The sequence below is a fragment of the Salminus brasiliensis genome, chromosome 15 (assembly GCF_030463535.1).
Source record: "Salminus brasiliensis chromosome 15, fSalBra1.hap2, whole genome shotgun sequence".
In the NCBI taxonomy this organism is placed as follows: Eukaryota; Metazoa; Chordata; class Actinopteri; order Characiformes; family Bryconidae; genus Salminus; species Salminus brasiliensis.
In genome coordinates, this window is record NC_132892.1 from 6,845,063 (window position 1) to 6,961,652 (window position 116,590).

General features: G+C 36.6%; 8 protein-coding genes and 1 pseudogene across 9 annotated transcripts; 5 read left to right on the forward strand and 4 right to left on the reverse strand.

Annotated features, from left to right (window-relative positions):
• Positions 1 to 3,014: 3,014 nt before the first annotated feature.
• Positions 3,015 to 5,074, forward strand: LOC140536163 (lipopolysaccharide-induced tumor necrosis factor-alpha factor homolog). Its single transcript, XM_072657837.1, has 4 exons — positions 3,015 to 3,153; positions 3,598 to 3,684; positions 3,776 to 3,968; positions 4,969 to 5,074. Exons 1-4 carry the CDS (start codon positions 3,015 to 3,017, stop codon positions 5,072 to 5,074), a joined length of 525 nt encoding a protein of 174 aa, XP_072513938.1.
• A 2,928-nt stretch (positions 5,075 to 8,002) lies between these two features.
• Positions 8,003 to 13,791, reverse strand: ifi44b (interferon induced protein 44b). Its single transcript, XM_072657293.1, has 8 exons — positions 13,706 to 13,791; positions 12,808 to 12,864; positions 12,657 to 12,690; positions 12,350 to 12,560; positions 11,087 to 11,239; positions 10,302 to 10,473; positions 9,260 to 9,360; positions 8,003 to 8,760 (listed from the first exon to the last, which is right to left on the reverse strand). The coding sequence occupies exons 4-8, from the start codon at positions 12,539 to 12,541 to the stop codon at positions 8,587 to 8,589; spliced, it is 792 nt and encodes a 263-aa protein (XP_072513394.1). The 5' UTR covers positions 12,542 to 12,560; positions 12,657 to 12,690; positions 12,808 to 12,864; positions 13,706 to 13,791; the 3' UTR covers positions 8,003 to 8,586.
• Positions 13,792 to 15,026: 1,235 nt separating this feature from the next.
• rnf175 (ring finger protein 175) lies at positions 15,027 to 24,412 on the forward strand. Of its 2 annotated transcripts, none has more exons than XM_072657910.1 (9): positions 15,027 to 15,089; positions 16,599 to 16,636; positions 17,294 to 17,435; positions 19,073 to 19,227; positions 19,348 to 19,455; positions 19,739 to 19,859; positions 20,023 to 20,156; positions 20,436 to 20,537; positions 22,337 to 24,412. In XM_072657910.1, the coding sequence occupies exons 1-9, from the start codon at positions 15,069 to 15,071 to the stop codon at positions 22,455 to 22,457; spliced, it is 942 nt and encodes a 313-aa protein (XP_072514011.1). In that variant the 5' UTR covers positions 15,027 to 15,068; the 3' UTR covers positions 22,458 to 24,412. The 2 variants fall into 2 exon arrangements, with proteins under 2 accessions (XP_072514011.1, XP_072514012.1); XM_072657911.1 differs by lacking the exon at positions 15,027 to 15,089 and adding an exon at positions 15,112 to 15,334.
• Positions 24,413 to 25,102: 690 nt separating this feature from the next.
• Positions 25,103 to 42,920, reverse strand: trim2b (tripartite motif containing 2b). The gene is made up of 12 exons (XM_072657909.1): positions 42,722 to 42,920; positions 37,607 to 37,688; positions 36,842 to 37,008; positions 33,598 to 33,749; positions 31,128 to 31,308; positions 29,937 to 30,699; positions 28,902 to 29,002; positions 28,252 to 28,419; positions 27,796 to 27,964; positions 27,606 to 27,676; positions 27,304 to 27,444; positions 25,103 to 26,890 (listed from the first exon to the last, which is right to left on the reverse strand). Exons 3-12 carry the CDS (start codon positions 36,947 to 36,949, stop codon positions 26,738 to 26,740), a joined length of 2,007 nt encoding a protein of 668 aa, XP_072514010.1. The 5' UTR covers positions 36,950 to 37,008; positions 37,607 to 37,688; positions 42,722 to 42,920; the 3' UTR covers positions 25,103 to 26,737.
• Positions 42,921 to 49,829: 6,909 nt separating this feature from the next.
• Positions 49,830 to 53,544, forward strand: fgb (fibrinogen beta chain). The gene is made up of 8 exons (XM_072657505.1): positions 49,830 to 49,910; positions 50,038 to 50,055; positions 50,829 to 51,029; positions 51,248 to 51,431; positions 51,683 to 52,024; positions 52,174 to 52,296; positions 52,498 to 52,783; positions 53,150 to 53,544. Exons 1-8 carry the CDS (start codon positions 49,830 to 49,832, stop codon positions 53,379 to 53,381), a joined length of 1,467 nt encoding a protein of 488 aa, XP_072513606.1. The 3' UTR covers positions 53,382 to 53,544.
• A 5,930-nt stretch (positions 53,545 to 59,474) lies between these two features.
• Positions 59,475 to 62,440, reverse strand: LOC140535871 (fibrinogen alpha chain-like). The gene is made up of 6 exons (XM_072657405.1): positions 62,387 to 62,440; positions 62,154 to 62,267; positions 61,835 to 62,018; positions 61,515 to 61,660; positions 60,477 to 61,371; positions 59,475 to 60,172 (listed from the first exon to the last, which is right to left on the reverse strand). Exons 1-6 carry the CDS (start codon positions 62,438 to 62,440, stop codon positions 59,475 to 59,477), a joined length of 2,091 nt encoding a protein of 696 aa, XP_072513506.1.
• Positions 62,441 to 68,365: 5,925 nt separating this feature from the next.
• LOC140536267 (NACHT, LRR and PYD domains-containing protein 3-like) lies at positions 68,366 to 114,700 on the forward strand. The gene is made up of 12 exons (XM_072657985.1): positions 68,366 to 68,480; positions 70,550 to 70,624; positions 70,883 to 72,659; positions 74,134 to 74,304; positions 108,219 to 108,389; positions 108,562 to 108,735; positions 108,847 to 109,020; positions 109,453 to 109,626; positions 111,323 to 111,496; positions 112,356 to 112,520; positions 112,936 to 112,982; positions 114,168 to 114,700. The coding sequence occupies exons 1-12, from the start codon at positions 68,366 to 68,368 to the stop codon at positions 114,698 to 114,700; spliced, it is 3,750 nt and encodes a 1,249-aa protein (XP_072514086.1).
• On the reverse strand, positions 78,722 to 95,023 carry LOC140536233 (uncharacterized). Its single transcript, XM_072657957.1, is given in 6 exon segments — positions 78,722 to 80,927; positions 85,522 to 85,706; positions 85,820 to 86,542; positions 86,544 to 86,974; positions 91,805 to 93,302; positions 94,972 to 95,023. Coding segments are annotated over 5 exon segments (3,693 nt in total). The 5' UTR covers positions 93,266 to 93,302; positions 94,972 to 95,023; the 3' UTR covers positions 78,722 to 80,034.
• LOC140536234 (protein NLRC3-like) lies at positions 95,043 to 97,947 on the forward strand (annotated as a pseudogene).
• Positions 114,701 to 116,590: the final 1,890 nt, after the last annotated feature.

Genomic DNA, 116,590 nt, shown 5'->3' on the forward strand with positions numbered 1-116,590 from the left:
CAGTCTTGCAAAGTGATATTGAGTTTGACAGATAGTGGCCTTGTTGACAGGCCTGGCTAAACCAGATGTGGCATCTCTGTATGGTTGTGGTGAGTGTCCAGAAAGCGGGCTGCTTTAAATACTGTTTGCAATTCTGTTACTGTGTGCTGTGAGTGCTATGGTGCCATGATGTCAGATTACATGGCTGCTTAAGATACTATTCTCCAGTCCTGTTTGTTGTGTACTGTGGTTGCTATGATGATGCAAGTATCCTGTTAGCAGACTTCTTGTCATTATACTAGCCAATATTTGTGCAGGGGATGGCAAAGTTAGGCTGACTACAGCAACAGTATTGGATTAATATTTTTGATTTTAACTGCTTTTAATCACAGTCACCTAAAATGGATCCAGGTTCCAACCTAGATATAGCCCTGTGTGCCTAACTCTTAGATCCAGTTTACATGAATAAAGAATTTTCACGGTCCATAAAAAGTGGTTGTTTACTTTCTATTCACCTCAAATCATAATGGCATTATTACCATCTAGCTTAGTCAGTGGATTCAATATTTATTGATTTATGCCCTTACTGTTGGATATTTAGTCAGTGAAGTCATTTTTACAATTCTCATGATAATTTGCCATTTTGATAAGTTAAATAGTATGACTAAAATGAAAGGCAATTATTGATACTTTGTTGACTGATCTGCTAACTTATTATGAGTTGGAGTTAAAAAAAAAGAATATGTCTAAACAAACAATGTAAGTTTTTTTGATCCTCTTTCTTAAGGTCCTGTGTTCACTTGACCATCCTGATTTTGGGGTAGATTTTTTTGGTAGGAGTTTTGTGCTTTCTTTAGCTTTTACACCTTGTCTCCTGGCCTCATTTCATTTTCTATTGCTGAACGGTTCAAAGCATAAAATGTGCTAAGGTTTCTTAACATAGTCTTTTTTTTTTCTTTTTTTTTTACTGCTTCATAATTTCAACTCTTACGTTGAACATGCTAGCAGTGAATATGAATATGGGCAACATGACTGCATTTTTAACACAACAGGTAAGGCTGACCGCAGATTCCATGTCCAACAAGCAGGGGGTCAGAACACAGTTAGATACCACTAATGCAGTAAAAAACACCAAAAAACAAAGAACAATTGAAAGTTTCTTCATATGGGGAAACCTTGTGATTCGTATACTGTTTGCAATATGCGGAGTAAACATTAGACAAAAAACAGTAAACATTATATTCATAACAGATACATTATCCAAAACCCACAAAAACTACAGAAGTTCATTTTTATTTAAGTAGACAGCATTAAAGAGTAAAAATATTCTTACACACCTGGCATCTTTTTCTAGGATTTTCTGATACTTGGATGAATAAGGATGAATACTATTTTATGATTCATGGTGCATCATAGCTTTTTGCACGCTGGTGAGGCCCCATGTTGTGCAGTAGGTGCGCATTATAATTTTTCAGTTGGAAGTAAATAATTGTGCTTTGTCAGAATTAGCTTAGCACTCCTCAGGCTGAGCATTCCTAGGTGACATGCACACACAAACACACACAGACAAAAACTAGGCTCACAGGTTCACACCCATTCATTGCAATGGAATGCACAGGCAGAAGTAAACTGGTAAGGTTGGTAAAAAAAAAAAAAAAAAGAAAAGAAGAAAAGTGATGTCATTAAAAGGAGGAAGTTTTTCTACACAGGTTCACAACTCCCATGTAATCAAAGTTTATTCTTGTTTTGTTCTGGATACACCTGCTTAATTAGGAATACCATATACTGAAAGACAAGGGTGGAAATGAGCAGGTAAAGCAAGAACAAGCAAGAAATGGAGAGGGAATGACTGCCGGGAATTGAGGAAAGTACAGAGACGAAAGAGAGACAAACGTGGTAAGGTGTACAGTAGCACTTTATTGAAACATACTTATCACTGTTTAGGGATCTAAAACACATTATATCAATCAAATGTTGTAAAATTAAGTAATAGAATCATTTATGCCTTTTGTAATAAACAATACCATGTAGGTGTGGGAAATGCAATGTGTCACTAAATAGTGAAATATATATATTATTATTTTTTTTAAATTATACATTTTTTCATATTGATATTAGTCACATTTGTCCTAAACCTGAATGACACATGTTCAAATCCTAAACCCTGTGGGCTAGTACATCAGAGATGATTATAACCATGTTCTGACTCATTGTTTAGAAATCGACACTGTTGGATTGTATTGGAGTGAAACTTTACTTTGGTGACCACTGCTTTATGGGGCATTGGTCTTTAAAACATCTTTGTGTCCTTTTTAAATATTACACGGATATCAATCAGTTGCAAAAAAATCAACTGATTAGCATTTTCATTATAACTCGTGCCTTTTGCCAATCATCATTTGAAATCAATTGTGAAAGCCTCGATTTTCAACATGCAACATTTTCACTGACAACCTGTAAACCACACAAATGGGATTTTTACAGATATAAGTACTGTAAATAAATACAATGTTAGGATACAACGCCCCAATTATAGCCATCGTATTTATTATCCAAAAACAAACTGAATAATTGTTATTGCTGAGATTGGTAAAATTATAATATAATTATAACTAATTATATATAATGTATCATATTGGCTGGGACACTGTTAGGTCTGTTAGGTGTGTGTGAATGTGATTTTGTTTTTGTATAAAGAAAATGAAAAGGAGTTAAATATGTTTAAATCAAAGTTACGTTACAAGTGTTATTTGTCACGCAATAATTTTCTGTATATGTCTCATAGATGTATTTACAGATATGATGCATCATAGAGATATTAAACACAATGAAATGGAATTCCCTTTTAACCACTTAAATGTTGGGGCTACAAGTTGTGGACACAGATTGGTCAGACACTTTAGTGTTGTGGTTTCTCTGTTCGCAATTACCAAATAATAGATGTTACTCATTGCCGTGTTGCCCATGGTACATCAAACAGTCAGTTAGTTCTTGTACAATGAATTAATTTCCTTTTTTGTTTTGTTACTTAGTAAATGGATATTCCTGAATGTACTGTGTCCACAGTCCATTCCACAACTCCTCCCCCCTCATACATCGAAGCCAGTCAGTGTCCAGCTTACGTGGCAGGAACGGCGCCTCCTTCAACACCACCACCCAGTTATGTGGAAGCAGGTGGGTACACAATTTTTTCCCCCCATGAGTGAGGTTTGGATGAGGTTTGTGCAAAGAAGGTAAATAAATGTGTCCCCTCTAAGTATGCTCCTTTAGACTTCCAAAAAGCTAATTGTTAAACAATAATAATACTATTGCATATATGACAATTAATCCCTGCTGTGCATTGAGACTGTGTTAATAGAGACAACACATTGATTGTGTTTTAAATTACACAACATGTATTGTTCTTTACTAGACACCTGGATGTAAAAACCTATGTGTTGTTTATAACCCATCTACTCTGACAGTGTTGGAGACTAAGCTATCTCTGTTATTCTAATGTGCACTGTATGAATGACTGCCAAGGACTGATTTCACTGGATGCAGTGGTGAAGAGAAATTAATTAATTAATTCATATTTCATGACTGTATTTCACAAGCAAGTACTTTTGTCCTGTGCAGTGGGTGAACCAAATGGCATTGCTCCTTCTCCCTATCCTGTTCTCAACATTCCAACTCAGATCATGGCAGTCCACCAAATACAGCAAGGTTGGTTTTATAAATTAAGTTGATTTTAAATTATCCAGAACAGTTTAAGTATATATACTACTTACTCTCTCTCTTTTTTTCTCTCTCCCAGTGCTTGTGGAACAGACAGTCCACTCTGCCCCCCCTCAGGTGCGAGTAGTTTCACAGCAAGAGTTTCAACGTCGCTTGGGTGACACACCCACTGTAACTACTTGCCCATACTGTCGTCACAATATCACCACTGTTGTTGACTACAAACCTGGTGCTGCAGCATGGGGAGTGTGCTGCCTGCTGACTCTCCTTGGGTAAGGCAGAAAATCCAAATGCTAAAGTAAAAAAAAAAGTGAAATAGTAAAAATAGCAACTCTGAAAAAGGCTAGCAGGTAGAGGAACTGAAGGTGACACATTCTAAAGGGTAAAACTCAAATATATGATGATTTGAGGATTTGGTGTCTATGTTCACCAAATAAAATATAGTGCAAAATTGTTGCTGATTGACTAATTATCTAATTAGGGAAAGGCTATCCATAGATTTTGCCTTTAAGGACAGCATGCATATGAAATGTCAGTTTGATTGTGAATTTACACGGAACCATTTTTGAACTCTTTATGCTTTAAACATTTTTAAATACACATATAGTGTATAGACTAAGGCCAAAAACATTATTTTATACCTTTATTTATTGAGTTTATTGCTGTATGACTTTTCCCCTTTGTTTAGCTACTAAACGGCTGTGCAGGATAAACAAACTTGCTTAGGTAGCTAACTTACTAATAAACAAAGCTAGCGAACTTTACAATATGAATAACTAATACATTATGGTCTATTAAAAGATTAAGTTAGTCCACAACAGTTATAACTGAAATTTATCGGTAGTCCTTTGACTGAATTGCCTTAACCTCTTAACAAACCGACTTTGTTATCTCACTGCTGTAAGGAAAAAATAACAAAAAATGTACAACAATGTAAATTGATTGGCATTTAACTGCTTAAAAATAATCATGATCTAAATATATAGACAGTATATATAAACATTGACACCATGCTTTATAAACTCTAATTCAGACTGATAAGAATTCTAATTCAGACTTAAACCTATATTTCCAATGTTGCTCCTTACTTTCCTCATTTGACATTTGTACATTTACATATGAACTACATTCATGTTCAAAACTACAATCATATTCCAAACATTTCACAGATTACAGATATCTACAAATTACATGATTTATTTGTGAAAAAAACACAAACTTATGCTAAATAATAAATGTAATAAAAATAATGTCATTTTCTGTCTGTTTCAGGCTCATCTGTGGATGTTGCCTTATCCCATTCTGCATTACAGCATTGCATGATGTTCATCATACATGTCCATTCTGCAATAGACACATAGGGATTTGTGTACGCTAAGACACAGACATCAGCCTAGCAGTGACACTAACTTTTACACCGATTAGCCATAACATTAAAACCTGCCCAAGTCTAAAAGCCAGTATTTTGTAGGTCCCCCTCATGCCCCTAAAACAGATCTGACCCATCAGTGCAGTGACTGCACAAGATATAGCCAACTTTTTCTGTGCTGTAAGAGCGACTCTTTGGTATCAGCCCAGGTGGGCTAGCCTTACTCAGTGTGTGTCCGTGAGCCTTGGGTGCTTATGACTCAGTCCCTGGTTGTCCTTACTTGGACTATTTTTGGTTGACACTGACCACTGCATATCAAGATACCAACACCTCCTGTTTCAGAGATGTTTTAATGTTATAGTTGATCAGTGTATAAGAAAGCTAAATGGTAGTGTTGTTTTCTAATTGCTAATGATAAAATCAAGTTTAAGTCCCTTGGCTTTTTGCTCTGAGGCACATGCCACACTTTTACACTTTTTATATGCACGCACACACACACACAAAACTGAGAACCACTTTTTCACTGAATCAGGCTAATGGACTTTTGTAAGGCAGGCAATACATTAAACAAGACACAAGGTACAGTAATACATGCTTAATCTTATATTAAAAATGAAAATCTATTGTAAACATATCTTCTCTCCTCTTACTGTAACCTTGATTTATTTTCCTGGCTTAAAAGACTGTGAAAACACTCTTCTGATTATGTATCTTGAAGGTGGGGGGAGGCATTAAGAAAAGATTCCCAAAGGTTGTATTACATATTACATAGTAGTCAACACTAAAGGACAAACACACAAAAGAATACAACACCGTGAATTCTGCCAAATCAATACTTCACCCCATAATATTACATAACATGACAAAAATGCAACTCAGTTCAGTAACTATGGTTTTATTATTATTATTTAACCTTGTGTTTATGATTATTAAAATCTGGAATATGATTCTGTATATATTGCAGTGTTCTTATGTAAATAACTAATTTTGATGTGTGCTGTAAAACATTTGAATAAAAAAATCATTCTCATAATTGTTTTTTTAAATATATTTTTTCAAGGAATAGCAATTGGCTGTCATGACTCTGGCTTCTGGCATTCTCTGGGGATACAATCAATTTCTTTAGACCTGTGCATGTTGTCTGCTGGCTTAAAACTAATACATCAACAAAGCATGTGTCGTATTCAGCTCGGGGTACTTGATTACGTGACACTTACTTTCCACAAGTTGGAAATGGAACTTTGTGTTGGCTTCCAGGCTGAGTTGAGGTATAGTTTCCTTTGAAATTAAGAATCTCTGTTCAGAAAGTTATGTACAGTCGTGGCAAAAGGTTTTGAGACTGACACAAATCTTTAAATCATTAACTATACATTGTAAAGAGTGATCAGATTAATTGCAATTCATTTTAAAATCAACCCTTGCCATGAAAATGAACTTGATCACAAAAATGACTGCATTCCACCAACTACATTTCAGCCCTGCCACAAAATGGCCTGCTGACATCATTTCAGTGATCTTCTCGTTATCTCACGAGGAAGTTTTTACGAGGACAAGGCAACAGATAATGCTGATTAGAAGAGCAAATTGGTTGCTTTAAAAGGGTGGGGGTGCTTGAAGTTTTCTTCTGTAAGCCATGGTTACCTCCTTGCAGTCATCATTGCATTGCATAAAAAGGGTTTCACAGGCAAGGAAATTGCTGCTTGTAAAACAACTATTTATTTAATCATCAAGAACCTAAAAGAGAGAGGTGCAATAGCAATATTTTAGGACCGTCTCCTAAAGAGGATGAAGCTACAGGATTGGGTCACCACCAGTGCAGAGCTTGCATAGAAATGGCAGTAGGCAGATGTGAGTACATCTGCACGTGCAGTGAGGCAAAGGCTTTTGGAGGATTGGATGGTGTGGGGCAACCAGCCGGCAGCTCACTACGCGCTAGAGTTCCGTACCTTAACCGCGGGCAGTGGGTGTATTCAGGCCACTCTGGTAGCCCTGTTCCTCAACAGATTAAGGCCCTGTCTGTAGCAAGAGTTGCCGTGTTATCGGACCCTCCCCCAGGCGATCCCGGGGCGCCGCCCATAGGCCCATATAAGGACTTCCGCCTCATTTGTCTTCATTTTGTGATCATGTGTTGCACCTGGGACTGGGAGCATTTAAGGAGCCTCGCTCCAGCCTGTAGTTGCCATGAATTAAACCTTGCGTGATCCTTTAAGCTGTCATCTTGTCTTGGTCAAGCTGTCTTCAAGTCTGGTTCTCTAAGCAGTTCTGTTAAATCACATCCAGTTCATGCTCCCCAGTGGCTCATGAAGCAGATTCACAACACACTCGCAAAAGCTCAGCTTGTGGCTGCTTTCTGTTCTCCCCTGTTGCTCCCTGTTACTCCCAGTCCCAGGTTTGTTGTGTTCACCATTTGGTTTGTCACATTTTGTTTGATTTCCAGTTTTGTCTGTTAGATTGCTGCACCTTGTTTTCTTTGCACCTTATTTTGTATTCCTTTTGTGTTTTAATAAATCTTACTTAGATCCATCTCTGCAAGTGTTCCCCTGTCTGTCTCGCTATACACAGTGTATAAGTGCAGAAGGACAAACGCTAGGAGGTGTTTGGAGTGGCATTCCAATTTCACCTCTTCCATATTTTTGCCAGACATTGACTGGATAAAAAGCTCAGATAAAGTCCATATCATGCATGTAGTGTATTTTATGTCTGTTGAAATCATCTCAACATTTCAAGCATGATTCTATTTATGTTTTTTGCTTCTACAACATAGAAATAAATTGCACATTTATACATTGGCATCACACCAATGGCACGACATGTTACAAGATGAATCTACAGAAAGAGCCTTTGTGTGCAAAGTTTCACGGAACATTCATCTTGTAAAATGTCATTATTTTTGATAAATATACACAACTGTTCACTGAGGGGGACAACACACATTAACAGTGTTCATTTGTAATTTATTTTTCACTATTCAATTTTAATTGCATTAGTCATTCATTAAAAAACACAAAACTTTACTTTTAAAACAGAGAACAGATGCTCAGTACAAAAGTAGTATTATTTTAGATGAACATTTTAGAGAACAGTCATGTGAGATAACAACATCTATGATCTATTCTTTGTATTTTTTAATACCTGTCCACTGTATTGGACAGCATGCGTGAAATGTTATAAACCTTCAATTAAAACAATTTAAAAATAACTATATTAAGTGAATTTTATTTAATGACTTTTTTTAAAACTTCATTATTTTACAACATTGTAAATCCCATAGCTATTTAAACAAAGCTTGACACTTGGAATTTAAAAGATAAAACATTAAACTCAAAAGAGGCCAGGTGATGTCACATTACAAAATACAAAATAATTTATAATAATAATATATAATAATAAATAACGGAATAGGAACAGCTAACATTTATCTACCTTAATATCTGCCTGGTGCTTTTAGCCCTTGCTTACAAAGCTGTCACTGCTGCCCATTTTGTCTTGTCCTTGACAAAAAATGTTAAACCTATGGCAGGCTATTCTGTGTAAACCTGTTCTACTACATAATCATTTGCAAATGTAATGATATCTGTCATTGCCATCAGAATCAACACATCCTGATAAAGGTCATTGGTAACCTGCTCATGGTAGTTCATCACAGGGAAGATACAGTTCATTGGCACTCCCACTTTGTCACTGCACTCCTTCATCTATAGGTCAAACACAGAATTTTGTTCCGTACACACTTTTTAAAAATGTCACATTTGTATTTTTAACTGCTGTATCTGTATTTTAGTAAGAACTATGTCTTGCAAAATGGATACAAAAGTGTTGGAAAATAAGTATTTGGTCAATAATAACTCAAGTTCAACTCAATACGATGAGTGGAGGACAGAAAAGCTTCTTAAAGAAGTTACAGGTCTGTAAGAGCCATAAATCTTGCTTGTTTGTGGATGACCAAATACTTATTTTCCACTATAATTTACAAATAAATTCTTTAAAAATCCTACAGTGTGATTTCCTGGATTTCTGTTCATTTTGTCTTTCATAGTTGAAGTGTACCTATGATGAAAATTACAGACCTCTCTCATCTTTCTAAGTAGAAGAACTTGCTCAATCAGTGGCTGACTAAATACTTTTTGGCCCCATGTGACATAAGGAATAAATCTACAGTGGTGTAAACAGGTATGAAAAAAAAGGTGTACTTACCTTGTCTTTTATTTTCTTGCTGGTGTAAATCTTTGTCAGGTCCTTGCTGACTAGTGGACATGCTTTGTCCACCATGGACATTACAATGGCTTGGGGAATTTCTGTTGATATTGATATTAGTCGTATTTTTTTACATGAGAAGATGCCGCAACCAAAACACTTGCTTACATGGTGGACAGTATGATAGAACTGATCAGCTAGTTGATTAGTATAGATAGTAGCAATTAAAGGTTATCAGCAGAAGCGGTTAAAAGTGACAATTTTAAAGTGGAATAAGACATTTGGACTAAAAGAATGGACAGAAACTTAAATGGTTTAGAAAATTAGAAATGCTGTTTCTTTCCTTCGCTCTTCTTTGAACTGATTAATTCATACATTTGAAAGATACATCAATTGCAGTTAAGATTAACTTGACATCACACATTATTAATACAGATTTTTTTGTATAACAGCTTTGTATGTGGCTCAGGCAATCAGGTATATATACAGATATGGACTGAGGATAGATTTGTTAGGATAGATGCTTTAGCATTTCAAAGAAGTCATCAGAAATTTTTACTTTTTTAAAAAAGTGGATGGAAGTTGTTACATTAGATCTTGTGTTGATATGCTTTATTCACAAAATGTTATATTTGATGCTGTATTTTATTACAAGTTTTATGTTTCTTTTAGTATAATCCGTGGCTCTGATTCTGAGATTTTTTTTCTCATTTTGGAACCAAAACAGGTGTTTAGTGTTCATTGTTAATATGCATAACATTTATGGCATGAACTCGTTAACATCTTACTGAGGCCACATGTAAGCATTTCAATGGCGATAAGGAAAATGCGGCACACAGAGCATTTTGTCGGAGTTTGCCTAGCCAATCTAGCCAATTGTTTTGCATTTTTCTTGTTACCTTGGTGTTATAGTTTTTTATAGTTGTATATTTTTACCATAATTAAAAATACAAAAAAATGGTTATTTTGATGGAAGAAAAAATGTCCTGAGTTTTGGTTTCGTTTTCGGTACATCACTAATAGATATAAATAGTATGCGTACCCAACTTGCGAGCTTTTTCGCGAACATACTTCATCTTCTGATTCACTTCTTCAGAGATGAGGGAAATGTTGTCTGCTGGCAGAACACTCACCAGACAATGAACTTTGTCTTTCAGACTGGGCTCGCTGTTGTAGTTTAGATTTTCTTCATTAAGTGGACTAACAGGATTGAACTAAAAGAGAAACAAAAGTCATTAGCAATTTAAAATCAAATGTATAAATCAAAACTAAGCTTACTGTAGAACTATTGCACGCAATACCATTATAAATCGTAATAGACTTTTCTGTGTTTTTGAAGATGTTATTTACATTTCTCTTAAATACAGCTGTGAGCCTCTCTTTTCCATTAATTAACTTGACTGAACTTTTGGCTATATATATATATATATATATATATATATATAAAGGTAGTGAAAATGAGTGTATACTTTAGCTGTTTGAATATTTTTTTTTATGTCTTACAGTCTTAGCAAAAAGTAGGATGACTCCCCAAATGTTAAGAAATCACCCTGGTAATGGCAAGGTTGTTTCTTACTTTTGACTTTTTTTGTAAAGCAATTCTCAACTGCTGACATCAACCTGATTGGTGTGAGCTAATTACCGGAAACACCAAGGCTGCCATGAAGGTGGTGCATTTGAGCAGACAGATATGTGAATGACTGAGAATATCTAAAGGTTAAATATAAAAAGCTTACAATAGGCTTTTGTGAGAGTGTAGTTTGTGAGATTTTTTTGTATTTATAGTAATTTATTTATTGTGTCTGTGCTGGCAATTTAGCAACTTACTGTGTAGCCACTTTTCATGTGACCATTTAATATGTTGATTATATCCTCTGTGTGAACCCCCCTTGAAGTTCCTGGTTCCAGACCCATGATATCAGCAAAGGAAAACGGATAGAAAGATCCCAGAACATCTTTCTTCAGCCTGTGATATTTGAACTGGACAGAAAACACAGAAAATATTCTGAAAGGACATGTTCAGTCTTTGTGGAAACAGTTTAACAGTTGTACATCTCTGTGAGGCAAATTAGAACTTCATCTTGCAACAATACAGTGACCCAAAATAAAACAAAAGAACAAAATGGAAGTAGACTGGCCAGGTCAGTCACTAGACTGTAACACAATTGAGCATGCATTTCACTCGTTTGCTGATGTCTGTGGTTTGTTGGCTTGATGCTGTTATTGCAGGTGTAACCACCAGGGCTTCTGCTCTGTAGGTTGAGTAGGAATTCACCGCTACTGTTGCTGCCAGATGGTACTCACAACTGTAGATAATTTCATGAAGTACAAAAGATGGAGTGAAATGGTTGTTTTAATCTTGCATCCTGGAAGTCTTCAGTTGTCATTCAACAGTGTGTCACTCCACATCAAAGGCAGAATTGAAACACTCACCACAAGGCCTTCAAACACAATCTGACGTTCATCAGATCCCAAACAGTACCTGGATTTGTCACTGAGAATGACAATTCCAGTTCATAGCAGTTTGTGGCCGTGTGCTCATATAGCTACTGCTCCCAACACCTTGTAACATCATGATTAAAAAGGCCTGTATGGCAATTCATCAAATCGACCTTCCTGGTCCAGTGCAGTAATGCATCCCCTCTCAAAGTCCTCTTTTAGTCAACTGGGCAAAATGTCTTTGAGTGCATCATAGAGGCATATCCAGCAATCTCTCACCAAGAGAGACACTACCCGAAAGTAGCCTCTGAGAGCCCTTTTATATCGCAGTGGGGGAAGCAATCTGACGTTTCTATATGGGTGTGTTATAAACCTATGCAACTAAATTTTTGGATGTTCTAAGTGAAATTAGGTTAACAAATCCTCTACAGGAAATACACCTAAATGTAAAAAAGGAGGATAATTTCATTTCCAACATTCAATTGAACAAAAACACAGTAATTATGCTTTATAATGTGCAGGAGATGTGAACTTGACAAAATCAATCAACACATGTAATTTGACCAGGGGTGCCAAAACCTGGTCACCCCTGAAACATGACAGTCTTGGTGCCAGTCTAAAGCTCCTATCGAACTGTTGCTTTATTATTACCTTCACAGTGAAGCTGAAACTTTTACCAACTGCTGAATCTGCCAGTGCACCAGTTGTGTTGTGGCCTTGGAGAACGGTGTTGACCGAGTTGATAAAACTGGACTTTCCTCCTCCGATTGGGCCATGCAGCAGAATATTGAGCTGATTGACTTCTGGTGTACTAAGCTGGAATTCCTTCAGTTTTCTCAACATTTCTTTTCTGTTAGCTTCACTATTTAGTAAACATAAAAGGAAATTAGCTTGACAAATGTGGCTGATTTATGGGAAATATGGACTGCAAAGGTTTGTTTATAGTCACTGCTCATACCTCCAAGTCACCAGCCTCCATGGTTCATCAAATTCTGTGAAAATGACAATGAATTTAATTTAATACTTATATAACCAAATATAAAAGTTTAGTGTGATCAGAGTTATATATAGAAAATCTTAATCCATATAAATTTTCTTCAGAAACTTACCTGGGGATAAAGGGGGAGAGGTGTACCTAGAAGCCTACTGAACATTTTGCACTTCACCTGCAGTGAACATGATGCAGTGAAACAATTCAGTTCTCCTGCTATTCTTGACTTACTCCAGCACACAAGTACAAATAAACTTTTCAGCGAACTATTCGTTCACCTACTCACAAGGTTCCTTTCACATCACAGGGAGTTTTTTCTTGGCATTGTCTCTCTCTTCTTGCTCATAAATGACTATTTATTTACAACACTATGAGCTAATAAATCAAATTAAATTTATTTACTCAACCACCATCTCACTTCTTTGTAAGATCAATCTATCTGTCCTCTTTATTACTAGGTGTTCCACTCTTGGCCCTTGGCCATACTGATACAAACTCATTTCAAGTTCTCTATCAAGCTCTCGCTTCTATCTTTCACAGCCTAACTTGTGATGTGCTGTTTTTTTACGGCAATATAAAAGCTCTAATTGGAATTATTGCAATTAATAAGGCTATTTCATCTGCATTTCAGCTCAAAATACGGTTGATATGAATTGCACACACCTTACAGTCTCTCCACCCTCCAAGATATGTTTGTCCATAACTACAAAACAATGCTAACTTCCTGTTTTCCACAGTGGATATGAACTGCCTTCGCAAAATCACATCTAAAACGGTTATAAAGTACCATATACAACAATAATCTGAGTTGTATGTGTCACATACGGAACCACTAAGTGCAAATTGACCATTAATAAATAGCTGACTTTGTAAATTTCTCATTACTAATAACCATCATACTGGGATTCTGAACTTTACTTTGTGACACCAGCAAATATTTAAAAACTGAAAGATTGACAACAATATGGATTGCTTTTTAGTTTGTTCAATACAACAGGAATGATTGTTTCACTTACCTGAATAAAGAGAATAAAGAAAAAATAATTATTAGAAATTATGAGAATTGTCCTCTGTTGGTCCAGCTCTGCACTGTGTATGCCCCTGAGGAAATACTGGCTCTTACTGCACTTTTACTTTCATTTTAGCTCATGAGACATCCCACTGCCCCGTATCATGTCCCTTCATGGTTTGTGACTGAGAGCCAAACATCACTGCACACAGTCTTTTTTTAGATTGAGTTTAGTTACGTTTCATTAAGATCTTTAGAACCATAAGCTACTGACTAGTCTTTCCACATGGCAAACTTAAGTATAAACACTTCCTTCACATTGTAGACACAATGTCTGTTCAATTTCTGAAATAAAACATACTTTGCACATGCCTTGCCACATTTAATGTGTGTTTTTTAAATTATTATTACAGTATAAACAGTAATTATTTACTTTGTAATGTGCAGAGGGGTGTCTTTGAAGATTTGTGGACTTAGTTGCATTTAGAACATTAACTATATATTTGACTACAGGTAAAACTATTATTTATACTTTATGTATACACAGCATATATCATCACTGTCACGCAAAACCTTGTTTTTTTCCATTTTTAAGTTTAAGTTTTTCACTTTTTGACATCATGTGAATCTGACGGATGTTGTTTTTGTTTCATTGTGTCAAAATCTCAATTGAAATGATCCAAAATTACATGGGATAACATTTTGTAGATTAACTTTCACTGTAAGTAAAGAAGGTTTTTCATTCTCCTGTAAAGTTAGCAATTTGGAGATGCATGTTTTTGTGTGTGTGTGTGTGTGTGACAGCGATGAAATATATATATATATATATATGCACTCTTGGTAAAGCCCATAAAAAAACTAAAAAAAACTAGCTAGTTTCTCCAAATACAGCCTATGTGTGCCCATAAATACCCAAATAAACTTGCCTGGAACTGATACTCTACAGTTTTAGTAGTTGCTATTCACACCCCATAAACCCAGGTAAATGGCATGTGGGGCCACTACACCATTACTAGACTACCACACAGCATTACCAGACCAGAACCCTGGTACACTGGTCAACCAGCACCAGAACATCAAAAATCAAAAAAAGTTTTAAACGCTTGTATATGGCTCAACCAACGCCATACCAGCATTAATAAAAATATATCATTCGTGCTGGTCTAAGATGTTATGTTCAGCAGGTATGTAGCTGCTGTATTTTTTTTTTTTTTTGATGATGATGATAATGATTAATTATAATGAATCATTAAAATAAATAATTTTAAAAATCACACTCAATGCTCCACACTCCTGTCCAGTTGGCAGCGGTAGTGCTGGTTTTCCAGCCGGCTTTAAAAACATAGCTAATTAGAAGAAGAACAGGGACTATGGCTGGGCTGCAACCTCAGGTAGCTTAGCTGTTGTGCCAATAGATAAAACTACGAACCTGAGTAGCTATCTTGTGGTTATTATTTGATTTTCCATTTATGGTAAACGTTATAGAGCTACATTTCTGTTTTTGGAGCTGGCGGCAAGCTCTGTTTCAGTGCTTATTTAACTAGCTAGCTTAGACGAGCTAGATAACAGCTAGTGCTAGCTATGTGGCTAGCTGAACTGTAGGCTTGTGTTCCTCTGTGTACGTGGCAGTGACCGTGTAAGTCAGCTTTTACGTGTAGTTTATTAGAAAAGCTCGTCATCTGAAATGAATTATATAGGAGCTGTGGCTAATATTTCGTGACACACCGGAGGGGCTGTTGTTTACGTAGCTAGCTAGCTAGCTAGCTAATTAGGCTAACGTAGGTGCATTAGGTGGCGTGTCAAGTGGACTAGTCTGTACTGTATTTTACATAGAGCGCTAATGTAATGCATGCAATGCTTAAAGCTAATGTAGCTAACACATTAGTACAATTTACAAATCAGATATGTCCGCCTGTTAACCTCAATGTAAGGTTTGTAGCGCTAGCTAGGCTGATTCGGGCTGGTCTACAGCTTTGTAATATACAGCTATAATATATAGCAGGGTTTTTGCGGATTGCACCCCACAGGAATGAATGGAGTGCAAACCTGCCAAGGTGATATAGCTAAGACTAGACTAGTAACACCTAGCTAACCAACCACATGGGGTACCAAAGCAACCACTGGGCAGTGCCTGAGCTACCGCCTGAGACACTATTGCTACCACCTGGGATGCCAAAGTAACTGCCTAGCAATTACTAAGCAGTATCATGGCAAGCACCAGAAATGTCATAGCAATCACATTGCAAAGCTATAACACTCCTCTATCAAGCACTTAGTAAGACTGTAGCAACCATCTTGAATATCAAGTCATGGGACTGCCATGCAAGCGCCTAACAATACCCTAGCAACAACTAAACAAAACTATATCAATCATCTTGCAATATTGTAGCATCCATCTAGCATCACATTGAATACCACAGAAACCACATAGCAACAGCCTATCAACTGTCACGCTAGCTGCACAATCATTCTGCATTTTCTGTAGGAAATTTTGTAGTTTAGTCTGATTACTTCTCTATAATGTCTTAAGAGAGTCTTGTCTTCTTAGTTGAGAATTATTCACAGCCAATGCAACACACAACCTACCAGTTAAGATGATCTTAACACTAAGATGCTTTGGGAAAATATTAGCAGTTCTCTCTCTGCAATGTCACCAATCCGATCCTGCATATAGGAAATGTTGTCAGGAAGAATTAATAAGCCAATGCTGTACTGTCAGATTAGTCTGACAGTAGCACAGAATTGCATGTAGCAACACAAAACGGAAAGCAAAATGAAATAAGTCATGTTAAAACATCAGTAGAAGGGCTATTAATTTGGAGTAAAGTCTTATGGAGCTTTATCCAGAGTGACGGACTGTCAGTTTTATTAATGTTTTTTTTTTTTTCCCCCCCACACAGGGAGATCCGTTGAAAATGTCTTACAGAGAAAACTGGAAGTGAGTATATTTTAAATGCACTAATTTTTTTGCACTATATCTTTGGAGCGTCAGGAACGTTTTAAGCAGAGTATTATTTGGTGTAAAGGTCCAAGGAAAGCTTAGATTTTGCAAATTGTTGTTATATGATATGCATCACTGGATTTGCCAGTCATGGGATGGAACCAGTTCTTATTCACTGTGCTCAAGGTCTAATATCCATAACCTTAGAGCACATTTAGGTCGATGTTTGGACAGAGGACTGTGTAAGATTGATGATTGTATTCATGTTTTTTAAAGTATGTTTTAAATTTAACAATATAATTTTCTTCTGGAAATTGTTTGTTCCAACTGATAAAACTTCATAAACATCTCAACTCAATATTGTAATGCATATTGTATATCGCTAACCCCTACTACTGTGCCTGCCATCATTAGCATTCACACAGTTTGTACACAGTTTGTGTACACATAATATACAAATACCATTTTACAAAATCCAACAGTTCTAAATATCTATTCAGTGCAGTAAACAATTTTCTACCCATTTTTAACAAAGAAATCTGTGAAACCCCAAATGATTCATATGTCGATATTGGTGTCAAATGGTCTCTTTTCTTTTACTTGTTTGGGAGGCTGTGTTCACCTGGCTTTTTGCGTGTGTTTGTCTTTCTTTAGGGTGCAGCACGAAAAGCTGCATGTCAAACACAGAGGTCATGAGGCAATGCACGCTGAGATGGTTCTGATCCTTATTGCCACCCTAGTGGTTGCTCAAATTGTGCTTGTCCAGTGGAAGCAGAGACACTGCAGATCATACAATGTGAGTGCCACAGTAATCTGGGAGTTAGAACCAGTGATTGTAGAAGACATGGACAGTGCAACGTCTCTCAAAAGTGAAGCAGCCACAGGTCTAGCACCTATAACTCTCACCAAATTTTTCAAATGACAGAACCGCTCATTTTTTTCCTCTAAACATTCCATCTCCAGTGTGTAATTTTAACAGTTTGTTTTCTATGTGCTAATATTAATCATTAACATTATTAAATTTTCCCCAGAAATCAGTTTTTAAAATGTTATTTTGCTTTCTTTTTAGAAGAAGGTGGGCTTACACTTCCTACAATGACTGACTTATGATGTCCATGTTTTCTACAGTCATTGGTTAAAACAGAAATGGCAAGCAACCACTGAAGGTGGTGTCAGATGTGAAGTTCGGTCCCCTAAATCCTTTCTGTGTTGCAGAACATGAATACTGGTTAAAAAAACTGGTCTGACCACTGTCTTGTAGAAAAAAGAAAAAGACATGCAGACTAACTTAGATTTTCTTGATATGTATGTTAAGAACTATATCAAAGGGGCTTTCCAGTCTAAAACTAGCATTTGATGTTATACACTGCTTTCTCACTACAATACCCAACGTGCATTATACAAATATGTAATGCTACCATTGAGAAATTTCTTCCTGATGATAATAAAATCCTGATCGCTAGCTTAACCACTGATGTAGAGGATGATAAATAAATGCAGTAATGATGTTTGGTATCTTATCGTATCATTACTATTAGCTCCGTTCTGCGTTTGTCAAAAAAAAAAAAAAAAAAAAACTCTGAAGGAGCTCTAAGCTAAGATTGGAAAGACTCTGCATATGTTCTTTGCCAGTCAAAGCTTTATGGGATAATGACATAATGGCAGATAATCTTGACTACCCACCCAATGGCATGTGGGAAACTCCAAGGTCAACAGGAAAAATTTCTTTGATCTGATGAGACCAATGTGAAGCTTTTTTGCCATCAGACTAGACGCTTTTTTTGGCAGACATCAAACACTGCATATCACCACAAACACACCATTGCCATCATGAAGCAGGGTTGTGGCAGCATCAATTTAACTCATTCAGAGCGGTGGCCTTCCTCACTAGTCTCCTTGCACGGTCACTCAGTTTGTGAGGATGGCCTGTTCTAGACTGATTTACACATATTCTTTTCATTTCTTAATTATGGATTTAACTGAACATCAGGAGATGACTTGAAACCCACTAAATCCTTTTTGTATCCATCCCCTAACTTTCAATAATCTTTTACTGTTTTAATTTACTTAAATTAAGTCTGTCACTTTAAAGGGGGTAAATATAAATATCTTTTTTTTAATTGACATTACTTTGTAGAAATCAGTCTTCATTCATGACATTTAAAGCATTGTTTTTTTTTCTTCTAAGTTTTGTGAAAAAAAGAAAGAAAAAAGTGCAAAACTTCCAATGTTGTAAATAATTTTATAGGCACTGTATGTTGCAAATATACAGAGCATAACTGATTCAGTATTTGGCAGTTAATTCAGTATTTCTATATTAGCTAAGCCAAGCAACATTTGATTGGGTTTGTCCTTAAACTGGCCCTACATGTTTGAGTGAAGATTACTTCATCATACTCTTCGTCTCTTCTTCTTCCTTTTTTTGTCTTGCAGTTGGTAACGCTTCTGCAGATGTGGGTGGTGCCTCTGTACTTCACCATAAAGCTTTACTGGTGGCGATTTCTGTCAACATGGGGCATGTTCTCTGTGATCACTAGCTATGTCATTTTCAGAGCTACTCGAAAACCTCTTTCTGTTAGAACACCCAGGTATTAAATGTTTAAATGTAATAAGTGTCGGTGCATAGTGCAAATATGTTTCTAAACTCTGAGTATCTCATATTTTTGACTATTGACAGTTTAGTAAGAGAATATGTATCTTTTTTACAGAATGGTGTATAAGTGGTTTCTTCTCATTTATAAACTGAGCTACGCTGTGGGTGTGTTCGGTTATCTTGCCATTATGTTTACTATGTTTGGATTCAATGTTTTCTTCAGGTAGGTGAACTTTTATTCAGCATACTCTTGGATATTGGATAGTGCTCTGAAGACTAACATATATGTGGGATTATTTATTGAATTTAAATCATTGTATTTATAGTTTGTATATGGTATTTTCTAAATGTGACGCTACTTTTCTGCAGCATACTAAACCACTTAAAGGTATATTTAAAAAACGTATTGTGACACATTGTGTAAATGTCTAAGTACAGTATTATGAAAATATACAGAATCAGTATTTTTCTAGGATATTTTACACATGTTTGTTCATTTTTGGAAGGATCAAAGCAGAGGACTCCATGGATGTGGGAGTGATCATGCTGTTCTATGGGCTGTATTATGGAGTGATGGGCCGTGACTTTGCTGAAATCTGCTCAGACTACATGGCATCCACTATAGGGGTACACAGGCTTTTTATGATTGTAGTTTTTTTGGCTACTGTCAATCAGTTAATTATCATATGTCTCATATGTTTCATTTTGTATCACACTCTATACTATATATAAATGGAAACAGTAGCAATAATATGCAAATTGTCTTTTTTGACTTATATATTTGTTACAGTATTATAACGTGGGTGGAATGCCATCTCGGAACCTGAGTCATGACATATGCGCTGTGTGTGGACAAAAGACGTTTGTCGACGTGGATGAGGAGGGCATTATTGAGGATACCTACCAGCTCTCCTGCAATCATATGTATGTTTTTTACCCAGGGATTTTACAGTTTTAAGAGTTATTTGCTCTAGCATACTTTATTAAGACACCTAAAAGCTTGAGCTCTAAAGGGATTTTGAGTAATCAGAGTTTCTCAAGAAGGCCAACAAATAAATAAGCCTACTAAACAATAACAAACAATGCTGATCTCTCACTGATTAACGGTCCCGCTTTTCTGGCAGTTGATAACTTTACATGTTCACTAGTTATTGACCTATGACTGATAAAGCATCTTAACTGTCTCTCTGTGTTGGTCAACAGATTTCATGAATTCTGTATTCGTGGATGGTGTATTGTGGGTAAGAAGCAGACTTGTCCATACTGCAACGAAAAAGTCGACCTCAAGAGAATGATGAACAATCCGTATCCTTGAATTTATATTATTTTCCAGTTTTTGGTTTTCTTTTAGGTATACACACATGGACAAAATTATTGGTACCCCTCAGTTAATGAAAGAAAACCCACAATGGTCACAGAAATAACTTGAATCTGACAAAAGTAATAATAAATAGAAATTCAATGAAAATGAACAAATGAAAACATTGATTTTGAACCATGCCTCAGAATTAAAAAAAAAAAACCCTCATAAAATAGGCCTGGACAAAAATGATAATACCCCTAACTTAATATTTTGTTGCACAACCTTTTGAGGCAATCACTGCAATCAAACGATTCCTGTAACTGTCAATGAGACTTCTGCACCTCTCAGCAGGTATTTTGGCCCATTCCTAATGAGCAAACTGCTCCAGTTGTCTCAGGTTTGAAGGATGCCTTTTCCAAACGGCATGTTTCAGCTTCCTCCAAAGATGCTCAATAGGATTAAGGTCAGGGCTCATAGAAGGCCACTTCAAAATAGTCCAATGTTTTCCTCTTAGCCAATCTTGGGTGTTTTTAGCTGTGTTTTGGGTCATTATCCTGTTGCAAGACCCATGACCTGCGACTGAGACCAAGCTTTCTGACACTGGGCAGCACATTTCTCCCTAGAATCCCTTGATAGTCTTGAGATTCAAGACACCCTGTGCCAGATGCAGCAGTGTTCTTGATATGCTTCATTTTTCCGTCTGTTAATATAGAGCTGATGTGCCTTGGCAAAAAGTTCCATCTGTCCATAGGGCATTCTCCCAGAAGCTTTGGGGCTTGTCAACATGTAGTTTAGCAAATTCCAGTCTGGCTTTTTTTATGATTTGTTTTCAACAATGGTGTCCTCCTTGGTTGTCTCCCATGAAGCCCACTTTGGCTCAAACAACAATGGGTGGCGCGATCTGACACTGATGTTCCTTGAGCTTGAAGTTCACCTTTAATCTCAGAAGTTTTCTGGGCTCTTTTGTTACCATTCGTGTTATCTGTCTCTTTGATTTGTCATCAATTTTCCTTCTGTGGCCAAGTCCAGGGAGGTTGGCTACAGTCCCATGGATCTTAAATTTATGAATAATATGTGCAACTGTAGTCACAGGAACATCAAGCTCGATGCTTGGAGATGGTCTTATAAACGTTACCTTTAACATGCTTGTCTGTAATTTATTTTCTGATCTCCTGAGACTCCTAACTCTTTCCTTCACTTCCTCTGGTCCATGTTGAGTGTGGTACACACCATGTCACCAAACAGCACAGTGACTACCTGTAGCCCTATATAAAGGCTCACTGACTGATTACAAGACTGTAGACACCAGTGATGATAATTAGTGGACACACCTTGATTTAGCATGTCCCCTTGGTCACGTTACTTTCAGGGGTACCATCATTTTTGTCCAGCCTGCATGAGTTTTTTTTTTTTTTTTTATATATATATAATTCTGTTGAAGCATCGTTTAATATCAATGTCTATCTGTTCTGGAATGGCCAAGTCAAAGTCCAGAATTTAATACCATTGAGACTCTGTAGGTGATTTAAATTTGGTTGTACATGGAAAAACCTTATTCGCAGTTTATCTCAGAGACTGGTCGACGGTTATTGGAAGCATCTATTTTTAACCAAAGGAGAAATACCAGCTATTAGGGCATGGGGTGTTGCCCACTACATAATATCGCCCAGAGGTCCTTATTGAGCATGTTGTCAGCAAAATGATTTTTGGGCCCTACTGAAAATTATGGTTTCAATGTGTCATTATATCTTACATGATGATTGTGTCTTAGGCTTTCTGCTTCCTTAAGTCTGAACACCAGCTGGGAGAGAACACACGTTTTGTACGGACAGCTTTTGGATTGGCTACGGTACCTTGTTGCCTGGCAGCCAATCATAATCGGTGTTGTGCATGGGATAAATTTCTCACTTGGCCTTGAGTAAAGTTGCCATGAGTATTTACTTTTTCTGTATTTGTAAATTAGAGACTTTATAAAATATGAAGGGTCATGGCTTTTTTTTTTTTTTTTTACAATTTAATTTAGTTTATACACGAAGCAGAAGCCACAGTATTAACCTCAGCCATTGCCAACACTCAAAAATGAGTGACAGACATATTTTGCACATTAAAACTGTTTATTGTAGGTTTTTAAATGTTTATCACTCCTATCAAAATGGTGCCTCATAAAGTCAGTTTATGTGACCATAACCCTCAGTGCCATTACACATTGTAGGTCACATTCTTAAAGATTTTTTTTATTATAACCACTGTTAAAGATCTGCCATTAAGTATGTTTGTTATTTTGGTTAAGCTTGAGTATTTATAGATCTTAATAGTCGTATTGGTTGTTTTATTCAGGTTGTAACAGTTCAGCGCTGTGAATAGATTTCATGTGCATGATAATGCATTTGTTAATCTATCCTTGTAAATTACAAAGAATATTAGTTTACTTCATGTTAACAGGCTAATCTCTTTTTAGTTTCCAGTAGCGATACAGTAATCTTGAAAATGGGCAATACCGGACAAAGTTTTCTGTAATTTGTATTTTAATCACTTCACTTAAGATGGTCATCCATAATTAGGCTATCCCGCTCCGACTATGCATACACACAACTAGGCTAGATTTGTTACAGGATTAGACTGGATTGTTTTTTTTGTTTTTTTCTGACATCTGATCCAGCACGTTCTTCTGATAGGAGCCTAATACTGATATCAGATGATTCTGATTGAGTCATCTCTACTTTCTTGACATACCTCTGCCGTGCATTTATAACTGGCCATATCTACCAATTTAGTTATGGCCATTTTTAAATCAGTAACTAAATTCTGATATTAACTTATGTTGTAAAGAATGTCATGTCATCTCAGATCTAGGATGATCCAGGCATTTTTCAATAGATTGGGTAACAGCTGTTGAAAAGCTAAACATCATATTACATACTGAAAGAAGCAGGCTAATGTGCATGCATTAGAGAAATATTAAATCTTTGTGCATTAGAACATAGTTATTTGATACAACTAGTCTACAAGTGACTTCTTTACGAATTCTTTACTGTAGCATTTGAAGGTTGCTCAACCTAGTTTTCAGGGACCTCCACATGCTCCACATTTAGCTCCAAATATTGACTTCTGAGGAAGGTCGGTCGGTGTATTACAAGATATTAATACATGAAGTGCATCTTGCCTAAATTATACGGCTGTATTAGAAATGAAAACAAACACTGAATCAGCTCCAAAACAATTCCAGTGCAGTGCATCATCATGGTTCTCTTTCTTATAATTATAGATTGAAACATTGTTTGTTTGAACAAGCTCAAGCTTTAACCTTGTTACATACTGTATATGGTTTGCAAAGAGAACTACTGAAGTTCCTAGAAATATGTGGGATTGAGACAGAAAAATTCTAAAAATACACTGTGTGAGCCTGGAACTGCAGTATAATTCACAATGTGTAAAAAGAGGCTATTACATTTGCACATCAACTGACAGTTTGGTTTAGCTGCTGCTGTGGGCTCATGTAAAATTATTTGGTGAAGAGAAAGGTGAATAATATAATTTTTAAGTAAAAAAGAACAGTTATTAATTTGTTTACAGTTCTTGGAATTTGCACTCTAGGTTGTATAAGGGAAACGTAAATGATTATTATGCTTAATTGATGTTAAAACAGTGTCAATTATTTATTTCTCTATTTAATTTCTGCATTAGTGTTTTTAAATACTTGCAAATTGTTGTCACTGTTACTTTTCATTAATGTATTCATGCAATTGTTTTTGGCTTATATGTCCTTGTTTTGGGGGCTTCACTGTGTGTGTCTGGTACTGTAATTTAATTTAATAAGTAAAAGTATTTTAAAAAATGCGTAGTGTAAATAATAAATATTACAGTACGATGAAATAAATATTGTAAACTCAATCAATGATAATATACAATAACATGAATAAGAGAACATGAAGTTCATGAAGAACATGATCTAGTATGAATCTGCAGTGTAATATATAGTTTATACAAGTCTCCTTAGTAAACAGTATGCAGTAAATCATCTTCTGCAATGTCTGACTGCTGAAACGAATGAATTAGCACAGTCCCTATTAATTTAAGATTAAGACGGAATTACTGTTATTTACAACACACATTAAGGGTCATCCAAGCTATGATGTTTCAGTCCAGGCTATCTGGGCAACATACACTGAATAGTTTAGCAAGAACAAACCTGATATTAATGAAAGGAACGTGCTCGTTTAAAGAAGTGGGAAATGAAACTAAATGAAAAAGGAACACTTTTTGCATAGTACTCAGTATAAATACATATATACTTGCAATCTTAATGTGGAGCACTGAAATCAGTATAATATATTAAAGTACATTTAGAAAAGCAGGGCTATTTCTGCCTTGTTGGGTGACATTTGGCAAACTGAATGAACTCACTTAATGCTATTTTAAGCCCTTGAGGTTTGGTGTCCAGGTTGTGACGTTTTGATACTGGCATCATTTAGAGAGATTATAGTTTATTGTATATAAACTATCCAGTCAAATGACAAAACAAATAAAGTAATCCAGCTCGAAAAAAAGATCAAGACTACAAACCACATTTTCCGCAGTCAATATTTTTAATGTTATTCAACATTATGGCATTATATATTGAAATGGTGATACCAACATTAGAAATCCAAGCAGGCATTTGGTTGACTTTAAACTGTAAACAAGCATACCTTAACAATATGATAAAAAGGAGATGAATCATTTGGTTTATGGCATTTTCACTGATTGGGGGGGTTAAGGCGTTTTTTTTTTTGTACAGAACATGAACATTCAACAATAAATAGAACATTCATCAGATTTCTTTACTTAATCAGACAAATTAAACTATCTTTACAAGAACATGAACCAAAGTAACAAAAAAAAAAAAAAAATGAAATGGTACTTTTATGTTAAAGTTATGGAAACACCATTGCCAATGAAATGCACTAGTGAGAAAACCTGTCTGTTATTCTAGCATTACATGTAAAACATGCCTCTAAGAAAGTCTACCATATACACCAGAATGAGTCGTTAAACATCGAATGGCCTAGCAATAATAAACCTGTTCTTGAATGAAATAGCTTAAGTACATTAACTACTGGCCAAGGCTGAGTTCCCCAAAAGCATCTTAGTACTTATGACTATTAGGTGGTTGAACGAGCAACACTCGAGCAACAAGCCAAACTAAACATTCTCTGGACCAGTTAAGATGATCTTAACACTAATATGCTTTTGGGAAAACTGTGTCCAGAAACTGCAGGAAATATTGCAGGACATATTGCAGAAAATCAAACCAATGAAAAAACTGACCACTTTTTCCATTTACTTTGAAACATTATTTAAGATAAATACATAAATATAGAGATTTTTGTTCCCTTTTTAAATATGCTTTAAATAAAAATAGAGGCCTAATATTTGTTGATTAAAGAGCTAGCATAGTCCTACGTTGGCAAGACAAGAATGTGTTGCTTGGGTTCAGGCTTGTACACATCCATAGTCTGTTCAATTTAATGTCCCAGAACTACATTTGTTAAAAGCTTTACATGTGATCACCTCAATGTTTGCATTTACTGTGTTATGAAGAATTTGTAATCAGGGATAAGAACAGTCAATAGATGGAATGTGGACAGAACACATTTGCCAGAACAAACTTGCATTCCTAGTCTGGAGCACTAAAGATGCATCTGGTCATTATTATGCTTAATTGTCAGCGTGAAGAAATAGAAACTGAAGCATTCGGATATTGTCAAACCAAGTGGTCTTGACCTAAATGTTATTTGAGAACAGTGATGGTGCAAAGTGTAGAAGAGACTGCTGTGTATGTCACTAAACGGTTTGTTTACTTTCATCAAAAGTAAAGAGAAAATTCCAGACTGGTAGAACATGCGCAAATCAAAACATACCATATGCTTTTCAGTCCTTGTAGGCTTCCAGTATTGGTTGCGCAAAAAACTACCACAATATAGCGGTTATTTGCCAAAAGCATCCAGAGGCTGCTAATGAACTTTGCAAATGCATATTCCTCCTAAATATTCAGATATTTATCAGACAGCAGTCACAATAATGGTACTGTATCCAAGCCACGGAAGCCCATTCCAGCAAGGGAGAAGCAGTTAACATTGAGGAAGGATGATAAATCTGCAACGGCTCACGCGCCATGTCTGTGGTGTCCATGAAGCATTGCCCTCTTACATTCATTCCTGGATCATTGAAGGTAACGGTACACTTTAAAACAATGATTCCCAGAGTCAGCCACCACTACATGGCCGTCAGACGTCAGGGCGAGACCTTGTGGCCCATAAAGCGGATCTGCAGCTGTGTTGATGTAGGAGAGGAATGAGCCACTGCCATCAAATACCTGATGAAGGAGAAGGAGGGGTGTACAAGCTTTAAAACCTTTAAACTGTGCAGGTTACTTCAGGCACAAGACAAGTCAATTGGCTTTTATTTTTTTCGTTATCCAGATTCCTATCACCACCTCCTGAAACTCTGGGAAATCCAACTCTGTACACTGCACACTGCACACATGCAACAACTGTAGAATTCCCCTTTAATCACTGAAAAAGATGTTTCTGAAAAGAGGATCTGAGGTTGACAACAGGGCCTATTTAAATGTTTCTTTGGCTGTTTGGATAGCGGATTAATAAAAAGCCAAGCCTAAGCAAAGGCACATTGGAGACAATTGAGATTAGAATCTCAATTACTTCAGGAGGTGGTTTAGGATGCACTGGAGATGCAGCTAAGCCAGGTGTAAATCGTATTTGTCAGTACCTGTATGCGGCTATTTCCCCAGTCCGCTACAATGATATTTCCGTTAACGTCCACCGCAACACCAGTAGGCGCGTTGAACTGTCCGTTTCCCTCACCATTCGAGCCAAACTTGAGCAGGAACTCACCTTCTGCACTGAACACCTATAGGAAAGAATAAAGAAGAACAGTAAATAAATCAGAAGTCAAATCAAGAGAGCATATGAAGTTAATAAGATAAAGATAAATCTTGAATATGAAACACTACATTCTAGATTTCAAGAGATCCTGCCAAGAACACTGAAACATTCAACAGTACAGATTACCTTTACTGAGTGATTATGAAAGTCTGTGACAATTATTTCATTGTTATTGTTGACTGCTGCAAAGTGGGGACCTGAAATGACAAAAATGGACTTATGTCTGTGGTTATGAACCATACAGTTTTTTGCCACACATGATCAAGCTGAGATATTTAATTTGCTGACCCCGATTTCAAAATATTTGTTACTTTACCTGCAAACTGCTTGTCACCATTGCCTCTGCTGCCAAACTTTGTTACTAGTTTTCCACTGGGCTGAAAGATGAAGACCATGCAGGCCTTGTTGTCCACAACAATAACATGACCGTTCTGATCCACAGACACACCCTTTGGACCCATGAGTCTGCCAGAACCCAGCTTTGCCTATGGAACAGCATTAAACCCTAAGATTACACTGGAGGGGAATCATGACAAAATTATTTTAACAGCAGTCTCAAAACAAAATTCTATCTACCCTGTATGCACATATATACACCTTCAGAAAGATTTGAAGTAAAGAAATCAAGGTGTCATTATAATGCACTTTTACTCTTAAATTGAAAGGAGTTTAACAAAAAGTATTGCATTAACTGTTTGGGAATCACAGCCATTTATTACATAAACCCTCGATTTCCACATGCTTTATAGTAATTGGACAAACACACACTTACCTTATATTTGCCATCGCTGGTGAATATGCTAACCCACTTGTTATCATAGTCGGCGATGATGATGTCACCATTTGGATGCACAGCTACACCAGTGGGTCGCTGCAGTTGCCCAGGTGACCGGCCACGTACACCAAATCGGCTCTGAAACTCTCCCTGGTTGGAGAAGATCTACACATCCGGAAGCATTTCTTTAATAATCAATCTTTCTTGTGCAATATGAAAGGAACAGCTTACAAAACTATTGACTTTGAGTTTATACCAAAGTAACAAGGAGGGTAAGACATGTGCGATGCTTTCAAATTCCAGGCATTAAGCCAAAATAGGTGAGTGTTTGGAGGGGTAGGATAGACTTTCTATACATACAGTACGTCAATGAATAGTGACTTACTCTGCAACTTATGGAAGGAGTGTTCAACAATTCATACCTTTGAAAATAAAAAGGTAAAATGGATGATGAAATGGTTTAAAATGACTCCATCTGCTTGGTTGGGGTAGGATGTCCTCTTAAAGGTTAGATGTTTATGTTTTTTTTTTTTAAATGTTTGATCATGTGATAGTAATAGGAACTTTCACAAAAGTACTGCAGTCCTTTTTAACACATGACGCATTTTAAGAAAAGAAAAGAAAAAGAAAAAAAGTTCAGTTCTCACCTGCACACACTGATTATTGCTGTCTGCAATCAGGATGCTTTCCGTCGAGGCTGCTACACCCTGTAGATTGGTGAACTCCCCTTTATTTCGTCCTTTAGTTCCTGTGGCCAACAACAAAACAAAAAAAACAACACCTATATCAATAATTATCTTTCCCATCATACAGCACAAGCTTATGCTGTAAATCAGGCACGGAGAACTGGGGCTCGGAGTCCAGCACAGTTTGCCAACTTCTCTGCTTAGACACAACCGCTAGTAATTTAACTGCTGACATGCAACAATTGTACTTAGTCAAAGAAAATCACCACACTGAGCAGTTCTCCACTCCTATATATAGAGATGACATTTCAGCATCAATAAGTTTCCAGATCAATGAGTTTCCAAGGGCAAAATCAGCAGACAATACTAGAAGGACAAAAAGAGTGAATCTAATTCAGCCCTGTAACAAATCTGTTCTAAAACTGCATTCACATGTGATGTAATGATGGTAGCTGTGTGTTTTGTCCTGTGTGGTAATGAAGTGTTTGAGTAGTCTGAGCATGACAGAAGATTCTAATGTCAGAATCAGTCTCAGATGGTGCCATTTCTAATTGTAAATTCTGTATTAGTAGTTAAGTAGCAATAATTAATTCATAATTAAAAATATAAAATATAATATTTGTAGATGTTTACAAGTAAATATGCAGTATGTTTGTATGCGTTTTTCTGAGAACTGTAAACAGCAGCTAAACAGCAGTAAAACATGACATAAAAAATCATACATGGATCAACATCTTGACATTGCTTGCTAGATGGACTTCTGGTTGGCAGCAACAACAACCAGGCATTTTTTGTTAATGAGAAGTCAGTGGCAACCAGAGCTTTTCCACTATGTTGCGCACTTCGGAGCCGGGATTCGAATCGAAGGTATTTAACTGACACTATTGAGCTAGAAGCCATAATGATCAAAACAAAACGGCTTGAATTTTTTAATATATTTATTTACTAGTCAGTATGCTTATAGTAAGCTTATGACATTAAAAACTTTTTCCTTACCAATTCTAAAGATGAGGTCATCCTCAATAGGATTAACCTTCTTCTTTGGGGTGCTGAACAAGCTTCCCCCTCTCCGAACTCCTTTCTGTCGACTTCTGCTCCCTGGGGACTTGGCACTGCGTCTTCTTGCTCCTCCATCACTCGAACCTGTGGAGGCAGCGTTGGCTCCTGAGGTGGTTGGGGGAGAATCATCAGGAGAATTGGTCACCTTTAAACTGAAGGGGCTTCCTTTGATATGCTGGTCATACAGTCTAAGAGCCAAGCTAAAATCTCCCTCCTTGTGCAAAGTGTACAGGAACTCGTAGGTTCCATTCTTGTGGTCCAGAAGTTCCCCGTCAGTGACGCTACCATCTGGTGTAAAGACTTCCGCCGAGATGATGGCATTGCCAGTCTTGCACAGCCCCCCGGACTTGTCCCTTGTAGTTATGATGACGGAGGTAGGCTGTCCCACGACACACTGCTCCAAACCATCGCCAGTAGCCTCAGTCTGGCTGGCCACAGCATTAGTGGTAATGATGGCCCCCAGGTTGTGGATGGACTTACGGAGTCCTTCGACCTCCATCACAAGCTCAAGTTGTTCGTTCTCCTCAGGCTGCAGGGGTAGGCCTTGGCTGGCCATTTCACTCAGTCTCTCACCAAGGTTTTTGTGGGTCTGCAGAACAACAGTCTCACTTGCTCCATCCAGGGCCTCTCCTGTTATGCTGCAGTTACTGCCAATGGCAGCCTCCTCTTTAACCAGAGTATCCAACTGAGCGTGCAGGACCTAAAAAAGATATACAGACAAATTAAGACATCAGATGTACACACAGAAAAATAGGAGAGTGAATCTTTAAGATGACAGCAAATCAATTAATGATTCATTTTTTATTTTAATTCAAAAGCTTTTTTTTTTATAAATCAAGAACAATTCTCTTTTATACTTTGAACAGTGATTTGATTAGCCATGGTATTTTAAATAATATTAAAATGCATTAAACATTACTTTTGGATTTTTTTTTACAGGCAAAAACTGAATTAGTCAGATTACTTAATTTTCACAAATGTCATTTTTAAAGTTAATCTGTTCATATTAGTATGAACTCTTTAGCATACTGTACATATGTTGTGGACTACACACAAATCTTTTATTTATTAAATGACAAACAACAAGAAGCAATAATGAATACACAAATACAATAAACACATTTATACCTTCTGCTTCAATCCATAGGTGACCTCCAGCTCCATGAGCAAGACACTCTTACGCGTGTCCAGAGTCTTGTGTAGTTCACTAAAGGAGTAGTGAATATCCTCCTCTATTGTGTTCTTCTGAGCACTCAGCTGCTGCAGGATGTCCCTCAGTGCCTGTGCAGCATCTCTTATCTGTGGTAGCCTGTTCGTTAATTTGCAGTGAATCATTTATTTAATCAATAAATGAACAAACCAACCAACTTTCCTTAAATTCACATACAGTGTACACAGTGTCCAAGTCCAAGATTAACAGTCCAAGATTAACTGAGTAGACAGTGGCAGTTGTTTTGGCTCAGTAATCAAACACATTTGAAATTAAACACTGACTTCGCGGTCATTGTCCTGCTTATTGAAGCACCATCTTGCTTAGTGGGGCATTTGTAGTTAATTGTTTTCTGTACACTTCAGAGATTATCCTGCTGCTCTCACATCCTCAAGATCTACTGCCCATGTCTTGCAAAATGGGATCATGAGTAGCTTTGGATCATGAGCAATTATTCCACAATTTCCTCATTCCACCAAATCGCTGATCGGAATCCTGATTGTTAAAACGTATATGTTGAAACATTTAAAATGAACAAAACAGAAATATAATATATAAAAACATAGGTCACCCCTTTTGCACTGTGATATCCTACAGTTATAATGGGCTTCGTTCTACAGAAAACAAGACAAGCAGTAGTGTTTCTCGTGTGATTTCATGCTGTAACATTTCAAAACAAGGTTTTTAGTCCACTCTTACTCAACATACTGTTAACTCTAGACAACCAACAGCCAACCATGAAACATGTATAAAACTGCAATTTGTTTTGTAGAATAGAAAAAAAAATCAAGTAAAAACACTTCAATCCATTTCAGCAACATTTAGACCTTTATTAGTTCTGAGCTAGGGCTAGGTTTTTCAAAAGCATCTTATAAGAAATCAAAGATCACCTGTACATGGTAGAGCAAGCCTCACATACAAACATTCTCTCTCTACCATTTAAGATTGGTTTGATACTACAAAGCTTTTGGGAAACTATACTTCAGTCATCCATAGTATTCACCATCATTTCAATTTAGGTAAACTTTATTTATATAGCACTTTTCACAAAACAAATATTGCCACAAAGCAGTTTTTCAGAGCTTTGGGTCCAGATCTTTTAAGCAAGCTAGTGGCAACAATGGCAAGGTTTTTCCCTTGGGTTGACCCATTCAATTCATCGGTGTGTTACTAGGAATTAACCAGTCATTAGAGACAAATGGCGTTATTTTTTACATCACTTCTTACACTTCATGCATGTGTGACCATACTTGCACCACATGCCAAAGTCATAAACCATATTGCTAACACAAGCGCTTTGGAAGTGTGATTATACCAAAAAAAAATTATATTATAATAAATACAATTTTTTTTTTTAAACAGGAGTTGGTTTGGAACTCTGCAGTTATTGGAGTCAGCAGACTATGACTATGCTCCTCAGCACTGGGAGACCCAATTCTGTAACGTTATGTGGTCTGACACTTTGTTTTTGGGTTGCTGTGGTTCCTAAAATTTGGAATTTTGGAATTTCACCAACTGATTTGTTGCAACACTGGAATCCTATTAAAGAACCACACTGGAATTCAGTGAATTTTTTGGACCACCCATTTTTTCACTAATATGTGTAAAGGCAGACTGCATGGCTAGGTGCTAGGTGGACTGAATGAAACACTGAAATTTAATGATTAAGAGGTGTGTTCGAATACTTTTGTCCATATAGTGTATCTGTACACTCAGACTTCCCATCAAAGGTTAATCTTTATCTAATCTGTCCACAAGACTTTGTCCTGAAACTCTAAGGGCTTTCTTTGTACTTTTTAGTGAACTGTAACTTGATCTTCATGTTGAAGCAGTTTTTACCTTTCACCTGTAACATTTCAATGTAATGTAATGCTGGTGTACTCATCCTCTGACAAATCTATGCTTACATGCTTGTTTTGTTTATGTCTCTGATTGACATAATTCTTTTCGGTCTCTAGATGAATTACTTTACCAGCACCGTTGCTTTTTTCATCTATAAGTTGAGAGACAACTGCAACAAGCTTCACGTACAGGAACCCAATGACTTCCTATGTCGAAGCATAAGGGATAAGCTAACAGTCTCCTACACAGAGGTGGAACACCAGGTATGTTGATGGCAACTGTAAAAATATTTTATTCCATTGTAAAAAACAAAAAAACAAAAAACATGCTATCCTTATAAATAAAAAGTATCAGTATCATTGAGGCAAAGCACCACTCATTTTCTTGTTGCCTTTCTATAACAAACTTTAGTTGGCCCAATGGTGCCCCCCCTACTAGTGTGAAATATCATGGACCACACCTCTGACTTTTTATCAGATGAGAAAATTATTAGAGGTATTTGAGTATTAGAGGTACAAATGCTTTATAGAAGTCAAGAAATCTGACCTGTTTTTAGCTGCGTCCAGTCTTTCCTGCAAAGCGGTGCGCTGTTGATCCACAATTGTCGCCAGGGAATCGGTGGGGTGGTCCATATGCTGCCCAACAATACAGTCCTCACACACAGCACTTTCACATGGCAAACAGTATAGTGCCAGGACCTATAAATAGCACAGTAAACACAATACTGCTTACTATACACAAATCAGCATGAACAAATGTATAAAGGATGCTCTTGTAGTCAAACAACGTGGGCTGTATTTGTTTGAAACAAATATACTTTAACTACTTAATTATTAGGGATGCACCTATTTGGAAATACTGGGCCGATGCAGATATCTGATGCTTGTGAAGTGTATAACAGCTGACACCAGTGCCCATACATAAAAAATTGGATTGATTACCTGCACTGATGCTATATATAACAGAAATACAGCATTTATTTACAGCAATGTACTTAAATGTAGTATATTAATAAAATGCAAATGTTCATATCAGTTGCTGCTCTTTTGGGGTTCAGTACATACATTACCCCACACTTCGAATTATCTGTCAAATTTCAAAAAAATGCCAAAAAATGAGGCAGATGGGATGGTAAGTTAGGCTAGCAATAACAATATTTTATAAAAGATCTAAAGTTTAGAGGCATTTTTGATGGACGATCCTGACAAACTTAAACGTAAGCTCTGTCTGCAAGAATGTGCTTATCATTCAAAATGCAGCAAACCACCGCCAATAGATTACCTATTGAGTTGTGGAGCAGCGGAACTGTATTCTCTGGAATGACTGTGCTCTATCCAATACTTTTTGGGATGGGTTGGGGAGATTGGGGTTAGTTGGGGAGATTGGGATGAGGTGGGGTGGTGATCATTCAACATCCTGACTTAACTACAGATCTTGATGCTGAATGTAATCAAATCCGCACAGCAATCTTCCAAAATCTAATAGAAAGCCATCCCTGGGCAATAGAGTTAGTTGGTTCCTTGGTTTTAGAAGTAAAAAAAAAAAGAAAGAAAAATGAGCAGGTGTCCAAATACTTTTATATAGCGTATGACTCCAAAATCATGGTGCAACTCTACTAATTTTGATATGAATGACACCTTCACACATTACATTTATAAAATTCATTATATTATATTATATTATATAATTTATAAAAATCAGATGAGGCTACAAGACCACAAGGCCTATATAAGACTTTTATGACAACAGAAATTTAAACCAACAGATATTTATAAAAGCCTATTTAAATCAGCATCAGTTATAATTTCTCCTCAACAACTGTTATGATAATATGCCTTTTGCCTACTGAACTTGTTGAAGTGAGCTTTTATGAATGTTTGAATAGGTTTGTGTTTGTTGTCATGAAAAATGTCATGCAGCCTTAAAAATGCTCAGAGATGGTCACAAAATGTTCTGGCACATCTGGGAACACATGTTCTCTACCTCAGCAGAGACCCAGCTGAGTTCTGGGTATGCTTTGTCTAATTTGTTTTTCTAGGACAGAGAGATTTTACACATGGGAGTTTAAAAGACATCTGACCTATCTGTGTTGTGTTCTGATTGTGTTAGTGTGTGTGTTTGCTTTTTATGGGGACCTAAAGCCTTAGGTCTTAGTATTGCCATGGTGAGGATATTTATTGTGCTTGTTCACAAAACAACAGCTTTTGTTAGTAAAAAAAAAACTTAGGGAAGACAATTTACGAATTACATCTCAGAGGTGACACTGTGTTAAAACTAACCCTGCCATGTGGAAGCTGTACTTCAGCCTGGCTAGCTCTCACTGAGTACATGCTTCTGAATAGTGCTATATTAAAGCCAACAAAAAAGAGGTTGAAATTACATTGGTTCCAATTCTATGACTTTATGACCGATTTGAAGAAATCTACATAATAAATGTTCAATAAATATTCATAACATGTATGTCGACTATAGGCTATGCTGGACAATGACTAAGCTGCCAGAAACGTTGCACTTCTGAGGAGTCCTTTGGCGTATTTTCTGGATTTGACTGGTTTGCCACAGATTTGCACGACCCAAGGTATTTGTACATTGAAACAAAATGCCCCCACGAGCGGCTCTATACTTAATAATAATAATAATAATATTATATATATATTATATATATATATATATATATATACACACACAAAAAAAAAAAAAAAACAGTTCCACTATTCCACAGCTCAATGCTGGTGGGCTTTATACTCTTGTAGCCTACGTCTATCATTAGGCATGGAGCAAATAGGTGAAATGTTTATCTAGGCCTGTCATGATAATTACAATTTTAACCAAACTAGTATGGAATACAGTATTACTGCTGCTGTTGTCTTTCACAGCTTTTTTGTTTTAGACTCAAACTCAGAAAAGGCTACTATAAATTGTGTACAACTAACAAGCATCTTGGGGAAGCAAAGCAAACACCACTAACAGTCAGTGGAGAGCAAAATTTGTCTTTGTTTGCTGATTCGATCCATGACTTTTTGTGATCTGAGGTGCGCCCATTAAGGGTGTAACTGTATCATTATGCTATTATATTATCATTATCAGAACTATTTATAAAACAAAATAACTACTTATGGTGATAGGCCTATGTTTATCTGCTCCAGAGAATTCAATTGTATTGGCAATACTTCTCTACAGGGACTACACAAGCTGCACAATATGTGTAGCGAAGGGTGCAGCTTAAAGTAGCTAAATGCATTCTTTAGTAGCGGTGTAGGCAGGTTGGTGAGCAATATTTAATTGTTATAACAACACAAAATAGAATTATATCTCCAGGTATCCATAATCAATTTTGTCTTTGTATAATAAATAAAAATATTGTGGTAAAATGTGTCTTATTGTGATGTAAGGGGCAGTGGTGGCTCAGCGGTTAGAGCGCCGGGATATCGATAACAGGGTTGTGGGTTCGATTCCCGGGCTTGGCAAGCTGCCACTGTTGGGCCCTTCAGCACTTGCCACTGTTGGGCCCTTTACCCTCTCTGCTCCCCGGGCGCTGGAGTTGGCTGCCCACCGCTCTGGGTGTGTGTGTGTACTCACTGCCCCTAGCACATGTGTGTGTGTGAGTGTGTGTTCACTACCAGATGGGTTAAATGCGGAGGACGCATTTTGCTGTACACTGACAAATACGTGCACCTTTAGATAGGCTTTTATAAGCTTAAAAAGATGTTTGTCAAGAAGAACAGTTAAAAGACCTGACCACAGTTTTACTACAAGAATGTTGTGCTCATTTGTCAGTGTGTTGTCCTACTTTTCCTTTGTGTTGAGCGCAAATTAGTCCAGTTCCCTTGCCAGGCAGAGCCTCTAGTACAGTACATTCCTCACTGCTGCTGTCAGGAGAACCTTGCTGCTGCTCCATGTGGTTAGAAGATGGAACTGCACAAACTACCACAGCAAGCGCAGATGGAAACCGCAAATCTAAAACAGAGGACAGAACACTGGTAAAGGCTATAAAATAAAATATTTATAATGTAAATGGCCTACTGTTATCAATTAACACAGAGTATTTAATTCCTCCACTATCAAAGACTATCATTTAAACCTCAGTAAAATAGATATAGTTGAATAAAACTGTTAAATAAAATAATGACTGATTGCAACAAAAATGCAAGTAAATACAGTAAATGCATTAAATTGCATGTAAATAAACAGCAGTGGCAGAGCTAGGATATTATGGTCTCTAATTACTCCCTCCAATGACTACAAAAAAAGCTTCTCGTCTCAGCTAAGTCACTTTAAAGTTCGCATAGATGGGAGTTAGTTAGATGGCCTGGTTATTGACGCCCAAGCTACAGGTCCTGGTGCGATTGTCCCTCATCCACATATTGTAGTAACACCATTGCACAGCAAGTGAGGACATACATTTCTACAGCACCAATGTAATTTAAAAGTAAATGAAGGTGCTAAAGAGTCAAATGATACAGAAAAGCAGATATATAAGGTGCGAAAGTAATGCTGGGAAGTGAAGGTATGCAACACACGCCTCACCATAAGATACGAAGCTTAGAGAGTATACCTGTGACGGTAGTTCTGAGATAGCAGGAAATACACAGAGCTGCAGAGGCCAAGTGGTGTCTCCCCTCATCTTACACTGGGTCCTTTGGGGAACACAGGAAAATGGTTAAGCTAATGTGTACAATATACAATCAAAAGTATAGAAAAATACTTAGTGCTACAAAATCTAAACTATACTGCACTGACAACATTTCTTCCCTGGACAGTAAAGACAGTTAATCCAACAAAAGCAGGATAAACGCTCTTTTTAAATACCTTTGATTTCAGAAGAAACAATGAATGAGCAGTTGTCCTAATACTTTTGTCCATATAGTGTATAATCTGTCATTACATTTTATATATTACTGTGCAGCGATTTGCTCAAATAAATAAAAGTAAAAAAAAAAAAAAATGAAAACACAGATTACACACAAGATCAGCCAGATAAATGGGTTGTAAAGTTACAGGCTGTGACAGCAGAGTTAGTGTGTTGTTTTCCTCCTCACAGAGCAGCATTCTGCTGATGTGGTGCATAATCACTCTCTCTGTCTCTCTCACACACACACACACTAATTCAGACTGCAAATCCAAATAAACATACTAGATGTTGATGATATTTTTATTTGATTTATATACATCATTGCTGTCGCACCACAATCACTATTCTTTATTTTTTCTTAAGAGCGGACCAAATCTAATTGAAAATGCTTCAAAATGACCTGGAATAAAATCTGATTATATCAGCTGCCATTGGAAGGTCAGAAGGGCTTTTCTTTTACCTGTAAAGCTGCTGTTTTAAGAATATATTGTTTTTGTAGATCAGTTCCTGGATAGCACTGTAAAAGGGTGCTTAACTGAATAGTGTCTAAAGTGCATTTTAGTGCTGTACAAACCCAGTCTTAAGGATCTGCAAATATGTGGACAGTGCCACAATATTTGTGATCTTGCCTCTGTGCCCCACAATAGATTTCACAGTTTTAAACACTTTCAACTTTAATTCAGGAAGTTATTATATTAACCCTTTGGCTCGCAACTGTATGTATCTAAAATCTATAGAAATGCATAAATATGTGTTAATATTAATATATTTTCTAACAGGAGTGCATATGTGTGTATATTATTTTGCAGCCAGACAGTGACTCATGGATTTCATCAATAATTTAGACAGTCGTGACACATTTGACCCAGATGTAGTTCCCATATGGGGTTAAATGTACTGACACATACACACATGCCACACACAGACACAGATAAAGAGAGACAGAGAGAGAGAGAGAGAGAGAGAGAGAGAGAGAGAGAGAGAGAGAGAAAGGGATGTGGTCAGCAACATATCCAAAGACATGACTGAGTGCTCTGTGATCTTCTATACACATACTAGTGAATATTGCTGCCTACTAAAATTCCAAATTGTGACCCAATGTCTTAGAATTTACCTTGCAATTAGTATTATGGCAATATATGCCCACCACATGCAAGGAAAATGTAAATTCTTTTACAGTAAACTGGGACTAGGTGATCCAATTAGTCCAACATTTAACCAGCCACTGAAAGTTTGAAACTGCCATATTTCTTATGTTCTTATGCATTGCAATAAAACTAATTTTCTAAGAAGGTTTTTAAAGGGAATTTTACTGATTGCTCAATCTTTCAGCATAACTAATAGGTTTAGATGCAAGCAAAGTTATTCAGGGTGGTTCATTGTGAAACTGCAATGGTAGTGATAAGAACCAGGACTCATTTTCAGTTTTACATGCAATACTGATGACGATAAAACAGTGGTAAATATAGGAAAATAAGTTTCATTTTGATACAATTTTGCCATACACTGCATGAACCTCTGTACCATAAGTGGATAAAAAAAAAGAACATTTCTGAAAACTATCATGATTTAAAGCTTCACATAGATAAAACATTAAGTAATACATTACTATTATTATTTTGACAAATAAAACACTACTATGTTTATAATAGTATATAATACAATAGCACGGTCTTCTGTTAAATCATGTAGTAAAATTTTTCAAGCTGTCCAAAGGATGCGGTGGAGCTTCACAAGACTCGAAGGACACACATGCTAGCTTTCAACACTGCTAGCACTGTGTGATGGAGTAAGCTCTAGTAACATCCAGGTCCCATCACCACCACAACTGTGAACAATTCTGCAAGTAGTCGGTAATTCAGTAAGTAATCTCTAGTAAGGCAAGTAGTCTCTAGTATTAGGCACCTCACATTAAACTCCTCTTAACGTAGCAGTTAAGAGAGTAAACTGAAAGAGGAACCAAGTCAATAAATTAGGATCAATAGCTACAAAAGCAAGGATTGCTTTTCAAAAGGCCTGTGGATAAGGAGCTTTACTTATACTGCTGAGTAAGTATAACCCATCACTTGTCTTTCTTTACTGTAACAGTCACAGTTTTAGTGACAGTTTGGAGCAGGTCTAGTGAACATCATCTATTTTGCTTGTTGCAGATTTGCTGTTTCTACACATTTTCAGCATTTTGTGCTGCTGACCTTTAAACTTAAATCCCACAAACACTCACAATTGCCCTGTGTTGTTCTCCGCAGTGTCATGTTCCCTTAAAGAATGTCCAGTCTGGGCTTTCCTTTTCCATTTCAAAGATAATGGAGGCCCAAGGAAGACTAATGGAGACTGGTACAGAAAGACCAAATTCTGTGCAGTGTTGAGGTGGACTATTTGAACTTACTGAAGCTGAATCTCCCCTGAGGGTGAAACCACCCAAGCACATGATCCCTTCACATGAACACTTGAGAGCAGTCTGTTAGCTTTCACTTTGGCCTACAGGCTAACGGCAGGAGGGTCAGCATGAACAGAAATATCACAATAATGTAGGAGAACACAGCCAACGGCTCACATAGCCAGAGATCAACACTATATAGAGGAGAGTGGGTAACAGACTGTTAATGTAGTCAAACAGACTGAACTAGAATCTTCTCACATTCCCATAGTGATGTTGTCCGCGAAGGTTGACAGCATTCATGTAGATACTACTGTGTTGTATGTATAAGCTGCAGAATTTACACCTATATTATTGTATTGCTCCCTGTTGGTGGCTAAAATGTAGCACCAATAAATAACTCCCAGTAAAAGCTAGCCAGACTTCACACGGAAGGGGGTAGGTTTTAATGCAATGTACAACTAAGCCTCCCCAGAGAAACAGCGAGAGTCCATTTCCACAAAATAATCGTTTTGCATTTTTTAGCCACAAATCTGTCAAGATATTTCTTTTAAAAAGTCTTCAGATGTTGTGTAAATTGAATCTTTGGTCAATAGTTCCATTCAGTGGTTGAACGAGTAACTGCAGCATCCTGTGACAAAGGCACGTAGCGCTGCAGCAATCCTTAACTCTCAAAAATATGGATCATATGATCTGACCAGCTCTCATGGTCAGCAATTTAAGTAAATATTGGCTGATCACCGGACCTCTGCACTGTAATGAATACAGTTAGCACTTTGAATAGCAACAGCAGCAGTAAAACTGTATTCCACACTATTATGGTTAAAGTTTGGCGATTAATCTGCGGATCACACACATGCAGAATCGTTACCAAATTATAAATATTTCTTAAATTATTCCAATCTCTCTATTATTTCCATTAGATAGTCTGTTTTTGTACTTTTACTTTTACATATACCACTAACAGTTGTATATGTAATTGAGCTCTATTTTGATAGGAGGTCCTGTTGTGTGTCTCATTCCCAAAGCCATGAGAGTTTAAACACTTGTCTCGTAAATGGGTGGGGCCAAACTATAGTAGGCTGAATATATCAATATGTGACATTGCAAAAATAGATGAATTCAAAACAGGTTGTATTCTGCAGAATGGTTTCCATATATGGCCTGTATGGACTGTGTAAGTAAACACAAAATTGAAAACCTAAACAGTGTTTATAGACAATATTTACACAATACAGTTATAATAATTAAATTGAATAATCTATGTATGTTTTTCCATGCTATGGGCCCTTTAATCTTAATTCTTTTAATATTTATCTTCTTTCAATGCATCAACTCTTATAGCAGAAATAAGAGGGACATATTTAAAACAATTTGGTGATATTTATTTTATGATGACAGCTATATAATAAGGATATGATAGTTATGCCACATCACTCACTTCTAGGCCTAATTTAATCAAGCAGAAGGGCTTTAAAAGGTGCTCCTATTCACAATCAAGCTAATGGCAGAAACTGAAAATCAACAAGGAAGCAATAACAGCAAATGGGGGCAGCTTAATCCAGGTTTTCCACTTCATTAGCTGATGTCATTTTTTTTTTTTTTTTTTTTTTTTACATACATATACATTTTCAAAGGAATACAGTGTAAAGAACAAGTCAGATTGTTTGACCATTATGTATATATATATATATATATATATATATATATATATCTCAGAACACGTGTGTAAATTAACGGGTCATTTTTTGGTTTGTAAAATAAAATGGTTATATTTCTAATGTAGACATTGCGACATTGTATCATTAAATATCATCAATAAACCATTACATACCATGCCACTCTGAATGAATCCTAATGAATGATCGAATTAATTAAGGCAATTGAATTTCACAGGAATATCAGTGGATATCTCAGGATTTAGGCCAAGGAGATCAGGCCATATTTCTTCTGTGCTTGAAACGTTCAAAGCTGGTCAGAGCACAGAAGTGGGTGTCAGCATGTGACATGAGATTGCAAATTAGCCACAAAACCTTTAGATAGGTTTGATAGATTTGATGTAGATGATTAGGATGAAGGTGTCCATCACGTGTCAAGCTATGATATAATACTGTTACTGTGAGTTGGTCATGGTGCTAATGCTGGCCAGCAGATTAGGCAGCTAGCATATTAGCGTGGGTTTTTTGACACAGATATACCATAAATTAGATTACGCAGAGTACGCATAAGAACATCTCTCCATCCATCCATCCATCCACCCACCCATCCCTCCCTCCCTATCCGCCCCCATGCTTGCTTCCCAGGGCAACATGGTGCGTTGGTGGAGCACAGATGCTTGCGCTTTGCATACGCAGTACCAGCTCTGTCCCTTCTCCACCATCCCTCTCTACATATAGGTCCGTGTCTGTGAGAGAAAAAGAGAGTTGAGAGAAAACGCTTACCTTTTCTCCATAGCTCCTTTAAATCAGAGGTGCAGATGATGCAGAGGCTCGCCGCCTTAATCCTCACGCCAAGTCCCATTTCCCTGAGAGGAGGGGTGGGGGCCTGTTTTTGCCCTTTCGCATTTCAGGCTCTCCTTCTTCTCCCACATCCTCCTCCTCCTTATGGAGTACAGCGACAGAACAGAAGCAGACAGCACCGACAGCGACACCAGCATGCTGGTGGAGGAGGAGCCTTCCTCCGGGCTACAGCAAAAGCGGCCAATCGGAGCCCAGACTCACTGGTTGCATTTCAAATGGCTCCTTACTTCCTCTGTAGTGCACTTCGTAAGCCATGAAATAACAACTTCTGCACCCAAATAGTGCATTCTATGTCTGCTCATAGCTTCTTTCTAACATTTTCCGCACACACTGGGCATAGAGGCCATATTTTAACACTGGTGAACGACACAGGGGAAGCCATTAGTCGCCTTTGAACCCGTTTGATTCAGTTGCCCGAACCGATTCTTTCGAGCTGTACGCTTCAATTCATTCAAATGTCCGACTCAGCGGCTGCGTCCAAGACCGCATGTCACACATACCAGTAATGTACTTCTAATGGGGGAGTACTATTTTTTTGTGTCCTGCTATTTAGTATGACAGCATGCTTTTAGACACAGCCAGCGATTCATGTACACACAGATCGTTTCGATGAATGTTCGTACAGTTCACTGAATCTTTCCTTTCCCACGGTTGCCACAATTGTGGTTTTCCCACCGGGCCCAAACGATACCTCAAACGAAACATCTGCAGCACTGAGACTCACTCACAACTTTTATTTAAAATAATGTACAATACAAGTATTCATAAGTAAGAATATTTTTAGTAGTGCTTTATAGCTATTTCATAAAACACGTTTTGGGTAACTTTCAGCTTTTTGAGGGCCCACTATTTTAGCTGGACCTGCAACCACGCCCTGTGCTCTTGGCTGTCCTTGCCTGATTAGCCAAAACCAAGAAAGGTATTATCTGGACAAAGGTAGTAATTAGCACAATCACTGTATAAAACAAGAAGTGAAGTCACCACAGGTCTAGTGCCTCTGCTGGTGGGTACAGTATGATGTGTACCTCTGCCCATCCCCGTATGTTTCAATGACATACAACAGCCCATTTTCCATCTCGTTTTTCTTCAATAAACTGTCTTTCCATTGTTAGTGTTTAATTCTAACAGCTAGTTTGTCCTTTTTTATTTATTTATTTATTTAACCTCAGAATGTTTAAGTATTTTAAGTTTTTAAAAATGTTGTTCTGCTATAGTTTAACAATATTATATATACTGTGTATTATGTATGTGTATTATATTATATATACTATTGATAATATAAAAAAGCCTTCAGAATGCCTGTAAAACATCACAGCTAGACATGGCACAATACAATTTTTGTTTTGAGATACTAGTTCAATGTCTGGATTTGAATAGAGCCTTGTCTTTACAATAGAATAGACTGGACCAATTCGGACAGTTTGTAGGTGGGTGTTGTTTTAACTGAGAGCAAGGTTTTGTAAACATGAGAAAATACTGCCTTTCACATCCATTTGATGGACTAGTTGCACTGGTTGTTACTCCACAAAATGGTACTTCATTTGAGGTAAGATGGAAAGAATGCTAATGTCATGCTGAAAGAGGCCAAACAAACTAAACTGTTTGGTTCTTTTGGTTGCTGACCCAGTAAGCCTTACGTGTGTGGCACAGCCTGGTACCATCGTTGCCTACTGTCTCTGTCCAATACAACTGCTGGGAAATGCACAAAGGACACACTCACTGGAAGACATAAAAGCCCAATGAAAACATTGCAGCAACATGCTATGATATGGTCAATGACTATTTTGTCATTCAGTGATATTTAGCAATTGTTTTTGGATGTTTTTTAAAGACTCTCTCTCCTATTTTTTGGTGCAGAACAACAACAAAATACAAAATGCTGCAGCACTCAATATGAACCTCTAAAAGTTTCCTCCTCTTGCTCTTAAGGGAGTTTTTACTTTTTGCTGTGGCTGTTAGCTTGCTCAAAGGATGCTTGGACCTTAAAGTTAACATGTTCCTTTTGATGTCACGAGACTTAAATTCCACTGAGCATGTTTGGGGCTGTGTTAAAAAAAGAGGAAAATGCCAGCAATGAGAGGATTATGGACAACAGTAAAAAACAAATTTTAAATTAATGCTGAATATGAAACATTTGCACACAAACATATGAACAGTTTTGTACTGAAGGGTAGGGGTTATTCCACAGCCAGGTTTGGTTTGGGAAACCAGAATGTTTGTAAAAACTTGTTAATCAGATTTTTGACAAATCATCCACTAAAAAAAACATTCAATTAAGACATACCTTAGGTGGCAACTAGGAGAAGCAAAACTGAGCTTTTGTTTTTTCTATATTTAAACTAACAGTTCTATAATTTAAATCTAATTGTTGCTATCTAACACTGAACTTACAAATGCATGAGTTAAAATCTCCCCACCTGCTCAAAATGCATTTAGATAATTTAGAATGTTTACATTAGTTCTATCCATGTCTAATCACCTAATCACGTTTTGGTAGATAAATATTTTCAAGAAAAGTAATGTTTTTAAGACGTGTATTTGTGTAAATCCAGTGTTTGTTAGTAATTTTAGTAAAGTTTAATACAAAGAAGCATACATCAGATATCCAAACATGTCTTGGCTAATTTAACTTGTGTTAATAAGTGCTAAATAATTTTTGTTAGATTCTTTTGCCTTTTTTAAGTCAAACTCTAAAATATATAAGTGAAATAGAAACAGAACCTTTTGACATTTCAATAAGTTAATATATACTAGAATTATAATTTTGCCAAGTTATATGTGCAGGCCCAGGCCCCTGAAATGTGTGCTGAATGGATGGAGTAATGCCACAAGATGGCGTTAGATACTAAAATGTGAAATGTAAAAAAAAAACTTGTCACAAACTATTTGTAATGCATTGACTGATTAGTGCTAAAGATCAGATCAGCTTGACAGAGCAATGTTAATCTCTCAAAGAAATCAACCTTTGCTGGTTTTTGGCACAGATAGTGTTCCAGGGGACTTCATCTAAAGTATTACTGAGAGATATTATCTGCATTGTTGGAAGAATATTGCAAAAACATGGGACAGGAGTTTAATGGAAGCTTTTGGCTATTGTGACACCAGCATTTGGAACAGAAATATAAATAGCCACTTAACAGAACTGAACAGTAAACAATACCACTTAGGAAAGAAAGAAAGAAAGTTACATTATAATTGTTATTTCTTTTCTAGGTTTTTGTATTGATCTAGGTACAAAATGTGTGTACTAAATAAATAGCTAACAGGTAACTGAAAGGCATATTTTTAATATAAGCACAAATCATGGAACATAATGAGATTCTTGTTTTCTATATTTTTATTTCTGGTTACCATATTTTTCATCTGCATACAAATTTTCTCAGTCTAAAACATTTTATTTTTGTTTCCCTCATAACAGTGAATAAACTCTAAACAATCAAATGATAAAAATAATGTGATCATCAGCAAAGAGTCATTTATGTCATTTCATACACAGAAAGCAGTTTTATTGTGAAATATGCTGACAGTGACCAGTTAGAGCATGTGGACGAACTTGTTGGTAAACCACAATGGTCACCGAAATAACTTGAATCTTACAAAAGTAAAAAATAAATAAAAAATCTATGAAAATGAACAAATGAAAATCTGACATAAATTTTTAACCATGCTTCAACAAAATTATTTAAAAGTAAACTCATTAAGGCCTGGACAGAAATGATGGCCCCCCCTGAAAATAATGTGACCAAAGGGACATGTTAAATCAAGGTGTGTCCACTAATTAGCATCACAGGTGTCTACAATCTTGTAATCAGTCAGTGCACCTATATATAAGGCTACAGGTGGTCACTGTGCTGTTTGGTGACATGGTATCACACTCAACATGGACCAGAGGAAGCAATGGAAAGAGTTGTCTTAGGAGATAAGAAGAAAATTATAGACAAGCATGTTAAAGGTAAATTTATAAGACTCTCCAAGCAGCTTGATATCCCTGTGACTACAGTTGAAAACAAGGAACATCAGTGTCAGATCGCACTATCAGTTGTTGTTTGAGCCAAAGTGGACTTCATGGGAGATGACCAAGAAGGACCCCATGGTTGAAAACAAATCATAAAAAAGCCAGACTGGAATTTGCCAAACTACATGTTGACAAGCCCCAAAGCTTCTGGGAGAATGTCCCATGAGCAGATGAGACAAAAATGGAACTTTTTGCTAAGGCACATCAGCTTTATGTTCACAGGAAAAATGAAGCATATCAAGAAAAGAACACTGTCCCTACTGTGAAACATGGAGGAGGCTCTGTTAGGTTCTGGGGCTGCTTTGCTGCATCTGGCACAGGGTGTCATGAATCTGTACAGGGTACAATGAAATCTCAAGACTATCAAGGGATTCTAGAGAGAAATGTGCTGCCCAGTGTCAGAAAGCTTGGTCTCAGTTGCAGGTCATGAGTCTTGCAACAGGATAATGACCCAAAACACAGCCAAAAACACCCAAGAATGGCTAAGAGGAAAACATTGTACTATTCTGAAGTGGCCTTCTATGAGCCCTGACTTTAATCCTATTGAGCATCTTTGGAAGGAGCTGAAACATGCCGTCTGGAAAAGGCACCCTTCAAACCTGAGACAACTGGAGCAGTTTGCCCATGAGGAGTGGGCCAAAATACCTGCTGAGAGGTGCAGAAGTCTCATTGAAAGTTACAGGAATCGTTTGTTTGCAGCTCCCACAATTCAGAAAGCCTCAGCAGGGGGGGGGGGGGAAGAGCCTTTTCTCACAAAGTCCCCCAACTCTGGAAAAACCTTTCAGATAATGTTCGGGGTGCAGATACAGCTTCAGTCTTTACATCTGTTTAGTTTAGCTTTTGGTAATTAATATTTTTTTTTTTTTTTTTTTTAGATAAAGGTTGCAGATCCAAGGGATCACTGAGCACACGTGCACACGATCACTCAGGTTTGTGGATGGTGGAGCAGATGGTGCTCCAGTGGCTCTGCTGCCCTCTAGCTCTCTGCTGTCTATAAACTGATACTGCTTAACATTCTCTGTTCTGCATGAATCCATCCAGGACTAATTCGATCTCTTTACCTTCTCTGAGTAAATGGCTCACCTGGCCAGACCTGTTAGACTGACTGCTGGGGTCTCCTTTACCTGCACCAGACCAGCTGCCACCCACCAGACTGACCACCAGGCCCCCAACCACCCGTGTCACACCAGCTGCCCACCCTCCTGCCACTGCTACCTGCATAATGGCTATGTTAAAATGTACTCTTCACTCTTAACTATCTATCACTATTATTATTAACATTATCAATCATAATCAATCATTAACAATCATTACTCTCATTATTCATTAATCATTACTCTCATCTTACCATCACTACTATGATTATATTAGTTTTAAGTTATATTAGTTATTATGATTGTTATTTTATGATTATGTTGCACACTTGAGCAGTCTTGTGGTGGTATGGTGACTTTTATTAATAATTTATAAGAGGAGGATGTTGCCTTTGGCTTGCTCACTGGAGGTCTTATGTTTTTACAAACCTGAGTGTTTTGTATGTTGTTGATTACTGATTCTGTAAAGCTGTATAAATACATTTGATTTGATTTATATTAGTAACTGTAAATATATACCTAATCTAAATGCTAAGAGAAAAAACAGAAACAACTGCAAATAAATGCTGTATTCCTTTAGATCTATTGTCATTTTGGCATTCATCAGTTATTGTCAGTTTATTATTATTCTTTGTATAGGAGGAGCTTAGACTCCATGTAGGGACATCTTTTATTTTTACGTCACAGAATTAGCTGCATTTCCTATTTACAATCCCCTCAGTGTGTGTGATTGTATGTGTCATCACGCTGTAGATGATTAACTTATTCACAGATATGGCTTTACAGTAAATGGACAGTGTTTTCCTTTAACCCCCTTAACCCTAATTTAATTAACCCTAACTTAACTGAGCATTCAACTACAGTGTAAATTGACAGGACAGTGTTCATGATACCCAGTTAAATCTGTGATCAGCATGTCATCTTTCATCTGGGGCACTTAAAACTGAACTGGTTCAGCATAGTTTATTTTTGGCTGCTGGTCCTATGATCCAGAATAAGTTGCTTGTATTCTTCTATCTGCTTTGTGGTAATCTTTCATATTGGTCAATCCATCATATTGATGATATTCACTTAGCAGTTCAAACTCAAGTTACTGAGTTCAAACTGTTGATTCAGCAAGTGAATCAGTGTTTGTTGTTTGGTCAGTTCTTTGCTGATAAATGCTCTTCCACCTACACATCTGACTACAAGTCAAGGACAAAAACAAATAAACACTTTGTACCCTCTAGCATGAATACTTGCACGTATGCTTGTTTACCGCAAGTGCTTTAATTTAGTTCAACTTCATGTCAAATTATTTTGCATGTAAAAAGTCAGGAAAAACAGCTTTATCTTTCAATTCAAGTGGCAAAAAAGGTTCTTTAGAGTAATACTGTAGAATGACATATCTTGATCCCCTGAACAGTGGAAGGTTCTCTACAAACAACATATTGCATAAACATAATGCAGTTTTAAGTGTGAAGAAGTGTAAAGTTTATAAGAATCTGAGGCTTTGACATAATACTCTTTTTAAAACGACATTTCCAAACCAAGAACCACTTGAAATGCAAACAAGCAACGTTTCTGTATTTTCCTTCCGAAACATCCTTTCATTCTAACTTACAATTGCTTTTTCTCTAAATATTCTTTAAAGCACTTTTTTTTTCACATTAGGTAACGCAATGTGCATATGCCAAATTCACATTGCAACAGGATTCCCAAAAATGAGCACCTTACCTGATTACTCATGTTGAGGTTGAGGAAGTTAACAATTACCTAACTGTCCATTCAGCCCTTCCAATTGCAAGGTAGAGGTAGCATGCAGGGGGTGGTTGGGGGTGGCCCAGGGGATATTAGATATAAATACAGAGACTGAAGATTTAAATGATGTACAACTGAAAAGCTGGGCTACGATCAGTGTTTACGTGCCATGGTTTCCAAAATGAAGTTTCTCCTGTTACTTTGTCTTTGTGTCAGTGAAGCTCTGGCTCAAGCAAACCAAGATTATGACGATTATGACGCTGTAAGTAAATTTCTCTGTTTATTTTTGACATTTCTGAAGGTCAGTAGATCTTTATAGATCTATGTTTCTATATCTAATAAAATATCTAATAATGAATTATTTTACTTTCTCTTTTTCTCTATTGTAGGATGCAAAAACACCAGCAGTAAGTATTTTTATTTTAAGTGGATAAATGGAATAGTACAAAATAGGATTAAAACATGACTGCACTCTTCACACTTTCTTTGAAATGATACCATAGATAAAAAAATCCTTAAGAACATTTCAGTATATACTTTTTTAAAGGAATATGCCATTTTGTTGCACAATCTCTGTCTGTTACACCCACAGTTTCTATTTTAGCCATCATTGCACACCTGCACTTTAATTCTTGTGTGCAGTTCTATACAGATTACAGTTGACAATTGCTTGTACTAATTCCTTCCACACATATTCTGCTTGACACGTCTATATACTTGATGCATTCATGGATTGTCTTGTTGTCTTGCTTAGTTAATGTCATGTGTATTTATGGTATGTATTGTCCTGTGTGTCTGTTGTCCTCTGAACATACTGTTGTGTCATGTATCTGCACTTTTAGCAGTCCTGCTATGAGTTGCACCATGGGCCTGAGGAATGAGATTTCAAATAGACAATACGTTAAGCAACATTAGAATATATATTTATTCCTGTAATATTTATTAAAATTGAAGGTTAAACTAATTACATTTACATTGTCTGGACCTTGGTAAACCAGTACTTTTTTACTGTGTAGGGCTCAGTATTAAATGCCATACACTGCTCAGTATTAAATGCCATACATTTAAGTGACACCACACATCCAAACCTAGGTGATATAATGTTAAAGAATACAGGTTAGAATGGATGACTGCTGCATCATTTTGTTAATGTTATGTGTATTTGACATTTCTTTCTAAGCCTAAAGAAGTCTTAGATCCTCGAGGTCATCGGCCTGTCAGCAGAGGTCGCGAGGTCTACACCCCTGTTGTTGCACCACCTCCAATTAGTGGCCGTGGCCGTTACGGAGCCAGGCCAACTGCCACACCAACAGGAGTACCTCAGCAGGAGAAGGAGGATCAGCCAGAAATGGGCGGGTGCACCCATGCTTCGGAGACAATGGTAAATAATTTGCGTTTTTTCGCTAACAACAATAAGTAATTGCAAGGGATGTGAATTTAAATTTTGTGTGTTTATTTAGTTATTTAACTTAGTCTAATTTTCTGAAAGTGTAATAAACATTTTATGTTGACACTGGAATTAGAAAATGTGTTAACAAGAATCTTCAAGCAAAATGTGATTACCACTTCACAGTTTGTGCCTTTTTTCTTTGTTTACAGGGCGTGCTTTGTCCCACAGGCTGTGAACTGAAAACAGCTTTGCAAAAGCAGGAGCGCAACGTTAAGCCAACTGTGGCCCAGCTAAAGAAAGAAGTAGACAGCCTGTCCCAAACCTCCAACTCTGTCTACAGATATGTGGTGGACATGACTGCCGAGGTCACTGAAAGACAGAAAATCAGTGATGGTAAGAGTCATTTTTCAGAGAGGGCTCATTTAGGTTTTTATGTTCTTTGAAGAATAGAGTAGATCTGACCTGAAGCCCTTAACACAGTCTGCACAATCCATGACTGACATTCCCTCAGGACTGTTTCTACAAACTGAATATATCTTTGTTTTCACATATCTGTTGTTAATGCTAGGATTAACAGCATACCATCTAAAATTTGTAAGCAAATATAAACACGAAAATCTTCATGAATATCTGTATGCCCTCAGGAAATGGCCAATTGGTTACCCAGTACACTGATGACCTAGAGGTTCAGCATGCCTATGTAAAAGAGGCTGTGGACATTACCTTTCCTCAGAACATTAAAGTTCTGCAGGGTGTCCTAGATAAGATTCGGGAAAAGATCCAACGTATTGAGAAGGCAGTCACCACCCAGAGGGACAAATGTGCAGAACCCTGCAAAGTCTCTTGCCCAATTCCTGTGGTTTCTGGAAAAGACTGTGAGGATGTCTTCCGGAAAGGAGGACAAACATCTGAGATGTACATGGTGCGGCCGGAGCCCTTACAAGTACCTTACAAGGTCTACTGTGACCAGACAACCCAAAAAGGAGGTATGTGTTCTTCATTTTCATTGTCCTTAAATGCATTCATCAGTGTTTTAGGAAACCAAAATTGTTCTTCAATGGCATACTCAAAAGAAATTTCAGCTTGAGTGGTCAGGTTATGTAAGATTTAACTCTTTTTTTTTTTTTTTCATCAGGTTGGCTGCTTATCCAGAACCGTTTGGATGGTAGCGTGGACTTTGGCAGGCGTTGGGACGACTACAAGAGAGGTTTTGGAAATATTGCATTTGACGTTGGGAAAGGTTACTGCGAAACTCCTGGTAAGACAACGTTTGTGAAAGTTGTGCAACTAATAGTGCTGTGCGTCATAAAGAACTGAGGCTGGTGTTCCTAAAAGCATTTTTAGCACAAAAAATAATCTTAAATGGTTATGTATACAAGCATCACACTAAATATTCTCTCGACCAGTTAAGATGTTTGTAGTGTTTGGTGTACTAAACATCTGTATTTTTTTAATTTAGGAGAGTACTGGCTGGGTAATGATCGTATTAGTCAGGTGACCAAGATGGGCCCAACTGAAGTCCTGATTGAAATGCAGGACTGGACAGGTGCTAAGGTGTACGCACAGTACCAGCAGTTCACTGTACAAGGGGAGGCTTCAAACTACATCCTGGCAGTGGACAAGTACTCAGGCACGGCTGGAAACACATTTGTTGAAGGAGCAAAGGAACTTTTTGGTGAAAACCGCACCATGACCATCCACAATGGAATGATGTTTAGCACATATGACAGAGACAATGACAGATGGTGAGCATGGCTTTTTACATTGTTGTAAAAGCATGAACAAAATAGCTATGTTTACAGAATTGTTAAGACCCTTTTTTACCGCTACATCAGTAGAATATTGTTAATTATGTTTTAAAATCTGCTAACTCAAAACACCTCAAGTACCTGCCTAGTGGCTTACATTAGGGGTGTGTTTTAAGTTTATGACTTTCTGTTGTCCTAAGTTTATATTAAGTGACTGTTTTTCACAGAGTGGTCAGATTAAGATTAAGTTGAAACACGATGGAGTTCCTTTAATGTGGACAGATCCTATGCTTCTGAAAAGCATGTGATTCGAAGTTGTATGAAATGACAAACACTGATACATCTACTTTTCTACATATGCAGGGTACCTGGGGATCCTGCTAAGCAGTGCTCAAGAGAAGATGGTGGTGGGTGGTGGTACAACTCATGCCACTCAGCCAATCCTAATGGCCGATACTACTGGGGTGGTGCCTACACAAAGAACATGGCAAAACATGGTACAGATGATGGCATTGTTTGGATGAACTGGAAGGGCTCATGGTACTCACTTAAGGCAGTCAGCATAAAGATTAGACCGTACTTTGCTGAAAGTTAAAGACAGGTGTTAGACAGTAACTGAAATGAGATGCCATGTATTTCCTAAAGTTTCATTTTTCATCACTTATCTGTTTACATTCAGCAAAAACATTTTTTAAAGGTAAATCAGAGGATAGCAAGTAATAACACAAAAGATATAAAGGAGAAAAGTCAAAATAAAAAGCACAAATAAATTTGTTTGGTTCCTCATATAAACTATAAAAAGGAATTTCATATGTCATGTATGTCAAATGGGTTATGTAAAAATGATGGAAAAATACTTGATATCAACATACTGTATGAAACTTATAAGGATAAATGTGGTCTTTCAACTTCTCATTAAAGTTACTCAGTAATGATCCTCTGTTGTTTTTTTATTGTTTACACCATAATAATAATGACATTTTACAAATGTAAACCTTTTTTTACACTGATATAACAATCACAGAACATGTAAACAACAGATAAAGTAACCATCATTAATTCATGTACCAATGAGTATTTTACTGATGCACACAGGCACAGTATACAATAGGCACACTCTTGCAAGCTGACACCAAAAGTAAAAACTAAAATCAAACAAAATATTCCAAAAGCATCTTAGTGTTAATATTACCTTATGGACAGGTAATATTAGGTGTTCAGTGTAATGCTTGCATGCCCATTTAAGAATCATCTTTGTGTCTAGATGCTTTTGGGAAATGCAGCCCACATCAGCTGCGTTCTAGATTTTTCCTCAGTTTCCTCCCCTTTTTTTTTGCAAAGTTAGTATTCTGGCTCTTCTCATGTTGCCTTGAGTTCCTTAGTGAAATCTTTATCTCTGCATTCTAATTAATATGATAACATCATGTTGCATTGTGTGTGCTATAAAAATATATTAAATGTAAAAACAGCAGTACACTGCATATGCACTACTGGTCCAATGTTTTAGAACACCCCCATATTTCAGTTAGTTTTGATGTTTAAGCAGTTTAAATGTTAAGCACTCCCAGTGAATAACCTGAAATGGTACAAAGTGAACTATGGGTTAAAAAGTGGGACAATAAATAAAACTTAAATTTATAAAAAAAACTTTTTAAAAGGTTGCTTTTTAGGTCGTTTTTTTAAGGTAAAATTAGGACAGTATTTTTTACAGTATTCCACTTCAGGATTTATATCATGATGGCTACAAAAGGCATCTAAGGAAGACAGATAGACTATTATGAAATTAAATGTAGGTAAATAAAGCCAAGGTGCCAGTGAGTACAGTTTCCTAAACCATCAAAGGCACCTTAATACTGCTGGACACTTAGACAGGATGTATCAGTCTGGCATATCTAAATTTACATTCACAACAGCACAATAGCACAAGTTTAGGGGAGTCAACAGCTTGTCTGGTAGGCAGCTCACATTGTAGCATAGCTTAACACTGGTTAAAATAAGTCAAGTCAAGTCAGATTTATTTATATAGCGCTTTTTACAACTGCTGTCATCACAAAGCAGCTTTACATAATTAGTAATTAATAAAAGACAGAGACAAAGAAGAAAGAAGAAATAAGATAAGTAAGTTTCAGTTTCAACTGTAAAGAGAAGACTCTGAACTGCAGGTTTAACAGGTAAGTAGGCAATTTGCCAAGATGGCAAAAGAAGAACAAAAAAGGCTTGTTCTTGGCCATGCAGTTCTAAAACAATTTATTCATCTTTATAACAAGTTGAACATTTATTGCATCAATTTGTTCAAAGTTTCACTACTGATCTATTTTTACACAATTTATGTTGTTAAACAAACTGTCTTGGCTACGTATACCAACATTTCCTTTTAAAATCCAAGAACTTACAACAAAACAAAATGTGAAAATTCAATTTTCACCCCCTTTCAGTACCAGGTTTTGCAAGTTCCTGTCACCTTGCCCTCATCATTTCTGACCAGTTCAAACCCTAATGTCATCTTAAGCAGAAAGCAAGAAAAAAGGTCCAAATGCCTTACAAGTTTAAAGTCAGACAAATTGTTCAATCAGTCATGGTTACTTGATCAGGCTAATGTAACAAAGAGTTAGTGTGTTCCAACTAAGAAATCTGGCCTTTGATATCCCTTTCCCCCGTTTTGCTGGTGATTGGCCACTTGTATAATGTATGTATGATGCACTTCTGACTGGTAAGTCGAAGTTGGCCACAATATGATAAAAACAGTATTGGTGCAGGGAATGGCATGTATGTAATTGTGTGTAATTGCACTAAGGAGGTGCAGACACTTTGCCAAAGTCTGGTAGACAACGCAAACTGTCACCCTTAACTGAGAGGAAATTGGTTTGTATGGTCAGACACCTGCCAAAGAATCACAAAAGCACAGACCTGCTATGAACCGGAAGGCGCTATCACTTTCTGCTGTTAGACAAGTTTTACATTGCCATGGACTGAAAGGCTGATGTGAGAGAAAAACGCTGCTGCTCCAAAAAACATTCCTGAATCTGCATTGAGCTCCATTCCCATTGTATTATATGTTGGCAATCCAATGAATGCTGAATTATTAAAATATTAAAACATATGCATTTTTATATTCTGTTTATTGTTTATTTATTTATTTTAATTGAAGGACAGATGCTAGTCATACAGCATTCAAACAAAACATTGTTTAGACCATTTTTCTTTCTTTAAAAAACAGAGAGTCTGACTTCCACTTACTGCAGTAAGATAAGGTGTTTGGCCAATAGTGTACAAAGGGAAATAGCTTGGCTTTCGTATTTTTTAATGGATGAATTTACCACAACCTCTCCAAAAATAGTAAAGATCAGGTGTTATGTATTCAAATGAAGCAATCTCAATATTGCCCAATAATAAAGCCCAATATTGCCATGACACTCATTTCCATGATAAGCCTAACTAAACTTCTGACCACTATTGTAGCACCACAAAAGGGTTCCACTTTGTGTCAAGAACTACAATAGTCCATACTTTTCTTATACAAATTAGATTTGTATGTAAATGTACAGTTTTTATCCAGGAACGTTGTTAAGGATTGTGGTCAGACAATGATACACACAAAGACACACACACACACAAATGCAAGATCATAAAGGGATTATTTATGGACACATCAAGAAAGCGCTAACAATTTGATAGTGCACTTTGTACAAAGTATAATGAAAGGAAATCAGACTACAAAAACTGCCAATGTTGCTGTGACGAGAACATCAGGTGCCACATTTATGCTTTCAGAAACACTAAGCACAGTGATTTTTATTGAATACCTTGAAACCTACACTGCATTCAGATCTTTACACTGAAACCTATAGTGTTCTTTGAAATCTGACTACATCCACAATAAAATCCGAAAAGCAAAATGTTTATCATGTCACCAATAAATATTGTCAAATTGCCCATCCCAGTTCCTGTAAGCCCTTTACATTATAAATGCTGATGGTCTTATGATTTCATTTCATTTCAGAAGTCCAGATATCCAAGAGCTCATCCAAAACCACCTGATTTTGCTCTATGTCCTCAAACTTTGTCAGGAGCCTAGTGCGTACCAGGGGTATTTTCCGATAAGTGAGAGATACTGGAGGTCAAACAACAGGTTGCAGTTTGATTTGTTTGTCCATAGTAAATGTCTTCTGGTTTATAGAGGACAAGTCAAATCTGGCCATGTTATCCTCCATGGTTTCGTAAGTTTGGTGATCAATGATATGACCAAAGGTTTGCTTACATGATCCTTTGCACGCACGGAGTTTGATGTCAATGTCCACCTAAACCCCAAAATCCAAGACAAATCAAACTGAAAGTTACATTTTAACACTGGGCAAACAGAAGCGATCTAGACACATTGAAACATTGGCTCATTAGTCTAATCCTTATTGATCAATACATTTATTTTTACAAAAAATATTCAGATGTTTAGCTAAATATGCAACAAAGCTCTGTAAATTCCCTCAGAAAAAAATTGTCATACAGTACCAGAAACTACATTAGAAAGTCTACTAAAGTCTAATAATACTTTTAAGATTACAGAACAACTAAGGACAGTTTTAGGCAATAGTGTGGTGATATATAAAATTCTTGCACAATGCTAATTGCTGATTGAAGGATCCCATTACTTTTTTGCTTAGCTTAACGTTAGCCTTGTAGCTCTAGTACAGAACTGTAGAAACAAACATGTCTTGGAAACTTGATGATATAATTTCAGTTCAAGCTCATACCTCCAGTCGATGCATTTCAGTTATCTGATCCAGAATTTGACCATGGTATCTCTGTAGTTCACTGAAGAGCTGTGAAGACCTTTTCCATAACAGTGTCAGATTCCTGTGAAGCTTCTGAGCTTCCTCAGCATATCTCAGTTCTTCCACTGCACACAGAAAGTTAGGATTTTAGAAAACTGAGACAGTTAGAATGAAATGGAATTAAAACTAGATTTCATTAAAAGAAGTTCATTCGGACAGAATTGTACATTGTATAAAGGATTTCAACTTAATGAATAATTGCAGAAAGTAATATGAAAATATGTACACACTGTATGTCTTGACGAAAGTCTTTCTTTGTGCTTCATAGAATTGTGCACTTTTGTGCATCATAGATGAAGCTGCGCTTTTGTATTGCTGAGTACTTTCACAGATTTTATGAAGCCGCTCATAAATGTCATCCTCCATTTTATCAAGAAGACCCTGTACTCGACAGCCTGACGGACACTTATTTTCCTGCAGAGAAAATATGTGGAATTGTTATAGATGCCAGATCATTTCAGACAGCACCAGTCAGAAGACACAGAACCAGATTCATGAAGTGCACTGGCACTAAGAGCAAATAGTGTCTTAATAATGTTTGCTCATTTCTTAATGAGAATCATTGACTGGAGGTTTTAATGTTCAAGTGAAGTCCACCTGCTCTTTTCCCTCATTTGCTTTCATCGCTAATAATTCATATATCACAAGCCACACAAAAACTCTTTGTTTGAATGAACTTGATGGTAAAAGATGGTACAAACTCATTCTAAGTTTAACATTATGATTACTTTACTTTAGATGAACTACTTTAAGAAGGATTTCAAGAACCATGAATACAAAATGTAATACTGAATATTTTAAAACACTATGACTTTGAGTATAAATTGACTGAGGAGAGCTGTTCTAAATGAATTCAAAGTATAAACCCAGAGAAATCTTGCAGATGTGTCTTTTACTGAGAAAATCAGTTTGCAATCAGATTCACTTTGTAGAATAAATACAGTGATAACGTTTTGTCTTTGACATGCTAGTAACATTAACATGAACAAAAGGTCTGTTAATTTTAGTTTAATATACTCACTCTTAGACAGTAAATATGAACCTTGGTCTTTTTGGAATAGTACTGTTTAAACTCACCTCCTCCTCATCAGTACACATAGGGTATTTGCTGGCTGGACAGTGTTCAAATCTTCCTTGGTGACCATAAGTACTGGGTCGTTTTGGGGAATTGATCGATCGTTTAGAGTCACACACTGGAACACAAAACACAAAATTATATACTGAGAAGCATTTAAACATGACTTTCACAAGAAGGGACAATGTATTAAAAACAGGACTATAATCGTTAAACATTTATATATCTGTTTAAAATACATTTACTTTAATATTCATGCATATATTTTAGAATCGTTATGAAATGCTCTTTCTGTGCAAAGGGCTTTTTATCTCTTCATGAAATAAATTCCAGAGCTATTCAGTATACTAAGGTGTTTCCAAAATTCTTTTTAGAAATTAACTATTTCTACAAAATGTGCAGAATGCTTTATGTTTGTGTTGGTGGAAAATATCTGGTAGGAGATTTTTTTTTTTCAAATGTTCAGTAAAACTACTCTGTTACATTATAGTTGTAAAAAGCTGTAGTATATGAAGGCTGTATTTATATGAAGGAAAGGACATAGAAAGAATGTCTAGGTGGATATGTTTTCAAATAAAGCACTGAAGCAGAGTCAAGTGAACACATTTTTTATTGAAAACATGAGGTCATTTGGTTGTGTGACATTTTACACTGTGTTCTTAAAATAATTGTGACTGAAGATGAAAAAAATCCCAATGTATGTGACAGCAGCTGTATTTTACCTTTTGTTTTCTTTCCTTCTCTTTTTTCAGATTTGACCATTAGTTTTTATTTCTTCGGGAGTTCAGAGCGGCCTAACCTTCATTTTAACCACTTTAAGGGAATAATCAGCTGGTTTAAAAGGCAGCCACACAATGCCATTCTCTATCTCATAGGGGACTTTACTACCAGGGTCATACTGCCCTCCTTTATAGTATATCCCATTAAGGTTGGCTGACTGACAGTTGTTGTACCACCAGCCACCTCCATACATATCTGCACAGTTTTCCTCCCACTTATCATTGTCCCTGTCAAAGGTACTAAACTTCATACCAGCATGTGAGAGGAAGGACCCCATATTAGCATGTCCCTGCACAAGTGCATCCCCTGCATCTCCTGTGTAAGATGATACAGTTAGCTGGAAACCATCTGCCTCTGGCCCCACTTTGACATTGTATTCAGCATAAACCTCCTTCCCTTGCCAGTCCTGTAGCTCCACTCTCAGTAGACTTTCTGTCTGAGTGAGGAGATGCAGGACATGATTTCCGATCCAAACCTCACCCTTCCCTTGCTTGTCTACCTTGCCAAAGCCAACCCGGTACTCCTCCCACGTGCGATTGAAGTTAACAGACCCATCCTCCCTCTGCTGGACCAGAGCCCAGCCCCCTAGACCTGTGATTTGGTCACAGTAAACCTCCACTACCTCCTCCGACCCAGCTGGCTTTACTTTGAACAGGCCGCTCTGACCACCCGTGGCATGGTTCTGCAGGATATCAACGCAATCTGAAAGAAGATTACACATCTGCAGATTAGAGCAAAGCTTCACCCTGCAATTTCTAATATTGCCTCTTTATTAATTCCTTCATTAACAGCTTTTCACTGTGGCCAATTTCTTTTACAATTTCACAACTGTGAAGGAACAACATATATGCAAAGAAACATTGCATTCTCAAACCAAACATTTCTGGTTTGTAACAGAAAACATATTTTTACTTTGTTTTACCTTTATAAAAACCACTGATTTCTTTTATAAATGGTTCACTTGTATGAATTCTGGTAGAGGTAAAAGAGAGTCACTCAAGTGTACCTCTGCCAACAAAACCATCCTTGCGCTCATCGCGGGACTTCACACTCCGCGCATGAATGTCGGGAAGATCATCTTCCACATCAGCGTGCATGAACGCTCCGAGATCATCCCCAAAAGGCGAGGAAGTGGACAGGAAGGTCTTAGTGTTTGAGACAAAACCCTTGCTTCCACCACTCGAGATGATTTTAGAAGAGGACGAGAAGGATGAGGAAGATGAGGATGAGGAGGAGAACTTACGATCCTGGCCCTCAAGGCCCAGATCCTTAAAGAAATCTCCCAGATCTGCATCACCACGACTAAATGTAGTGATGGACTTTGAATCTCCACCACTCACTTTCACAGTGAAGCTATCACCGGTCAAGTCTTTGCCCTCCTTGGCTGAGGTCAGAATATCTCTGTCAGAAACGCCTAGTGTTTGAAGGGTGTCGCACCCGGGCCCTCCACTGCTCACTGTTTCATACTTCTCCTGAAGACCATCTTTGGTATGGGTCACCACCTTGCGCACTGTCTTGGTGCAGCTGACACGTGAAGTGGAGGGTGCAACTGGGCCCGTACCTGTTGGGACTTTGCTCACGGTAGCAGCTGATTCTGCGGTGGACCCCTCAGCCTCCAGGGAGAGCTGAATCTGTCCTACATCAGTGAAGAAAGACTTCTTCTGCTCAGCTCGCTCTGTTCCAGTCATTCCAGTCTTGTAGATGGAGGGCACAACTACATCCTTCATCGGTCTGCTCTTCATGACCCTCAGGGAACTGACAGTCTCCACGCTTTGAACACGCATGGTGTCCAGGCGATCTATCTGCTTGTCTAATGCCACATAGCTCTCCTTGTCCACAGTGAATTCAGCGTAGCTTGCGCACGATCCCTTGCAGCTGCGCAGCTTGATGTCAATATCAACCTGTGTGATGAATGGAACATAAAGTGAACATTTTGGGCTAAATAAATAAAAGATTACCCGGATATTAATTTCAGCAATCACTTGCCCTGAGTCTCTATTGATTTGATTATTATATTTATTAACAACCATTTAATTTTTCTCACCTCTAGGCGCTGCATGGCGATGACCTGGTTTTTCACCTGAGATTTCAAAGCTTCCAGCACCCTGAGCTGACGATCAATTTTAATCTTCATCTCAACAATCCTTTGCCTCAGCTGTTCAGCCAAGTCAGCATACCTGTTGTCATTACCTTAAAAAGAAACAACACAAGAATGTGATTGCTGAACCTCAGTGTACAATTGTTGAGTTTCAATTCAATGTTCTGTTAAAATTTACAAAAAAAAGGAGATCTAAATGCAATTACATAAATTGAAGGCACTTGCACATGCATAATTTTTTTTTACATAAGCAATAGTCAATATACCTGCACTGGAGACAAGCCGCTCTCTTAGATAGCTGTAGGTCTCTTTGGATACCTGGTCGGCGGATCGATGCATTTTTTTTCCATCATCCAGTAGCTTGCGGATCTTCTGAATCTTACTGAGAAGCTCATGGTCGGTGTTATCCAGAAGGCCTTGAATTCGACAACCAGAAGGACATTTTCTACCCTAGGAAGAGCATAAAAAACAATAATGAGCTTACTTTAGCTCAAAAGAGTTGGGGAAAATTCTTAGGTTGGAAAACAAGCTATGAAGATTTATTTTGGGATAATGTAAAAGCCAGAAGAATGATGGTATCAATACCCAGTCATCATCAGTGCAAACGGGCCATTCCTTTTCTGTGGCACATTTGTCAGCCTTGTAACCATGCTCTATGGGACGGGCACCTCTGGGGCTCAGAACTTCTGGTGCCCCATCCTGGGACTGGAGGAGAAATAGGATAATTCAGGAAAATGTGCAGTGAGAAATTAATTATATTACTTTTTATTTTTGATTACTTTCAAAAGATTTGTGAATTGATCTATAAAATGACTTACCAAGGCAGTAGAAAGAACGACACACAGGTATAGAAGCGAATGTTGGAGCTTCATCTTTCTTTTCTCTCTGTGGACCTCTGACTCTCCCCAAACACAGCACATCGCATTTGAATCCTTTTGATTGATCAACTTCCTGACTCATTATTGGTCAATCACAGTCATCGGGTTTGCAGTGTTCACATTTGGTGAATGATTAACTAGCATGAATAACATTTGTTAGGGGGGTGTACTGCTTATGTTGACTTGCAGATACTGGAACAGAGTAGTTGACAGAACAGGCCCTTACAGGAAAGAGTGAGTCAGAACAGAGAGAAAGCTTTTGACTCTCTTCTCTTTCCTCTGTTCTGCTCTGCTAAAACACATCACACAACAAGCAATCAATTACACAACTGATGATCATGGAATACGGGAAGCAAGACTACATTTTATCATAAATATGACAACTTGTGTGTGTATTTTAAGGGGGTCAGAAAATAGCAAACTCTACAATGTAAATTAGTAAAAAAACAAATGCTATTCATGCTTAAATGTCAAATAACCCATTTACACATTTACACAACGCATAACTTAAATTTCAGTAACACATAACTGTATTCTATCTATTCTGGTTTGTACTAGTGGCTATATATGTATGTTATATGTGGGATATGTGTGTGTGTGTGTGTGTGTGTGTGTGTGTGTGTGTGTGTGTGTGCGCGCATGAGAGGTTAAATGCTTCTTTTATATGAAGACAAACCTCATGTAAATGCTTTTGCTGCCACTCAGGTTTGATATAAAAACAGCTATTTCAGACATTATATCAACTTGTTCCCTAAAACCAGCACAACACGTCATGCTAACAGCTTCTTCCCCAGAGCTGTAGCGCTCCTCAACCACAGTGGTCACCTCCCACTGTAAACCTCTAAACTTACAACTGAACTGTACCAAACCGGACTGAACAGTTTTTTGCACTCTGCCTATTTTGCACTATGACTATTTGCACACCTGTACAGATGTTCTTTTCTTTTCTGTAAATATATTTTTCAGCTCTTTATTACCTTTATTACCTTTAGTACTTTCTACTTTTTTTAATTTATCCCCTACCCTATTTATTGTTTAGTGTCATTTTCCTTTAGTTTAAGACTGTGTTCTGTGTTTCTTTGTTACTTGTCATACGTGTTGCTCTCACCAAGACAAATTCCTTGTATGGGTAACATACTTGGTGAAATAAAGAGATTCTGATTCTGATTCTGATTCTATACATATTTTAACAATAAGAAGTGATTAAAAATTTTCATTACGTTTCTCACAATTCATTATGTATGCCACTAACATAATTAAATCAATTAACAATTTATAATTAAGTGTATGCTAGAAAGAAGACATAGGGCTATATTTACAGAACACTGTTAATAAAGATGACTAATTTCTGCTGATTGTTTTTTTGGTAAATATAACACATTACATGACAAAGCTTACAGCCTTACTATGACACCCAGAAACAACCACATCAAAAAAAACATGAGTTACCCTTTTCTTTCCATAGAGGATTCGCCTCCAGGTTAAACATAGCTTGTGTTTTCTCTCATCATTATATCAAGAGTGGATTCTGGCTCATATAACTGGAGGAGGAACCAAGTTACTTTACTACATTTTCCATACCAAAAGAACATAAAGTTCTAATTCATTTTCCACTCTACTTGTGTATGGTGGCATGTAAAATGTTGGGCACTCCAATCAAAATATCTGTTACTGTAAAAAAAAAAAGTGAGTAAAGGATTACCTAAATTTACAAAGGTAATATTATTTTCTTTATTTGGTATTTTACAGTTTAAAAAATAACAAAACGGATAAAATATTCAAAAACAAGGCCATTGCTTAGCCTGGCCATGCTTAGTCTGCCCATGGGGATATCAGATGCCCCCTCTATTGATTGCAATTCTCTGCCAGGCCATCGGAGGTCAGAGTTTTAAATCACATCAAAAGAAAGTTCATTTGTGACACACCAATCTATACACAATTCAACTATCTATCTATCTATCTCTCTCTCTCTCTCTCTCTCTCTCTATATATATATATATATATATATATATATATATATATATATATATATAGTTGAATTGTATATATATAGCCGCATGCATTCATTCTTCAAATACCCATTTTTCATTGTTCCACACAAATATGCTTTAAATCCCGAAGGTTCTGTGGGCTCCTTCTATGAACTCTGAGCTTTAGTTCCATCCATAGATTTTCATTTGGATTTAGGTCAGGCTGGGCCATTCTAGCTCACTGGAAGGACTATCTCAGAATTCCTTTGCACAACCTCAATCCATCAGCTAGATGGTAGTAATGAGACAGTGACCCCAAATCAACGGTGGTTGTGGAACCACACATCAACGGTGGTTGTGGAATGGATAAGGCAGACTAATGTTAACCTGTGGAATGGCCTTCCAAAAGTCCTGATGCAAACCCTGCTGAAAATATGTGGATAGGGCTTAAAAGGAAAAACCAACTCATTTAATTTATTTACATTAGGTGTGCTGAAGGTATATTTGCAACCCTATATGTATAAGTTTGACCCAGATTTTACACCCAAATTATTTGTGTTTTCTATTATAGATTTACATATAGTTTACATACACTATATAAAAAGACACATATGCATTTTATTTCTAACTGTCTGACATGAATTTAGAATACATTTTTTGCCAGAATAATGAGTATATATAAGCTTTATATAGTGTATGTAAACTTCTGGTTTCAACTGTGTATTGTACATTTATATTTGCCAGCAAAAAACAATTAAATTGGTCTTTGCAGTGATGGACTATATACTGTAGAGTGTATGTGTACACACCGTCACTAAACAACTTTGTATAGCGCTTTTTACAACTGTTGTTGTTGTTGTTTCCAAAATCAGTAAGAGGACAAGAAATACACAAAACATACCTACAACCTAAAAGCCCCAGTGAGACAGCCAGATGCGACAATGGCAAGTAAAAAGTAAAAAGAAAGAAACCTTGAGAGGAGCACAAGACTCACAGGAGGGACCCATCCTCCTCTGTTCAGAACTATTTATCATGTCTAGTGTGAACAACTTTATGGACTATAAAGGAGGCACTTTGTTGTTGCTTGCTTGCTTGCACCTGCTGTTAGAAAGGTGCACAGCTGGCAAAAACATATGCCAATTCTGTCAGCCAGTTCCTACTGCATCACTGTATATATTTTTATTAAATATTTTAACAAATGTATAATAAGGAATAAAAAATATGTGGTAAATAATTCAGGTTGTTCACCTTAAATGTCCTCATACCTTATCTAAAGCATTATTGCAACATTTATCCCAACTCAGTGCCCATGAGTTAATTCTTCAGTGTCTTCTTTCAACATTTTGAATACTGCTTTCAGTCCAGTTCTTAAAGGTCTAAAAAGGGAAGAGCTGTTTTAATATTGGAAGGGGAAGATTGTTAAATATATAGCCATCAAAATTAGGAGGCAAGTGGTCAAAAACCCTTGAATGACTGTAAAAGACCTAGCAGCATGCTAGCATGCTCGGAAGGTCTCCATGGCCATATACCTCTACTGACCCAAAAGAACAAAAACATTACTAAATGTAGTCAGACACTGACTACTGACTAGACACTTGACATTAAGAGGTTGAATAATTCTGAAACTTGGGTAGTCATTTTTAAGTTTTAAAATGTTGAAAATAACCCTAATTTGCAATGAGGTGAATTATGGAACTGTATATGTTTCATTGCATTGAACACATTTCCACAGATGGAGTCTATTTAATTGTCATGTTTCTAACCTGTATATATATCTTCTGTACTTGCTTGAGAGCTACAGTGTTGGTATGAACTTTGATCTCAAGGAGTTGGCTTTAAAGCAATAACTGCTGGGAGGGGATTCCTGTAAGTCCTTATATTTAATGGCATATGCAGGTTGGATTTATCATTGGAGCACTATAACACTTAGGGTAAGACTTATTTCACTTACTTATTGCATACGTGACTTACATTCCTAACCTACTAAACCAAGAAATGTCAGAATATTATGGTGTTGGTTTTTTGTACTTCTCTCAGTGTTAACCAAAGCTTGAAAGAAACTGAGAAAGACTAATGAGTTTTAATAGCTGAAATAAGATCTGCTATACTAGACATACTTTTAAAGGCAATGGCATGATCCACAGCAACACAAGGCAAGTGGTTAGTATGTGGTTAGTAGTCTTCTGACATACAAAAAAAGATAATATACATGTTTTAGTTACGAATATATGTAGTCTATCTTTATACAAAAGTGAAGATCCAAAGTAAACGATTCAACTAATTCCAATCACATTCAGTGATGGTGAGGTCTGGGGTACCATAGGGAATACCAGCATTTTTTAACTTTTTTTTAATTGTTCATAGTTAATAGTATAGATTTATATACTGATATATTTAAGCAATTACCAGTTCTGCTATATTTATATTTAACACAAAAACATGTTTAAGGTTATTGAATTATTTTTTTTTCTATTTCTATACATTTTATAAGCAGTAGTGAGTGTGTAAATGATATATTTTCTTTTAATGGTTGGGGACCAAACCATATTCCATGGTTGGCTGTAACAACCCTTTGTGCCCTGTTGTAACCCCTTGGTCTCTGACTTCTTTGCAGTACTGAAAATGTTAAAGGAAGTTTTAAATGTAAGGACTTACAGGAATTCGCTCCCAACAGTTACTGCTTTAAAGCCAACGCCTTGAGATCAAAGTTCATGCCTACTTTGTAGTTCTCAAGCAGGTACATAAAGCATACATGCACACATTAGTAATATTCATATTTCGTTGTCTCAAGTTTTGCCATGAAATGACTTCTGATCAGTCATGTTCTGGACATGATTTATTAACAGTGGAAAACAAACCTTTTTATATATGTTGATATTTTGTTGATGCCTCATGTTATACATTTTAAAATCATTTGCAAAGATATACACTTACTTTATCACAGATGATCAAGCTGAAAAAATAGTCTGGGAGACTGGGGTAATATCAGTTAAGAGTTCAAAAGAAGATAACCTAGAACCACCTAGCTATGAAACTGAGAACCAAACCTATAGAGAACCATATGATGATGATTTTCACTCATATGTAACCCTATTTATTACACAGTTGGATGATTTGCAAGTACAAAATAATCTAAAAGCATATTGTAGTCCCCTAAAGGTACTGAATAAAAAGCAGTATGTAACATACCTGGGATATAAAGACTTACAACAATTGTTGAAACAATCGTATATTGTTAAATAAGTCAAAAATTGTACAATCTCTTGTGTCTGTTATATTGCAAACAAAATGTTACATATTAATAACCTAATAATGGCATGACTAAACTTCATTGCGGTCCAACAAAACAGCACTACTGTTACTGTATGTGCTTTGTAAGCAATGATGGCATTATAGTTAATAAATGACACATATCTACATCGTTCTTGTGTTGTATATTTTCCCTTGAGCCCCACTTATTTTAATTATAATATAAATAATTATTTTCAAACAGGCTGTTTTTTGTTACTGCATATTTATAACAAATAAGAGATAAATGAGCTCTGTTCTGACTCAAAAGGCACTCAGAGCTGAAAAACACCTACAAACTAAAACATGAATGGGCATGGCAAAACTAAATAGGCTAAATAGGTAGATATAAGATTCAGAGAAACAAAAAAGGGTGTGTTTTTACAGTGTAGTTTAATTTACTGTACAGACTGGGCAGTGGAAAGTACATTTGAAAACTTTTACAAATTACTTTTTTTTTTTGTTCAAATTTCATATAAAACAAAACAGAGTAATTGAGTTTTACATGATAGCGGCTCTTTAATGTCGTCTGTAAAATCCAATGCCAAAGCATGTCCCTGGTTTGACATTTAAAGCTGTTTCTTTGTGCCTGTTGTAACACTCTGCTTCTTTCATGTGAACACAGAACAAACTGGTTCAGTCCAGAGCACCAAGGTTCAGAATGAACCAGTCCACCATAGCTCAGGGTGGAGGAATTGCCAATGTACCTTTCCTACATGAAAATGTGTTTTATAGCTCAGTTTATATTAACTTTGGAGCTGACTCAATACATGAAGGTAAGTAAGCCAGTCAAAAGGGTAAATAACATTTAATTGCATGAATAAACTAAACAAACACATCAGACTGAAGTTCCTTTAACATTGATTAAAAACAGACACATTTGACATTTTACTCTCAATGGAGAATCACTATTCAGAATACTTTGTAGTCCAAGATTAGGCTCAATATCTGTCTGGGGTATTGTGTTTAAATTCTGTTAAAAACAGAAACTGTTATAAACAGAACAGTAATACAGAATGTTAATAGTGTACATCTAGTGTATCTTAGGCAAAAACCAAGATAGTGGTTGGTGTGGCACAACAGATAACACCACTACCTGCCACTGAGCTACCACGCCATGTGGGAGACTGGGGTTCGATTCCCGGTCTGGGTGACTATGCTGCGCTACACCAATAAGAGTCCTTGGGCAAGACTCCTAATGCTACACTGACCCACCTCTGTAATATGAGTAACCCTGGAAGTTGAGCATCAGCTAAATGCCATAAATGTAAATGTAAGATAGAGGTAGCTATAATAACATAGCTATACTAAAGAGAAGAACCATGAAGGCAGCAAAACTGTACTACAGGACGTGTAAAATGTATGCCCATTCACACGGAATAAAAGGTTTCAGCATTAATTAAAGAGATGGGAGTGGCTACTCAATTTAGATGCTGCAGTCACTTCCAAAAAATGTGCTTATAACCTTCTATATCTTAAAACCCACTTATAGTAATAATTAAATTTCAGTAAAAAAATTAGCAGCTACAAGTATGTAGGTTATAGGCTATGCTGTATTGTAAGGTTTTTCACAGACAACCCAAAGTATTTGTGCAATGCATGATGAAAATAAATGACTCTTTGAGCATCTTCATATTTGGGAAAAACTGCAAAAACTAATTTTTGGCATGACATGATGGAATATTTACCAAAAATGTTTCTCTGAGCAAATTCTGAGCAGTCATATTTTCAGTCTCTTCTAAGATTAAATATTACAAACTGACACATTCAGAACACACATACAGATCTACTTACACTGCATCTGTCTTTTGTGCATCTTAAAAAACTGACTGTAGTCTCAAATTATTAGAAAATTGTGTAAGAATGTACAATACAGAAATGTCCAACTTCTGACAAATATGTTTATTTATACACTTCAATCATGGTTGCTGCTCCTTTGCCACAAGTTATATAAACTATCTAATGGATAATGACACTATGTGTAAAGATACTTGTGGCTGGTGTTCAAGCAAAACTAGGTGTTTCATCTTGATTAATAATGCCAGCTGAGGAGGTTCAGATTCCAAACAGTTAAAATACCAGGTGTGAATGGCTATGTGTTGTGGCAATCATTTGTGTTCAGATCACCTGAGAGACATGTTTAAACCAAGTGTAAACATGTTGCATGTATTGCTGCAACAGGTATTGGCACAATTATCTTCATTGATGCTGTAACTGCTGAAGTAATTTAATTAATTCTGAGATGTATTGGAACATCTCATCTGCTTAAGGTCCAGCAAATGCCTTTAAACTCATTGGGCAGTGCTTCATTTTACAGAAAGATAAACATACTGCTAATGTAGAAAGGTGTTTTTCAAAGTAAAAAAAGGAAAGTAGGCAAATATCCTTACATTAAAGTCTGGAGCATGCACTTTACTTATGTCTGATTGGTTTTAATTTATAATTGGAGCAGAAGGCCATATCTAGGAAACTACTTCCCAGTGACAGAGTGAGCAGGAGATTAACAAGAGCAGCACAGGATGATTGACTGCCTAAAAATACAGCATAAATGTAAATGTAAATACATAAAATATTTATAGAGTGAATTAGCCTTTTTGCATTGGAGTGCTTCCTGTTTAAAAAAGATTGCTCCACTATAATCTAAGATAGGACATTTGAGATATCATGTGATTTTAATCTGGGCATTAACCCATCATTTTATTGACCTTTATTTACATTATTTATACAAATATATGTATTAGGCCATGTTCCATATTAGGTAGTGTCCCACGTTAGAGCAATGACAATAGCTAGCTTTCAGTATCTATATGTTATTGACTGTTGTCTCTTTTGTCCATTTTCTCAGAGGGATCTGGTAAGAGTGCAGCATCCTCCTCCACTGCATCTCAGACTGGAGACTCTGTTCATGCTGTCCCTGCAGGTAAACACAACACATCATCACTGTCATTTTAATGAACAAGCAAATGCAGCAAAAACGTCTGCAAATGCAAGGACATCAACTTCATTTTTCACTATATACACCCTTTGTAACTTAAAGTTTTCTTTCGTTCATTAATCTATTCAGTTATTTGAAGAGTGTTTCACTTGTCATTTCAATGAAGTCTTTGAATTGATAGTATTATTATTTTTTATTTTGCTAATTACATGCTTTACAACACTATTGTGTCTTTTTTGACAGATGATCAAAAGTGCCGTGCCCACTTGATGTCCATGCTGAAAGAGACATATGAACGTATACTTATTGGGAATTCACAGACCGGCCACACAAAATTCTTGGAGGATATTTACTCTGAGCTCACTGTAGTGCAGAATGAGAGTGGAGGAGTCATTAATGAGCATGAAGTGATGCAAATTGATCTGTCTTCTATCAGACCTTTGGATGAGGATATTTTCATCAAATGCAATGACATTTTCAAAGTCCAGCCTCATACAGAGAGACGGAACAGAAAAGTGTTGACAATGGGAATTGCAGGAGTGGGCAAAACTGTGTCAGTCAACAAATTCATACTCGACTGGGCAAAGGGAAAGGAGAACCAAGACATACACTTTATTTTTCCTCTGCCCTTTCGTGTACTGAATCTGAAGAAAGCTAAGAAGTTCAGTTTGATTGACCTGTTAAATCACTATTTTTTCTCTTCCAAACCTCAACTGAAGTCTCTTCCAGAGGATGATGGAAAGGTCTTGTTTATTTTTGATGGGCTGGATGAGTGCCACTTTCCTCTTTACTTTGAAGATGAAGAGGAAGTAAAAGATGTCAATGAGAAGGCCTCAGTGGGCTCACTGATCACAAGTCTTATCAACAGAAATCTGCTTCCCTTTGCTCTAATCTGGGTAACTTCCCGACCAGCAGCAGCCCATCTAATGCCCCGAGAGTACATCAACTTGGTGACAGAAGTACGCGGATTCAGTGATGAACAAAAGGAGGCATACTTCACCAAATATTGCAATGAGGATGTGGCAATGAAAATTTTTTCACATATAAAGAAATCAGTAAGCCTCTACATCATGTGTCAAATCCCAGTCTTCTGCTGGATCTCTGCCACTGTGCTTCAGCCACTGATGGTTCAAGATAGCAACAAGGACATCCCCTCAACCCTGACAGCAATGTACATAAGCTTCCTGCTACTGCAGAAAAATGTAATGAAAAAGAAATACAGTGAGGAGACCACAGACGCTGTTAACACTGAGCACATTATTCTGAGGCTTGGTAAACTTGCCTTTCGTAATCTTGAGAGTGGTACATTGAACTTCTATGAGGATGATCTTAGGAAATGTGGCATTAATGTCAGTGAAGGCACTGTGTTCTCAGGAGTGTGTACACAGATTTTCAGCCAGCAGGAGGGAGTTTCTGAGAGGAACATTTTCAGCTTTGTGCATCTGAGTGTTCAGGAAAGCCTTGCAGCTTTATATGTGCATCACTCCCACTGCAACAAGAAAAGGAATGTATTCCAACGAAAGACATTGTGTTCTCAGCGTAAATGGTCCAATAAGAGCATGACAGATCTCCATAAGTATGCAGTGGAAAAAGCTTTGCAAAGTGAAAAAGGACACCTGGACCTTTTCCTCCGTTTCCTTCTTGGCCTCTCACTGGAGGACAACCAGCATGTCCTAACTGAACTTCTGCAAAGTCTAAGCCTCAATACAGAAAGTGTTAGAGACACAGCTGACTACATAAAAAAAAAACTGAACGATCAAATGTCATCTGATAGAAGCATGAATCTCCTCCACTGCCTGAGTGAGCTGAAAGATGATTCGCTGACAACTGAAATTCAGAAATATCTGAACTCAGGAGATCTTTCAACACAGACACTATCATCTACACAGTGGTCAGCTCTAGTGTATGTGCTGATGATGTCAGAGGAGACTCAAGAAACATTTGAGCTGAAGAAATACAGAGCATCAGATGAAGGACTAAGGAGACTGCTGCCTGTGGTGAAAAACACAAGACGAGCTCTGTAAGTATAATTTTCACATATATTTTTTTAACTTGAAAAGGAAAACATTTGTATGGCCATTATTCACAAAGCCTTTCTAAGCAACACAGTTTTCACCTAATTTTATTTTAATTTGCCCATTGATGTATTTAATGTATTTTTACATTAATGTATGTAAGTGTCCACAATTATGCAAACCACTGCCAGACATGAAAGCTTGCAGTATTAAAATATGTATTATTTGCTACTCTTATAGTCCTGTTTTAATTGTTTTTGTGAATACCTAATAAAAAACTTTAATCACAATTTAGATAAAAAAGTATAAAACCTTTATGGTGGGTTGTACCAACAAAGATTAGGGACAATAGGGACAATCAGATCTGTAAATTACATTCTGATTTCCTGATTTCTGATACCATGTGATATAAAATCCTTGTTTAATTTCAGTAAATGTGTTCTGGCTGTTTTGGAACTGTATAATTTTGATTATGTAAGGAGCCTAAATAGCTACTTCAAAAGCATGACTAACAGATTTTTGCAACAGGTCAAGAAGCCTTAACAATGAAAATATTGCATTTTTACTGTTGGGTACCTTACTAAGGTGTTCTCTTAACACTTTCTGGACTAGAGTAAAATATAGCCAGTATTTAAAACAAATGGGACTATTTTATATTTGGTCTGAGGAGCAAAATAGAGATTTTTGGCCGTTAGGCTAGATGCTATATTTGGCGGACACCAAACACTGCACATCACCACAGATACCATCCCCACCATAATGGTGGTGGCAGTATGTGTATACACATATATATTCCAAATCTAAAGAACAAAGTTTATTATGTGTTGGAACAATCCAGTCTTATACACCACGTCTTCTAGAAATGTATTGCAATTACAGTTAGGTATGTACATGTTCTACAATTCTTTTGCTTTCTTTTAGTTTGTCATGCGGGTGGACCCGTGATCTCTAATGGAGACCTTGCTTTCTGGCACTGGGCCCTATAATACAAGGCATCCAGTGCAAGAAACAGCAAAACAACACTGAAATATCTTTAAATCTCAACCATGTTTCATGTTTGTAGGGACAATGCTTTTTTTTTTGAAGGCCTCATTTTATTGTGTCTGCAGGTCTGCTTGAATTTGTTTGGAAGTTTGGAAGGTTTTTTTTTTAGCTGCTACTCAAATCATTCATTGCAATTTTCCAATGATTGTTCTTTTCTGTTCATGGTCAGTGAGGTTAGCTACAATGTTGTGAGGCGTAAACCTCTTAGTGATTAAATGATTAAAATTCAACTATTCTTTTACAATTGAAAAAAATGCCAGAATTTTTTCCCCAGTCCATTTCTAAAGTTCTGAAAGAAACTGTGATTCATTTTCTGAAAGAAGTGCAGGCATGCCAATATTATAGCTATGATTGTAGATTAAGGAATGTTCTTAATTTTTGTATTTTAAAAGTACCTGTACAAATATGGACAGTACATTTCTGTTTGTTATAAAGGTTGGACCACTGTAACCTCAGTAAAGACAGCTGTGAATCTCTGGCATCAGTCTTCAGTTCAGATTCACCACTGAAAGAGCTAGATCTCAGTGACAATGACCTGCAGGATACAGGAGTGAAGCTGCTCTCCGCTGGACTGAAGAGTCCATACTGTAAACTGGAAATACTCAGGTCAGTATTTCTGAACTACATATTTCGAAAGATGTTACATATATATTTATAGCTTATTTTACCACAGTTAGTTAAACCTTGCAAAGTGATTAGCAGAGAGGCATTCTATGAGAGCTACTATCTTACAATAATGGAATGGCAATCACCAGTATGCCTTATTTGGCTGTAATCTAGCCTAATCAGATTAATAGAGCTCTGCTTTTGATGGGCACCTGAAGGACGTAAAAGGACGAAGCTGAAATATTGAAACAGAATTCTTGCAGAAGCTTGTTAACGCATACCAAAACTAGTCTATATAAGGGGTGCTGCATGTATATTTTTAACCCTGTGTATATAATACCCCCCCCACAAAAAAATATTCTGTAACAGATCTTTTTTGACAGAGAATCAAATACATACAATGTATTAAAATACATTGTTAAAGATACTATTTTAATAGTTGTTAATAGTGTTAATAGTTACTATTTAACTATTTACTACTAGTTAGCCATTTTACACAATTAAGTGGACACTGGATTTTTATAACATATCATCTGAAATGGCCTAAATGGTCACAGCTTTATTTCTAACAGAACCCACATTGCACATAGCTAAAGAACTGGTCACACACACAATGTCCAAAGCTGGTAAACGTACTCTAAGAGACCTAAAAGGGTTTTAATACATACCAGTGTAAATCAGTTAAATACTGATCAAATTAAAAGTCTGCTGACAAATGTTTAACCATCTGTGGATGTGTAATCTTTTGTCAGTTGTGTTGTTCTGTATATCTAGGAGTATTATCTCTCTCAATGCAATAATCTCTTTTTTTTGTAATTTTTTAAGATTATCTGGTTGTATGATCACAGAGAAAGGCTGTTCTTCTCTGGCATCAGCTTTAAGTTCAAACCCCTCACACTTGAAAGAACTGGATCTAAACTACAACCACCCAGGAGACTCAGGAATGAAGCTCCTCTCTGATAGACTGGAGACACTAAGGTGCGTATAATTGTACAGCTGCATAGTGTGTGTGTTGGAATCAGAAATATTGTACTACTAGGGAATGATAATTTTCTGCTTCTTCAGAATTTCTGACAAAGATACCTAGCATATTGATCCTAGTTTAAACGTATGTGAACCCTTTGGAATTACCTTGAGTTTAATATTTATTACTAAGAAATTGTGGTCTAATCATTATTTAAGTTTCAAATATAGACAAACATAATCTAAATAAATGAATAACACACAAACAGTCAAGTCAAGTCAAGTCAAGTCAAATTTATTTGTATAGCGCTTTTTACAACTGTTGTCGTCACAAAGCAGCTTTACATAATTAGTACTTAATAAAGGACAGAGACAGAGAAGAACGAAGAAATAACATGAAGGGTCAAAGACCCCCGTGAGCAGTCATGCTGTTCATGTGTTTTATTTAGCACATTGAGTAAACATTGCCAAGAAGACTTTTATTACTATTATTACTACAACACAAACACACACATTCTATCAAAATCATTTGGAAATACCTCATTTTTGAAAATAAATATGATAACATATGTAACAGTATGTGTTTTCTTACTGAACCATCATAGTATGGATATTATGATTTGGTACAGGCAGTCACATGGAAAATATACAGTATGCACACAATTATAGTAAATGCAGTGACTTAACAAGCGTGCATGCCACCCAGAAACGTTAAACTGTAAGCTATTGGATGGTATTGTGGGAACTGTAATGGACTTAGGAGCATCACTATGGTAACGGTTGTTTTTTTTGTTTGTTTTTTTTGCCCCAAAACTTGTACCAAACCATATGTTCCAAACTGTTGTGTAAGCCAAAACCAAAAGGATTGTCTACTTTTCATTATTTTTCATTGGCCATCTTACAAAAATAAATGGCACATTTATTTTAAATTTGAAAATTTAATGCCTAATATGCTACAGGCAAACTACCTAGCTTTTGGCATTGCTCTCATTGCTCATCGCTTTTGACTAGCTAATAGTGAGTTCTAAAAGTTTGGAAAAACTTTTGCAGTGTGGATTTTAATATTATGAACCACTGCAAAAATGTATTTAGATTTAGGTTTTATTTAAAAGTTTGTGAATTATGTCAACAATAAATGAATTTTATGTAAATAATATGCTGTTTATAACTACTACTAATTACTAATTTTTTGTTATTGTTATCTGCTAAGAAATGTATATCTCTAGAATCCTCTTCCAAAAATGTATGAATGCTGGATATATTTTTTCTACTTCTTTTTTGAAACCATACAACTTTGTCATTTTATTTACATCACCATTCAATCATTCTTAACAAATATAGAATCCCTAATTGTTAATTGAAACTAATATTTACTGTTTCCAAGTATCCTAGTAGTTATTTAAAACCTGTTAACTTGCACTGTGAATGCAAATTAGAAACATTTCACCATTCCACCACTTTCAAAATGGAACATTCTACAAAGGTTAAGAAAAAGTCTAGAGCCTAATCCCTTTGAGAAAATGTTTGAAAGTGGCATTTTAAATGGCACACTGTGCCAAAAACCCACAACTCAACAGGACCACATTTGTGACCCATTGCTCCTAGAACTGGTGCTAATAACCAAACCACTTTCAAAGTTTTAAGTTTCAGCAGTTCTGTAATTCCTCAAGAAAACAAAAAATGTGCTTGTGTTATACAAAGTAATCCTTACTCTACAGTTTATATTTCATTGATTGATGTGCATATATCTTTTTCTGTAAGTTTGGTACGTGTATGTATGAAAATAGTCTTTATTTGCTTTACACTGTAAATCATCGGAATTTACAACATTGTGTGTGTCTTCTTTCTTTTTAGAGTGGAATATGGAGGGAAGACCAGAATCAAACAGGGACAAAAGAAATGTAAGTTTACACCCTAACAGATATAATACACAAATAAACAATGTGTATTGTTTTCTCCTCTAATGTCTCTTCTTGTGTTTAGATGCCTGTGAACTCACACTGGATCCAAACACAGCAAACTCAAATCTCTTTCTATGTGAGGGAAACAGAAAGGTAGTGTGTGTGCAAGAGTATCAGTCGTATCCTGATCATCCAGAAAGATTTGATTGGTGGGAGCAAGTGGTGTGCAGAGAGAGCATGAGTGGACGCTGTTACTGGGAGGCTGAGTGGAGTGGGAGCGGAGCTGATGTTGCTCTAACTTATAAAACAATAAGCAGGAAAGGAAACAGTTACAGCTGCAACTTTGGTTGGAATGCAATGTCCTGGAACCTGTTCTGCTCTCATAACAGCTACTCTGTTCGGCACAATTCTATAAAAACAGATCTCCCTCTTCCTTCCTCCAGCTGTAAGAGGGTGGGAGTATATGTAGACCTTCCTGCCGGCACGCTGTCTTTCTACAGTGTCTCTGACACAGACACACTCAAACACTTACACACATTCAACACCACATTCATTCAACCTCTCTATGCAGGCTTTGGGGTTTGGGATTATGACTCTTCAGTATACATATATGAGATACAATAACCCTAGTGTGTGTGGTTTGGACTCTTTGATTTCTCTATCCTGATCATGCACAGTCAAACCATTGTATAAAAACATAATCTCATGTTTTTTTTCCGTTTTGGATCCCATTGAAATCTGTAGATGAAGGAGCTTTCCTTTGATCTGTGCAATTTTATGTGGTGTTTAAAAAGTGTTGCACGTTTAAATAGACTGTATTTTACTCTGAACATTTTTGTATGATGTACATGCAAAAAGGTACTGCTAATAATCACATCTGAGGTTAAATTAGCATATCAGATCCATGGTTTAGGTTGGTTATATAATTATAGAACCTTTGTACACACATGGCATTTTAAAAGGATAGCAAAATGTCAATATTTAAAATCCCCATCCAAAAATATATATATATTTTTAAATAAGTCAATAAAAAACTTTCTTAATGAATAACAATGCGTTTCATGACGAACAGACCAATAGAAACGATCCAATTGGAAGAAGAAAATATATATAAAATATATAATATAAAATAAATATATATTTCTGTTAAATTGCCATTTGTTTTGCTTTGTGGCAGCTAAAAAATTTGTAGCTAGCTGTATCTTAACAGATGTTTCAAATTAAACTCTTAATGCTCCTGATTAAATGTAATAGAAATATTATATGCTTTGCAGTGCAAGGGATTTTAAGATCATACATAGTTAATAATCCTGCAAATGTGTTTAATTTCCAAATAATATAAAGTTGACAATAAACATAATTATGAATATAATAAATATAATTGGTAATTAACACAAGACTGAAGTTATATTTTTTACTGTGTTAAACTGTACAATAAAGGAATAGAAAAAAACTATATCTTCTTAAAACAATCTCTTACTGAAAGCACAATAAATACAACAAAAACAAAAGCAGTTCTTATATGAAAAGTAAAATGAAAACAAGAAAAGGCATTACAGTATATTTTTAATTTAATTATTTTATTATTGCATCATTATAAATAACAACAATAATGACAACAATAATATAATATGCAAGAGTATAACAACTAATCAGCTATAATGAAAAGCAGAAATAACTGTATTAAATACATTTATACACAAATATTTTATTTAAGTGCCTTCATAACATGATGAACTCTATGTCTATTGGTAAATCTTTTTGTGCATCATGCATTATTCAATATGAGGGATGAGACTGTGTGCAAGGATAGGATGATTCCAAGGGCCTCAAACTTTTTTCCCCAAAATTGTATGTTTTGTGTTAAATGCAGACCTACTAAAAGTTCCTGAATTCAACCCTAAGCTAGAATGTTAAACACAGTGTCCATGTTTTTTTTATTTATTTTTTTATTTATAAGCACCAGTTAAGAAATTAGCAGGCTAGTCAACTAGGTAATAAATACTTTTAATTTGGGTTACACTAGCTACCTTGAAAATTTTAAAATTGCCTCTCTGAATCATTAAATAACATTAATTATACCAACAACGCTAGAGCTGGCAATGATGTCCCCATGATTTGATGAAAATACACTACCGAAATTATTGCATTAACATTTAAATTATGCCACACATTTACATTTAATCCAAATAAATAGGGTGAACAGGAACAGCATATACTTCACCATGACAAGTACTTCTTAAGTTTAACTTGATATGAAAATGTACATAAAATTTCTTGTTTATTTTATACAAACCACATTTCTTGGCCCTGGGCTCCCCCTGCAGTCAGATAGTGGAATTTGCACTTTGCACCAGCACTGAAATCATTTTCACATGCATATTACAAGTTGAGAAATACAGCATCCAGCATCTAAAGTGAAAAAAAAAAAACCCTGCCATGTTGAGCAGAGTTGCAACAACAGTGGTATTGTTCTCTCTATTACAGGTCAGTGGAGCATCAACATGATTTTGAAGTTGTTAATTTAAGACAAAAACTACAATTTACTAATTTAATGTCAACATTATTCAGTTCTGTCGGATATTAATATTTGTGTGTAAGAGTGTATATGTGTATAAGTTTAACCTCTGGGAAATAGCTGGAACAGCATTTGCATTTTATGCATTTATGACAGGATCTAACTCCTGGAACAGTTCGTAAGACGCACAACTGCAACTGTTTTAGTGCAAAAGTAAACAAATACTTGTTACTGATTGTAGATTCAATTCAGAACACTTGCTTTAGGGTAGTGAATAACAAGTTGCAATTTAAACATAAGTTAGTTTTTAAATCTTAGTGGGAACCAGATATTTCCACATGAGGGCTATTATGGAGTTTTACTGTCTATTTCTATCAAAATCTTAGTGCACTTGTGTATCTTTAAAGTATGAGAATGCCTAAAGCTCTTCCCGCATTCAGAGCAGTGATACGGCTTTTGTCCTGTGTGAATGTGGTGGTGTTGCTGGAGAGTGCTCTGTCTGGTAAAACCCCTACCACACTCTGAGCAGTAGTATGGTTTCACTCCCATGTGAATGAGCTGGTGTTGAAGGAGATAAGTCTGCTGACTAAAACTCTTTCCACAGTCTGAGCAGTGATAGGGCTTTTCTCCTGTGTGAATGAGCTGATGTAGTTGGAGATTACTCTGTCGATTAAAACTCTTTCCACACTCTAAGCAGCAAAATGGCTTCTCTCCTGTGTGAATGAGCTGGTGTTTTTTGAGAACGCCTCCATCTCTAAAACTCTTTCCACACTGTGAGCATTGATACGGCTTCTCTCCTGTGTGAATGCGCTGGTGTAGTTGGAGAGTACTCTGTTGATTAAAACGTTTTCCACAATCTGAGCAGTGATACGGCTTCTCTCCGGTGTGAATAAGCTGGTGCTGTTGAAGATTACTCTGTCGATTAAAACTCTTTCCACATTCTGAGCAGAGATACGGCTTCTCTCCTGTGTGACTGTGCTGGTGTTGCTGTAGATGACTTTGTCTTGTAAAACTCTTCTCACACTCTGAGCAGTGATAAGGCTTCTCACCTGTGTGACTGAGCAGGTGTTGTTGGAGATGACTTTGTCTGGTAAAACTCTTCCCACACTCTGAACAGTGATAAGGCTTCTCTCCTGTGTGAGTGCGCTGGTGTAGTCGGAGAGTACTCTGCCGAGTAAAACTCTTCCCACACTCTGAGCATTGATACGGCTTCTCTCCTGTGTGGATGAGCTGGTGTTGTTGGAGAGTACTCTGTTGTTTAAAACTCTTGCCACACTCTGAGCATTGATACGGCTTCTCCATAACCAAATTGTTCTGCATTTATCTGCAAGATGTAACTGAGAACTGGAGCCTTTTCCGGTTAATACCTTTTAAATCTCTTTCAACAGTCTTTTTGTTGGATGACCTAATGTTTGTTTTTGTGGAGGTGAATTTGAGCAGTCTGGAAAAGGAAACACTAGAAATTGGAGAAGACTTGCAACAGGACATCATTCATCTCTGAAGAGAAAAAGAAAATCAAAAGTCAATGTGAAATGCAACAAAGGTCAAATAATTGCTAAGAACTAAATTAAATGCTCCATTAAAATAAACATAGTTAATAAATCTAAATGAATAAGAATATCTTGATCTCTATGAAATCACTGTATTCAAGATTTGTTTCATACTTTTACAAATCCTTTTCCATCGTAATTGAATTCCATATAACATGCAGGAGACACACTAAAATATACTAAGACGTATACTTCTTATATATTGGTTTGACTGTAAGTTTCTGATCTCCCACACTTTCCTAGATATTGTAGCACGAAAAGTTTGGGAACCTCAGTCTTGTTAATGAGAATAGTTAGAAAAGGTAAAGTGAACTGATTTTCCAAATATGAAACTTTGTGCATTATTATTATTTTTGTACACTTTTTGAGGGAAAATGATCTCCGATCAAATGTTTGGACACCCTAAGAGATCAACTTTTACTAAGCTATCAGACCTTAATTAGCTTACTAGGGCTATGGCTTGCTTACAGTTTACAAACCTGGTGTAAACAATCAGCAGCCATGGGCTCCTCTACGCAGCTGCCTAGCACTCTCAAAAACATGTTTGATGTCCACAAAGCATGAGAAACTATTAAAAAATAGTAAATAATTGACAGGTAGTCTGTCTTTCAGTTCATGATGTAAATAATAATGAAAACTGCTTGTAGGAGTGCTAAAGAGGTAAATCAACACTAGCGCACCAGCATCTTAGACCAAAACAAATGCTTTGTATTCAGCCACACGTCTGTACTCCGGTTAGTGTTCTCAGCACTGGGTTGCAGCCCAGAGAAATCAGTTAGTCAACAAAGATGAGAACAACAGAGCAGTCACATAAGGAGACAGCCATTTCGCTAGTGTTTTCAGAACTGAGTAGTGAAGTTGTGGCTAACTCGGCTGTTACCATCTCAGCTAACATACTATAAACATGCTGAGCTTTGATGCTGTTGCTCTTAGCACTGCACCTCCAACTCTGCTGAGCCCAACCGTTCCAGCATGATAGCTTGCTGATTTACAGTTTCGTCCTACATCGCTACAGCGGTGTTAGTACGCCGGTTAGTTGCCTCATCCTACATTGCTTTCTTGGTGTTAGCACACCAGCTAGTGGCCTTGTTCAACATGGCAAACACTTAAAAGCAAATTGCAGGGTTTCTGTATTAAACATTAACGGATAACAGCTGGAATATGTTCATGATTTAGTAATTGTATTTTGTCTTTTATGTCATGATCAGACTAAACAATGTTTTTATATTTATTTATATTTCTATACAATTACATTGATCACTATGCCAGATTAGACAGTTATGCATATAAGTTCTTGCGGCATCCTGGTTGGCGCTATACGTTTGACTGTGCATGAACACCGCAAGCGACAAAAGTGTCACTTTCATTTTCAACGACAGTCAGTGCCACTCAGCTGCGTTCAGCTTAGTTTTCAGTGTTCTGAAAAAAAACAAGAAAATCATTTCTACATTTTATGCTCTGTCCTATGTTCCCCTGTACCACAATTTCACATAATAGAAACCACATGTTACCAAGGACATTAATACAAAGCACCAAAACTTTGTATCAATGTGTGTGAATGAGTCACACACTCCATGTTTATAAGGTCCTGGGTCCATGAGGTCCTACATGTAAAACCTTGTAAATGGTGCCTTGTAAATATTCCTCTAGGGAATCTTAAGCCTCTAATGGCAAGACTTAAGTCCTTTACCAGGCTTGGTCATATAAAACGGTACACAAAACATAAAAGATGTCATATTTTGGTTCCAGTCAATGTCGGTCTGGAAGAACTAAGCTCCCCTATTTTTTTCTTGTGGAAACAAAACACAAACAAACAAACAAACAAACAAACAAAAATCAGCCAAGAATGTCATATAACATGTTTACTTAACATAAAGTGATGTTAACTTCTGTATTAATTACCAGCACAACAAAAGATTATTTTGTAAGAGTATTAAGGTAATTAAATTGGATCACTTGGATTGGGGGACAGAACCTGGATGATTACTGATAATGAGAATTCGAGCTAGGGCTATGTAGATAATTTACTGTTACATTTATGAACCTAAAATCAACAATTAGCTACAGTAATCATTTTTACGACCCCGCCCATCTCCTCCCACTGCTGGCTCAGCATTTCACCTCTGCAGATTTCAGCGCAAAACAGAAACCTACGCCAGCTGGACCAGTGTCAGCTGTCGAGCTGGAATCCCGATGGAGAGGTTGAGTTTGATATGGCAGACCATTTGCCAGAATAAACACTGACAGCTGATGAAACCCAGCTAACTGTCAAAACCTCATCACCCAAACATCCTGAAACAAGATTTGATCATACTCAGACCAGTCTGGGCGAAGCTGCGGTTGAGTTGATTTATTTACCCTTCCAATCCTACTTTTCAAAAGGAAAACATCTGTCCAGCTGTCTTTAGAAAAAAAATAATATGTGAAAGTGCGAGACAGCTCCCTACCGTCAACAGTGCAGGCTCCTGTTTCTCTTCTTCGTCTTCCTTGAGGTAAACGGCGGGTGGCAGGCCCGATAAACTGCAATACCGCCACCTTCTGAGCTGGAGTATCGACTTTTAGCCTATACCTTCTAGCCTATCGAGATTTCAGACTATTCCCTATGATAGAAGGGTATCAGAATACACAGCACAATACAGCTCGCTCTTCACTAGAGGACATGCTGGACAAACAAATAATTGGTCAAAAGTTAATGTTTTTTTTTTTTGGAACCAATTGCTTTAAGGCCTCCCTCATGAGGCCATTAAACTGTCTACAGCTATACCTATACAACACGTCTGACCCTCTTTGTCAGGGTGTTATTGTTAATTTGAGATAAACAAGTCAAATGTAAAGAAGTCTTAATGGTGTTGTTTTTGTGTCAACTACAAGTTACAAATGTATTACTGAGTAAGAGATTTTCCACTTCATGGTAAAAAAGATGCATAAGATTTTACGAAGATAAAAAATATGATGGACAGACAAATATCATACATAATCATCAATTTTATTAAAGTTACAATATTACTCAAATTTGTTCAATACAGTATAAGTGTATATAAATAAAATTAATTGACAGTACACTGTTAAGGTATTCCAGATCAACAGTATTGCAGATTCCAAAATGACAAACAATGACAGTGGCAAGGAAATAATTTCTCAAGGGAAAAAAAAAAAAAACATGGGATGAACCAAGAATCCAAGACTCAAAATAATCTCAGAGTCCACCTCTGGTCCAAACTACTATTATCTGTCAGGACTATTAAACATATTATATTATACATACCTACAATGGTAGGTCTAAAATACAAGAAAATTACATTTCTCCTCTATACTTCCCTTTTTAATTCTATGAAAATCTTTTGTCAGTTTAAAATTAGGTCTTCTACCTGTAGCCTAACAGCTACATTTTAAAAAAATATTTAAACATTTTAACTGTTCTCCATGAGTACTCTTGAGTGCTTAGGTATCAAAAAAAATGGATTACAAGAACATCCACATCTGATATTCCAACAAAGATTTTCAGAATTAATCAGTAATCAGTAAAAATCTGAGGTTTATGACTTAGTACTTCTTTATATTACTGCTGTTTGTGTAAAACACACAATAGAACAAGAACAGAAAAAACACAGAAAATGTATATCTCTGCTAGAAACATAGCACCTTATTAAAAGCATACAACAAAAACTAATAATAATAAAACTTTAAATAATAATAATAAATACATAATTTGTATTTGTAAAGGGTACAAAATAAATATTGTTTAAAATACAAAATAAATGCAATTTGTCACAGCAATAATAATAATTTGAGATAAACCTTCTTGTGTGAATTAAATTTTTTTGCAAACCAGCTTCATAAAGACTAAAAATAGTGTAGTGTAGAATGTAAACAATCACTCATTATTGATTGAGTAGTTATTACAATCACAATATCTCACAATTAAAGCTCGAACTGACATTTGTGCTACATTGGTACTTTGGTGGTGGATGTCATCCTTGTATGGGATTTTTTTACATTTTGATTTGAATAATAAGCCTTTTACTCCTACTTTCTTCTTTGTCTCTGTCTTTTATTAATCGCTATTTATGTAAAGCTGCTTTGTGACGACAACAGTTGTAAAAAGCGCTATACAAATAAATCTGACTTGACTTGACTTGACTCCTAGAATGGTGCAATTGAATGTTATTTCCATCACTGCTTTTAGTGCACTTGTGTTTCTTCAACATATGTGAACGCCTGAAGTTCTTCTCACATTCTGAGCAGTAAAAGGGCTTATCTCCTGTGTGAATGTGGTGGTGTTTTTTAAGATGACTCAGTTGAGTAAACCTCTTTCTGCATTCTGAGCAATAATAGGGCTTCTCTCCTGTGTGAATGCGTAGGTGAAGTTGAAGATTACTCTGTCGATTAAAACACTTGCCACACTTTGAGCAGTTATACGGTCTCTCTCCTGTGTGAATGAGTTTGTGTTTTGTGAGAACACCTCCATCTCTGAGACTCTTTCATCCTTGTATGGGATTTTTTACATCTTGATTTGAATAATAAGCCTTTTACTCCTGGAATGGTGCTATTGCATGTTATTCCCATCACTGCTTTTAGTGCACTTGTGTTTCTTCAACATATGTGAACGCCTGAATTTCTTCTCACATTCTGAGCAGTAAAAGGGCTTCTCTCCTGTGTGAATGTGGTGGTGTGTTTTAAGATGACTCAGTTGAGTAAACCTCTTTCCGCATTCTGAGCAATAATAGGGCTTCTGTCCTGTGTGAATGCGTAGGTGAAGTTAAAGATTACTCTGTCGAATAAAACACTTCCCACACTCTGAGCAGTTATACGGTCTCTCTCCTGTGTGAATGAGTTTGTGTTTTTTGAGAACACCTCCATCTCTGAAACTCTTTCCACACTCTGAACAGAGATACGGCTTCTCTCCTGTGTGAATAAGCTGGTGGTGTTGGAGATTACTCTGCCGTTTGAAACTCTTCCCACACTCTGAGCAGAGATATGGCTTCTCTCCTGTGTGAATGTGCTGATGTTGCTGGAGAGTACTCTGTTGAAGAAAACCCTTTACACAATCTGAGCAGTAGTATGGTTTCACTCCCATGTGAATGAGTTGGTGTTGAAGGAGATTGCCTTGTTGATTAAAACACTTTCCACAGACTGAGCAGTGATAGGGCTTCTCGCCTGTATGAATAAGCTGGTGTTTTTTGAGCACACTTCCATATCTAAAACTCTTCCCACAGTCTGAGCAGTGAAAAGGCTTCTCTCCTGTGTGAGTGCGCTGGTGTAGCTGGAGAGTAATCTGTTGGGTAAAACTCTTCCCACACTCTGAGCTCTCCTGTGTGAATGCGGATATGTTTTTTGAGAACACTTCCATCTCTAAAACTCTTTCCACATTCATGACAGTAATGGGGTTTCTCTCCTGTGTGAATGCGCTGGTGTTGTTTGAGATGACTCTGTTGAGTAAAACTCTTCCCACACTCTAAGCAGCAATAGGGCTTTTGTCCTGTGTGGGTGCGCTGATGTATTTGGAGAGTAATCTGTTGAGAAAAACTCTTCCTACACTTTGAGGAGTGATGTGGCTTCTCTCCTGTGTGAAAGCGCTCATGTGCTTTAAGAGAACTATGCTGAGTAAAACTCTTCCCACACTCTGAGCAGTGGTTAGTTTTCTTCTTGCCTGTATTTTTCTGAATTTGTCTGCTAGATGTAACAGGTGATGTTTGCTGAGTACCGGAAACTCTTTTGGTTGCCATGTTCTTAAGCTCCTTTAGAAACGTTTACTGTCCCAATATTGTGTGTTTCTGAAGAATAATTTGAGCTGTGTAGAAACTGGACAGTAGAAGACTTCCAGGCCATCATTCATTTCTGGAATAGAAAAAGAAAACTGAAAGTAAATTTTATATGCAAGAAAATAAGGTCAATTGCTAATAATTAAACTTAGTTCAATGTCCCATTGCTATCATGTACAAATATTTTGAAAAATCATCATTAAATACACAAAATGAACACAAAGTCAATTTCTGTAAAAGCTCTGAAGGTTTATGTAACGATAACTCAATATTTCCAAAATGAATATGCTTTTATGAGTTTATCGTCAATATCATCAGAGCTAAAAGAACACTTAACTGCACGTTTTATTACAAAGATAATCAGTCAAAGGTAATCAGTCTTAATTAATTAAATAGAGTGAAGTATATTTTAAGTAAAAATGTATATATGTATGTATGTATGTATGTATGTATGTATGTTTAAGTATGGGAAAGTATTTGGATAGCAGTTTTTAAAAACATTTACGCTGTTGATGCATTTTGTCTACAAGACAAAAAATTGTGATAAATATCATATATATCATAAAAAACTTTATACAATATATACAAAGATTAATAAAGAAAATAAAATTTTAACAAAATGTTCCCATATCGCCCCTCTCTAGTTTAAATTGCCGCCAACATATCACTGACCAGCACTTGGACGAAAAATAGCTGCCAATTCTGTTACCAGCTAATAGTTATCAGCTAATAGATGCCTGCGTTGTCTAACATTGCACTGTGTGATGTCAGGAGAGGGAGGGCCATCTTACACAACCAGAGAAAAAGAGAGATGTGATCTGATCAAAGATCTGTCGTGTTGCGTTATGCGTCCTCTATCACAAAATGAACCCTTGCTGCATGCTGAACCTGCACAGCTGCGTCTGATTATTTCAATAATCATTATAATTCTAAATGGTAACACTAACAGTCATGAATTTGACTGTGGTTTACGGTTTCATCTCTAAGCGGCATCACTAGTGATATTTTGAGATGCAGATATCATACTCTATATTATGTTATTTTATTATCGTAACTACAGAGCTGTAAATGTTTATGGATATCATTAGTAAAAAAAACATTTAATGAGTAATCAAAGAAAACACATCACAGTCAACAAATGTTTAATACAAAGCCAACCTGACTGTATAAATTAATGCAATCATCCAAGTTTCTGTGCTGTCTTCGTTATGACAATTTTGAAATGTAAATCTTTAGAAAGTTGTGGCATTGTTATCTGACAGCATTCTAGGAGACGGTGACTGACAATGCAAATACGCCTGCAAACATAATCTGTAATACACTGTCAGTTTGTTGCCACAATGTACTGTAATGCTCTATGAACTGCAATTTGTCAGTTGAGGGCTTTTCAGACAGCACGTTATTATCGTGCACCCTCACTTCACTGCCATCAGACAATGAGCCAGTTTTAAAGGAAATGAAAATAAAATGATCCCCTTATCCTTTAGCCTGTGGCCTACTTTTTTATTCCTCACTCACTGTTTGAAAAATACATACATATGCTGTTACCTATATGCATACACACAAATACTATAATAAAATAAATGTTGCAGTATTAGCAAATGTGTAATTTAATTTTGTATTGACAGTTCACATGCAAATGGTGTATATAACCTCTAGCCAGGAAATATTAAATCTCTTATATTAGTGTTAATGGAATACAACACAAGAAAAAAATTATGTATATTTTAAAATTTTATTTAATTTTATTTAGGGGATTAAAATTTTGTTTTAAATAAATAAATAAAAACATATGAATGACTTGTCATTTCATATTCACCAATACACCTAAACAAAAAAGATGTGACTAATAATGCCTATAAAAATTAGGTACAAAAAAATTAAGTCTACAGTATATGAATAGTTTAAATTCTGCTCTTGGTGATTTAGGTCCGACAAAACTGGGTCCGAAACTAAATTCACTGACCTAATTGTCTGATAAATCCATTAAAAATATTTAGAATCCATGTAAAATACATTTATCTTCATAAGACAAACAAGAAAGTAATCCACTGTTACTTCTTTGTCACTCTTCAAAATATGATCATCATTGACATCTACACTTAAGTAAAAAGAAGATCCTCATAAAAGTTAAATACTTCTGTCTTTATCTACTCATTTATTTATGCACTGTAGAGACCCCCAGAAAACCAGTAGCAATTAACTCTACCTGTTTTTGTAGGTTAAGTGGGACAGTGTTGTTGTTGTAGCCTACAAGTAAAAAATCTTAAGAAACAGTAATTACAGCCTGAAAGAGAAAACAATAGCACATTTGATCAACCTTGAACTGTTAAAGACGGACATGAAAGCTTGTGGCCATGTTATGGCTCTTTATTATGATAAATCAGTTGTACATGGGAGACTTATTTGCCCAAAACACACAAAAACACAAAATTCAAGCCAAGTTAACATTCCATAGCCTTCCTGGCAAACATTTTACACATTTTGCTACAAGCATGCATTTATTTCCCGGGCGCTGGAGTTGGCTGCCCACCACTCTCGGTGTGTGTGTGCTCACTGCCCCTAGTTCGCTAGTGTGTGTGTGTTCACTACCATAGACGGGTTTAATGCGGAGGACACATTTTGCTGTACATAGTACAGTGACAAATACGTGCACCTTTAACAAATACAGAGATCAACTTTAATCATAAAACAGCAACAATTTCATCAACAAAAATGGCAGTGGCTTCAAAACAGCCATGTGTTATCTGGGAATAGATGGAAAATTCCTATATTTCATTGGCTGAGTATGTCCATTTGTATTACAATAACATTTTCTCTTAAAAATAAAAAAATCCATTCAATGTATATTTTCATGGTAAAAGTTTATTTATAAATTGTCATTAATATAACCTCAAAACAATATTTTTTCTAAAATAATAATAACAGCAGTAGCAGTAATAGTAACAATAAAACAGTGGATATTAAAAGTAATTATTATTATTAGTACATAAATAATACTAATTATACATTTTTTAAATCATTTTTGTTGTTGCCTGGTAACATTCAGTCCATTGTGTTCTTTAATTCTATTATAAATAAATGGAACAATATTACAATTTAAAGGCAATTAGACGGAATATCCTTTAACATGTGATTGCGACATCCTGATGCTCTTGTTATGGAAACTATCCGGCTGAAAATCCGCCCTTATCCTCCCTTGTGTGTTCATCATTTCACCTCCACAGAGTTCAGTGTGTAAGCAGTACCAGAAGCCCGAGAAGAAAAAAAAATAGATCTTCTGCCAGAATAAACACTGCCAGCTGTTCAAGCCTAACTAAGAAAACACCACCACTCAAATGTTCTGTACAAGAGCTAACATTACTCAGAGCAGTCTGGATGAAGATGCTTCTGTGTTTGATTTACTGGGTTCAAACCTTTCCAATCCTACTTCACTTCACAAAACGGAAATATCTGTCCAACAGCTGTTTATCTTAAATAAACAAAACAAAACAAAAAAAACTATTTGGAAGAGTGAAACAGCTCCCTACCGTTAACTGTTCATCTCTTGGCTCTTCCTCTTTTTCTTCAGGGTGAATGGCAGCCGGCAATCCACCTTAAGGTGCATTACTGCTATCTTCTGAGCTGAAATGTGTGGAGTGAGATTTCGGGTCAATATACCCCTAAGAACATCTAACTAACCAAATACATAAGCAACAATACATAAATAAAATATTATGAAATGAAATTTAAAATTTTTCAAAGCAGGTGTTTTCCAAACTAAAATGGGACAGTTCTTGCCAGTTACCCAATTTAAATTCAATTAAGCATGCGTTCAATATGCTAAAGAGAACAGATAAGGTAACAAGGCCCCCGAAACAAGCAAAAGCTAAAGATGGCTGCATTTAAAGGTTTGCATCACCAGAAAAGACAATATAAAAAAAAAAGGAATTTTAAACTGTGCTGCAAAGGAGCATATGAAGAAAACTGTCTTTGTCCTAATCATTATATTGGCAATGTATGTTTTTAGATTGACGTTGGCTCTGATTTATAAACAAAATGCTAATGAATTAGTAGGCTGGCCAACTATGTTTAAATAATTACCTTCCTTTTGGATTATACCAGCTAATTTTGCTAGCCAAGGTTAGTTATTTGAAAATGATCATGGGAAATTTAAAATGAATATTGACAAAATATTCGGCCAGCACAAACAGCATAAACCATGTTAACCAAATTCAACTGTTGAACAAAAAAAAAAATGGAACAAAAATAGACATATTTCAATTAAATTCATTTGGCTTTCTTTTAAATTTCATCTTTTTTGGGTCTACAACAATTTAATTTATTAAGATGTACTTTCATACAATGTACTTGATAGCCATTTTATGCAAACTAAAAGAAAAATGTTTTGTTTAATGTCAACATGGGTTTAGTTAGTTGCACAACTCCATTGATAATTTTTTTAGCGTGGAAAATAAACAGCCACTAATGAGTTTCTTGACTGTATTCACAATGTCAGACAGACAGGAACAAAACACACTATTTTGGGAAACAAGGTGGGGGACAGGTATATGTATAAGCTGGTGTTTGGGTTCAGCACAGAAAATTGCATTTCATTTTATGCACATGCTTAAGAATAAACAGTCAAATGTTTTAGAACATCCTCGTTTTTGCCAGTAGTCCACCCAGACAAGCCTGCTTTTCTTGTGTGTCAAACCTACAGCTCCAAGTCTTCTTTTTACAGTTGAACCTGAGACTTGGTCCAGTGTTAAGGTGTGCTACAAGGACTTGTCATGTGAGCTGTCTATCACACCAGCTGGTGTGTTAAGGGGTCTTTTCACCAGGGCTCTTAATGCACTTGTGCATCTTCAACGTATGTGAATGTCTAAAACTCTTTTCACAGTCTGAGCAGTAATACGGCTTCTCTCCTGTGTGAATGCGCTGGTGTTGAAAGAGATTACTCTGGTGAGTAAAACTCTTACCACATTCTGTGCAGTTATCTGGCTTCTCTCCTGTGTGAATGCGCTGGTGTTGATGAAGATTACTCTGTTGAGTAAAACTTTTCCCACACTCTGAGCATTGATGTGGCTTCTCTCCAGTGTGAATGAGCTTGTGGTTTTTGAGACCACCTCGACCTCTAAAACTCTTTCCACACTCTGAGCACTGATAGGGCTTCTCTCCTGTGTGAATACGCTGATGTTGTTGAAGAGTACTCTGTTGAGTAAAACTCTTCCCACACTCTGTGCAGTGATATGGTTTCTCTCCTGTATGAATAAGCTTGTGTTTTTTGAGACCACCTCCACCTCTAAAACTCTTTCCACACTCTGAGCACTGATAGGGCTTCTCTCCTGTGTGAATGCGTTGGTGTAGACGGAAATTACTCTGTTGATTAAAAGTCTTTCCACACTCAGAGCATTGATACGGCTTCTCTCCTGTGTGAGTGCGCTGGTGTGTTTTAAGATGAATCTGTTTACTAAAACTCTTCCCACACTCTAAGCACTGATACGGCTTCTCTCCTGTGTGAGTGCGCTGATGTTGCTGGAGAGTACTCTGTTGAGTAAAACCCTTCCCACACTCTGAGCAATAGTATGGTTTAACTCCCATGTGAATGAGTTGGTGTTGAAGGAGATTAGCTTGTGAAGTAAAACTTTTTCCACAGTCTGAGCAGTGATACGGTTTCTCTCCTGTGTGAATGCGCTGGTGTAGTTGGAGAGTAGTCCGTTGATTAAAACTCTTTCCACAGTCTGGGCAGTGATACGGCTTCTCTCCTGTATGAACACGCTGATGTTTTTTGAGAACACTTCCATCTCTAAAACTCTTTCCGCACACTGAGCAGTGGAAGGGCTTTTCTCCAGTGTGAATGAGCTGGTGTTGCTGGAGAGTGATCTGTTGAGTAAAACTTTTCCCACACTCTGAACAAGGATAGGGTTTCTCTCCTGTGTGAATGCGCTGATGTATTTTAAGAACGCTTCCAAATCTAAAACTCTTTCCACACTCTGGGCAATGATGGGGCTTCTCCCCTGTGTGAATGCGCTGGTGTTGTTGGAGAGTAATCTGTTGAGTAAAACTCTTTCCACACTCTGAGCAGCGATATGGCTTCTCTCCTGTGTGAATGCGTTGGTGTGCTTTGAGAGTACTCTGTTGAGAAAAACTCTTCCCACACTCCGAGCAGTGGTGAGTTTTCTTTTTGCCTGTATTTTTCTTTACTTGTCTGCTAGATGTAGTAGGGGATGTTTGTTGAGTACTGATGCCCTTTCTGGTTGCCATGTCTTTGTTGTGTTTGTTCATGGAAGTGAACACTAGGAATGGGAGAAGACATTCATTTCTGGAAAAGAAATAGAAAATCCACATTCAACGTGAAACGCAACAACAGCAGGTCTTACTATTGCTGGGAACTGAACTGAAGTCAATGTTCCATTATCTTCAAACCTATGAAATATTCTTAAGTAAATCTGTGGAAGCTCTAAAAGTTTCCCAAAGTTTATCCAAAAATTATTGTGTCATCATTTCATTCATTCCTCAGTAAATATTATACAAACTTTTTACATTATCATTAAATGAAAGGCATAGTAAGGCTTAAAAACATAAATGACTGCCATACAAAGTGCAAACTATTGTGAACTCTCATGAACTATATCAAAGTACCTTACAGCTACACTAGTTATGAGAATCATTTATGTGTCAGTTGATAGTATAAGCAGAGTGAATTAACTAGATTGTCTTCTTATGTTATTTATTTTTTTCTGTCTTTTACTAATTTCTAGTTTATGTAAAGCTGCTTTGTGACGACAACAGTTGTAAAAAGCGCTATACAAATACATTTGACTTGACTTGACTAGATTCAATGTAAAGCACTAATGTTTTAGTGACAGATTACAAATGCTGGACAAATTAGGGAATTTGCAGTTGTGCTCATTTAACACTAAAACTTTGCTGGAAGAAAAACAGCTTAAAAAGACATATATAAATCACACTCTGGAGAAAACAAACCACAACAAAATATGTAAAAATGTTTTAGTTTAATTTTGATGAACAGGTCAGAATTACAGATCACATTACTTATTAAGCAACTGTATAAAAAGTGCACATAGCAGAAGACTTTAAAAGATCTCTTCCCATGGACTTAACCAAAACACATTAGATCAAGCCTACATCAAAGCATAATCTTCAAAAATGTACATTTTAAGGCTCAATCTTTCTTGACCTAAAGTTTCTGTGCAGGAAACTAACAGGAAGTAGCAATTTTATGCAATTTACGAGTATTAGTTTCTTAATTTGTCCACATAGTAGTTTATTATTCTTAAAGTGAATGTAATATCTGACGTTGCTCTAATCCAGTTAATGTCAATAATGATACCAGACGTAATCACTCAAGATTTTTTGGAGATTGTGAATTGTGTTTTAGCTTCGTTTTGGTTAAATCCATTGAGACATTGATAATCTGTGTTTCCCAACCAATTTAGCGCAGTAAAACAAGAATATTTATTACCTAAGCGTTTCGTTTCATGTCTTCCCTAGAATAGACACGTAGATTTATTCATTTAGCATTTAATTTAACCAGAAATGCCACTAAGAATCTTATTTAAAGCAACAAATGTTTACTACAAAACCAGTTCAACCGTAGACATGACAGTTTTCGTGATCATGGTTTTAAATGAGCTACTGTTGTGGAAACTATCCGGTCAAAAGCTCCTTTTGTCTCCTGCCACTACTGGATCCCCTCGCCTCTGCTGATTCTAGCGAAGTCCTTTTTTTGAGCGTCTGGATGAACAAGCTTAACTAGGAAAACTTCACCACCCAAATATTCTGTACAAGAGTTAGCTATAGCTAGCTAACATTCCTCAGAGCAGTCTGGACCAGGCTGCTTCTGTGCTGATTTAAAGAGTTTAAACCCACCCAATCCTACTGTTCAAAACTGAAACATCTGTCCAGTTGTTTAGTTAGGATTAAACTAAAAAAAAAAAAACAATGTAAAAATGAGAACAACTCCCTACCGGCAACATTTCAGCGCCTGCTTCTAATAATGCTGCTTCTTCTTCCTCCTCCTCTTCTTCTTCAATGTAAAATGAGGCTGTCAGGCCAACTAAAGGTGAATTGCCGCCACCTCCCGAGCTGGAGAGTGGACTGAGATTTAAAGAAAGCAAAACTACACGAATAACAAACAATACATTACAATAATATAACATCATATAACCTTTTTCAAGGTAGAATAGGGTGACCAGATTTCTGAAATTAAAACCAGGGACATTTCCAGTTTGGAGGTCAATATATAATTTAAATAACTCAAATATTATGACCATATGTTGTCGTACACTATGGTCAGGGTCATAAAAGTGGGTTCTAACTAACTAACCTTGTAAATGTGGTAAATAATTTAAAAGTGTGGAACAGAGGAGCATATTTGTTTCTTCAAAACCTGGATTGAAGTCTCTTTCAGAGGATAATGGAAAGGTCTTGTTTGTTTTTGATGGGCTGGATGAGTGTCGCCTTCCTCTTTACTTTGAAGATGGAGAGGAAGTAAAAGATCAGTCAAAGAAAGTCAATGAGAAGGCCTCAGTGGGCTCACAAGTCTTATCAACAGAAACCTGCCTCCCCTTGCTTTAATATGGGTAACTTGTCGACCAGTAGCTGCTCATCTTATACCTCAAGATCACATTGATGTGGTGACAGAAGTACAAGGATATACATTACAATAAAACAGTTTGGAGGTCAATATATAATTTAAATAACTCAAATATTATGACCATATGTTGTCATACACTATGGTCAAAGTCATAAAAGTGGGTTCTAACTAACTAAATTTGTAAATGTGGAAAATAATTAAAAAATGTGGAACAGAGGAGCATATGATGGAAAAATTATTATGGAGGCTACTGTATATGCCCGTCTACATTATAAATGAACGTCACCCTCGATGTACTTTGTTTTTAATAAGAATGATTGTTTTCATTTTAGGAATCGGGAAGGTCATCCCAAAAGTTAACATTAGCCTGCTTTATTTATTTTTCACATGAATGTTTTCTGAAGTGAAATATTTTTTTCAGTAAATATTAATGTAAGCGTTAAATTCAGGGCCCATTAATGCATGGTAAGGGGTTTGGCATGACCTCAGTGGCAAATTAAGATAAATTGAAGCATTTTTTGAGAACATGTCATGTCTCATAGTGTTAGGTATGGGTGCTCTAGGTCTTTCATTTCCTGCCACTGAGGGATCCTTCCTTGGGTTAGCAATGGGGATTATTGCAACATGCTTGCAGGCCTTTGATAATTGACCCTTTCACCCACACTTTAATTAGGGATGCCCTGAGACATAGACAAATTGTAATAATACTAGCAATTTTTTTTTTTCCCTTTAAAAGTGTGTCCAGTGAACGCAAGCTGTTTTGCTCTGCAGAAAGCTTACGTAGGTCCTGCTCTGATGAGATAATCAAAGAATGAAGCAGTAAGAGCAATGAATCACAGGGACACATGAAGAATGTGAAACTCACTGGATGAACTGGAACACAGACTACAGTCAGGAAAAAAATCATGTACGACTTCTTGTCACTAGAGAGCGATATTGACCATGTGATCAAGTGATGCACTGAAACAAAACTGAAAGTTACTGTAAGTGAAGAATGTGTAATGGGCAACGAATACAACAAATCAGTCACAACCTATTTGAACGCCACAGTCTATTTGAGTATTGTGTCTGATCATGTACATTTCTTTGTGGCTGATTCCAGCATGATAATGTATCATCTTACAAAGCAAAAATTGTCTCAAACTGGTTTTATTAACATGTAAAATCAGTAAATCTGAATACAGAGCAATTTTGGCATGGGATAGAAGTGTAGATTCAATTTTATTTTTACTTTTTCAGTTTCTGTTCATTCTATTGTAAAATTTCTTTCCTCTCTAATAGAAGATCAGCAGCATGGAATCCAACTGATGTTCACACACTTAGGCAGACATACGAATGCATTCTAATTGGGACTTAACTGACAGGCCATTGAAAGTTCTTGGAAGATATCTACGCTGATCTCATTGTAGTACAGAATGAGAGTGGAGAAGTCATTAATAATGAGCATGAAGTAATCCAAGTACAAATGTCTTTTTTTTTTTTTGCTTTGAAGATGGAGAGGAAGGAAAAGATGTCAATGAGAAGGCCTCAGTGGGCTCACTGATCACAAGTCTTATCAACAGTAATCTGCTTCCCTTTGCTTTAATATGGGTATTCTGTCGACCAGCAGATGCTCATCTTATATCCCGAGATCACATTGATGTGGTGACAGAAGTACAAGGATTTAATGATGAACAAAAGGAGGCATACTTCAGCAAATACTGCAATGAGGATGTGGCAGAGAATATCAAGAGCCTCTATATCATGTGTCAAATCCCAGTCTTCTACTGGATTGCTGCTTCTGTGCTTCAGCCACTGATGGTTTAAGACAAGAACATCCCCTTAAGCCTGACAGCAATGTACATAAGCTTCCTACTACAGCAGTAAAAACCTAATGAAAAAGAAATACAGTGAGAAGACTAGCACTGTTGATATTGAGCTCATCATTTTGAAGCTTGGGGAAATGGCCTTCAATAATCTTGAGAGTGGTACACTGAACTTCTATGAGGATGATCTTAGGAAATGTGGCATTGATCTCAGTGGTGGCACTGTGTTCTCAGGAGTGTAAATACAGATTTTCAGCCAGCAGGAGGGAGTTTCTGAGAGGAACATTTTCAGCTTTGTTCACCCAAGTGTTCAGGAAAGCCTTGAAGCTTTGTATGTGCATCACTCCCACTGCAACAAGAACAGGCATGTGTTTGACCAGGAGACATTTTTGACTAAGCTTTTCTCATGTATCCCATTTAGTTGGAAAAAGAGCCTATCAGATCTCCATAGGTGTGCAGTGGAAAGAGCTTTGCAGAGTGAAAATGGACACCTGGATCTTTTTCTTTGTTTCCTTCTTGGCCACATTCAGGATGCAAAGTAGTTTTCATATGAGGTGGGGTTGGAATGATGCTATGGAGAAAGCTACCAGCCATGCTGAACACTCTCAATTTGAGTAAAACCATGATGACAACTGCTGGATAATTGGATACTGGATAGTTTCCACAGTTAGTATATGAATATGCATAAAAATGGCTTGTGAGAGCCTCAAAATGGCAATAGGCAGTATGGGGTCCCTGGATGGAAATTTAGCACCCTGCAACCACTCCAGTGAATTTATTGTTGTGATTTAGATACTGAGGTGACCAAAGGTATTAAATGTTTGAACTGTTAGTAATACCACCTTTGTTTGTTACCATGACTGGACTTTCCAGTGGGCTCTGTGCAAAACAGTAGTACATGTTTTTAGTTTGAATTAGCTTTGTTGGGTTATTAAATACTGTTCTGGGAACTTTTGTCTTTGTAAAAACATTTTGCACTTCACTTTTCAAGTGGTTGTGATTATGGTGTTTTTTATTTTCTAATCAGAAAATGTGCTTCCTCAAAATCAGAAACTGAAGATATAGTGCATATATATATTGCAGTAAAAACAAAACAATGTTTTGCTGAAGAATGTATGTGGAACAAGTCACATGTATGGGGACACAAAATAAAAAACCTTGAGTAGAGTGGGAGCAGCAACTACATGCCACTCATATAATCTAATGTGCACCAAGATAAGTTTTATAATGACTATTAAAAATCCTAAGATCAAAGTGCAAATCGGTATTCGTGAGTCCACTGTGTTCTAAAAGGAAAAAAGCATCACAAATGTATTATGTATTAGAATTAATTCAGATAAATATTCAAGTCAAAATGTAAAGAACAACCAACCAACCAAAAAAAAAAACACAAACAAAAAACTGAGTGTGTGTGTGTCTATGCTTGACAGCTTCAGTTTTGGCATGAACTATGACCTCAGGGCGTTGGTTTCAAACTTTTTTATATCCATGATTAGTGTCTAAGGATTTTTTTTTCAGGGCACCTCTCTAAACTTCACGGTAAGGCTTCTTTTAACTTCACTAACAGAAGTTAAATTGTATCACCTAATATGTAATTAATATAGATATTAAAGCATTTTATAAGGTGTGACCATTGCTTTTTCCTTTGTAGAGCTAGCAAATTCAGATTACTTTCCATTTAGAATACATATAGGAATGGGGCAATATGTAGTATATATATATATATATATATATATATATATATATATATATATATATATATATATATATCACTTACGCTGATGACATTAATAGCTATTGCACTGTTGGTTGATCCAAAACTCTGGGCTAAATTTACATCCTTTTCTTTTTGTGGAACTTTAGAATTTGAGGGGTTTTGGGTGTAGTGTGGGTAAGAGTTTAAAATTATATGATACTCTTGGCAAAGGAATGGGCAAGTTATCCTATAAAGCTAAGGAAAATTTATGAATAAGTCGATGACTTGGTCAAGACCAAGTATTTGTTTTGGATAAATCTCTTACATTGAACGTTTACCATTAAGAATGTGTCTTCAAAATTATATGTAGAGTAAAACATTGCATGTATTTTACTCTTGACAGTGTGAAAAGCTTTGGAGTACTTTTACTATTCATGTACAAATAGCACACATGTTAATACAGTATTAGTAAATTCTTTGCAATTCAATATTTATTAAAATATGCCAACATATGTGTTGGGGCCTTTATCCTCCCTCCTGGTGGGACCCCCCAGACAGTACTGCAGATTACCTGCAGGACTGGCTTTACCCTGTGTTTATAAAACATACCAGAAATAAAACAAGATAATCTTACACTCTTTCCATTATCAGATTAAACCTTGCAAGAGAATTCTGAGCCTGGTTTCTCCATGCTGCTGAGACTACACAAACCTGTTCAGGCCTTGATTGCTGATTCCTCAGAAGTCAGCAGAAATGCTAATAGCTGTGTACTTTCCTCTGCAGAAAATTATCTAATTATCTAACTAATTTAACTGTAAGTAAATTGTAAAAAAGGACCTTTTAGGTAACAAGTAATTGCTTAACAACTTACAGCTGGTATGTAGAAATTAAAGTAAATGAAGCTCTAAAAACTGATACAAACAATTTATAGTGTACAGGCCCTTTTTCTGTATAAAATCAGTGTTGGAAAAGACTGCATCCTAGTGCTGTATTTAGGCATTATTTCATGTATGAATTGCTATTGTAATGTTTCGAAAATGGCACTTAAAAGGCAGACAGATGAGGTATTCTAAAAGTGCTTTTATAGATAAATTCTCTAGATAAATGACAAACACAGCTGGAGAACACTAAAGAGGTCTGGTACAGGAAGAGGTCTCAAATCCACAACATCATCAGAAGACAAGGATCTGAGAGTCATCAGCTTGGACTGGGCCATTGCAATACCTTGATTCTTTCCTTTTTTAGCATTTCTGTAGATTTGCTGGTGTGCTTGGGATCTTTGTACTGCTGTATTAAGGGTTTTTAGTTCTGCAATTATTCAACATATGTGGTATACTTGCACTCAAGTATAAATCAGTCTATGGACTGATTATTAATTGCAGTTACAGTAATTGCAGTTGTTTTTGAAAGTAAGTGTATTAACTTAAAATAATTTTTCAGTTAATAATAATTCCAAAAACCTTCAACACAATGCATGTTTGAATGTATATGCAGGGGCTCACACAGGATTAAGATATTTCTATATATATTCCTGAAATGGAGACAAACACATTACAAAAACAAAACAAAAACAGAATAACATAGCTGTAAACATCACCAAAAACATTCCAAAATGCACAATTAAATTTAAGGAAATTAAAAAACCTTGTATTTTAAACAATTCATAGAAGTATGTCCAACTCTTAGGAATGAAATACTATTCAAAGTATAAGTTGCAGTATAAAAATTGTGTGTGAAGAGTAAAGAATAAACATATATTATACCTGTTTTTTTCAGTGATGACGCTTCTCTGTGTGATGCTGCTGGTATTCTCTGGCTGTATGAATGCCACATCAGGTATGTGTTCACTATTCTGTGTAAGAAATGCATGTAGGGTGGCAACCAATGGGAGAGTTAACATTCAAAAGCTTACTGCTTACTCTTTGTAACAGAGGGGGAAATTCTCTCTCTTTTACATCAGTTGAGGCAGAGTTACAGATGTAGCAGAATTACATTTTCAACCACTTGGGGGAACATTAGCCAGGTTGGGAACAGCAAGTCTAACTAAATGCTAAATGCTACAAAGCGTATGTGTTTAAAGTGTTTGTAGATAAAAAGAGAGTTTAGTCAGACTTTTCAAATCTCTTTTTCTCCAAACATTCAGTCATCACTGGGAAAGGACATGTGATGCAAAGCTTTTTAAATTGACTTCTCAAACCTTGTTGCAGCGATCAGCAGCCATTAGCTAGTCTATGCAACTTCCTAGCATTACAATGTTTCCACAAAGCAGGAGAAGGCTATACGAAAATGGCTATTTGTTGTCAGGTAGCCATTTCCTCACTTTGTAATTTAATTAAAAACTGACAGTAAACAGGGACGGAGGTCAAGTTGGAACTGCTCATGGGATTGCAAACAAATGCCACAAGCACCTGCACAAATATAATTTTCACAGTAAAACATGTTTGTTATTCTGTTTCATGCCTATTTTTATACCTATTTTCATTGCAGAGTACTTTAGGGTAGTTGGACCAGCTGCTCCTCTTGCTGCTGTAACTGGGGACGAGCTCATTCTGCCCTGTTCTCTCCAACCCAACATTAGTGCTGAAGATATGATGGTGGAGTGGACCAGAGCAGATCTGACTGATACACTAGTCCATCTGTATGAAGGCCGCAAAGACCAAAATGATAAGCAGATGAAGTCTTACAGCGGGAGAACAGCTCTATTTAAAGAAGAGCTGTATAAAGGAAACGCCTCACTGAAACTCACAGCACTCCAACCTTCTGATGAGGGAGTTTACCAGTGTGTGATTAAATCTGAGTCCTTCTATGATGATATATCTGTTCATGTTAAAGTCAGACGTGAGTCATAACTGTTTTAATAGCTAACTTATTCCTATTATTATTATTATTATTATTATTATAGTGGTTATTATTATTATTATTATTATTATTAGTAGTAGTAGTAGTGGTAATAATAATAATAATGATTAAAAAATAATAATAAAAGAGGGCTCGTATATTACATTTTGTCTGTTTATAATCACAAACTGTAGTCCTTTCTTTGCATACTTTGTTAGCCTCTTTTCAGCCTGTTCTTCAACACTCAGGTCTCGGTACGGATGAATCAAACAATGCAGTGCTGCCAGAGTTTTTAAACACCTCAGTGTCACTGCTGGACTAAGAACAGTCAACCAACCGGAAATGTCCAACAGCTTCCTGTATGGCAGCATCTTGACTTTACATTTACAAGATGTACCAACTAGGAGTGTGTAATAGAGTGGACAGTGACACAGTGCATTACTGGGAAACAGTGTTTAAAAACTCCAGCAGCACTACTGTGCTTGATACACTTGTACCAGTGTAACACACTCTAACACACCACTATCATGCCAGTGTCACTGCAGTGCTGAGAATGACCCACCACCCAAATTATACCTGCTCTGTGGTGGTCCTGAGCATTGAAGAACAGGATGAAAGAGTTTTTTTTAGGAGGGTAAAGAGTTAAGCAGACCAACTCAGCATTTCTCTGTGGTTTCCCACTGTGGCCCAGTACCATCTTTAACACAAAGTTCTGATCAATGAGACTGTGGATACACAGAGCTGGAAGGGCTAATACCATCAGCACCATGGCTTTGCCTGTGCTAGGTCATGATTGCGGCAAGAAGAAGAAATACAGTGGTTTAGAATGTACAGGTGGCAAAATACAGCTGAAGTGAATTGGAGGTGGCTTTGCTCAACCAGCTAATTTCCAGCTTGTGTGTAGCCAGTGATGACTTATTCCACTACACATTTCCTTTACATTGTTGTGCTGCACTTGTGTCTTTGCATCTTTTCCCCCTCACAGTTTATTTCAACATATGTTGTTTTGAGTTGTGATTAACTAATATCGACTTATGATTCCTTATTCTTTTTTATCGTAGTACATTTAAAAGTCCTTGGCCCAGCAGTTCCAGTTGTTGTTGAAGCTGGTGACGACCTAGTTCTGCCCTGTTTTCTCAAACCTAGCATCAGTGCCGAGGATATGACAGTGGTGTGGATCAGACTGCCTCCGACAGACAAACTTGTACATCTGTATGAAAATTATGAAGACAGGAATGAGAAGCAAAATGAGTGTTATAAAGGCAGAACATGCTTATTTAAAGAAGAACTTAAAAAAGGCAACACCTCACTGAAAGTCTCAGCAGTCCAACTATCTGATGAGGGAGCTTATAAATGTTCAGTTCAGTATGGATCATGGCATGATGACATAACTGTTTATGCTGAAGTTAAAGGTAAGAATTAATACATTTAATAATGGTTTGTTACCATTTGTAAAAAAACAAACAAAAAAAACATCAATGTGTGGCAAATGAATTAATTTCTTTATCATTCAGCTATGAATGATACATTATAGGGCAATCAAAATAAATAATAATGTTTTTGTGATTGGCTCACTGTAAAATGTCTGGTTTGCATTTCAGAAATAGCATTTCATGCTTGGAAGATTGCTGTTATCTGCATTTCTGTTTTTGCCATTATATTAATTGCATTTACAGCTTGCATCGTAAAAGGTAAGTTTTTAATTCATTATTTTCAGAAAATAAAAAAAATGTTGTTAGCTAGTCATACTAAGGTAACGATTGTGTAAACAGCCCAGTTTAATTTAGTCTGATTAACGTCCATCAAGCTAAGCTTGGCCTAATTAATACATGCAGGCAAAGCAGGCGTTAGCCTTGAGTGTTGAGATGGATTTGAACCATAGACTGCGTATAAGTGGATTGGATGACTTGAAAAGCAAAAACATCCTTTACGTCATCTGGTGGCTGGTTGCAGTACAACTTTTAACTCCACCCAAGCCCATGTAAACAGATGCAGAAATGAAACATTAATTTTATATTACTCATCCGATTTTTTGCCTGTTGTGTTCTGTGAATTTCACAATATCCCTCCATGTTAATGTCTCCACAGTGTAATTATGTTATAGCTTGTTTCTAATAAAAGTCAAGTTCAGCCGTTCTGCATGCATCAGGTATCAGGACAGGCGGGGCGCTTGCCGCTACGAAATGTGGTTAATAATATAGTGAAAACCAAAGTCACCTTTGGCATTTTTGTTTTAGCCACACCAAGTGTTAGGTGAGGAATATAATACAGGGCTACAAATAACATGAAAGCAGATAATCAAACATTAAATACATCACAAACAGGCAAACTGTACAAAACACTATATAACCATTAAGCACAGGAAAGAGAGACTTTTTTTAATGTTATATTAAGTATCAGTCGTTAGCAGCTGGGATAATTGTGAAAGTAGGCTTTAGATACTGTGGATAATTAAAGTCTCTTCATATAAAACTAACTCAGTCTGACATCTCACATGTAAAGTAGATGAAAGTGAGGATTAGGAGTGAGGTACCTGAGTCTGAATGTAACTGAAGACCATCAGACAGATCTCCAACATCCTTAACGGCATAAAAACCTGACCTAGTAATGCACTAGGCAGTGATATTGCAGTGCGTCTGAAACAGAGCTGTCTTGTTGGAAATAACAGCTGCTAAATAGCTTTCTTAATTAAAGAGGAGGGACCAGTGGCAAGATGTATTGCTCAGCCAACTTTGAAAGACCTGCTAAACAAATCTGAATTGTTTATTGTTGTTATTTAATTAGATAACGATCCACATTTACAGGCAAAAATGAAGATAAAAAACTAAATACAGGTCCTGCCACACTCCAACTCCAACTCTTTTTCTTTTTTAGCCATTATTTGTTAGAATGACTTGTGTCTTAGGTTTAGGGTCATTGTCCAGCAAACCACAGTGAGAGCCATTAGCTCCAAATGGAGATTAGTCTGGCCTATGAAATATTAGTCTAGGCAACAAACCATCCTGATCAATGCCCATTAAGTAAACTGGGCTTTTTAAATTGGCATATAAAACATTTATGGCTAATACCATGACAGATCTTATATTACTCTTTTAACATTTGTCATTTTTGTTTATCTAAAAAGAAGTAAAAAAGTGCCTTTATAGTTAATCAAACATAAAACACAATATTCTCCTGGCAGCAAAGTACAGTATCGACTGAATGCACCAGTTAATTCAATGCGTCAAATTTGATGTCACTGTGGGCTAAAAACAGCAACAGCAGCACTTCTCTCTGCCCCTTCTGCCCCTTGATTTTTATGCTTTCTGTCATTCCCTGCACTATTGAATGTTTGACTTGACAGCATACACATCCGCAGAAGTCCACCAATCACCCCTGGCACCACTTTCAATCACTTCCTGTAACCTTTACTGGACTTTTGGACCACTACTCTTTTGAAAACTGCTCCTTGTCTCTAGATATAAAGCAAGCTTTCTTCCAAATGCTGTTTTGGTAATTCTCCACAATTAATTGGTGTCTTTAACCATTTCTGGGTGCCATTTAAAGTATGCCTTGGGTCATTGTCCTGCTGGAGGACTCAAACCACCTAAACTGTTGTACTGCTTAGGTGTGCAACATATTCTTAATCATTATATAATATAACCTAATATAGTCATAGCAGTGATGAGAAGAGATTTGAGAGTAATGATAGTTAATAGTGGTAATATTAATAGTGGCAGATAGTTAAGAGTCCTTATAGGTTTTAACATGGTCATTAGGTAGGAAGCAATCGTAGGAGGGTATGCCGCTGGTGGTCATGTGTTAAAACAGTTGAGAGTCATTTAATCATTATGGAATTGAAAAGCTTTTCATTGTCTCTTTCTAATTCCAGATAAATTCTCAGAAAAGATGCTTTCTCCTAAACAGTGCTCATTTGTAACCTACATGCGTCTCAGTTCGGAACACGTGAAAAAAGAGTTTGACCTGAAGACATACAACACTACAGATGAGGGTTACAGAAGACTCATCCGAGCTATAACAAACTACAAAAAGGCTCGGTAAGCATTTAACATAAAGATTATATAGACTAATTAACAATGTGTTATGATCTACGGTGGCAAGAAAAAGTATGTAAACTCTTTGGAATTTTATATGACATTAATTTGTCATAAAATGTGATCTGATCCTTATCCAAGTCAAGCGTACTGACTTGACTTGACTTGACAAACATGATGTGCATATAATAATTATATAAACAATAGACAACACAGTGCTGCATGGTAAGATCTTGAACTTTGTTTGTAGTGACAATTTATTACATTTGATGATCACCTTTGGGTCATCAGAATGTTGATGCATTTCTTTTTTGCTCTCCATCCTTGTCAGGGAGGTAGGGTATAGTATGAACCCCACGGTTCAACCGCTAAACCTTGCCTCCATGTCTTCTCTATGGCATTTGAGGCACTGCATCAGGCTTCGTTGTTTACCACAATGTACTGTGCCTAGAGTCTAACTCTGTATAATGTTCTAACCAGTCTGCCTTTCCCTGCAGCCCCTGACGCCCAATGCTCTGCCTCACCCCTGTATGAATATTAATAACTGGATATTGTCTCTGATTTATTGTCAACTATATATACTCACTCAGGACATTCACTCCACTAGCACAGCATTTCACTTGCCTCATGTGCTTTTGACCAGCACTTTCAATTCAACCTTTATTTAAAGTCGGAATACATTGAGGGTGACCTTCATTTACATTGTAGCCGAGGCGATATATACATGAAATGTTGTTTAAAAATCACAACATCTATACAGTAAAAAAAGACATCTAAGAGTAGAAGTCTAATTTAAGCAATGAGTAAAAATGAAAAAAATGAAAAAATGTAAAAGAGCAAATACATAGGTGATAAATAAAAGAGTGAAAACATTTAACACGAAACTATAGTTTAGCAGTAACTAAAAATAATAACCTTGGTTAATCTGATCTCTGAGGTTCTCTCTATCTTGTTTTTGTGTTTTTCTCCCTTGATTTAAGGCCATTTGCTCATCTCTGTGTTTGTTTCCTGTTTTTTCTATACCTCCTGGACATGAAGTAAGAATTAGAGGAATGAAGAAACTGGATAGGGGAGCTAAACATCAGCCCAGACAGACGTTTGATCAGATCAGATATAGATATATAGACATTGTTCTGCTCCACCTCATCTACTAATGCATAGGCTCTGGAAGTTATTGCTAATGCTATCTATTTTTAAACTTAACTGTTGCTAACAACTAAGCTAAAATAAATCAGTTCTTTGACACATGGCACCATGTACTCATATGTAGTGTCAATTTGATAAAGTTTGCTTATGTATAGTTAACTGATAACTGAATTGTTGGACTAGTGTTTAGTAAACAGTGAAATAAATACAATGTTTTTGTTACAATGCTAAAAGCAGAGCAATGACATGCAGCTACTGTATGATTTCTCCAAAAACGTAAAAAACAGGTTTAATATTGTTTCACCATAAACTTGAATACATAAGTTACCAAGTTGTAACTTGTTAGATGTTAGATGTTTTTCAACTTCACTTAAGGCCTGTAAAGAGCACTTATAGTAATAGATAGTATAGTGTTAAACCATTTTACATATTCACCTTTAATAGCACTTGCATATAACATAATAAACACATTTTGCCACACAATTTGATTCCTCAGTGATTTCCTAAATGTCCATTAGTCAAATGTTCATTTAGTTTCACAAAAACATAGACAGAAGCACAAATTCACCAGTTAGACATAGTAAGAAGCAGAAGAGGAGTTTCTCAACCCTTCTTCTCAGCCTCATAAGTCCGGATATACAGTCTCACGATAAGAGTTCACTAGAGTGTTCAAAAGTTTAAAAAACTCACTTCACTTAAGATTTGTAATTAAGGTGCAGTTGTAGTCACAAATGTGTGTTCAATGTGTGTACAATATTATAGTGATTAACATTATAATGATAATAGTTACGGAACATGACTACATGAATTCATGTATTCTTGCTTCGGTTGCAATTATAACTACAAGTAAATATACAATGGTACAGGTTTTGTCAGGCATGAATACCATATAACGCCATAGAAATTAATTTATTATAAATTCTGTACATAATAAAACTAGTGGTGTCATTTGTGCAAACTTATTTTACAAATCAGATGTAATTGTTTGTGACTTTGATAAATGAGGGCCAATGAATCTCAGGTTTAAATTGAATTTAAAATGCAAACATAGCTGAATGTTCATGTGTTTTACTTACTTTATTTCCCTGGTCATCTGCAGATTTGCTGGCTGTAATCTCACTGCAGAGTCTATGGAAACTTTGGTTGCAGCCCTGCAATCTGCAAATTCATTGAAAGAGCTGGATCTTACTAACAGTCAGCTGCAGGATTCAGGAGTGGAGCTTCTCTCTGTTGGAATGAATGGTTCACACTGTAAGCTAGAGATACTCAGGTCAGGATTCCAACATTTCATGAAACTCTACATCAGCACTATGAATTTCTGCAACTGATATACTAGTCGAGCCACATGTTTTTACAACATTCTTTAATATAGTAGCACTGTATATATAGCATTTATAATAACAGTTAAAATAAGGTCTGCTGTGTGTTCTCTAATTTTATAGACTTGCTATGTGTAAACTTTCTGAACTGTCTTGTGACGCTCTGCGATCAGTTATACAGTCAGAAACCTCCTCTTTGAAAGAGCTAGACCTCAGTAAGAACGATCTACAGGATTCAGGAGTGGAGCGTCTCTCTGCTGGATTGAAGAGTTCATACTGTAAACTGGAGACACTCAGGTTAGATATTCAAACTAAATATTGTGTTTTTATAGTCATATATTCTTGCAATTATATAAATCTATATGTATAAAATTGACTGCACTGTAATAAATAATCTCTTTTTAACAGACTTGCTATTTGTAAACTTGGTAAAGAGTCCTGTGATGCTCTGCGGTCAGCTTTGCAAACAGAAACCGCTTCCCTGAAAGTATTGGACCTCAGTGACAATGACCTGCAGGACTCAGGAGTGGAACTGCTCTCTGCTGGACTGAAGAGTTCGTACAATAAACTAGAGTCACTCAGGTCAGACTTTCTACTAGCAGTTTAGAAATCTGCAACTGTAAACTTAAAATATTATTTCTGCAGCCAGTGGTGGTCCGGCAGAATTATTATTTTCTTGTTTTCTCCTGTTTGGTGTCTGGCAGTACGCCAGTGGTTTCTTACTTTTTCAGGGGATGGGTTCAACTTTTTTTGCAATGTTCAAAGTTGTTTCACTCCAGAAACATAGGAAAATAAAATCTAAAAATCTGATCTATTTTGTTATATTTATCTTTTGAAAAAAAAAAAAAAATGTTGTCACTGTACAAAATTGGCCTTGCTGTTTCAGTTCTTATAGAGGAGACTGCATGTGTATGCATATACAAAATGTATTAAATATTACATATATTAATCATTTAATCACACACACACACATCATCTTATAAATGTTTTATTGCATTAACTCTCCCTTTTCAGATTGGCATTGTGTAATCTGGGGAAAATCTCTTGTGAAAATTTGGGATCAGTTTTACAACTGGAAAATTCCTCCCTGATAGAGCTAGACCTCAGTAATAATGACCTCCAGGATTCAGGAGTGGAGCTGCTATCTGCAGGACTGAAAAGTTCACACTGTAAACTGCAGATTCTCCAGTAAGAAAGCAAAAATCTTTTTCTTTTTCAAAATATAATTTTTTTTGGACATGATAATTTCTCATTAAACCAAGTAGTATTTTTATCATGTTCATGTGGCTTTATTTTTTAAACTGCATATTTACAAATTACTATATCTTATTTACATTTACATTTACATTTACGGCATTTAGCTGACGCTCTTATCCAGAACGACTTACAAGGTGACTCGTAGTCTTATGAAGGATTAGCATCTCAAGAAGGATATTGTCTTACATAACACTATATGCAATGTGCAGAAAGCAGGCTGTCACACCTGTGTCTCTGTCTGTCCTTGTCACGCCCTTTGTTTTGTTTCACCATGTGCTCTTAAGCACATGGCTCTGTTTGTTTTTTGTCTGTCTTAGCCCGCCTGTCAATTAGTGTTCAAACCTGTGCCGCCTCTGTAACCACACCCCCTTCTTACTCCCAGGTGTTCCTCGTTTATCCTTCCTATAAGATTTCCTTTTGTTTTACCCTTCTTTTGTCTGGTCTTGTTTATGTTGTCATGTTGGTTTTATGGTTTGTTGAGTTGGCGGGTTTGTTTGGCTCTTGTATTGCTTGATTTGGTAATCTTAGTGCTTGTTTGGTTTCTGGGGTCCTTGGTTGGTCTCTGTACTTGGTTGGTTGGCTTGTTTGTTCTGTTCTGTTTTGTTTTCCTTTGTTAATAAATATCCTGTGTGTACGCTCAAGCTCCAAGCTCCACCAAACCATGACACAGGAAGAACAAATTTGAGGTGTTTGTATAAAGTCTTCTCTTTCAACACTGATTGATGGGTTGTTGCAGAGAAAAAACAATGAAAGACCACTAGCCAGTTTGTCATTGCTGCCATGCTGCTTGCTGTAGTGTCAATAAAGACATTTCTATTCATGTATTCATTGTGAGAAATACAAAAATGCAAGTGTAAGCTTTCTGCTTCTACTATGTGACATGTAAAATGAACAAGCATCAAGGTAATGTAGGTCTCTTTTAGCAGAGCTTGAATATAGGTGCAAACCGGCTGCTTAAGGTAGCCTCAGGCTATAGTCAGGGATTTTGCGCCAAAACAAACACTTTCATAGCACTTTTCATTTCACACTACTTCTCTTAACAACGATATTTCAAAAGACGCACATGAAGCAACATAACTTTAGCCAACCTAAGGTTTCATCTTGTCTCTGCAGCTTTGTGGTACAAGCCAATCCTTGCACATGCATGTTTCACCAAAGGGTGTCAGTCAGTAAGTGAAAAGGGCGCCTCTAGGCTGGCCCGCTTGACAGTCAGACAAAAAAAAGCTAAATCTAAAATTGTCATTTCAAAAACTTTCAAAAAATCTGATGACATTTGTTGTGTGTTAACTGTTTCCAGAACTCTATTTAAATGTGAGTTAAATGTAATACATTTAAATCTACCTCTAAATTGAAACAATCTAAAACCTAATCTACGTGTAGTAATTTTGCCCAACATCTGTATATGAGTAATGGCTATTGATTTAAGACAACATTAAAAATTCTAGTAGGAATTCTTTTTAAGATAGAAGCTTCTCACTTCTCTACTTTAGATTTGACAACGTATATAAAACTGAGTAAAAAATAAAGTGGTGATAGTGTTTTTTTTTGTATAACTCAAATATTTTCACTTGACTTTTGTATTTGTATTTACATTTACATCTGTATTGTATTTACTTTCCTTTGGCAGATTGGCTTTGTGCAATCTTGGAGAAAATACTTGTGAAAATCTAGGATCAGTTTTAAAACTGGAAACCTCCTCCCTGAAAGAGCTGGACCTCAGTAACAATGACCTGCAGGATTCAGGAGTGAAGCAGCTCTCCGCTGGACTGAGTAGTTCACACTGTAAACTACAAATACTTAGGTTAGTGTTTGTCTCCTCATTCTGGAGTGGTAAATATTAGGCTACAATATTCAGTACTCTGCTAGTATGTTATTTAAAGACAAAACGAGATGTGCTTAAAATTAGCTTTGAAGTTCAATTAATCAGATAATCAGAATTGTCAGTTTGCTAACCGATCATACAAAACAGTAATCTGAAAAAAACATATTACAAGCACATCATATGTTCAGTTCCCTGATTCTGCTCATTGTTGCAGAATGGAGTCAGGATGGGGAAGTGTAAATCAAGATATATATTGATTATTGTTATCTTTTGTTTTGTCATTTTGCATTTCCCTCTCTTTCATGTAATTTTTCTTATTTCAATTTATTTATAAACTGAAATGCATGAATTGATTCTTCTTCTGAGCTGTGTTTTCTCTCAGTGGTTCCTTCTCATTTTTAGAGAGATTTTCTCACTGCTGTTTGCTCAGGAAGTTGTTTGCTATAAAAGCTGCTTCAGCAGTCCAGAAATAACTAGACTGGAGTCTTGGAATTATGTTATCTCCACCGTGAACTTCAGATTTAGCTAAATTAGCTAATGTTCACTCCTCACGTTGATGCCAAGAACGTCTGCTTCAGCTTTGCTTTCTTATTACTCAGAATATCAAATATACAAAATATAATTTTTGGCCCATTAGGGACATTGCCTAGTGGTCTCTAACTGCCAGGGGTTTCTGGGACCCTCAGACAAGACTTGAAATGGCTAAAATATTCATAACAGCCCACTTCAGATGTGAGCATTAGATGAATGAATAGCTTGTGAATATGTACAAATAACCAAACAAATTAAATAAATGAGAAACTGCGGTCTTCCTCATTCTTTCTCTCCCTCTCTGCAGATTATCTGGTTGCATGGTCACAGCAGAAGGTTGTTCCTCTCTGGCTTCAGCTTTGAGTTCAAATCCCTTACGACTGAAAGAACTAGATCTGACCTACAACCAACCAGGAGAATCAGGAATTAAGCTGCTCACTGCAAGACTGGAGGATCCACATTGCACACTTAGGTATAGAGAACTTTGTGGCTGTATGTATGTGTGTGTGTGTGGAGGTGCAAGTGAGCTTTAACTGTAAGGTGGAGTGGAACTAATCATAGTTCAGAGTATCTGAGAGGAATACACACAGTTAAATCACACACTCCAAGTGAAATCTAGGCAAAAAAAGATTGTGGTGAAGACTAGTGTAATCAGAATTGACATAAGTGGATATGTAAACAACATTCATTCATTCATTCATAGATAAAATTCTCCTAGACTGCAGCTCATTCTGCTAGACAGCTCATACTCATATTCTGTAACTCATTCTCATAAATTGTTCATATTATTTTGTACTACAGTTCAAAGTACCAGTCATTCTTTCAATAATTTACAGTCATCAACAACTATCTAAACATGGAATTTTCTATGTCTCTGTTCTCTGTAGGGTAGACTATGCAGGGAGAGTCAGGATAAAAAAAGGACTAAAGAAATGTAAGTTTCAAACAAAGAAACACACACATACTTCTAGTTTGAGAGTACACTTTGAAGATCATTCTCATAATTTTCCTGAATTTTCTTAATTGCACATGTGGTGAATTTCTATTCCCTTGCCATGCCTTAATTACATTACAAACTGGAGAAAATGGACCTGAAAATGCTTTGTTATTTTCGTATAGCCTTCTTCTGCATTGTGGAAATAAATTATTTACATTTTTAGGGTGCTTGCTCCATGCAATCTAAGAAAACTTTACTAAACACTATAAGTTAGGGGAATTATACAAAAAAGTCACAAATCCTGGAGTTTAGTTTATTTTATTATATTTATATAATTTAGAAATGGAAAGAAAATGGCATGTGTAAATCTGCCTTAAATTGAATCTCGACTATAATTCACTCAAAGGCACGTTTAAGACTCCCAGGTCAACTGGAAAATGTTCTTTGGACTGATAAAAAAACATTACTTCATCTCACTGCCACCATTTAACATCAGAACTGACCTTTTTAACCCCTTAAACAGCCTATGTGGGTCAAAAGTGTTATCACAAACTTCCATTATCAAAAAAAGCCCTGTAGATGCTGAATAATATGCCTTAGATTGTAATAACCCTTGCTGAGTTAAGCGGTTGATACATCTGGCCAATTAACAGTCACTGATAATGATGTGTCTATGTATGTGGGATACTTTGGGATGAATAGTTGAAACTAGCAAATCAGTCAATGGCAAATGCCAAAGAAATGATTCACAAAGGCTACATCCACAAATTATCAGTAGTTCAGTAGTCTCACTGCATTCCAACACGGTGTCTATTATTGTTCTACCACGATGCCTTTGATACAGAATTCCTTCCATAGAGGGTGTGCATTGACGTCACGTTCCTGATACAACACACCCCCTCCTTTACATATGATGTCCACATGTGACGTTACGTGCATACTCTCTAAAGGCCCCAAATCTTAAATCTTCTGGCAGTCAGCTGCTTGCATCACCATGTTTTTTTCTCTGTGGCTTGTAGGACATTTAGGACTATTGCATACAAAACTTTGGAATGCACTCTTCTATTCTCTGTTGCTTCGTATAAATATCAACTGAAACTTGACATTTTTGTGTATTTGTGTATATACATTCAAGTCATGAATCCACATAATGATACAATTAATGTTTTCTCCTGTGTTCAGATGCCTGTGAGCTCACACTGGACCCAAATACAGCGCACACACGTCTGTCTTTGTCTGAGAGGAACACAAAGGTGATGTTTATGCGAAAAAGAGAGTTGTATCCTGATCATCCAGAGAGATTTGATTTTCATCCACAAGTGATGTGTAGGGAGAGTTTGACTGGACGCTGCTACTGGGAAGCTGAGTGGAGAGTGTGGGTTGCTATATCAGTGACATATAAACGAATCTTGAGGAAAGGAGATGTTGATGGTTTTGGGTTTAATGAAAAGTCCTGGACTCTTATCTGCTCTGATGATGAGTGCATTGCCAGACACATTACAGACACATGCATCAATCCTCCTGTCTCAAAAAGAATAGGAGTTTATTTGGACTATCAGGCTGGAACTTTGTCCTTTTACAGCATCTCCTCTGAAATACCCACACGCACCCATTTACACACATTCTACACCACATTTACTGATCCTGTCTATGCAGGGTTTGGGTTTCAGGAATGGGATGTTGACTGTTCAGTTCATTTGTGTGAGATAGATTAGACCACTTAAAATTGGACATGATTAAAGGAAGTGTTTTTTATACTACCTACAACATACATTCCCTACAGTGCTGTGAAAAAAAAAAACAGACATCCCAACAACGTTGCGGGAGTCGCCCGCGCCCTGATAGCACCTACCTGGTGCCTGCAAAAAAAAAGCAAAATATCCTGGAAATATTTTTTTTTGTGTGTGTGTGAGAGAAAGAAATAGAAAGATATAGAGACAGAGAGAATGTGTGAGAGAGTGTGACGGATATAGAGTGAGAGTGACAAAGAGAGCATCCTGGTTGGTCTCTTTGTGCAGAGAGCAGGCTGCACTATTCACTTTTATGTGTTAAGTGTGTCATGTGTTGGATGTGTTAAAATCAGGCTGACCAATCAAAGCTCTGTTTGCAGACCAAACAAATGTAAATCAGAGACTGTAAAGCAGAACAACCCATATTGGAGTATGGAGATGTTTCTTTTTACATTTGTCTATATAGACATTCTCCGGTCTAGAAGGCCATATAATTGTATAATTTTTATTTCATCATTGTATCAAGTACACATACCAGGTGCACTTTGTAGATATTCAGGTACTGTAACCCATCTGTTACTTCATCAGCTCTTCTACACTGTTTATCCAATTGTAAGGGATCTTCACTAGAACCACCACTGACTACTTGTAAATTTCTAAACCCTTTTTTTCAAATTCTAACAACAGATATTTCATTTGACTTTGATGTATGACATTGGTAGATGCTAGCATTCGTGCATTTGTATTTTTTCAGCAATAAACACAAGAGTGAATAAAAACAAGAGTGAACAATGTTCTGGCATGACTCCTGGTATTTGTCATCCTCATTGCAAACTAATCATTACTTCAAACTTAAATGAATAAAAATATATATTTTTATACATATACATTTTTATTGAGAATTATTTGATTTTGATGAAACGTAAGACAATGTAAATGTAAAGCCAGCATCTGTTATTCATCATTTCTACTGCATAAAAACAGCTTAAAAAAAGCTATATATTATGTTAGCTAAGCATTGTTAGATAAATTGCATGTAACTTCTATAATAAGTTATAATCTTGATTGCAGCTCCTCTGGATTTTGCACACAAATGCATCTATCCTTTTGTATCTCTGTTTAGCTTATATTTTGCCTTTTGCGCATATTAAGCATTATAGATTGCTTTTACATATTATTTTCACCAGTTTATTGATCTCAATCAACAAATCAACTTACAAGTGGTAAGTGTTTGTCTAATTATGGCTCGTGCAGGGTTTTTCTGGTTGCTTAGAGTGTGGCATAAATGAGTTGTGCCTACCTCTATGCCATGGCAGAATCTACTTGCGGCTTAGCAGCTCTGCCAACCCCATATCACAGGCCTACTCCTAATTGTGCTGAATGACTTGGGAGTTGGCCTAATTGCAGGGGCTGAGTGGAAATCGATATTATTATTATTATTATTATTATTATCATTCAAACTTAATTATAAAGATTCAATTTAGATCTTTAGCACTTTTCTAATAAAGGATATAATTCTTGCATAAAAAGGGAAATCCACTGTATGCAAAAAGTTAAATTTTTAGGGTTTGGCGTGGCCTGAGAGGGTGGGGCCCAGTGTAATATCTTTTTTCAGGACCCAGCGCCCTGATAACAAATGATCTTGCGTTGGTGAATTCTGTGTTGCTGTGGAAGTGGTCAAGCCAATTTTAGGACCGTCCATTCTACATTGAGAGGAGAGCAATACTGGTGATCTACAGCCCCCCTTTTTTTAGACTTTGGGAACTAAGGGTGGGCAATAGGGGGCAGTGCCTCTCCATGTACGTTGCCCTGTCCCCATCTCAATTAATTTTCAGATATGCACTTAAACCTTTGTTTCCATGTTGGCCACACTGT

Bases quoted from the DNA above. Each gene is read 5' to 3' on its own strand.
- LOC140536163 (XM_072657837.1), top strand. From the start codon at position 3,015: ATGGATATTCCTGAATGTACTGTGTCCACAGTCCATTCCACAACTCCT. The intron at 3,154-3,597 runs GTGGGTACACAA...TGTCCTGTGCAG, and splicing joins ACCCAGTTATGTGGAAGCAG to TGGGTGAACCAAATGGCATT. The intron at 3,969-4,968 runs GTAAGGCAGAAA...TGTCTGTTTCAG, and splicing joins TGCCTGCTGACTCTCCTTGG to GCTCATCTGTGGATGTTGCC.
- ifi44b (XM_072657293.1), bottom strand. From the start codon at position 12,541: ATGTTGAGAAAACTGAAGGAATTCCAGCTTAGTACACCAGAAGTCAAT. The intron at 11,240-12,349 runs GTAATAATAAAG...TTTTCTGTCCAG, and splicing joins GTTTCAGCTTCACTGTGAAG to TTCAAATATCACAGGCTGAA. The intron at 8,761-9,259 runs GTAAGTACACCT...TTTGACCTATAG, and splicing joins GCAAGAAAATAAAAGACAAG to ATGAAGGAGTGCAGTGACAA.
- rnf175 (XM_072657910.1), top strand. From the start codon at position 15,069: ATGGCTGGGCTGCAACCTCAG. The intron at 17,436-19,072 runs GTGAGTGCCACA...TTTGTCTTGCAG, and splicing joins GACACTGCAGATCATACAAT to TTGGTAACGCTTCTGCAGAT. The intron at 20,157-20,435 runs GTATGTTTTTTA...GTTGGTCAACAG, and splicing joins CAGCTCTCCTGCAATCATAT to ATTTCATGAATTCTGTATTC.
- trim2b (XM_072657909.1), bottom strand. From the start codon at position 36,949: ATGGAGCAGCAGCAAGGTTCTCCTGACAGCAGCAGTGAGGAATGTACT. The intron at 31,309-33,597 runs GTCAGATTTCTT...ATTAACGAACAG, and splicing joins CTGGACGCAGCTAAAAACAG to GCTACCACAGATAAGAGATG. The intron at 30,700-31,127 runs GTATAAATGTGT...TATCTTTTTTAG, and splicing joins CCTATGGATTGAAGCAGAAG to GTCCTGCACGCTCAGTTGGA.
- fgb (XM_072657505.1), top strand. From the start codon at position 49,830: ATGAAGTTTCTCCTGTTACTTTGTCTTTGTGTCAGTGAAGCTCTGGCT. The intron at 52,025-52,173 runs GTATGTGTTCTT...TTTTTTCATCAG, and splicing joins CCAGACAACCCAAAAAGGAG to GTTGGCTGCTTATCCAGAAC. The intron at 52,297-52,497 runs GTAAGACAACGT...TTTTTAATTTAG, and splicing joins AGGTTACTGCGAAACTCCTG to GAGAGTACTGGCTGGGTAAT.
- LOC140535871 (XM_072657405.1), bottom strand. From the start codon at position 62,440: ATGAAGCTCCAACATTCGCTTCTATACCTGTGTGTCGTTCTTTCTACT. The intron at 61,661-61,834 runs GTATATTGACTA...TTTCTTTTTAAG, and splicing joins GCGGCTTGTCTCCAGTGCAG to GTAATGACAACAGGTATGCT. The intron at 60,173-60,476 runs GTACACTTGAGT...ATCTTCTTTCAG, and splicing joins GGATGGTTTTGTTGGCAGAG to ATTGCGTTGATATCCTGCAG.
- LOC140536267 (XM_072657985.1), top strand. From the start codon at position 68,366: ATGAACCAGTCCACCATAGCTCAGGGTGGAGGAATTGCCAATGTACCT. The intron at 109,021-109,452 runs GTCAGACTTTCT...CTCCCTTTTCAG, and splicing joins AATAAACTAGAGTCACTCAG to ATTGGCATTGTGTAATCTGG. The intron at 112,983-114,167 runs GTAAGTTTCAAA...TCCTGTGTTCAG, and splicing joins AAAAAAAGGACTAAAGAAAT to ATGCCTGTGAGCTCACACTG.